Here is a 144,179-nt window from a genome sequence, read left to right as displayed (position 1 = left end):
GCACTGGGACTCTAGTATATATATTATTCCTATATGTAGATATATTCCTTCTTCCTTCTTTATTTTGTAAATATAGACCTTTTGGCTACTCCCAGTTCCCTTGTCTTATGTAGATGTAACTGTTGCCTCTCCCTCATATTGTATAGATATAACCACCCTGGTTTCCTTGTGTTATGGAAATGTGCCTTCTCCCAGTCGGTAGCCCAGTGTTTTTTCATGGGTCCCAATTCTAAAAATTCCCTAAGCCTGCCTATATTTCCCTAAAATTCCTGTTTCATATAGACATAGACAGCATTGTGGTGATAGCCAGCGGGAAAGGGTGGGTGGAGGTAGATGGAAATGGGCAAAGTGGGATAAATGGGGATGGGGAGAGACTTTGCTTAGGGAGATGGGCTCATGATGCTGTGTGCAGATGATGTTTTGTTCAGTTGTACACTTGGAACCCTGTATAGTTCTGTGAACCAATGGCACCCCAATAAATTCAATTTTTAAAAAGACCTATCCGTCTAGAAATTGCTTGGCCATTCAACTATTTGTCTCAGTTTCCTATTCTATAATACATGCCAAGGGATTTTCCTGGCTTCTTACTATCCTGCCTCACTATTATTGCCCCTCACTTAATAAGTGAGAAGACTAAGACTTGGGTCGAAAAACCTGACAAAGGTAATACAGTGAGGAGAAACAAAGCTGGGATGCAAACCCAGAATTCTTAGGCCCAGTGTCTCTGCTTTTTATCACTATAAACTATTCTGTCTGTAAAACATCAATGGGATACTGCAAACCAGCCCAGGGTACAGTATTGGGCATAGCACTTGGTTATAGAAATGAGGTTGAGAAAATAAAACCAGGGTGTTTTTATTTTAAATTATTACAAAGGCAGTAATTTCAGGGTAATTGAGGTTTACAGAGAAAATAATTGTAGTTCCGGGGTTGGCTTTCTGAGCCATTTTAAAATCAGGCATCTGGGATGCAAATCAGCAAAGGCTTGCCCTTTCCTCCATCCTCCTCCCTGCCCCAACCCCCACACTCTGGGGAGACCACAAGCAATGACCAGTTTTAGGAAACCACATAATTAAATTATGAAACACTTAACTCAGGACTTTAGAGAAGAAAAAAAATAAATCTTGGAGATATCAGAAGGCAGAAAGTAATATGATTTACAAACAAACAAATTAGAAACAGCACATAATTTAAATGAACAAATACATTCAAATGGGACTTCTTTAGTAAGAAAACTTCCCACCAAAATAGATTAATCCTGAAATTTCCATCAAGCAAAACTCAAAAGAAGAAAAATAATAAGAAAAACCATGGACTAGATTACATGAGACTATTAAAAACAACTTAATATGTTTTCATGTAGACAAATGTAATTTCAAAAAGTTGACAACAGAAGAGATGCAACACTGGAATAGGAATGTATTTCCCTGGCCTGGGTCCCATTAAATCCTCCCATGAACATTCAAGAATGCTCCTCACATCTCTGCAGCCTGAACTCCTACCCCTTGCTTCCTTCTTTCTTTCATCCACCCTGCTTTTCCTGTCCGGATTCCCCTGACACTGCCCTTCCTGTCCCCACTCCTGTCTATCTGCCCCTCCCTAGCCATCTTGTGCCTGGTGGAATTCAGGCTTAGTTCTGAACAAACTTCCCTCCAAGTTAAAGTACTTTTAATTAGCGATTTACTTATTAAATTTTTGTGTTAATCATGAACATAAACAGACCAAAGTCCTTGTTCTCTGATAACTTATATTTTTAGTGGTGGAAGGCTGATTAGTGTTACACCTCCACAGGCGATGAAGGGAATGAAGAAACATAAAATAGGCACTGAGACGCCTGGGTGGTGAATGTCTGGTTGCCTGAATTTCCCTCAACAACTGGTAGATGGATTTTTTTTTTCCTGCCTCCTTCTGTCACCAGATTCTCTTAAAAGTATCTGACATACCACATAGCTTGGTCTGATTACATAGAATAAAAATAGTCAACATACTGGCATAGTAGTGCTTTTAATCCACATTACAAGTTGACCAGGTAAATATTGTCATCATCACATTTCTTACAGATGCAGAAACTGAGATATAGAGGGAATAAGGAACTTTCTTGTCTCACAGCTAAGTGGATGAATTGGTATTTGAACCAGAGTGCCTGTCCCAAGAGTCCATGCACTTTAACCCAACAAGTATGTCTATAATTCTGACCAAAGGCATCTTACATGAACTCTTTTCACTGTCCTCCGCCCCACTTCAAAATTTCTATGTACTTATCAGTCCTCTTTTCCAAGCTTTACCCCTGAACCTGCCCCTTTCCCTCCAATTATACACTCTTCTTGTTCCTTTTTTTTTTTTTTAAAGGAACAGTGTACTAGTGTGAAATTAACATGCTTTCCTTTTCTCCTGCTCAGTACACAGACCTTTGCCCTAGTTGTTTGGAGGTGTCTGTAAACTTGAAAGGAGATTAGGTTTCTTATCACAAGAATGTTAGCAATTCTTAAAAGAGAAGCATAATCATATTTTGACCTGCAATAGGATTATGCCGTAAGAAGGTAGCCTTTACATGTCCCCACCTCTAGCAATACATTTAACCAACTAGCTTCTAGGGATCAGTTCTCTGTTTTAAAATAAATATTTTTCATTGATTTCAGGGAGGAAGAGAGATAGAAACATCAATGATGAGAGAGAATCATTTATCAGTGACCTCTTGCACATCCCCAACTAGGATGGAGCCCGAAACCGTGGGCCTGTGTTCTGACTGGGAATCAACCATGACCCCCTGGTTCATAGATCCAAGCTCAACCACTGATCCACACCAGCCGGGTGGGATCAGCTCTTAAAGTTCTCTTATTGGGTATGGAAACCCTAGTCCACAGAAGTCTACAAGGAAGCAGAGTTAGAGAAGAGGACTGTTAAGAAGAAGGAAGGTTAGAAGAAATAGAGCCAAGCACACCTGTGTCCTAATTGCTCTCTTCCTAGCGTTCCAGCCTGGAGAAGGCAATCATGCTAGAGCCATGGTCGGCAAACTGCGGCTCGCGAGCCACATGCGGCTCTTTGGCCCCTTGAGTGTGGCTCTTCCACAAAATACCACGGCCTGGGCACGTCTATTTTGAAGAAGTGGCATTAGAAGAAGTTTAAGTTTAAAAAATTTGGCTCTCAAAAGAAATTTCAATCATTGTACTGTTGATATTTGGTTCTGCTGACTAATGAGTTTGCTGTCCACTGAGCTAGAGGAATGGCTCCTTCCAGCTGCTCATCACGGATCTCAGCCACTTCAAGGAAGATTTGATTTCCATGACAAAACATCATCTTACACTCTTTAGTTCTCCTATGTTTCTTATTTCCTCTTCTATTTTTTCTACCTTTTCTTATACTTTTCCTAGTTTCACTTCTTTCATTCTTAAAATATGAGTGTTTTCCAAAGTTTTGTCCTCAACGCTTTTCTTTCCTTATCTCATTTTTTCCCCTTTATCATAGCAACTGTAACCTCTAGGAAGTTTTCCAAATTCACTTATCTGTTCATAACTTCTCTTTTTGAACTTCTATGTTGTATCTCCAAGCCCTTCTAGATATTTCCGCCATTCTTGGTGCCTGTAATTCCAACTCAAAACAATTAAAATCACATCTATTCCTTGCCATTTCCCAAACTGTATTTCTTACTTCCGTATAAATGTTAATGACATGACCATTCTTTGTGAATTTCCCTACTTTCCATTTTGAGCAAAAATCCTCCAAATGTCTCACACATGTTTATAATAAGTTAGTAAAGTACCTAGCACATTATAATTATATGCCGATGCTAAGGAATTTCCATATGTTAACTCATTTAATCCTCAGAACTCTATGAGATTGTTACTACTATTACTACCATTTTATTGTTATGAAAACCAGAAATACAGAGATTAAAGTCACACAGCTAGTAAATGGCAGATATTGGAAATTGAACCCAGGAAACCTGTTCTAGAGTCTGTATTCTTACCACTACACTATGCCACTTCTCACTAGACAGTGAATGAAAAACTGATACAAAACTGTATGCACAAAATAATCATTAACTATGTGAAATAACCAATCAATGAAACAACCTAAATAATTAGGTATAGAAAAAATCAAAAGAAAATATAATAGTGATTATCCTCGGTATAGGAAAGACAGAAAACAAGTTTATTTTCTGTCCTCTACTCTTTATTTTCCAAATTTTCTATTATAAGTATAATATTTATAATGAAAAACATAATATACAACATGGAATTAATATATAATACATTTTATATTTAAATTTTAAATACATTGAAAATGGAAAGTACAATGACAACATACTTTCTTCTTCTCAACAACAACAAAATAACTTAATTATCTCTTTTACATCTAAATCTACCATTCCATTTCACACCTGTTTCTGGCTATTATTATTTCCCCTGACATTGACTCATATGATTCCTACATGCCAGATTAATCTTTTTAAGACAACATTTTTCCTATACCACTTCCCTACTCAATTAAAACTGTTTAGTCTGGCATTAGATTTGTCATAACCTTCGTTGCAGCCTTTTCTCTCATCCCCTCTCCCCCCATATGTTTCCTGTGACCCAATCTGCCTCATTTCATTCCTTTGCCTTACTCTTTCCCAGCTCCATGCAGCTCCCAGGTTCCAAGAGAACCCTGAGAGAAGTGCATTAGTCTTGGCCAGCTTGTGAAGTGGTATGGGATTGGCTCCTGCTTTCCAGTGTCCAATGTGTGCTGGTCCGGGCAGACCAGGCTCCTGAGCACTTCCCCGCCTGAGACCCTTCAGTGTTAGGGGCCACGGAGTCTGCAGTGATTTAGCTTTGCCAACTCTCCCTCTAGATCAGCTTTTAGCTGAGCATGTGGGCTTGTCCTGCTCTATATTTCTTTCTGTTCCACGTGTTTCCCTGAGAGAAACGATGACCTGGTGTTCTGCATAACTCTGGCCATATTTAAGTTGGATCCTGCCCAGCCCTCCTGACTTCTGCGAAACTAACAGCTAGACTTTCCAGCACAACACTCTGCTCATTGAATTAGACCTTCTTGAATCCCTGGCCCTGCATACGGAGAGAGTATGACTTAACTGTTCACACTGACCCCCATCGTTACTGCCTTCCACCTGCTCATCCAGACCTGCTCCACAGTTACTGCCAGTGCTGCCAAAATGTCACATAAGGGATCTGGGAGTCTCTCTGAGATTGTACAGTTTCTGCCAAAAAATATCCTCCTCAATCTTTTCTGCCCTGTGAGTCTTTGATTACAGTGTTTCTTTAGCTCAGAAACCCTCATGAATGCTTGTAAAATTTCTACCCATATTTTGTGTGTGTATGATAAAATATATATAACATAAAATTTACCATTTTAAGTGTACAATTCAGTGGCATTAGGTACATTATTGGACAACTATAACTAACCCCATTCTCAGAATTTTTCATCATTCCAAACAGAAATGCTATACCCATTAAATAACTCTCCATTCTTTCCTCCCAGCCTATAGTGACCATCCTTCTACTTTATGTCTCTATGAATCTGCCTAGTCTAGATATCACATATAGTGGAATCATACTTGGCTTGATGCATTGAATATATTGAAGTGAATACAATATCCATTTCAAATGCCATATCCACTACATGTAAGCTTCAGAGAAGGACCATCTTCCTATCCCCATGATGCTAAGCACAGTGCCTTTCCCATACTAGGTATACAGCAAATGTTTAATGTATGAATGCAAGAATGAGAATTTAATGAGTGAATATAATAATAAACAAATATAAGAATCCTTCACTTCTACCTTTTTATTGAAAGTAACTAGATTTCCTTAATAACTTCTACAATTTTATTATTTAAGGAAGCATATGTTTGCTCTCTGTTTATCAGTTTGCCAGAATAATTATCCATTGTAATAATTTGATTATTTAAATATTATGTAACTAGAGGCCTGGTGCATGAAATTCGTGCACAAGGTGTGTGTGTGGGGGCGGGGGGTGGGAGTGTCCAGCCTGCACCTTCTCCAATCTGGGATTCCTCGAGAGATGTTAAACTGTCCAGTTTCACCCCGTATGTGCCTGGATCTCCCAGAGTATCACCAAGAACTGGAGTTCAGAGCAAGTAGGTGCTTGTATCTCCCTCCTGGTTTAAAGAGGAGCAAATCCAGGTGCAGCACTTTCTGAGCTTCCATGCCTCTTACCAATCTCCATGAGCTTTCTTCACCTTTCTAGTTGTGGAACTTCCATTCAGCCAGCTTTCCTGCAGTTCTGGGTTGTAGTTGTTCTGCTGTTTAGTTGTGGTTCTGATGTGGTTGTGAGAGGCAGCAAGTACAGGTGATTATCTATGTACCATCTTGGTTTCTCCTAAGCAAGTAGTACTTTTTGCTGGGAGTAAAAACTGACCCACAGAAGTGGTTATTTCAAAGTTTTTACTCAAATATGAAATCAGACATCTGATCATTGACTCTCATTAATCCTTCAGAGAAGCCACACTCTCAGCAAAGTTACTTAATTATGGGAAACTAATTATAAAATATTGTTGCAGAGCTAAATACAATGATTTTTCAGCAATAAAATATTATGGGAAATTAAGAAGCCATATGTTTGCTGCATGGAATTCAAAATCTTGCCTAATATGAATGTTACCCAACAAAACTTCAGATTTAGCAAAACAAATTCTTCCTCAGTTACACTCAATATACAAGTTAATTTTTTATAGAGCTAATGGTATAGAAGAGGAGAAGAGCAATGCATATTTATTACTAACTAGAAAAGTACATTATTCCAGATATGTTTGAATTCTATGACTCAAATTATGTGAACAGTCTTCTGAGCTGAAAAAGTAAATGTGAAAAGCAAGCCAAAAAGCAGTTCAAAAGCTTTGTACATTGTTAGTGAGAACGTAAATTGGTTCAACCACAAGAGAAAACAATTTGGAGGGGCCTCAAAAAATTAAAACTAAAATTACCATGTGATCCCACAATTCCACTTCTATCTCCTAAAAATAAATAAATAAATAAATAAATCAACCAAAGGATTTGTATGCATGCATATAAGCATAACCAATGGACACAAGTCACTGGGGGAGGTGGGGTGAGGGTATGTGCCGGGGCAGGGGGTTAGGGGAGACCAGGGGAAGATCAATGGGGGGAAAAGGAGACATATGTACTACTATTTGTAATACTTTAAACAATAAAAGAAAGAAAGAAAGAAAGAAAGAAAGAAAGAAAGAAAGAAAGAAAGAAAGGAAGAAGAAAGAAAGAAATAGAGAAAGAAAACAGCATTTCACAGAGTTACCTGCTCTCTCATGTTCATTGTAGCATTACTCACAATAGCCAAAATATGAAACAATCTAAGTGCCCATAAATGGATGAATAGATAAAGAATATATGATATGCATATATATCATACACACACACATACACAAACACACACACACACACACACACACACACACACACACACACACACAGATATAATGAAACATCATTTAGCCATGGGAAAGGGAGCCATTCTGCCATTTTTGACAACCTGATTGGACTTAAGTGAGAGAAGTCAAACAAAGGAAGACAAGTGCTATATAAAATCACATGTCAAATCTAATAAACAAACAAAGGAACTAAAAAACAGAGAGTAAAATGGTGGTTATCACAGGACAGAGATGGGGAAACAGGTCAGATGTTGTTTAAAGGCACAAACTTACAATGAGTAGTAAATTCCCCAGAGATCAAATGCACACTATAGTGAATAAAGACAACACTGGATAATGATCATCAAACTTACTGAGAGACTAGAATTTAATTATTCCAACTACTAAAAAGAAAGAATAATTATGTAACATAATAAGCTTGCTAATTATTGCTACCATGGCAATCATATTATAATACATAAATGTATCTAATTAACATGTACAACCCTGGCCAAGTTTGTTGGAATATAGTCCCATACACCATAAGGTTATGGATTTGATTCCTGGTCAGAGCCCGTGCAGGAGCCAACAGATCTCTCTTTCCCTCCCCCCCACCCCCCTCTCTCTTTCTCTCAAAACTCAATAAACATATCCCTGGGTGAGGATTAAAAATATTTGTATTAACATGTACACCTTAAATTTATACAATGCTATATATTAACTTTATTTCAATAAACGTAAGATTTAAAAAAAAAGAGATCTTAAGCAAGTGAAGACAGAGATTGATAGTGCAATATCTACCTCTGCCTTAACTATAATGTCATTACCACACTCCTGGAATTGTTTCATAAACTCCTGCAAAGAGCAAACTTTTCAAGCTGGTATCTTTAACTCCTCTTCTCTGGATCTAGTGGCTGAAACATATCGCACAGAGTATTAGGCTGCCATCTGCTGGGAAAGAAACGGTGAAATCCATTGAGCTCTCCCCTACACCCTTCTCTTTTTTTAATAGCTCCCAGATGAGACCATAGTAAACTTAAAGAAGGAAGTGTGGGGCCTTTTATCTTGGTACCTGGCAATATAATTTAGCCTCTGAATTCCAGAAATATTTTTAATACATTTTTATTGGTTTCAGAGGGGAAGGGAGAGGGAGAGAGAGATAGAAACATCTATAATGAGAGAATCATTGATCAGCTGCACCCCCAACACTGGGGATCAAGCCCACGACCCAAGCATGAGGCCTGATAGGGAATCAAACCATGACCTCCTGGTTCATAGGTCAGTGTTCAACCACTGAATCATGCTGGCCAGGCTCAGAAAAATTCTTGAGTAAACTAACAATACATTCTAATACTATTGAGTGGTAACAAAATTCTCCAAGATCAAGAGATTTCAGAAAACAAACAAACTGGGTCTAGTTTCACAGCACTGACATGAAAGTTTCCAGGGAGGGGGGTGTGGGGCTTGGGAAAGATGAGTCAAACCAAAGAAAATTCTTTCACTCTTACTTATATTCAACAGTGTTTTGTCTGCTGCTTTTCTGTAACACAGATTTGTGGCAGGGTATAAAGAAATTTTCCAGCTGGAATCTGGAATTTGTCACTGTCAAAAAGGAGTTTTGTGCAGTGAGGGGTCATTGTATGGGATTCGCAGACAGAAGTCAGACCTGCACTGCACAATGCAGTGGCCACTAATCACAGGTGGCTAGTACACATTTGAAATGTAGCCAATATGAATTGAGCTTGGCTGTAATTAGAGAATACTCACTGGATTTCAAAAACTGAAAAATGGAATGTAAAATATCTTGCAAATTATCTATATTGATTATATATTAAAATATTTTCATATATTGAATTAAATAAAATGTTAAAGTTGATCTTATATGTTTAATTTTTTAAAGTAATTACTAGAAAATGTTCAAATTACATGTGTGGTCCACATTATTTTGCTTCTCCACAGAGTTCGACAATTGTGGCTAATGGTTATTGAGCACTAAGGGTTACCTGATAGGTATTCTGTGATAAGGGTTTTCTGCACACTGGTTTTTCACTTAATCCTTATAATAGCACATTAAAATTATATGTTATTATTCTTCCAATTTTACAGGCCACAAAGCTGAGATTCTGACTGACTGAGGAACAAGCCTTTTTAGTTGGTAAGTGGCTGTGTCTGGACTTGAACCCAGATACTTAAAAATTCAAATCCAGGATGATCTCATCCACAATGCACACTCAACTTCCCATCTATTGAGGTGCATTCCTTGTTCCCATTCCCCAACCAGTTCTGTGGCTTTGCCTTCAGCCTTTTCCCCTCTGAAAGAACACCGTGCTATAAATGCTATCATCAGGTAAAACGGGGTTTCTCCCTCACGTATTTTCCATTACAGATTAAAAAACAAATGTGAAAAAAAAATGTGGAGGTGAATGGTATATGGAGGTAGAATTTTTTCTAACTACTCCTAATTTTTGTGCATCTTGGCTTTTGATGTCTTAAGGAATAAAATTTCTCAAACATCATAAATCCTTGAGAAATTACTCTAAAGATATCTTAGACAAAAACAGATTTTCTAGATTTGCCTGCAGTTTTTTCCTCCACCTTTTTTTTCAAAAAGGGAAAATTCTGTTTACACAAAGAGCCCTAGGCAGAATTTATATAAGCCTCTATTTGTATACAGGGAGGACACACACACACACACACACACACACACACACACACACACACGTGCGTGTGTGCGCGCATTTGTAATCTTTCTTATAAGGAAATTAGGCTTTTGATCTTTTTTACTTTTTATGCAGCAAATCTTAAATTTCTAAAATGAGTAAGAACTGCTATTTCTGGGATAATTTTTCAGGAGTGAATAAATGTAACCTCTCCTCCACGTCCAATCACTGCCTGTTTGGTGTCTAATTCTTTTTGCTTCTCTCCAATTGTTCAGTGCCAGGAAATTGCAGTGTAGAGCAGAGCAAAACCAAAACAAATCCTACATATAACACGGTTTTCTAGTGAAAGCAGAGAAAACGAAGATAGATTTTGGGAGATTTGGCCATCCATCCACCTGTGCACCCACCGATCCATGCCAGACACAGGGACTAGAGATTTAGTGAAAAACAAAGCAGAACTCAACCCTGACTTCTCAAAGTTTATATTCTTTGAGAAAGGCAGGCAATAAACAAGCAAAGAACCAACTACAAATTGATTTAGTCCTATGAAGAGATAGAGGGCAACCTACTTTAAAATAAGTGTCCAGGACAGGCTCTAGTTCTCTGAGGCTAGTGAAGGGAATGGAGCAGCAGTCCTGGCAGGAGAACCTCAAGAGCTCTTAAGAGCATGCACTCTTGCCCTGACTGGGTTGCTCAGTTGGTTGGAGCATCATCCCATACACCAAAAGGTTGTTGGTTGGATCTCTGATCAGAGCATGTATGGTAGGCAACCAATTAATATTTCTCTCCCCTCCCTTCCCCTCCCCTCCCCTCCCCTTCTCTCTCTGTCTCTCTGTCTCTCTCTCTCTCTCTCTCTCTCTCTCTCTCTCTCTCTCTCTCTCTCTCTCTCTCCCCTCCCTCCCTCCTTCCCTCCCTCCCTCCTCTTTTTCTCTCTACACAATCAAAAACTTTTTTTCAGGTGTTGGTTTAAAAAAATAAAAGACCATGGAATTTAGAAAGGGATGGTCAATGTTGGTGGAATACCGTGAGCAAAGATGAGTGTGTAGGAGGTACATAATGAGAAGCAAGTATGGGAGAGATCCTGCGGGAACTTCAGTTTGAGTTTATTCAAAACTCCAGGGAAAGCTTCTGAAAGGTTCAAATCAGTTGGGTAACACATTCGGATTTATGTTTTCTAAATGCTACTCTGGTTGCTGGGTGGGAAGCTTATAGAAGAGGCAGGATGTAAAGTTAGAAGTGTTTCCTGACATTGAATAGTATTCACTTCTTGACATTACTGTTCTCCAGGTTTGCGCTGCTAACAATTGTGTATTCTGCCTAAATTCTCAAATTGCTCCATTCTTCTTCTTTAAATTGATTTCAGAAAGATTTGTTGTTCCACTTATGTATGCATTCATTGGTTATTGTTTAATTCTAGTATGTGCTCTGACCCAGGATCAAATCTGCAACCTCGGCATATGGGACAATGCTCTAGCCAACTGAGCTTCCTGGCCAGAGGCTTTGCTTCATTCTTTTTCCAAGTTAAAACCTTTTCATTTTCTATCCTGCTTTTTTTTAATTTAATTTAGATGCAATTGGCATGTTACATTATATTCTTTTCAGGTGTACAACATAATGTTTAAGTATTTTATATATATTGCAAAATGATCACCACAATAAGTGTACTTAACATTGGTTACCATACACATTTTTTTGCCTTGTGATGAAAAATTTTAAGAACAACATTATTCAAGAGTAATAACAATAGATAACATTTTTTGAGTAGGTACCATGTAGTAGATGCCAGTCTAAGCACTTTCCATAAAACAACTATTTAATCTTCATAGCACTCATAAGAGATAGGGACTATCTTCATTTTGTAGGTGAGAAAATCTAGACACAGCAAAGTTACATAACTTACCCAGGGTTAGAGAGATAATAAGTGGCAAAAATATGATAATTCCTTCCCTCTGTACTATCTACAACTTTGTGCTCACTCCTTCCTCTTTTTTAAATTAAGATATACTAGTAATTGACAAAGAACATTATATTAGTTTTAGGTGTACCACATAATGATATATATATACCAAAGTGATCACTACAATAAGTCTAGTTAACATCCATTGCCACACATAGTTACAATTTATTTTTCTTGTGATGAGAACTTTTTTAAATTGGTTTTAGAATGAAAGAGAGAGGAAGAGAAATAGAGAGAAACATTGATTTTTGTTGTTCCACTTATTTATGCATTCATTGGTTAATTCTTGTATGTGCTCTGACTGGGGATTGAACCACAACCTTGGTATATCTGAACAATGCTCTAATCTAACCAACTGAGTTTCCTAGCCAGGGCCATTGTGATGAGAATTATTTATTTATTTATTTTATCCTTGGAGTGATGAGAACTTTTAAGATCTTTCTTGGTAACTGTCAAATATACAATACAGTATTACCTAGAGTCATCAGGCCATACATTACATTCCCAGGACTCATTTTGTAGCTGGAAGTTTGTACCTTTTGACCCATTTTGCCCATCCTCTACCCCCACCTCTGGCAACCATCAATTTGTTCTTAATATTTATAAGTTACACATTTTTTATTGTTTTTTTTTTTAGATTCCATAGTTAAATGAAATCATATAATATTTGTCTTTCTCTGACTTATTTCATTTAACATAATGCCCTCAAGTTCCATCCATGTTGTTGCAAATGGAAAGATTTTATTTTTTTTAGTGGCTGGATAATATTTCATTATATATATATTTTCTTCATTCATCCATGATGGATACTTGGGTTGTTTCCATGTCTTGGCTATTGTAAATAATGCTGCAATGAACATGGGAGTGCATATATCTTTTTGAGTTAATGTTTTTATTTCTTTTGGAAAAAATACTCAGAAGTGGAATTGCTGGATCATATGGTAGCTCTATTTTTAATTTTTGAGGAATTTCCATTCCATTTTCCATAGTAACTGCACCATACTCCTTTCTTTTCTTAATTTCACAAATGGACTCTAACAAATGGGAATATGATTTTTCCAAGATTTGAGGATAGGTTTAATGGTTTTAAATTTCTGAAATCTTTCTCCCTCCTAAAAAAAAATTACTGTATTAAAAGGCCAATAAATTATTTTAGTGACCTGGGGTATTATTTATCAAGGACTGGTCATTTGAACTTCCATTTGTTTCTGTTTTTTTAACAATGCTTATTGTTTTATTTTATTTATTAGAGGCCTGGTGCATGAAATTTATGCACAGGGTATATATATATATATATATATATATGTGTGTGTGTGTGTGTGTGTGTGTGTGTGTGTGTGTGTGTGTGTGTTCCTCAGCCCAGCCTGCACTCTCTCCATTCTGGGATCCCTCTCACAATCCAGGACTGCTGTCTCCCAATCGCTCTCCTGCCTGCCTGATTGACCCTAAATGCTTCTGCCTGCCAGCCTGATCACCCTCTAACCACTCCCCTGCCAGCCTGATCGATGCCTAACTGCTCCCCTGCCATCCTGATTGCCCCCACTGCCCTCCTCTGCAGGCCTGGTCACTGGTCACCCCCAACTGCCCTCCCCTGCAGGCCTGATCAGACCCAAATGCCCTCCCTTACAGGCCTGATTCTCCCAACTACCCTCCCCTGAAGGTCTGGTTGCCACCAACTGCCCACCCTGTTGGCCTGATTGCCTACAACTGCCCTCCCCTGTTGGCCACCTGTGGTGGCCATCTTGTGTCCACATGGGGCAGCCATCTTGTGTGTTGGAGTGATGGTCAATTTGCATATTACCTCTTTATTATATAGGACTTATTTTTACTTTTAAAATCTTCACTTGAGGATATGTTTAGAGAGAGGAAGGGAGAGAGAGAGAAGAACCAATCAGTTGCCTCTAAACATTCCCTGAACATGCCCTGTCCAGACCAGGTTACAATCAACTGAGCCACACTGGCCAGGGCTCATTTGAACTTGCTTAAAGTGTGGCTTTCTAACTTCTATCTTCATCTGCCAGGGCTTCCATTTTTATTAGTGAATTTACCTGCATTCTTCAGGGGAAAGGCCTGAGACAAAATACATCTGATATGTTTCATTCATAGTTTCCTTATTTAACTATATTTATATTTCAGTGTGAGCACGCCACTTCATATGTCATATTATTAGCATATCATATTGCTAAAAGTATACACTGACTGGCTTAAGACATAGCTTAACAAATGTAATATGATCATTGGGATGATGACAATAATGATGATGAATTAGTGAGAAATATTAAATTGCATTAGTTCAGCTTGCCAAGTTTCTTTTCTCTAGCACTCCATCCTCTTGTTTCCTATGATATTTCTAACAATAGAAATTTTCAAAATATAACTTTTTGTCCTGTGAATTAGTGCCATTCTTTGAATTGCATGGATTATAATTTGTGCAATATATGTTGTAGCCTTAATTAAAATAAACTAACATTCACATATATTATCAACATTTTCTTATACATATTCTATTCTATACATTGAAAATAATTAATGTAGACCATGTTTACTAAACCTACTCCCAAAGAGAAAAGTAGTATCTCTCTGTTGATTTAATCAAATAGAGCATAAAAAGCATACTGAATTTCTCAGACCTGAAAATTCGAGTATAACAGATTATAGAGAAAAATGATGCATTAAATATACATTGACTTTCTAGTTCATTCTGTCTTTGTGTGCTGGCTTCTTGACTTATTCTGGGTCAGAGACCCTATGGCAGAAAATGCCCACTCTCAGCTCTTGAGTTTCTATGGTACAGATATAAGTCACACAAATAGTCTAAACCAATCTCTATTCTCCTTCCTTTTAGCCTCTTCGTGTTTCTCTCCTCTCTCTCTCTCTCTCTCTCTCTCTCTCTCTCTCTCTCTCTCTCTCTCTCTCTCTCTCTCTCTCCTCTCTCCTCTCTCCTCTCTCCTCTCTCCTCTCTCTTCTCTCTCTCTCTCTTCCCTTCTCTCCATCTCTACCTATCTCTATATCTTTTTTTTTATTTATATCTCTGTCTCATCCTCCCAATTCAAATTGTCAATAGGAGAAACTCTGGCAGGTCCCATTAGATCCAGGTGCCCACTGCATCTAATAATCCATCATGATGCCAGAAGCTCTCCTTGTGAATTGTGAGGGAGTAGGCAAGTGGGGGGTATTTAATTTGGGGATGGAGCAGACATTCCAGAAATTGTCTGCTATGAGAGCAACGTGACCTAACTAAATTGGATCAAGAAGAGAGCTTTCAAGAGTTTAATAATTCTTGCAATGGTCTAATTTCAGGGTCAACGTCTTTTTTGGACAGTTATGTAAAAGGAATACCAAATAATCAACATTTAGTGCAGTTTTACTTATGTCATCATTTTGCCACTCATCACACAAGTTGAAACTAAATACTAATACAACAATGAGTTAAAGTCCATGTGTTTCCTTAAAAAATACTCTGAACAAAAGTAAGTTTCTTAGTTCTTAGAAAAAAACAATAGCTTCAGAGTTTGTTAGGAAACTTGTAAGATTCTTGGCATTCACATTGCTTTTGCAAAGCAATACTGGGATGAATCAAGTATAATTGAATGAGGAACATATGGATTAAATTTTCTTAAGTACACATGGGTATAAAAATGAAGGAGAAGAGAACTTGCCAATGTGTTACCAAAACAAAACACTTTCAAAATCAGTTGAGAAAGTCTACAGACCCCAAACACAGCTGTGTTCTTTTAGGTCTAAAAATGCCTTTTTCCTCCAAAGTCTTGATATGTTAATTTACGGCCTGTTGAGTGCCACAGCGTATTAGCCACCTCAGAGAGCTCACCACGTCTGATGTAAAGGCTTTCTATTTGGAAACATGGACTCTTATTGAAATGATTAGCATAATTCTCGCCGGGTTTTCCACATTTATTTGAATAACTTTTTTTTTTTTTAATCTGTGTAGCAATGGGCATCATTGTCAGTACTGTTTCTACAATAGATTTTTACAGCCATACCCAATTATTAGGAGTAAACTTCTTGGAGAGAGCAACCTAGAGAAGCGGTGGATGGCAAGAGAGGCTTGCCATGTTAAGAGACAGGTCTCCGGGGAAGAGGATGAGTCAACATCCATTCTTATGGATCCCAAATTTGCTGTGATATTTGTTGCTGTGCTATGGTGATTAGAGCTTAGTTTTTTAGTGTTGCTCTTTACTTTTTGTAATACTAGAGTTTTCTCAGTCCATGTGATTTTGTGAGGGTTAGAATTTCCCCACCATTTCCACATGTCCTTTAACAAAATTAATTACAATTTGGGTCATATCACACGTGAGAACTATCTAGCTCCTCTGTGCCCTACACTGCCGTGATGTGGTCTACCAAGCAGAGATGTGCCTGATCCAAGCAGCCTTCTGGAAAAGGAGTTTTGTTCACTTGATTTTACTCACTGTGGTCGCCATATTTCTAACCTAAGCCAGTGGATAGGACGTCAAGGTCAGGTGGGTTTCAATAGTATCTCAGATGTTCATTAATTCTAGACTTTATAAAGGCAACATAAGATAGGTGGCCATAACTGATTCTTACATTAAATTATTTAACAATTGATGTGATTTTTACTATACAAGAAACAAATTATATCTAGTAGGCAGTGGGACGATGACACACATTTCCAGCTCCCCCTCCTAGGGACCACCAGAAACCCTTAGTATGGCTAAGAGAATAGTTTTTCCTCCAGACAAAAATCCTTTGCCTGCTTTTTCCAATTCCTGCTGAGGTTTGTGTGCCTATGCCTTGGTGAATCTATGTGGGGTGTTATTTCTCGGTATCAGAGTCCTTACTAACTGGCCAGGCAGAGACCCACGACAGAGACAGGAATGTTCATGTAGTCACCATGCATCAGGTCCCACGTACAGCCTTCCAGATCCAGCAACTCTATTCTGAGAGTGAAGTCAAACTCAAAACTTGCATAAACCAGAAAGAGAATTCATTTTAGACAGTAGGAGCAAGAGAGGGAAGTAACCAATTCCTTTCTAGAGATAGGAATTCCAGCATTATCTGACTCTTTTTGGATAACTATTATAAATTATCTATAATAATAAAAGCAAAATCTGCAAATCGACTGAACAACCGAACAGCAGGATGACTGTCTGGATGACCATGCTATGAAACGCTGATGACAAATCAGCCAAGGTGAGTGCAATGTAATTGGTTGCGGGGCCCTGCCATCGCCAAATGATCACCCCAAAGAGGGAGGCCCAGGCCACCTCTGCACGGCCATCAGTCATGGAGCCCCAGCTGGGTGGGCATGGTCTCTCTCTGTGGAGTGATGGATCATGGAGCCCTGCAATCAATCGCCCTCCAGAGGGAGGTCCAGGCCACTGGCCAGCAACGCTGAGGTGGGTGTGCAGGGCCGCCCAGGGATCACCCTGCAGAGAGGCCAAGGTCAGCCAAGCGATTACATCCCATGCCTGTTACCTGTAGAGGGAGGTGAGTGGTGGTGGGGGCGTGAGGGGGAAGCACTGCACAGATGGCAGTTGCAGTAGGGCCAGCTGCCTGCAGCCAGGGGAAGGAAGGCTCCAATAGGCCCTGATCATCAGCCAGGCCTTGGACCCTACCAGAAGGGTCCCTGATCTTGAGAGGGTGCAGGCTAGACTGAGGGACACACCCCTCATGCACGAATTTCATGCACCAGGCCTCTAGTTTATTATAAAGTTGATTAGAGCAATAGGAGTAGATTTTCTTGTGGGATATTTTATCCAGGACAAGGTGAAGTTAAAGATCTATCCTCATGATGGGTAGCACTTCTAGGCCTGAGCCTTGAACCTCCCACTCCCACAGTGGCTCTTTTTCCTTGTCATCCTGACAGGATGCAGTAATCCCGAGGTGGAACTGTGGTAGGCAGACATGAGCAGAGCAAGAGGATGGGACAGGTACAGAAGGTCACCAGGTAGAAAGTCCTGGGTGCCTAACAAAGGACAGTTATGGGGGGGGGTCTTGTCCCCAGGGTAACCTTTCCTCCCCTCACATATTGCTGGTCATGTTGTTTGGACCCCCTGACCTTTCCTCCCAAAGATAACATCTAGGCCTCAGTTATATTTCAGCTCCAGCCCAGAAAAGTAGCAAAATCAAACAAGCAAACAGGCTGACCTCAAGACAAGCTGCATTGAATAATGATCCCCTACCCTGGCGCCAATCAGTTAATCAGTGGAGACCTAGGACCTGAAAGGACAAACCAGAAAAGCTGCACAGGGAGCCCTCAGAGCCATGCTCTCTGCCCTTCCTAAGGGGCAGCCACCCAGCAAACAGAACAAGCCTTCCCGTCAGGCTTCTGAGCCTTTCTCAAGCACCTCTTCATTGAGGATGCTCCACATTCTTTCTCTCCCTGGTCCCCGGCCCCCATTCTTTACTGCCCCCGCTTCTCCGGAGCAGGTGGAAGGCTTCGCACTCACCGCCTAGACATGCTCTGCCATAGGGCAGGGCACCTCGGGTTTGCTTTTGGGTCAAGGCAGGAACAGAAGTCACTGCCTTTGAAGCGTGAAGGCTACCTGAGCGAGGCCAGTTAGCACTAAATCATGTCAGTCTGATACCCTGCAGTGCCGCACCCCTCCACTGAGGTGGGACCACCCCTCAACCCCTGCCTCAGGGTATACATGTACGGTCTACTCCTTAAATTTATAATATAACCTAAGTTCATAAATTTATTACAAACCTGAGAAAATTTTAGATTTCAAAAACTAACCGGTAAAACATATATAAAAAAGGTCAAGATGGTTTTCCTCCACCCTCCACACCTTATCTCCAATCACAGTAATTCAAATTAATCCAATTAAAATGTACATGGCTTCTTTTATCATTTTTATAATTAGGGAGTTCAACTGGAATTTTGGCTTTCAAAACAAAAACAAGTAAGAAAAAGCTCACAGGGTCAAAGAAAATAGTTCTAACCATTCATGTTCTTCTTCTGAACAGCCAGCAGAGGGCGAACATGAGAGCAAATAAAATAAGTGGAGCATACAAGGCTGATAAGAGGTGCTGTCCCTACCCTAGTCCAAGTTCACACAGAACCTTAGAAAAAATTATTCCTAGCTCAAGAACTTAGAAAGGATTAAACATGGTCTTGAAAACTCATTTATTTATTCTTGACATTTCCAAGTTATTTCTATAAAATGATAGTTTGTGATAATAATTAATTTTTTGCAACCAGGAACCACTCATATCACAACCTCCTAAAGGCCAGTTTTAGAAACTGAACTCATAAAATGTACTGAGGATGGTAGAGAATGCTAACATAGTTCTTATTCTAATAATAGGACTTCATGTGCTAACTAGAACATAACTTCCCCTGAACATTTTATCTATCTATCTATCTATCTATCTACTATCATTTATCTATTTACATTTTATGGTTTTTATAAAGGATTTAAATTTAATTACATATTTTAAAAAAATGAATAAATCCTCTTTTAATTTATTTTTTAAATCTAAATTCTTTATTGTTATAGTATTTACTTTTTAATCCTCACCCGACATGCTTAGAGAGAAAAGGGGAGGTAGGAGAGAGAAAAACATTGATCAATTGGTTGCCTTTTATACATAACCCAACTAGGGATTGAACCCTCTGGCTCTGTTGAACACTAATTTAAATGAAAGAAAACCAGGAGAAGAAATAATTTTTTCTCATATACACAAGTTCAAAATGAAGGCACATGGAAGCATTTTGATAAAAAAGATAAGAATTTCATAAATCTTGATGTTAGATAAAGATATGTTTTGAAATTTAAAAATATATAATGCACTAGAGGCCTAGCACATGAAATTTGTGTACTTGGTGGGGGTAGGGGGTGGTGGAGGGCTCAGCCAGGCCTGTGCCCTCTCACAGTCCTGGAGCCCTTGGGGAATGTCCAACTGAGCACTGTCATGGAGGCAGGAGAGTCTCCCACCACTGCTGCTGCTCTCGCCAGCTGTGAATCCAGCTTCTAGCTGACTGGTGCTCCCCCTATGGAAGTGCACTGACCACCAGGGGGGCAGCTCCTTCATTGAGTGTCTGCCTCTGGTGGTCAGTGTGCATCATAGCGACAGGTGTTTTCCCTGTTGGGTTGATTTTCATATTAGTCTTTTATTATGTAGGATGGCCTCTGCCCAGTTTGCTTGCCTTGTGAGTCTTGTAAGCTGAAATCTTCTGTCCATGCACAACTTGTCTGCAGTGGCTTCAGAAATTCATGGCAGGTCGAGGGGATGACAGTCTGCCTGCAGCCTGGGGTCCCATACCTGGTGGTCAGGGCTGGGGTCCAGGATGTGGAGCTCTGAGCTATAAGCTACAAAGCCTGTCTGTCTCCAGGACAAAGTTCAGATCACTTATGAATTCACAGAAGAGCTTTTAAATTCTCCTTTTCTTAATCTGATATTCCTTCCTTTTGCTGGCTGTCCTATGTAGATTCAGAAACTATTGCAGCTGAAACTGGTTTGGCTCAGTGGATAGAGCGTCGGCTTGTGGACTGAAAGGTCCCAAATTCGATTCTGGTCAAGGGCATGTACATTGGTTGTGGGCATATCCCCAGAAGGAGGCAGCTGGTTGATGTTTCTCTCTCATCAATGTTTCTAGCTCTCTATTCCTCTCCCTTCCTCTCTGTAAAAAAAAAAAAATAAAAAAAAAAATCAATAAAATATATATATATTTTTTAAAAGAAACTATTGCATTTTTTTCAAATGCAGTCTCATCTTGGCCCACTACTTCTAAATCAACGACTTCTGAGAAGTTCACCTCATCTCTGCACACCAGTTTTCTCAAGTCCTGGAGTGACCTACTCTAAATCCATCCTAGGATTTGTCATCAGCCTAAAGAGCAGATGTGTACTTTGACCTAGGTCAGATATGTAATCTGTGATTCCATTTTCTGTAAAATGAGTCAACTTATAGTATCTATAGCATAACAACATGTAAGGCCCTTAGAACAGAGCCTGGTGCATAGAAAGCAGTCAATAATATTTATAATATTACAGTCAATAAATATTACAGTTGTCCCTCAGTATTCAAGGAGGATTGGTTCCAGGACCCACCTCAGATACCAAAATCCGTGGATGCTCTAGTACCTTATATAGAATGGCATAGTAATTTGCGTTTGATGTACATATATCCTCCCATATACTTTAAATCATCTCTAGATTACTTATAATGTCTAATACACTGTAAGTAATTGTTATACTGTATTGTATAGGGAATTATGACAGGGAAAAAGTCTATAGATGTTGGGAGCTAGCAGAGTTGAGGCAAGCAACTCAGTCTTAAGGAAATGGAATTAAGTTCCTTCTAGCAGAGGTTGTGTGGTGCCCTGAGGGCTTGGCCAGAAGATAAGATTAACCTGGGGTTTAGCATCTCCTGTCTTCCTGCCTCTTCCCCTTCCTGATCCTCCCCCCCTAGATAGCCCAGCCTTTGAATATTGCACCTTGGAATGTCACACCGCCTCTGGCAATTAGTCAATCCTGTGTTGCCATACCAAAGACCCCCCTGCATGGGCGGCCCTGCCCCCCTTTGTCTCTGCTGTATAAATACAGCCATTTCAGAGAATAAAACTGAGGCTTGATCAGAACCTTGTCTTGCCTCCATTCTTTCGCGTTCCTTGTTTGATTCATTCTCTTAGGTGGTTCCTGCGTGCCCCCCGTTGTTGTCCCGCGGGTCGGGACATATAGATGTTTAGTACAGACATAATCATCCTAGGCCTGTCTACATAATAGACATCAGCAAAAATGTAACTTTTTTGCTGCATATTTGCAATCTGTGATTGGCCAAATCTGCTGATGTGGAACTCGAAGATATGGAAGGCAGACTGGATTATTATTCTTATTACTAATACTAATACTATTATCATGAACTCCTCCATGCAGCCGGATCAGTGAGGCTTGGGCCATACCTCAAACATGCAAAAAATGTAACTTCATTTTTTTCATAAATTTACTTAGTTTCTATTCTGTGGGCCCATTCCACTGGATTGGAAAAACTTCATTCCAGTTATTTCAGGGTAACACCACTCCATTCAGCGTCTCCTTCTCCCCAGGGTTGAGTCTAACTCCTGGGCCTTTGCGGGTGCTAATGATCAGAACGGGCCTCTGTCCCCTGTGTGGTTAAAGTCACCCTAGATGGCCCTCGCCCAGCAGCCCCGCCAGTTCCCTGCAGTGGGACTGACTCCCCAGAGAACCCTGTTTAGGTCCAGTTCGTATGCCCTGGGGAGTGTGGTAGCAGAGAAGACTTCTAATAAGAAGTCAGCTTTCTTTGTAGGGTGGGGGGGGATTACAAGAGGGAGGGGGGATGCGGTAAGGTAAGTGTTTAGAACCCTATACAATGTGTCTTTCATTACTGGTCATTTACTTTTACCCTATGGCCCTTTCCCAAAGTAGACTGTGAGGCCTCCACTGTACATTCAGGGAAAAAATATTACATCCAAGAAGCAGAGAAAATGCTTTTAGGAGGTTCAAACATCTGGACTTTTCAGTATCAAAACCCAGCCTTGAAAGAGGGCATGCATTAATTTTAAGCCAAAGCTACTAGATTGGAAAGAATACGATGTGATGATGAAAATCAGGTTTGCCACGCTGATATGAGATGCAGATTCTCTAGGCTGGAGGGGAGGAGAGATGGAAAGAGAGGAGGTATCTTGGATTCTGTGTGGGAGGAAGACCTATAGTTTAATGTGCTGGACGCTGCTGAGAGTGAAAGGGCGTTCTACCGCTAACTATGCTGGAAACACAGGCCACACCAGCACTGTCCCAGGCGAACTGGGGTTGTATGTTCCCCCTACATGTGGGTCTCACCCCCCACTTGCCACCCTCGGCCAGGAACAGGGGAGGATGAGGGTTTAGAACCCACAGAAATGCCTGGGAAGAGAGAGGAGAGCTCTGCTCTCCTTGCTCAAGAGGAAGCTCCCAGGGCGCCCAGGAGGGGTGAGAGCGGCCACAAAGAAGGCTGTGCAGAGCGGTGGGCAGGCGGATGCAGATGCCCACACCCCAGCTGGCAGGAGTGCGGCCACTGTGGCTCTGCCCCCGAGAGGTCAGCCAGAGCTGGGAAACAGCCAGGCCTGGCAAGGCCTTGGGGCAGAGATGGGCACAGCTCCACAGGGGCCAGATGAGAGGGCGGGCACCCCTGCTGGGGCCCAAGGGAGTCAAGAATAGCACGGGAGACCCCGCCTCTGCCTGCCCACTCCCACAGCGCCCCTCTGCATCCCCCACAACCAGCAGCCCGCCCTGGGGGAAGGGGACCCCGAACTAAGCAAGCAACACAGGGACTAGATGGAGAGCCCTCATCTGACTGACCGCGTTTCAGGTGCTGGCAGATGGGATTGATACAGAAATGAAACGGTTATGAGTCTGATGACATGTTTACACATCTGCGTTGGTGGCCTGATAACACAATGAAACAGAGCGCCCCAAGTTAGAGATTCAATTTCCAGAGAGAATATTTCTAGGAACTTTTAAACAGTAGTTCCCTCTTTTTAAAAAATATTGCCTTAGTGTCTAGTCTTCCAGGGCATCCCATCACATATACCTGTGAGTCTACACGCAAAAGGTCTGGACTCTGGGGGAGGAACTTTGAGAGCACCTGCTAAAATGAAAAACAAAAATGCACTTAACCCTCAGCCCGCGTCTTCTCTCTGAGCCTCTGACTTCGAGGAGTGATTGCCCGTAGCCCCCAGTGGGTAAAGACTCCCTTTTCCACTGGAGTGGTTCTAACCTTTGCAAATGTTTCACAAGATTCGGCCAATTCCCATCACTGTTAGGATGGTGCCCGGAAACAATCCCTGAGATGGTAGAAGTCTGCACCTTGCACATGCGCTCTGGGTATCTCCTGCCGCAGGGACTCGGGGCGCAGGCGCAGTGACGTCGGCCCGGGGCGCGCACGCGCAGTGGTGTGCAGAGGGCTCTGCTGGTTACAATCATTGCAGCTGAGATTTCAAACCGCGGCGCCTCCGCCGCTGCTGCGCCCTGAGGCCGCGCACGTCTCCGCTGGGCTCCGAGGCGGCGCGGCGAGCTGAGGGGAAGGTGAGGCTCCTCCGGAGCCACCAGGCGCTCTGCCATGAAGAAGATTTTTGGCTTTGGGAGCAGGAAGGGCGTGTCGCCCTTGGCCGCGGCCTCCAGTCCCGGGAGGAGCCGGGGAGAGAGGCTGACGGGCGGGGGCAGAGGCTCCTCGCAGCCCGGGTACCACGTCCGGGACCGGGACCTGGGCAAGATCCACAGAGCGGCCAGCGCGGGCAGCGTAGCCAAAGTGAAGCAGATTCTGCTGCTCCGGATAAATGGCTTGAATGATAGAGACAAGATGAACAGGTAATAGGGCCACCGGGAGGAGGCGGGCGGACCTGGGCTCAGCAGGGGGGCACAGCCGGCTGTCACCCCTCGCTGGGCTGTCTCCCTCCCGCGCCCTGGCAGGTTGGTGGTGGACACCTTACCTGGGGTCCAGCGCCCAGGCCGACTTTTCTGAGCAGCAAAAACAAAAACTCAAGGACCCACTCCTCATTCCTCTTACAGAGCACTTACTGACATTTTTAAGTGATTTAGATAGCAATAGTAGAAACGAAATTAAGTATATTTAGCATTATATATTTGATAGCACATTTTTATGTCATAATGCTGTATATCATAGCCGAGTGCATAATGAGAGAAGTAATTCCCATAATAGATCAACTTTTGGCCTAAAAACTCCTCAGATATAATCCAGTAACAAATACAAATCAGTGTAAACCTATGTTCTTTATTGAGGGACCTCCAAAGGGAACTTTGAAGTGAAAAAGATAGTTGTGGTCTTGAATAGGAAGATTCATTTTTTCAAAATGTGTGCTCTTTCTATATTAATTTTACATAAACAATAAAATATGGTTTTAAAATTTTGAGTTGCACATGCTGTCTTTATTGTTGTGATGAAATTAAGAAAGTTATTGTGTACTTGTAAAGTTTTTCCCTTCTATTGTAGATATCTACATGTGCTATAAATTTCCACAAGTTGTCTATCATTAGTTGAAAAGACAGCCGAAACCGATTTGGCTCAGTGGATAGAGCATCGGCCTGCGGACTGAAAGGTCCCAGGTTTGATTCTGGTTAAGGGCAAGTACATTGGTTGCATGCACATCCCCAGTAGGGGGTGTGCAAGAGGCAGCTGGTCCCAGTAGGGGGTGTGCAAGAGGCAGCTGGTTGATGTTTCTCTCTCATCGATGTTTCTAGCTCTCTATCTCTCTCCCTTCCTCTCTGTAAAAAATCAATAAAATATATTTTAAAAAATAGTTGAAAAGACAGAAATTATTAGAACAGATTAGAAATGTCTAAACACCAAATTTATGTAATACTTTAGAACTTCATACTGGTGACATTTCATGTTTGTAGGAAAAGATGAATTACTCATAAATGGTTGAGACATAATTGTTTCATTTTTGGAGAAAACTAGCTAGATTTTATTTCAGAAAAATACAAAATATGAAAATTATCAGAAGAAAACAAATGTCTATATATATATTTTAAGTTGACAGAGACTTTAAAAGCAAGAAAAGTAGGATGTTGAGCAATGTAAAAAATTAAAACCCTCTATCAGAAAGTAATATTAAGAAAATGTACTTGCAAAATATTTACTATGTATGCATATTGGAGAAAAAGTCTATATTTTACAGAGGAGACTTTGAAATCAACAAGAAAAACTCTAAATTGAAATCGGACAAAGCATTCTTAGCATATGTACAAGGGAATGATGGACGTTGGACAAAATATTTATTGTCACTGGTAAAAAAAGGAGTGAAATACCATTTTTCATCCACAAAGTTTGTGAAGATGACCAGCAATGGTGCTTATACTGCTGCTTAAAGCTTAACTTGCTTTTGACTTTTCAAATGTACAACTTGTTTATTAGTACCACATTAAAATTTTATATATTACTTTTGCCCATTAATTATATTTATACTAAAATATCTTTATCAAATAACTAGAGGCCCAATGCATGAAATTCGTGCAAGAGTAGGCCTTTGCAGCCACAGGTGGCTGCCTGGATCCCTCCCTCACAGCCATGGGGGCTGCAGCCCCAGCTTAGTCAGGAAAGACATCTACTCTAATTAGTGTATTATGTTTTTATTATTATAGATTAGCTAAATTACATAAAATTTGTTTTTCTCAGCTCTGCTCATAATAGCAGAGTATTAAGAACTCATATAAATGGATTTTATTTAAAAATTACAGTATATCCGTAGGATGACATAATATATGACCATAGAAGGTGGTATAGATAAGAGGTATATATTGTCATGCAAAGATGTACTTTGGTAGATCAGAAAGGGAGACAAAAAACAGTTGGATTAGCCATACACACAGACTATGATCTTATATTAGCCAAAAAAGTTTGCAAAATGTGATAAAATTTATTCCTGAACATCTTTATATAATAAAAGGCTAATATGCAAATTGTCTCCTCTACTGGAATTTGACCAGGAGTTCAACTGGGAGTTAGACCAGGGGCGGGGCCTTTGGCCAACTGCCCACAGCCCTTCCACCTGGCTGGCCCCCCCTCCTTCTGATGGGGGGACTGGCCAGCCAGTCAACTGCCTGAGGCCCCTCCCTGGTTGGCCTGGCCCGATTGCCCCCAATCGGGGTGGGCCGGCTGGACAAGTTCATGCATCGGGCCTCTAGTTTGTATTATAACTGAACATTTCCAGTTTTAAAAATCTGATTTTTACAATGAACAAGTATAGAAATTATAGTAAAAGTATATTATGATTGAAATAATCCTGGGGAAGAGCAGGGATATGAATCTTACTCAGATAAAAAATCATTCCTCACTTTTTAAAAAAATTGTTTTTGAGGATTGGCACCTTCTGACAACTTTTTAAAAAATATATATATTTTATTGATTTTTTTACAGAGAGGAAGGGAGAGAGATAGAGAGCTAGAAACGTCGATGAGAGAGAGAAACATCGACCAGCTGCCTCTTGCACACCCCCTACCGGGGATGTGCCCACAACCAACGTACATGCCCCTGACCAGAATCGAACCTGGGACCTTTCAGTCCGCAGACCAATGCTCTACCACTGAGCCAAACTGGTTTCGGCACCTTCTGACAACTTTTAACCTCTTCAGAAGTAAAAGGAATCTTTTTATCTGTGTTTGTAGAGTATCCTATATAATAAAAGCCTAACATGCTAAGTGTCTGGTCATCTAGTTGGCCATTCAACCAATCAAAGTGTAATATGCTAATGATATGATAAGGCCTCTCAACTGCTCGCTAAGACATGCACTGATCACCAGGAGGCAGACAGTCAACTGGTTGACCAGTTGCTATAGCATGCACTGACCACCAGGGGGCAGATGCTCCAAGCAGTAGGTGGTTGAACGGCTTAGCAGACCATTAGCATATTTTGCTTTGATTGGTTGAATGGACGACTGAACACGTAGCATATTAGGCTTTTTTTATATAGGATAGCTTTATTACATGCTATATAATAAAAGGGTAATATGCAAATATACTGAATGGCAGAACAACTGAACAACCAATCAAAACGTAATATGCTAATGATATGCTAAGGCTGCTCAGCAGCTTGCTATGATATGCACTGACCACCAGGGCCAGTTATTCCTATCGGTAGGTTAACTTGCTGCTAGGATCCGGCCAATTGGGACTGAGTGAGATGGGCCAGACATGCCCTGGAGCCCTCCTGTGGTCCCTCCCTGGCCTGATCATGCACCAGTGGGGTCCCTCAGCATGGCCTGTGCCCTCTCGCAATCTGGGACCCCTTGGAGAACGTTAGAGAGCCGGTTTCAACCTGATCCTCCAGGCCACTCACTTGGGAGGGCGTCAGGCACAGGGCTTATGGCTGGTGAGCACTGCTGTGGCAGTGAGAGTCTTTCCTGTTTAGGACTGATTGGGCACAAGCCTGTGGCAGGCACAGTGGGGCCGGGATGAGTGGGAGTGACAGGTAGGAGCTGCAGGCAGTGTTGAACTGTGGGTTTCAGCCAGATCCCTGCAAGCCATCCAGAGGGACCTCACCTGTGCATGAATTTGTGCACCGGGCCTCTAGTATAATATATAAGTGATTATCCTATATAATAAAAGCCTAATATGTAAATTGAATGGCAGATGACCAACAGAATGACTGGTTGCTATGATGATCACTGATCACCAGGGGCAGATTCTCAATGCTGGAGTTGCCCACAAGCCCCAGGCCAGTCAAGGGGGGGTGCCAGTAGAGGCCCCCAGATTGTCCTGCTGGTCACCCCATGGAGGGAGGTGGCCCACAGTGGGGGAAGGGGCGCAGTAAGCAGGTGGCGCCAGGTCAGCCAAGGCAGGTGTCAGCAGGGGCCCCCAGATCGCCCTCCAGTTTGCCCCACAGATGGAGGTGGTGGGGCCAGGGGGCAGGAGTGACAAGTGGATGGTGCCAGGCTGGCCAAGGTGGGTACCAGTGCGGGACCTCTGATCACCCCATCAGTCACCCCACAGATCAGCCCTGATTGCTGGCCAAGCCTAGGAACCCTACCTGTGCACGATTTTGTGCACCAGGCCTCTAGTAAATTAATTTAGTTATATTCTTATTACAACAAAAAACAAAACAGCAAATACGTTACTACTAGAAGCTAGAAGCCCAGTGCATGACATTTGTTCATGGGGCAGGGGTGGGGTGTCCCTCAGCCTGGCCTGCACCCTCTCCAATCTGAGACCCCTTGGGGGATGTCCAACTGCCAGTTTACATCCTTCTCACAATCTGGGACCACTGGCTCCTAACTGTTCACCTGCCTGCCTGCCTGATCGCCCTCTAACCGCTTCCCTGCCAGCCTGTCTAACTGCTCCCCTGTTGGCCCTCCCCTGCCAGCCCAATTGCCCACAACTGCCCTCCCTTGCTGTGACCTGCCTCTTCTATGCAAGGTGGCAGAGACAAGGGGACCAGCCTCCTCAATGCTGCGTGGAGCCACGGGACACCTAGGCCTCACCCCTCGGATCAGCTGCCAGCTCCACCTCCGCTGTGCACATGGCCATCTTGTGGTGGCCATCTTGTGATAACATCACATGCACGGCCCACCTAGGCTTTTATTAGTATAAATTACTATTGCAAAAGTATTGCTTTAGCCGAAACCAGTTTGGCTCAGTGGATAGAGTGTCGGCCTGCGGACTAGGAAGTCCCGGGTTTGATACCTTGGTTGCGGGCACATCCACAGTAGGAGGTGTGCAGGATGCAGCTGATCAGTGTTTCTCTCTCATTGATGTTTCTAGCTCTCTATCTCTCTCCCTTGCTCTCTGTAAAAAATCAATAAAATATATTTTTTAAAAAGTATTGCTTTACTTTTAAAAGTGTTCTTTAAAAATATTGAACTCTCCAACTAACTTTATTCATTCTTTCAATTTATTTATTGATGAAATATAACCTGAATAGCTGTGTAGCAGATATATTCTACTTAGGACTTTTGCAATCTGTTTCACATGAGTCTTAAAAACTGCATGTTGTCCAGTATGATAAAAATGAGAAATTTAAAATGGAAATATTAGGACCTAATCTTAATTGAAGCTTTTTCTTCATCCTTTCAAACCAAAGTGTTTCTGAAGGTAGGAAATTGTAAAATATAACCTTTACCTGCTCTTTTTAAAATGTATCATAGTATTAAATACTAATGTTGACCATTGGAAATATCTGATTTTTATAAATCTATAAATCTAAATATTGATTAAAATGAACCATTCCTGTTCATTTGAATCCTGAGTTTCCTTTGGCTATAAGTTTCTTGAAGACCAAAGCAAAAGTTACTTTTAAAAAATTATTTTCTTGTTTTGATATTTTAGTCCTCTTTTTCTATAATGCTGTTAAGAACTAAAAATGGTTTAAATCCCAACCATTTGTCTAGAACTGCAAAAGGTCTGTTGTATTTACCATATTTCACTTAATATAAGACACAATGGATGATACGATGCCCAATATACCAATAAAAATTAAAAAAAAAAAAGTTGCTGCCAATTATAGTTGTAAGACATTCTGAATTATAAATTGCATCCCAAAGTCAGAGATGTTAAAATGTGAAAAAGTAAGCATATTAGAATCATTGAAATACAGTGTACTTTTAATTCTTAAAACATCTGTAAAGTAGATATGAATTTACTTAATTGATATGTCTTTGTAAAGTTGTAGCAATAGTAGTAATTATAATAATATGATTAACAATTATTGAGATTTCTTTTTCTAGGAACTATAGTAAACATTACTTAGCTTTTTATTTAAGCAAACAATGGTGATCTGTGAGATCACTACTATTTTTTAAAAATTGTTCTTATTTCTTTCAGAGATGAAGGAAGAGAGAAAGACAGAGAGAGAGAGAGAGAGTGAAAGAGAATTATCAATGATGAGAGAGAATCATTGATTGGCTGACTCCTACATGCCCCACACTGGGGATCAAACCCACAACCAGGGCATATGCCCTGACTGGGAATCAAACCATGACCTCCTGATTCATAGATCAATGCTCAACTAGTGAACCATGCCGGCCGGGTGGATCACTACTGTTTTTATTTCCATGTTGATGAGGAAATTGAGGTTCAGAAAGGCCAAGGGATAGATAGCTAATACATGACAGTTAAAATAGGATCAGACACAAATTGAGCTGAATTCCCAGGTCATCCGCTCCTTCATTAATAAGAACTAATAAATATTGTACTGTCTCCAGAAGAAAATTAAATATTTTAAAAGTATAGAGATAACATGTAATGTCTTCAATTGCGTGAATAATTATATGTTTTGAGATAGTGCACTCTAAGTTCCTAAGGAGTCCTTTCACTTTCCTAGGACTGCTCTACATTTGGCCTGTGCCAATGGTCATCCAGGAGTGGTGGCTCTCCTAGCAGACAGAAAATGCCTGTTGAACCTCTGTGATAATGAAAACAGGACAGCTCTGATTAAGGTATGTAGTAGCCAACTATGTCAACATGAGGTGGATTTGATTCAGTTACTTAGGATAAAAATGAATTTATCTCATTTGATTATGTTATTGGTGAAACTTGTGAAATGTTTACTTTAAATTACTATTGTAGAATTTATAATCTACTTTTTGGTATAATACTGACAGGCCGTACAATGCCAGGAAGAGGAATGTGCAACTATTCTACTAGACCATGGTGCTGATCCAAACATAATGGACATCCTCGGCAATACTGCTCTCCACTATGCTGTCCTGGGTCAAAATATAGCTATAGTAGAAAAGCTACTTTCATTCAAGGCAAATATTGAAGCGAGAAACAAGGTAACTTTATTTTTAAAATATTTGAAATACATCTTTTTACTTTAGCCAAAAGCATTTTCTTTCTCATATAACATACACTCTCAGACTAACTACTCCAGAGCCCAGTCCAGGAAGGTTGGAGAAATGTAGTGTCCACGGAAGGAGCAAAGCTCTTTCTCCCTTCCACTCCAGAAGAACTTACTGTAGTTCTTGGAGGTGGATGATAGGCTCAGACCCACAAAGGATTGAAGGCCTAGGGGAATGAAGTGGTGCTGGGGGCTGGCTCTTATGCAGTCAGGTGTTCTTGGAGATAGGTGGGAGGAGGAGACCTAGTACTCAGAAGGGAGAGCTGGAGGAGTGCAAGTGGGAAGAGGAAGCAGCAGTCCACAGGCCCTGACCTCTCCAGGATCTCAAGGTCCTAAAGATTGAAGAAAGAGGGTCAGGTCATGTCTTAACATCTAGCAAGGACACCCACTTATGCTTATAGCCACTCTACCAGCCACATACCACCTTGGGATTTTCCACGTAAACCTCATGTAGCTCCTCAGCAGGGTTGTAGTTGTACATAGAGAGCAGGTGATGGCAAAGCTGTTCACCTGCTTTTTCTTCTGGACATACATTATACACTGAGTGGCCAGATTACTATGATCTCTGAACGCATAATAATCTGGCCACTCAGTGTATAGCCTATATAATAACAGGCTAATGTGCAAAATGTCCCCTCTACCAGGAGTCTGACCAGCCGGCAGGCCAGCCAACCGCCCATGTACCTTACCTCTTGCCAGGCTGGCCGGACCCCACCCATGCGTGAATTCATGCACCGGGCCTCTAATATATATATATATATATATATATATATATATATATATATATATATATGAACAGTGAATTTATACATTATACTTATCCATTCAGTAATTCTTAATTCACTGTTCTCACATTCAGTAGTTATATATATATATTAGAGATCATAATAATCTGGCCACTCAGTGTATATCACCACTGGAACCCTGACAGTATGGTCTTGGCTGACACAGATAGGGTCAATTTTATATATTTGGAAGCTCAAGCATTCCCTGCATTGAAATGTTTTGAAATAACTTAATTGTCCAGGATTTCACTTTACATAATGACATTTCTGAAGAAGCAGTAGATATGACAGTTCTCTTTTATGCCCTTATAACAAATTTTAGTGAAAACACAATTTGTCAGAGGCAAAACTCTTTTTAAAAATACTTTTTTTTTCACCTGAGTTTTTCCTAATTAATATAAAACAACACAGGATAGCAAAATTTGCCACAGAAATAGGCTTTATCTTAAGTCTCAAACATAGCAAAGCATTTAAACTGTATTAGAAATTATGCTGCTGAGATGAGACGAAAGTGATGGTACACTGCACTAGTTCTCAGCTAGAATTGTGCTGGTGAATCACAACCACCTGAGGAACTTAAGTTTACAAGCCTCCGCTCTTCCCTGAAGATTTAGATTGAGTAAATCTAATGTATATGTAGAAATATGCATCTAAATGTATATGTAGAAATATTTCCTTAAGTTTCTGATACAATTCTTGATTAAGAACTACTGAATGGATAAGTATAATGTATAAATTCACTGTTCTCACAAACTTAAGAAATCTCTAGAAGAGTTAGAATTTGATAGGTGATACTTCCTTCAACTTTTTCCTTTCCAGGAATATTGGTCTGACTTTCAACTGGTTCTACCTCTTCTCTTGAAAAGTTATAGGGAACATTATTGGTGATATCTAATGACTTAACACCTTTTTTCTTTCAGCCATCTATCATTTATTGGCATACTGAGAGTATTTAGAAATTTGCTTATTAGGAGTCTGTTAATAAGTAGAATCTGACCCTTTAAGAATTTTTTATCCTTTCTCATTCAGTCCTTAGATCACCAAATGTTTACTACAAGCAGGATTTCCCCGCAATTTTCTAAGTCTTGTGCCTTCTTTTTAGTTGAAACTGTGTGATAGATTCTCAGTATGTCTGTTAATTTCACAGAATCCTGGCATAATCAGGATGGCGGTTTTAAACATCAAAACATCAAAAAATGCCCTAGCTGGTGTGGCTTAGTTGGTTGTGCATTGTCCCATTCACCAAGAGGTTTCTAGGCTGATGCCCCTATTGGTTGATGCCCCTAGGTTGCCTACTTGATCCTTGTAGGGGGTGTGTTGGAGGCAACTGACGAATGTTGTAGTCTCACTTTGATATTTCTCTCCTTTTCTCTTTCTCTAAAAATCAATAAATTATTAAGAAGATATACATCAAAAACCATGAAATTAGTAACAATAAAAATGAGAATTGCTTTAATAATTTAGTTCCAGCAATTCTATGAGCTAATTATTTATTTGTCCCACATCAACAATCTTGCAGAAATAAATATATGTAAATCTATTGTAGTTTAATATGTATTAGCAAGATTTTTTAATAATGGTTATTATCAGTCTAAATAATGATTTTTATTACATGTTGGGGTTAAAAATATTGATAAAACATGATACATATGAAAGGAAAGGTTTTACATACAAATATTTGCTTCATGCATGACCATTTAAAAACAAAGCAAATATAAAAACACAAGTGGGCTCCTTACTAAATATGGGCCCTGGATATGCTTACTTTGCCTTCATAAGTTGACTCAACATTAGAATTTCAAGATATTCAAGATCATCTACATTAATTTATAATACATGTTTTATATTAATCTCCAAGAAGGAAATTTTTCAAGTTAGAATTTATAGGTTATTATTTTTAAAAACTCTTTTCCTTTATATGTCCTGTAAATAATCATATTCTCATTGGAATTCTATAAGTCTCATGAGGTTAATTATGGTTAGAGTTGCATAGGGGATACATATTCTAGACAATAGTATATCTTTCTCCTCAGCATTGTTCCTCAGAAATGCAAGTGATTTAGTAGTTTTCATTGTGCTAAAAATAATTTATATAGATCAGTGTTCAACTTTTTATTGATAAGCCATTATATTTTTGCTTCTGATTTATATTTTGCCTTAAATATAAAATACTTTTAAGTACAATTAAAATGAAATCAGAATAAAAACAATTTTTAAAAAAAGTATATATTCTACTCTGGCAGGTATGGCTCAGTTGATTCGTCATCCTTCCATACACTGAGGGGTTGCCAGTTTGATTCTCAGTCAGGGCTCATGCCTGGGTTGTGACTTGACCCCTTGTAGGGGCATGCAGGAAGCAGCAGATATGAAAACGAGTTGTTCTGCTCTCACATAGATGTTTCTCTGTCTCCCTCTCCCTTCCTCTCTCTGAAATCAATAAAAACATGGGGGGGGGGGGTGGAAGCAAAGCATTCGATTAAGGGGCTTTAGTAGTGAACTACTGAGCATAGAAAACAGAGCCCCTTCCTTTAAAAAAATATATTTTATTGATTTTTTCACAGAGAGGAAGGGAGAGGGATAGAGAGCTAGAAACATCGATGAGAGAATCGTCGACCAGCTGCCTCCTACACACCCCCTACCGGGGATGTGCCCACAACCAAGGTACATGCCCTTGACCCTTCAGTCCGCAGACCGATGATGCTCTATCCACTTTCGGCGCCCCCTCCTTCTTACCCCTGTGCTGTCACTGGCTGCTCCTTCCCTTTAAAATGCTCTTCACTCCCTTCTTCAAAAGATTCACTGCAACACCCAAGACTATCAACATAGTTGGGAATTTCGTTTCGTATTGAGCTTTCTAACAGTTAAAATAAAAAGCTATCATGTCATAAAAGAAGAAACCATGGACTACTTAGTAATAAGCAATCAGAGTTCATTTGAAGCCTGTTAATTTAGTCCATTTTTTTAGGGATCCTTTTGGAGCAGGAGTGACTGATGTTGACATCTGGGTTATTGATAGCATTGGTGGAAGCTATCAACTGTGTGTAACCTGGAGAAAACCTTCACCTTTGTTGAAAAGTTCTCACAACTGGATACCTGAAACCCTATAATTTTTCAAATGTTAATGTTTGCGACAGAAAACTATTGTCAAATCAGGATTAAGCGAAGTTAAACATTTTTAGTAGTAGGCATACAGTGTATAGTTTTATAATATTTCTTAAACACAGATGATCTTTCTGGATCCTTTTTCTATTGGGATAAAGTACTGAACTTCTGGTAAACTATATATTCTTTGGAACTTAATTTAAGAAACACTACTGTAGAGCTAATCATTTAGGTTATTTATTCAGTAAAAATGCTTAAAGCATTTACTACTATATTTTATAGTTTGGAGACAAAGATAAAAAAATAGGCCCAACAAGCTCTTGGTTTAGATGGGGAGCAAGAAAATAACGACACTGTAGCACAATAGATACTGTGATAGGAACCAAGATTCTTGGAACCAGTACTGTAAATGTTTGAGGTGAGTTTTAGAGAATGGTGTTGGAGCTAATCTTTTGAAGGAGGGAGTGGAGGGCATTTTAAAGGGAAGGAGCAGCCAGTGACAGCACAGGGGTGAGAAGGAAGGGGCTACTTTTTATTTACTTTCTATATTACACTAGAGGCCTGGTGCACGAAATTCATGCACAGGTGTGGTCCCTAGGCTTGGCTGGTGATCAAAGCATGGGTGTCTGGTGTAGAAGGGCAGGTCCCAGCTGACCTCTGAGCCCTGGACAGCACCTGGGACCCCGGGTTCCCACGTGCTTCCTGAGTCACAGTGCCTGAGGCCCCATGCAGAGTGCGGTGAGTGTGGCTGGATGCCATGGGCCAGGGTGTAGCCTAGGCCTGTGGGCTGCCCAGCAGTGCCATTTGGAAGCCATGTAGGCAGCGCACATTCTGCTGGCCATCCTCGCAGACTGGCTCCTGTGTGAACCCACAGGGAATCCGACTGGCTCCTGTGTCCCAGCAGCTGCAGTCTAGCTCACCCAGAAGAGGCCACAAGAGTGTGGGGTGGGCTCCCCGCAGGTGCCCAACACCTGAGCATAGGATCTTCTACCAGCACGTGAGCCCTGGCATCCTGGGAGAGGGTAGTGGGGGAGTGAGAGAGAACACCCCGCATTCTTACCACACCTCCATCCCCATCACCCCAACTCCCAGGTAGATGGCAAAAGGTTGTAGCACACTGCTGACGCCCACCATGTTCTGCATCACCCTCTGGTGGTTAGCGCATGTCATAGTGAGTGGTTGAACTGGTCGAATGACTGCCCAAGAGAACAATTTGCATATTAGGCTTTTATTATATAGGATTATATAGGATGTTTAAGTCCAGAGGATCCTTTATAAGTTTTAAAATTCAGTTTGGATATATGTAATTTCATAAATTATAAATTGTTTTTGCTGTTTTACAGGATGACCTCACACCACTTTCTCTTGCTCAAAGTGAAAATAAAGAGCATATGGTGGAATTTTTAGTAAATAGAGGTGCAAGAATACACACAATTGATCAGATGGAAAGGTACAGTTCATTTTTTATAAACCTTAATACTGTTCTAGAGCGGTTACAATCACTCAAGTCAAAAATTAAGTTAATAAGAAATTAACATATCTTTTTATAGTGAGAAATACAACACATCAGTTAGGTAGAAAAGCAATTATTCTGACTACTGGGCAACTGGAAAAACAATATTCTGCAGGATTCATATTCATTTATAATATTGACTGATGTCATTTGTAATTTTTTTTTGTAATGTATATTTTTTTGTAATGTATATTCTTACATTAAACAGAGGAGTTTCTTATTAATTTTATTATAGGCCCAATGCACAAAATTCATGCAAGAGTAGGCCTTCTTTCCCCTAGCTGCTAGCACTGGCTTCCCTCTGGCTGCCGGTAGGCACCCAGGACCCAGGCTTCCCTTGCAGCCCTGTCTTCATCCTGAAGGATGTCTGGTTTAATTAGCATATTATGCTTTTATTATTATAGGTATTACATGGACTCTGTTAGTTTATTTCATGATAGAACTAGAGGCCCAGTGCATGAAATTTGTACACAGGTAGGATACCTAAGTGGCTACCAGCTTGGGGCTTCCTTCCCTGGCTGCCAGCTGCTGGCCAGAGCCTTCCTTGGTTCCATGCCACCTCCTGTGGTCAGCACATGTCATATTGAGTGATCGAACTTCCAGTGGGTCGAACTCCCGAGGGAACACTGCATATTAGGCTTATATATATAGATAGATAGATAGATAGATAGATAGATAGATAGATAGAGGACTTAGTCTCTCTTGTAGTTTTTTTATTTTTATTTTCACTTTTACTTTGTATATAATTTTCCTTAAAAAATGTGTATTAAGCAAAATAGGAGTTAATTTTGTCTTTTGGAAGACTCTGTTTTAGATTTCTTTCTTTGATGAATACTGATCTTATTAGGTTATCCCTAATGACTATGAATCACTGCTACCAGACACTGTGGGTTCATCAGTTTTTATCCTTTTTCATTTCTAGTATATTTTGATTTTTTTAAATTGGTATTTAATTACTTATTATCAAATATGTTCCCTCATATAAAATGGAGAACAGTACTATATCCTTCTAGGGTGATCATGTATAAGGTTATCTAGCATTTAATTTAGTGGCTGGTAGCTGCTTATCAGTGTCATTAACTCTAAGTATGGCTATGATTTTTATAATTATTAACACTAGAGGCCTGATGCACAAAGATTGGTGCAAGAATGGACCTTCCTTCCCCTGGCTGCTGGCACCACCTTTGCTCTGAGCTGGAGCTGCCTTTCCACCTTTCCACACTTCCCAGAGGCCTGGAGCAGATGGGGTGGTGTGGAACACCCACCCCTGATCGCTCAGAGCACCTGCGTATGCAAATTAACCCATCAGCTTTGTTGGGTTAATTTGCATACTCACTCCTAATTGGCTGGTAGGCATCATGAAGGTACAGTCAATTAGCATGTCTCTCTTTTATTAGTGTAGATTATTATTTTAAGCCTGCCAAATTACTTTACTATTCTGACTTCTAGCTCACTTTGAAATATAATATCAGACTAAGAATGAAGCAGGAAGTTCTACATTTAAATCTTCACCTACTTCAGATTCGTGATCTCAGCATAGTTCCTTATGCGTTTGAGGATTTTAAATTAGCCACTTCTACTATGCAATACCCAAGTAAGACAGGAGGCTTCCTTTTCCTTTATTTTAGCCTTGGAGGTAATTTACAAAGGTGAACACTTCAGCACACAAATGGTCAATTCTAGATAGACAACAGGGTATTGACTTGGTAAATATATCAAATTAGCTGTTTAAATAACATAATTGAAGTTCTTGAGGGTAAAGTGATCTCTGTGTTATATATACAAAACTTATGCTTACTGTAAATGATGAATCTGGAAATATAGTCAGGCTTCTTTTTCAGCAAGGTACTGATGTCTTTTCTCAAGATAACTGCGGGTGGACTTAAGAAGAATATGCTTTTGTTGTAGTTTTAATTTGTCAGTGTTTACATTAAAATGCTAGAATTCACTCAACTGAGGTTTAAAATAACTTCACTTTTACTTTTTCCATAACAGGTGAGATTTCATAGTTTGGTTCAGGCATTTTGGGAATGGCAGTGAGTTAGTTTATGTCATCAGCCAGAAACCTAGTAAAAGGCTTGACTAGTTAGAAATAGCAATGGGCCAGATACTTTATCTCAGAACTTTTAAGACCTTTATTATTAGGCATCCTAACATTATTTATTTCGTTCCATGTAGAACTCTTATGCTTGAAGTACAAATAACTGATTTTTCTAACTAGTTATTTGATGTTTTAAAGTGTTCACTTTAGCAGAAAAAAAAACCTGTATTTTCTGGGGGCTATCTCCTATATTCTCCCCCTTGAATTTTTCAAGAACCTAAAGAATTACCTAAGTCAAGGAAGACAACCTTCTTTCACAAGTCAGATGGAGAGGTAAAAAGGAGAGTCTAATCTTTCTGTTGTTCCCATTGATTCTGTAGCTACAGAGTTGCTATTGAAACTGTTTCTGTAGTCATGATTGACCTTTGCTCCCAGGTTGCCATTGCTGATCCAGATTCCTGAGCTTTCATGTTGATTCACACTAGCACTTGAAAATTATAGCTTTTATTTATCTGCAGATGCTTGTATGCTCAGTCACTATTCCAATCACCAGCACCGTGTTCTGGAAGCTGGGCCTCCTAGCTTTAGCCACCCACAGCCTTCCCCCTCCACAAGCCTATGTGGAACTCAATTCTTAGCCCAGACCTTTGTGGACGAGTCACCCTTTGAATTCCTGTTTGTGTTTTTTTAGGAGCTATTCTAAGCTGTCAGAGAGGTTCAAATAATACTGCAGGAAAAGAGCAGACTTTCCTTTCTCCTTTGTTACCAGACCTGTACCCCAAGATACTTTATATCCTATAGCATCTTTGTTTAGATAGTGGAAGATCCCATAATGCCTTCCCAGAGTAGTAGGCACCAACTTGCCTGAGATTCCATAATTGAGGTTGGCCCCTCAAGTGATCGCTTTGCCATAAGAATGAAACTTTCCCAAGTGATTTGAATTTACCTCAGGTTTGAAAATACTTGACATTATGCCTCACATGGAAGCCAGTCAACAGAAAGATCTGAATCAAAAGTTATTGATCCTTAGAATTGCTAAGGTCCCATCCATGACTCATCAGTATCTGTGTGTAGGATTATATCATCCAAGCCAATTGGGGGTGGACAGGGAGGTTAAGCATCATTCTCATAAGGATCTGCAGGTTCACAGTTGGAGTACGTAGAGAAGGAATAGTAGTAGTCCAGGCCAAGTCCTGACTTCTATTGGTTTTCTGCATTTGTTACAAAGACAGGATGACCTTTTGTTTTCGGACTTCAGGAGGTAATCTATATAAAATCCTAAACAACCATCGCAACCAAATGGACGACCAAACAGGCTGCAGGGGACGACCAGGTCGGCAGGGGGGTTAGTGAGGGGCAACCAAACAACCAAGAAGTAGGCTGTGTGGGGCGACCAGGCAGGGGGGCAGTTGGGAGCAACCAGGCCGGTGGGGGTGCAGTTGGGGGAGATCAGGCAGCAGGTAGAGGCAGTTAAGGGTGATCAGGCTGGCAAGGGGGCAGTGAGGGTGACCAGGTCTGCAGGGGGGCCAGTGAGGGGCTATCAAGCAGGCAGGCAGGTGAGCAGCTAGGAGCCAGTGGTCCAAGATTGTGAGAGCGATGTCTGACTGCCAGGATTGGGCCTAAACTAGCAATCAGACATCCCCCAAGGGGTCCTGGATTAGAGAGGATACAGGCTGGGCTGAGGGGACCCTCCCTCCCCCACGTGCATGAATTTTGTGCACCGGGCCTCTAGTATATTTATAAATAAATCTAGTTGCAAGTTATAGAATAGCTGAGATACCCTGAATTATAAACCACAAAGAAAAAATAGCTAGTAACTAAAATTAATAATCTCTGAAAATTATAACATTTGAATGTTACAAACTATGAAAAACCAATATTGGGATTTATTTGGGTAGTTTCAACAAATAAAGTTCATGAAAAGATTTTTCCTTTGTCTTATTGTTTCTCTGAGCATCACTTTTTGCTATGTTGTCTCATTTAATCATCCTAACAACCTTGTAAAGTAAGATTTTTATTTTGTTGAGGACTTTGAGCCAAAGAAAAGTTACTTGTTTGAGAATAAGTAGCTATTCATTGTAGAGCTAGGATGTCTAAGTTCAAGACACTTGCCATTATGTCAAGCTAACATTAATTGAACTATATATACTACCCTAAAATCATGACTGTTTCACGTTACTTTTTAAAAATTACATGCTTAATAAAAAGTTTATAGAATTTAACAAGTTTGAAGTGTATGGTATAATTAAAGTTTTAATATTAACATTGATATTACTTGAAATATCCTAAGAATATAATATATTTGGAAAATATTTTTATTTAAGTATTAAGATAGTAATATTATTTATCACCTTTTTTTTATACACAGCAATCAACAAGTAATGTCTGAATATAAAGAAGAAAGGAGAGCTAAAAAGTCTTCTGAAAGTAGCAAAAGTTTTGGTAAGACTTCTAATAGTGGATTATTCTTGGTGGACCCACCATAGATAAAATAAGAATAAGGAAATTTTGATAATGGAAGAGCACTGAAAAAAAAATCTGTAAATTGCAGGTATTATTTTTTTTTCTTAATTTCTTTAAAATAGTTCAATATTCAGAATTATTTAAAAAGTAATTTTAGGTAATTTTAAAAATATGGGGCAATATTGTCTGAAAAGAAATTCATTTATATAGTCATTACAGCAGCAGTTCTCAACCTGTGGTCATGACCACAAGTTGAGAACTGCTAGCAAGGTCATCTAAGACCATCGAAAAATACAGATATTTACGTTATGATTCAAACAGTAGCAAAATTACAGTTAAAAAGTAGCAACGAAAATAATTTTGTGGTTGGGGGTCACCACAACATGAGGAACTGTATTAAAGGGTCACAGCATTAGGAAGGTAGAGAACCACTGATCTAAGAGGTTGTTATCATTGCAATTTTTATTATTTGCTATACTTTATTCAGTGCTTACTAGGTGCCAGCACCCAGTAGGAGCTCATAATTATTATTATTGCATAATATGTGCCAGACACTTGAAGTATATAATGAGAAGTTAAGTTTTTTAAAAGTGGGTAGAATTTTCCTTGGACTAGCAACAGTCCATTATGAAGTTGAAATTAAAAAATCAGGAAGCTCAATTTATTTAATTTAAAATGTGGTCTTTTTCTAGTCCTATATGTTATTTATTTGTTTTGCTTTAAAAAATCTTATTTATTTAAGAAATAGCAACAATAATTGGTAGTGTTTTGTCCCCCTCCCCCGACCCCACCCGCCTCCTCATCTGTTAAGAGCCCATGTTTGACTAGGTCAAAGGAATGGTAAAATAAAGCAGAGACAGAAAATAGGTACAGTTAATATTATTTAGTAATGATTGAATGTAAAAAGTTAATGGGAAAGAGAAATTGATATGATTCATAGGTTTCCAGGTTGTGCATGACATTTAAATTGGACATGAAGAACAGTATCGATACTTTGTCACATGAACAGGGAAGAGCAACAGGTCAACAGGAAAGATCAGCTTTTTTCCCATACATGTTTAATTTGATGAAATATCCATGGATAACTCATCATATATTTTGGATACAATTTCTTTGACTTATCAACTTGTCCATTATCAATAACTGCCTTTAATAGGTGAGCTATGTTTTTAGTTTAACAAGAAAATAAGAAAAATTTAGGAACAAATAAAAGACTAATTAATACTATACAATTATACTATATATAATAATTATTGTTTTTCTGCGGTTATCCCAGATATTTGATTGATTCACAACTATTATAAAAAGAAATTAAACCCTACTTAGTTGGAAAAAATTGGCAGTGTGATGTTTTTATTTTCTTCATAGAAAGTTTCATACCATAGAGTATGTTGTCAACCATTAGAATTCTTTATTCTGATTAAAATAAGATTATTGCTTGTTTCACATTATTTTCTGCCATCATTGTTTCATTTATCCCTTTAATGCCTTTATTCAAATGGATATAGATCTACAAGAATCTCTAAAACAAGTACCAAGAAAAACTAATTTAAGGACAGGTATTTGTGAAATAACTTTCTGACTGTCATCATGTATCACACATCAGCCTAAATAGTTACTCATCATTATCACCCAAAGTCCATAGTTTACATTTAGGTTCACTCTTGGTGGTGTACATTGTATGGGTTTTGACAAATGTGTGATGACACATATCCCCCATTACAGGGTCATCTCACTGCTCTAAAAATCCTCTGCGCTGTGCTTATTCATCCTTCCCTTCTCCTTAAACCATGGAAACCACTGATCTTTTTACCATTCTCTTAATTTTGCATTTTTCCTGAATGTTATATAGTTGGAATCATAGAGAGTATATCTTTTTGAATGTTTAAAAATTTTAAATTTCAAGTTAATTGAACATAGTTATCCAAGATGTTCTTTGATCTTTGGGGTTTGTTGTTATTGTTCATCAGCGTAGGATCTGATGACATATGCCATATAAACTCAAAAAGCATGATTTCTACAGGCATTTGCCACATAATGGGGAGGGTTGAGAAAAATGGCCTCACACACTCCTGCAGAGCACTCACTGTTTGGACCACCCTGCTCTGTGAGGAGGGTCTGGGTCGACTCTAGCAATGGAAGGAGATGCTCTCAGGGGGTTATACTTCATACAACTGGAATCAATGTCTTTCATTCGTATCTTGCAATTAGAAATAGGCCCATAAAGAGTCTGTTTTCTATGTTTTGCTGTGCTGTAAATATAGTGCCTGGCAACCAAGCTTTTTTGTGATAGTGTTTCATCCTGAACCGGCTAGTCTTCACCGAAGAGCTGGAAAAGTTGTATAGTACTACAGCAAAATAAGTACATTCTCTTCTAATTGCTCTTAATGGAAGGTGTTGAGAAAAACCATGCTATTTAAGTTTGACAATGTTAGTTTATGATACTGATTCTGCTAATTATACCATTTTCTGTCAATCTGATGGGGTTTGGTTAGGATTATGATCATTGTAAATAGCAGTTTAGTTGTAGGTATCAAATTATGATGGATCCCATTCTTTTTTCTTTTGTCTTACATTTGATATACAAAGGAAAGGAAGTAATATATTAATGGCCTACCAATAGTATTATTAATATTCACTCTAGTATAGTCTTAAGGTGTGATTCTAACAAGGTCTCACAGAGAATCAGTCTGGTACTTTCAAAGTCCTGTGTTTTTCTGTTGTTGTTTTTTAAATGTATTTTATTTTTTTCTTTAATAGCGGATGAGAGCTCTGAAGAAGACTCTTTAAGGAGGTAGGATTTTTTAAAATTATATATTAACTAAGGGAATACAGTGAAAAGCAACTAGCATTTTTTGAGTTTTGTACCCTGGGCTAGACACTATATTATATAATTAACATGTGTTATATAGTCATCACAATAGCTTTGCAAAGTAGCTGTGCTATTATAGCCTATTTTTTATTAATGAGGCAACTGTGCTTCAGAGAGGTTGATTAATTTCATAGTTAGCAAATGACTGACCCATGATTTGAATACCAACCTGCTTGGCTCCCAAATTATTCTATTGTCCCTCATCAAACACTAATAAGTTCCTCTGTAGCACTGGCATCAAGATACAGATGCTAATCAGATAACTCAGAAAGTAAAATCTAATTGTGTGTTAACTCTGATCTAGAGTTTTCCAAGAAGCCCAATTAGTCCAAGCATTTGGCTTACTATACTTGACAACTGCAGTGTTAAATAGTACCTCGTTTTACCCTTCAAAGATTTTATGGCATATCTAAGTTAGCTAAATGGCCAGAACCAAAGGTTTTACCTACAGAAGCCCTAATCAGGCAAGTGTTTTTAAGTATAATGGTATCTGTTCTTCTTGAAATGAATTATTTTTCTCTAAGTGAATAATGTCTATGTATGGACCATGTTATGTCGATTGTATTTAGCATTAAGAGGATATTTCTAATTTATTTCTCTACTCATTGACTTCCTAGACTGGTTTTCCCTTCAGGCAACTAACTTTGCCTAGTTGTATGAAGTTTTTTCCTAGAGTCCTTTTTTTTTTTTTTTTTTTTTTTTTTTTTTTTTTTTTTTTTTAAACCCCCCATGACTTTCATGACTTTTAAAATTTTCTTCTCTGCTGTTCTTGGTATTTTTCTCGACTTCTGTCAGCTATATGTTTTTCATTTTTCTATAGGCAGAATCAAAAGCATATAGAATTTCAAGAGTTTAAGGAATCTTAGCGATTAATTAATCAAAACACCCTTTAGTATTTTAATCTGTTTTTAACATCCTGGCCACCTGGTTGCTTGCATGGAAAATTTGAAACTCAAAGAGATTATAATGACTTATTTGGGCATAGTAAGTAGTGGACATGAGATGTAAATTCAGGTTTCTAAGTTTAGTACTCTTTTTTATCATCCAGTAGGTAAGTGTTTTAATATTAGAAAAGTAGGACATGGGATTAGTGATTGCAGTGGAGGAAGATAAGAATGAAATTAACAGGTAAATCCAAGTTTCAAGAGGAACAGCAAGTTTCTGGATTTTAGAAAAGAGATGAGAGATCAGATAGGGGAAAAGAGATCAGAATATTGGGGTTTATGACAATTTAAAGATAGGTTACAGCAAGGAAGACCACAGGATGTTAGGAGTTATCTAGGAAGGGAAATTAAAATAAAGGATTCAAAGAACTTACATACTTACACTAGTATACCTAGCCCATGGACATGGGCAATATAATAGTGAAAACCTGGCGGCAGGGAAGGGTTTGGGTAGAGGTTGGGAGGAGAAGGATAAAAAGAGGAAAAGGGAGATATCTATAATAATACTAACAATTAAAGTATATTTACAAATAAAATAAAGGGTTCCAGGGAGTCCTGAAGAAGTTGCTGGTCTTTTATTTCTTTAATTGGAGGAATTAGCAAAAGTCAAGGTTTCTGTAGAAAGATATTAAAATCATTTGAGCCAACTGGAAAGATTCTTTTTATTGTAAATAGGACTGGTATCATCTACCTGAATTCTGACTTACAGAGTGGGACTTAGGTCCCCTTGAGTCCTAGGGAACTAGAGAGGCTGAACTGCACAGATCTGTGTTCCAAGGCAGGTGTCTTCTGACCTCTGCTTCTTTTCCCATGTGCATGGAGGGTTGGGCAGGAGGACTGGCTATCAAATCAGTAATGGAGTTGGGTAGTTGGTGACACACCTATGTTATGAGTGGATCATTGCAACTTCATTTAGTTTGTTTTCCAGGAGCAGGGGAATAGAGAGCTCCTATTCTTGGTCATTTGAGCCCATCCTTGTTTCAGCAGTCTGTGCCTTCGGGGCCGAAGATTTAAAGGTTGGAGGCTGCCATGGAGCCAGTGGACGATTAAAAGAGTGATCTGAGAGTGGGAAGGCTAACAAAGAAGTTTTTTCTTCAGCATTTGGACATTTAACTTAAATATTTCAAGGAACTTCCTGTACTGTTTTAGGGTAAAAGGAAGAAATTGAGTTCCCTTATTAGGTGGTTTTCATCCTAAATAACCAAGACTGCCATTTTTGACTGATATAGATTAATCTTTGAACCAAGCACAGGCACTGGAGATGAAACAGTGTATTTTCTACATTGATTTATTAGGTCATCAGATTTTTTTAACTTATGTCAGCTATTATTGGATTTTTAATTCAGACTTCAGGAGAAAACAAGTTAACTTCAGGCTTTGCCATTATATTGTTGTCACCCTTTTTTATGGGAATTTAGAGAGTGTGCCTTTATTAAGTAGTTCATAGGCTGGAGGAGTGGTGGAGATAGAAATAGCTAACCAAAAACTTTTTAAAAAACAGACCAAAATTTAATTATATTGAGAAACTTCATCTAATACACAGATAGCTGACCTTTCACTCAATTTTTTTGGTTGATCTTTTAAAAAAATGAACTCACTTATTTTTGTTGGTTATTTCCAGCAAACATGGCATTGATGATTCATGGCCTACATCAGAGGATGAAGACTTCGATGTTGATACCAAGGTGAAGTGCTCTATCATAAAATTAATTTTCCGCTGCTCTGAATTTAGTTTTGTGTAGTACTTATTCTTAAAACTTAATAGTGGTCTACCTATCATTATTTTATGATTATAATGGAAAATTGGTCAGAGAAAACCATATTTATAGAAATATGATGCACTGCATTTTTTATTTACTTTAGTAAGTATGGAAGGTAGGGGCTGGAAAATAATATAGTGATAGAAAATTGATAAAAAATTATATTTGGGGAAAAGTTTCCCACAATAGAGGAGATACGAAATTTGGTCAAGGATAAGAATTTTTAATGTGACTTTTAAGTCATATCAACATGACTTTTATAATATGCTTAAATGAATTCTTAAATGGATCTAATTACTTATTGTAATAATCATGAAATCTTTCTGGTGCTTCTCAATTCCAAACTGTATCATATAATATCTATTTTTTTTTCTTAGACTATATTTATGTTGGTATTATATAATTCTTTAGAGAGTTATTTTTTTTTCTAACCTGGGTTCCACATTTGATCTGAAATAATATTATAAAATATGTAAACTTACATATTTAAATTCTTTCTTAAAAACTGCATTACAAATGGATTCTACTGTGTTTTAAATCATTCCATTAAGAATCTATTTAACACTATTTATTTAATTGAAAAATACATGTTTTGCCTAAAATAATAACCAGTTCTAGAAGCAGAAGTTCTTTTTAACCATACTAGAGGCCTGATGCATGAACTCATGCACAGGTGGGGGCCTGCCAGCCAGCCCCATCCCCAATCTGGGGTGGAATCAGCCAGAGGGCGGGGCCATGGGCGGTGGGCGGGCTGGCCTCACCCCCAGTCCAAATCCTGGTTGAATTCTCTGACAAACTCTCTGTCAAGGGGACAATTTGCATATTAGCCTTTGTTATATAGGACTAGAGGCCCAATGCATGAAAATTCACACAAATGTAGACCTTCCTTCCCCCAACTGCTGGCACCAGCTTCGCCCTGGCACCTGGGACCCAGGCTGGCTTCCCTCTGGCCCTGGCTTCATCAGGAAAGACATCCGGAATGGTGTCTGGAAGATGTCCGGTCTAATTAGCATATTTACCCTTTTATTATTATAGATGGTAAAATTTCAGATTTCAGTACATGTGTTATTGGTGTTGATTTTTACAGTTTTTTATTTCATTTACAATCAACATTCAATATTATATTAGTTTCAGGTATATAGCATGGTGGTTAGATATTCATAGAAATTATGAAGTAATCTCCCGGATAAGGATAGCATCCCTCTGATACCATACAAAGTTATTAAAATATTATTGACTGTATTCACTATGCTGTATTTTACATTTCCATGACTATTTTGTAACTACTAATTTGTGTTTCTTAATCCCTTCACCATTTTACCCAACCTCTGCTTCCATCTGGCTACCATTTGTTCTCTGTGTCTATTATTTTGTTTCTTTTTTGCTTGTCCCTTTACTTTGTTCTGTATATTTCACATATAAGTAAAATCATATGGCATTTGTCTTCCTCTTTTTGACATGTCACTTAGCACAATGCTCTCTAGGTCCATCCATGTCATCGCAAATGGTAAAATACCATTCTTTTTTTGGCTAAGTAACATTCCATTGTAGGTATGTTTCACATCTTATTTATCTAATCATCTATCAGTGGACACTATGGTTGCTTACGTATCTTGGCTATTTTAAGTGATTCTGCAATGAACATAGGGATGTATATGTCTTTTCGAGTTAGTGTTTTGGCTTTCTTAGCATAAATACCTAGAAGTTGGGGTTGCTGGATCATATGATAGTTCTATTTTTAATTTTTTTGAGGACCTTATTGTTTTCCATAGTGACTGTAGCAATTTGCAAACCCACCAACGGTATATGAGGATTCCCATTCCTCCACATCCTCACCAGCACTTGTTTGTTGATTTATTGATGATATACATTCTGGCAGGAATGAGGTAATATCTCAAATTGATTTTAATTTTTTATCACTCTGATGATTAGTGGCATTGAGCATCTATATGCCCTCTTTGGAGAAATGCTTATTCAGGTCTTCTGCCCATATTTTAATTGGATTGTTTGTCTTTTTGGTGCTATGTTTTATGAGTTCCTTATATATTTTGGATATTAACCCCTATTGGGTGTGTCATTGGCAAAAATCTTCTCCCATTTATTAATTACCTTTTTCTTTCCTTCCTTCCTTCTTTCTTTCTATTTTCCTCCCTCCCTCCCTTCCTCCCTGCCTCCTTCCTTCCTTTTTCCTTCCTTCCTTCCTTCCTTCCTTCCTTCCTTCCTTCCTTCCTTCCTTCCTTCCTTCCTTCCTTCCTGTTGATGGTTTTTTGTTTTTTATGCCAAAACTTTTTAGTTTGATATCATATGAATGGAGCTTGTTTTCTGATTTATTCAGCAATCCTCTCTTCTTTGATTGGAGTATTCATTTACATTTAAAATAATTATTGATAGGTATGTAGTTATTATTTTTTCATTATTCTTTCTTTTTTAAGAAGTCCCTGTAATATTTATAGTAATACTGGTTTGGTGATGATGAACTCTTCATTTTTTTTTGTGTGTGTCTTTATCTCTTCTTTGATTCTAAATGATATCCTTGATGAGGATAGTAATCTTGGTTATAGGTCCTTGCTTTTCATTACTTTGAATGTATAGTATCAGTCCCTCTGGCTTGCAAAGTTTCTGTTGAGAGATCACTGACAGTCTTTCATGGAAGCTCCCTTATATACAACTAACTGATTTTTTTTATGCTGCTTTTAAGATGTGGGTCTTTTTGGGTTCATCTTTTTTTGGGCTCTCCACGCTTCTTAGACTTGTGTTCTTCTTTTCTTTGCCAGGAAAGAGAGGTTTTAGTTATTATTTCTTCAAATAGGTTTTCAATTCTTTGCTCTCTCATCCTTCTTATACCCATATGATGCTATTGTTCTTATGCTTGATGTCATCCAAGAGGTCCCTTATACTAGCGTCGCCATCCAGTGGTCCGCAGACCACTTGTAGTCCATGAGGTCTGAAAGGTGGCGACCGCTGGTTTAAGGAAACCTTTGGAGTAGCGATTGCCAAATGATGGTTTGCGAGGTCTGAAAGGTTGGTGACCGCTGCCTTAAACTATCCTCATTTTTATTGGATGTTCTTTTTTTTCTGTTTTGCCTGGGTATTTTCAGCTACCTTTTCTTTCAAAAAACTGAATTGATCCTCTGCATCATTTAATCAGCTGTTGATTTTATATAATGTATTCTTTATTGCAATTATTGTATTCTTCAGTTTTATCTATTTTTTTTAAGGTTTCTATGTCTTTTTGTGTGTGTTTACTATCTTTTTTGAAGTTCTCACTAGGTTTATCTGTTCTTCTTTTAAATCAATTGAGCATCTTTATAACCAGTGTTTTAAGCTCTCTATTTAGTAAATTGTTTGCTTCCATTTTGTTTATTTCTTTTTCTGAAATGTTTCTCCTGTTCTTTCATTTGAGGTGTTTCTTTGTCACCTTATTTTGACTGCCTGTCTGTTGTTGTTTTTTTTCCTATGTATTAGGTAGAGTTTCTAAGTCTCCCAGCCTTGACAGGGTAACCTTATGTAGTTGGTGTTCTGTGGGGCCCAGTGGCATAGCATAGTCTCCCTGATCTCCTTTAGGGATGCTTTAGAGGTGTTCCTTATGTGGGTTGTATGTGCCTTAATGTTGCACTTGAGCCTTGGTTGCTATTGCCACATCAGTGGGTGAAACTGGACCTCAGGTTGACCTTCTGTGATAACAGGTCCTGACTTATAGTTGATGAGCTGTTGTGTTGGAGGATCTACCTCATGAAGTAAAATTTTCTGCTGTGGGCTCTGGTGCCTGCTGAGTCTATACTTTGGGTTTGTGGAGCTAATTGGGTGGTGCTCTAGTGTGGTCTGAAGCTTGTCACTGGATGTATCAGTTCTGGGGCCTCTTGGAAGAGTTCCAGTGCAGTACCTTGTCAGCTCCTGCTTATCGCTTGCTTGGGGACCCCTGGTAGGAGCTTCAAAGTGATCTGTGGTTGGAGGCTCTTGGGAGAAGCTATATTGTGATCAAAATCTGGCTGCCACTGTTGGGACTAAGGGCTGGTTTGCAAGAGTTACAGGGCATGCCATGGTCTGGACCTTTGTGAGAGTTTAGGGAAATCCACAGCATGGGCTGAGGCCAGAAGCTTGTGAATAAGAGCCACAGAGAGAAATTCTGGTTTGTGCATGAATTGGCTGTGGTGGGTTCTTGGGAAATCACCAGGGTGTGGGGAATTTGATGGAGACTCCAGATTGGGAGTTCACCTACACCTGCCAGTTTTTTTTGTGGGGAGGTGTAAATAAAAGAACAAAATGGTAGAGAGAGCTTGTCCTCCACTCCTGCCCTGAAATCAGACCATTCAGTTCCTACTCCTATGTCCCTGATGCATTTCAAGCTGCTGTCCAGCTCTGGAGCTCGAAGTGAGTGTGTCAGTGAGTGAGTAAGTGAGTTTGTATGTGGACCCTAAGAGAAACGCTAGCCCCTCCTCCCAGTCCTCAGTCTCACAGGATGGAATTCTCATTGATATTCAAAGTCAGATGCTGTGGGGACTCCTCTTCGCAACACTGCTGCTCTGGGCTCAATCATTGAGAGACCAATGAAGCTGAGCTCTCTCCCCCAATTCTTAACTGGCAAACATGGGTGTAGGACCAGTCCATTTTACATCTTGCCCCTCCTACCAGTCTTAACTTGGATTCTTCTTGATATTCTTAGTTATAAGAATTCTGCTCAGCTTGTCTTCAGGTGGATCTCAAGGGTGGTGGTTTTACAATTTAATTGTTATTTTGATGAGGTTGTGGAGCAGTTGAGCACAGCATTATCTACTCTACCATCTTGACCAGGAGACAAGAATATAAAATTGTGTATTATATTAAAAAAAAAATAGTTACCCAAAGTCTTATATCACCTTTTAAAAGTTCAAGTTTCAGATTTTTATTATTATAGTTATTTAAATATTCATTTTAAATTCCCTGCATCTCTATAAGGTACTAAGAAATATAATTGTGCATCTTCTGGAGCACCTATAAGATCTTTATTTAAGAAGCATTTTTTAAATATTTTTAAATGTATATAAATGAATAGACAAATGGAGATCTGTGTAATGAAATGTTGCAAGTAATATATTAGACATCAAAAATCTTAATTAAATTAATTGAATTTCTAGAAATATGGCTTAACCATAATAGCCCTTTTTAATGTTTAGGATGTATAAGTTCTATTTGAGTTATCCTGAAGAAATATGTTATAAATAAGGACATGAGAACTTTGTGATATGTAAATACTGGGTTACAGTATTTTTTTGTATCCTTCAATTTATGATTTTAGACTAAAATGTTTTAACCTTTTTTTTAGCCCCATCTCATCTTCCATTAAATATGTCTTTTTAAGCCATACATTTCTCCTTTAAACCAGTTTATTAGGGTTATACTCTGAACAAAAACCTCTATTTTATATATTTTTTATATTTATACATTTTATATGTATTATGTAATATATTTATTTTATAAAATTTATATACTTTATGTAATATTTTTATATATAATATATTTATATAGTTTTATAAAATTTTGTGTACTTTAATGAAATATAAAAAAGGCTTTTGTTCATAGTATGTTCCTAATAACACTAATTAATGTATTACTGAGAGATTATAAAGATATTCATATGTACTGAAATTCTATGTATTTTTCTCTGCATATTGTATTTATGCTTTTTTTTTTCTTGTCTTAAGCTTCTACAACTTGATTAACTGATTATATATAACTTTTTTCCTTTCTCTTCTCCCCCCTTTTTATTTTTTTTCTTCTCATTTACCACCAGCTACAAGAAAAAAATTGTAGAAAACATTTCTTCAGAGTCTGTGTTTTCAGTCCATCTCTGTCTCCATTGTCAACATATTTGGACATGGCTTTCTATTTACTATTCTTAGTCATGAGTCACTGTTCCACCGATTTAATCTTTTCTATTCTCTTTCTTGGAGGGAGTTGAAATTAAACAATCATTTCTTCTTAGCTTTTTGATAAACAGAATAGAAGAAACTGCTTTATACTGTTTGCAGTTCCAACCAATTTAAACATGATACTACTAAAAACTAAACTCTCATATTTTCCCCACAAGAGATAATTCATATCAATATAAATCATGCAAATACAATACATTACAAAATACAACAAATAATTTACATTTCTTAATACTAGTTTTTTGCAACAGTCCTATAAACTACCTAGGGGTAAATTTTATAATCTAATTGATATCAAAGTATTTGGATAATTTTTATTTACAGGTAAAAATGGTAACATTTTGGGGCTTGGTATGTCATCTCATAATCCTAACCCCATGAGAAGATGTATCGATAGGTTAGTAAATGGCAGAACTGGAATACAATTCTATATTTGAATGATTCCATATTTGTGTGAGATCATTATTGTTATCAAATTTTAATATTGTGAATATTAACATTATTTTTATCAAACTTGATACTAAAAGATATGATTTTCCCCCCTAGAATGTCATGAAGCCAAGCTTAGCAAAGCTAAAGACTGCTATTCAACAATCCCAGAAAAACAGTAAGCTATTTGAAGACTGACTATTCTTGTGTTATTCACTGATTTGAAGATACAGATTTTTTTATGTATTCTTTACTTTGTTTTATTATAGTAGAAGCAAAATATGCCACTGTGAGATCAGAAAATAGGACCTCCTATGAGGACAATAATTTTCATAGTGAAAATGAAGGTGTGGTTGAAACTTTTCCCAAAACATCAGAAAAAATCCAGGGCTTTTCTCAACCTGCCTTTTCATCACTTGAACCTCTTCTAAAAGCTCCTCCTATGTCTTCAGCAGTCATTGGTTTTACAAAGGTAAGTTGTTTTATTTGTTTTTTAAAGTTTTTTTCTTTATTTATAATTTTAACATTACAGTTGGCAATTTGTGTTATTTAATATTTATTTCAAATGTACAGCATATCCCTGTCCAGTGTGACTAAGTGGTGAGAGTATTGGCCCTTGGACCCAAGTGTTGCAGGTTGGCTTCCCAGACAAGGGCAGGTACTGGGTTGTGGGTTTGCTCCCTGACCCCAGTTGGGGCACATGTGGGAGGCAACCAGTTGACGTGTTTCTTTCACATCAGTGTTTCTCTCTCTGCCTCTCTCTCTCCCTACCTTCCACTCTCTTTGAAAAACAATGGAAAAAATCTTCTGAGGTGAGGATTAACAACAACAGCAAAATGGATAACATACTGGTTTGGCAGTTATATAATTTATAAAGTTATCCCCCTTGTAATACTAGTGCCTATGCTGTACTTTACATCCCCTTAACTATGTTTTGTAAATTTCTGTTCCCTTTACTTCTTTCACTTATCCCCTCCACTCCATTCCCATTTGGCAACCCTTTAGTGTTTGTTCACTATATATAAGTCTGTTTCTGATTTTTTTGTTTATTTTATTTTTAAAATTCCACATATTAATGAAGTCGTATAGTATTTATCTTTGACTAATTTCATTTAGCATAACTCCCTATAGGTTTATCCATTTCACAAATGGTAATATTTTATTCTTTTTTTATGGCAGAGTAATATTCCACTGTAAATATTTACTAAATCTTTTTAATCCAGTAGTCTGTTGATGGGTACTTGAATTGCTTTCATATCTTGGCTGTTGTAAAAAACATTGCACTGAACAGAGGGGTGCAATGCATATATCTTTTCAAATTAGTGTTTTGGATTTCTCAAATATATTCGTAGGAATGGAATTGATAGGCCATATAGTAGTTCTATTTTTAATTTTTTTGAGAAAACTCCATACTGCTTTCCATGTGGGCTGTACCAATCTGCAATCTCTACAACAGGGTGATGAGGGTCTCTTTCTTCACATCCTCACCAACAGTTGTTGTTTGTTGATTAATTAATAATGGCCATTCTGAAAGGTATGAGGTGATTTCTCACTGTGGTCTTAATTTGCATTTCTCTGATGATTAGTGACATTGAGCATTTTCTTATATGTCTGTTTGCCATTTGTATTTACTCTTTGGAGAAAGTCTCTTCAAGTTTTCTGCCTATTTTTAATTAGATTATTTGTGGTGGTGTTGAGTTATATAAATAATTTATAGATTTTGGATATTAACACCAGAGTGACTGCTCTAAAATATATTTGTGATGATGTAGCTTCTTACTTAGTGTCTCTCCATTACTTGAGGGTAAAATTCATATGCAAGCATGACACTTCCCTTTTTTGATTAGGCTCTGATTCTCCAGTTTTCTCTCATCATTCCATTTCACCATTCCAGTTTTATCACATTACTTTGGTACCCTCACTTACTGAGTTGTCTCAGACCTTACACTTTTACTCATGCTGCTCTTTCTAGAATGTCCTTCATGCCTTCCTACCGCACTTAGTATATCTTTCAAGATGGATTTCTATAATTTCCTGAGCTTCCCAGGTGCAACCCACTGTTATCTCCTCTGTGCCCTTACTGTAGTTTATTCACTTCAGCTGTAGAACTAGCAAATGATACTTTTCTCTTTATTGTTTCCATGTAACTCTACCCTTATTAGCATATAGGACAAAATCTTTTATATTTATTGCTTCTGGGTTAGTGCCTATGATTGATAGATACAGTAAATGTTTGTTGTCTTACCAAGTGACTGAGCAAGTGAATGAATATGACACTTTTTAAAGTTGGGTTTTTGTTCATTTTTATAGGAAGACACAACAAAGCTGGCAATTAAAAAAAAAGAAAATGGTATTGATACTATTGAATGTGCTCCAAAGAGCCAAACAAATAATGACAATTTGACCTATGTTTATGGAGAACACAAAAATAGTAGTAGTGGTAAGTTAGTGACTATGAATTATTTCCTATTCTTAAATATTGATATAAACAAATCTAATTTGAATAGATCCAAGTGTTATTCATTTTTAAAAGAATTTTTTTGCTATCTTTATTCAAAAATATCCCAACTGCTATCATATTTTTCTTCCTAAAAATGCTTCGTTCCTCTGAAAGTCTTTTCTGTTATTTTTTAAATTTTATTGAAATATTCATAAATGGAGATAGACATATATATGTATATATATATATTTAAAATTCATAGCAAAAATGTTAACATTAATGTATCTGTGACTATGTTTTATAGATAAAATGTCAGCATTAGGATTAGAAGAAGACGAAGATATAGAATCACCTTGGGATTCTGAGGTACTACCATTATTATTATCAGTGCATGAATTTTGTGCACCAGGCCTCTGGTGTAGTAATATAGATATAAAAACATGATAAGCTGATCTATCATTTTAAATATCAGCATTGATGCTATTAAAACATAAAAGGGATGCTTTAACTTTATTTCTTACCTCTACATTTGCTCATAAAAATTATTTTCTTATGTTTTCTAACTATCTATATATATATAAAAGCCTAAGTAACTGAATGAACAGTCGACCAGTCAAGTAGATCTGCAAGGAACATTTCCAGAGAAAGAAAAGCATAGTGAAAAGTAATACATGTAGGATTATAATAACAATTTGGTTTAATGGTGTTTTGGTAACAGTTGTTTTGCATGGTTAAGACAGCATGCACTGAGTGCCTTTATAACAGCTATACATCCTCTATAATAAACCCTAATGTGCTAAGTGTTCAGTCATCCAGTTGTCACTCAACCAATCAAAGCATAATATGCTAATGATATGCTAAGACCACTCAACTGCCCCCTATGATATGCACTGACCACCAGGGGGCAGACACTCAATGCAGGTGCTGCCCCCTGGTGGTCAGTGCACTCCCACAGCGGGGAGAGCTGCTCAGCCAGAATCTGGACTCACAGCTGGCAAGCACAGCTGCAATGGTGGGAGTTTCTCCCACCTCTGTGGCAACACTAAGAATGTCCAATTGCCAGCTTACAGGGAACTGACCTAAGCTATAAACTAGACATCCCCTGAGGTCTCCCAGACTGCGAGAGGGTGCAGGCCGGGCTGAGGAGCCCCCATCCCCGGAGTGCATGAATTTTGTGCACCAGGCCTCTGGTGTAGTAATATAGATATAAAAACATGATAAGCTGATCTAAGGTGACAGCTGTGATCTCTTGGATATATGCATCTGTTGCCTAATAGTACAAACACTAAGGCCATGGAACAGTCTTTGACTAGCTATGGGATCTTGGAAAACCTGTTGGAATGTTGGTGATGTCATTCATAATAATGGTACTACAGTCAAACCTCATTTCTTGAATTTCTCCCATCTGGAACAATTTGGTTCTTGACCAGTCTCAGAGAAAATGTTTCCATTGTCAACCAAAACTTCATTTTTTGACCTGACAACCCTTTCCTGCTGATACCTCAGCATGACAAAAAGCACCTCTCACACAACAAACAAAGAATGCTTTTGTTGCTGGCAAAATCAAGGATTAGCACAGTTTAAAAACAGAGAGAGGCCACCAAGAGTGCCAGTGTTTCCAGCAGTGTGAAAGTACTCACAAAATAGTAATTACAGGCAACTGAATTGTTAGAAAAACTGTTGTTGATTGGATAAATGAAAAAGCAGTTAACCAGTGATAGCATTTCAGAGCCAGTGATGTATGAAAAATTTCTTTAAGGCTAGGAGGAGGTGGTTTGATGAATTTAAGAAAATAAGTGTTTATTTATGGATTAAATAGTACATTAGACATGTACTGTATATAAGAAAAATTAAAGCAGGGAAAGATTTGGAATGGATTAGTTCAATTCACATGATTTCTAATGGGAAAAAATGAGTCGGTTTTTTAACAAATCACTTCTCGAACAATCTTCTGGAACAAATTAGGTTCGAGAACTGAGATACCACTGTGGTATCTACCTTTTGTGTATGTGTGATGAACAAATGTGGTAACAATATGAAAACATTTTGTAAACTGTAAAGGGTGTTATGGAAATGTAAGATCACAGTGGTATACAGTGACTTACTAAATACTAAGGGCACTTTTTATAAGCCTGAAGGGCAATAAAATGAGTAGTAGTATCAAGAAAAAAATGGGAAAGTTTGGAGACTATTAATGGTGCTATCCTCCATTATAGTATAGGTGTGTACTGCTTTGGTACTTGAGGCCTTCTTAATGAGATCTTACATGTTTTGACCTTAAGTAAATTTCTGTTATTGAATAACAGCTATGTGCTGGGCAGTTAGACACTGAATATATTGGTTGAGAGATTAGGCTATCGTGACTGGGAAGAGTAGAAAAATAAGTAAGCAAAAGTTCATTATAAGTCACTATAAGTACTTCATATAAAGAAAATGGAGAATGTTAGGTTGTAGGGGTGTCGAACTCAATCAGAGAAGGGGCCAAAATCTAAATTCCAGCCTAAATCGCGGGCCGAATGGTTTACTGAACAGTCATAAACTGTCATTGTGATGGAAACGCAGCGGAGTGCAGTGATGACAGCACGGTGCAGGCCACATTGCAAGGCCTGGTGGGACGGATTTGGCCCGCGGGCCTTGTGTTTGACACATGTGGGTTAGAGAATATGGGGGGAGTTTATAATTAGAATGGGAGTGGGAATGGAATTTAGGTGGTAAGAAAAGATCTTCCTAAGAGTGACTAAGTTTGCCAAGTAAATGAGCCAGTCATGTAAAGATCTAGGGAAGGACATACTGGACAGAGAGAACAATAGATCACATCTGATTATCATTTTACTCTAACATCTTGGAATGAACAGGAATCAGGAAGCAGGTTAACCATCGTCATGCCATTTTTATTATCATTGTGCGTAGAAAAGAAACAAAATGTGCATAATAAGTGTCTAGTACACTTTAGGTGGTTAATGAATAAATGTTCTTATTCTTCTGTTATAAAGTTTACTATAATTTTTTGAAGAGTTGCATAATAGTAAATACAGTTTTTTGCAATTATTTAAACATAATTAAAAAAAGTTTTTCTTACTACTTTGACATTTTATTCAACCATTTTTCCTATAAAAAAACTTATCAAATAATAACTTTATTCTAAACCTTAGTGTACCTAAATGAAACAAGTTCTACAGTCTTCTGTTTATATTCAATATAACATACTCCAATGTTTCCTATCGTGAAGTATCTTTTTTTCTTTTTCTTTTTTTTTATTTTAGAGAAGATGGGAGAGAGAGAGAGAGAGAGAGAGAGAGAGAGAGAGAGAGAGAGAGAGAGAGAGGAGGGAGGGAGAGAGGCAGGGAGAGAGAGAGGGGGGAGGGAGGGAGGGAGGGAGGGAGGCAAGGAGAGAGGGGGGGGAAGCAGGGAGGGAGGGAGGGAGAGAGAGGGGGGGGAGGCAGGGAGGGAGGGAGGGAGGGAGGGAGGCAGGGGGAGAGAGAGAGAGAGAGAGAGAGAGAGAGAGAGAGAGAGAGAGAGAGAGAGAAACATCAGTGGTGAGAGAGAATCATTGATTGGTTGTCTCTCACATGCCCCCTACAGGGGATCTAGCCTGAAACATGGGCATGTACCCTGATCAGGAATCAAACCATGACTTCCTGGTTCATAGGTCAATGCTCAACCACTGAACCACACTGACCAGGCTCAAGAATCTTTTGTTAACACTCAAAAAAATTTTGTCATTAATATGTCATTTTAAATTTATAGCAAGTGTACTTATTAAATCATTTGTTTAAAAGGACATTTTTTCAAAATGTCCTCCTATTTTGATGGGGAATGCAATATAGAATTATGTGTTATGAAGTTAGCTCTGTTGAAATGTGGATAGATATCAGATTTTGTCTGTTGAAGCATTTTCTCTAGCTTTCCATGCTCAATATACAGTCAATAGCCAAATGAAGATAAATGAAAACTTGATACAGAGAACATATATGAGGTTTTCTATTTAAATGTTTTGGTCAACACATGCTTATCTTATTTTGAAGTCTATTTGCTTTTAAAGTAAGAAATTTAGATATTTTTTTTAGAAAGGGCTTCAGAAATCATTATGTAACTCATTATTGATATAAATTTTTACAGAGTCTTTCTACAAGTCTTCCACAGAAGTATGTGGATCACTTATCTGAAGCTACAGATCAAAGAGGAAAATATATACTAAATGAACAAGTAGAAGGTAAGAATGTATTTTATAAAAAGGTCTTTTGACAGAATGTTGATTTATAACATGAATATTTATATATTCTAATAGCCAAAGAAAATCATCTGTTAGATGCATAGTAAGTGAGAAGTGAAAAGGCGAAAAGTTGAATATCTTATTACCGTATTTTTCGGACCATAAGACGCTCTGGACCATAAGACGCACCAGTTTTTAGAGAAGGGAAATGAAGAAAAAAAGATTCTGAAACAAATAGTGTCCTAAAATATTTTATGTGCATTAAAATCCAACATCACAGTCATAAACACATGTAATCAACCCTGTAAAGTAAACAGCAGCATTTAGAACCATTTTAGAGCCGGGCAAGCACACAGAGACCACACAGAGCCAGGCAAGTAAAAAAACTTAAAAAAAAAAGTGTATGTGTAAGCTATATTTGGACCATAAGACGCAGGGACTTTCCCCCCCCACTTCTGGGGGGAAAAAAGTGCGTCTTATGGTCCAAAAAATACGGTAGATTGAGAGTTTCACTGTAGGAGCTAACTTATTTGTTCCATTTCAAGATACTCTAAGACCTGAGGAAAGTCAGGAAATAAGGAAGAGGAGAAGAATCAAATAGGGAGTGAAGAATAAGAAAGGCAGAAATGACAAGGAGTAAATGAAGGGAAAAGGAGCAGGTATATTTAGTGGGAGGTAAGTTACCTGATCATATAGAGCTGTATTTTATCTACATGGATGAGCATAAGCATCTATTGTCAGCTATAAATGCCTTGCTTTTGAAGTCATAAAATTTTGCTACCTCATAGCAAAATTTTATGACTTCAAAAGCATAGGCATTTATAGCTGACAATAGATGCTTATGCTCATCCATGAGCATAAGGTTAGTGTTATGTAGTACAAAATAAGAGCATTGGAAAGAAGGAGAGAGCAGGGTCAGTTATGGGGAGATCAAGGAAGCTATAGCCTGATAAAAAGTCCAGTAGAAAGTTTATGACTTTGAAGAAATGATGGCAGCAGGCTTGCTATTTTGCATTTCTCAAAGATCTCAGGTGATGCCAACATGGCTGGTCCTCAGACCATGTGTGTCCCAGTTGAAGGCATGAGACTTCTCTTCAGAGAAATTTGGAAGAGTCTTTGGATAGGTAGTTTAAGACATGAAAGGATTCATGAAAAGCATTATTTTGTGTTCATTTCTGAGCATGTCTACAGCCAAAGGGAAGCAAAGAGATGAAGAAGTAGAAATTATAGATGTAAGATACTACTGCTAAGTAGGAAAGAAGAAGTGGGAATAATTCACAAAAGAATGGAAATAGGATAAGAATTACTTTTGAAGAGGAAAGGGGGATAGTGAAGAGAAGGGGGAGGAAAGAAAGGCATTAGCTAAGGTAATTTTAGAGTTGAGGAAAATTAAGAGACCTTACTTTAGATGGCTTTAGGATATTGGCAGTGAAGCAGAAGATTAGATAATTGCTGTTCCAGAAAATACTGGAAGCAGCAGGGAGTGCTGGAATTGGGGTAAACTATAGCTCCTCATTTATCTTCCTCATGAGTATCAGGCATCAAAGGTATATGTTACATCAGTATTTGTTATTCCAGTGAGAGTGATTTGAATATAGAAGCACTGGCTGTTTTTTTATGGTAACTCAGGTTTTTAAAGGATAGCTGTTTTATAAAACTCATTTAAAGACTAGCATAATATACCAAACTGATTTTGGAAAAAAAATAAAGTAGAGTATATTCCCTAAGTGCTGCAATTGTTATTTTCAATATATATTACACAGATTTAGAAATAAAAATTTTAACATCTAATATTTCTGTGGCAATTAAATTCTTTTAATTTTTATTAACCATATTTCAAAATTGAAAGCTTATTTTACATTATTTCTTAGATGTGCTTTATATACCTTCTTGTATGAGTGGATCAAGAAGCTTTAAGATGGCTAAAGTAGAGGATACAAGAAATATAGGCATACCAGTAGCCTGCATTGGTATGAAAAATATGAATATTTTTATTAACTAATTCTATTAATGTATATCCAAGCTGATCAACTCATAACACTTTCTCATGCATGCAACTGCACTGTCATCACAGTTGTGTACTTCCTAAATTACAGGACAGATTGAAGAACATGATAAATACCTGTAGCATAATGGTATAAGTGATTCTGATATATTACAATAAAGATACGCTGTTGCATTCTGTTTCACATTTATCCTGTCAAGGTCATGATTTGTTCCTCTGATTAAAGATCACTTTTCTCTCATCAAGCATTATGTTCACATTGGCATACCTACACTTCTACTTTAGTTATAGTCTTTTGAAACATAATCTTACTTTTGAAATCTCAACCGCATGTTTTGCTAAACCTATATTTCTGTTTTTTTTCTGCAGTATTTATGGTAGATTCATATTTCTGCATAGTTGTTGTCTTAATCTGCCTGCCCACTGGGGGAAAAAAAGACAACACACAAAAAAGTCCCACTAACACCCAATGTAATCATGTCCAAAGTTAAGCATGGGATTCAACTCCATACTAACTCCGCATGAATGTATAATTGGCTTCCATATTTTCATGTAATTGAGTATATGTCTCTTGCTCTTAGATTCTCCTGGAAAATATTCCCACTTGAAGGTAGTAACTTTTATATTTTTACATTTAAGTATTAACTACAGATCGTATGAAAAGTACATTATTTAGTAATCATCTTATTTCAAACCCATTCAGCCTACCCTTGTAGTGACAGATCCTATTCCCAACAAAGCAGAAGGAATGAAGGATGTACAAGCATTCAAATCAGGTGAATTTTGTCATATTTAACTCCAGAAAGGAATCAGGAAAATACTTGACATGCTCATAGTCTTTTTATTCCTAATCCCTTTTTAAAAAAATGTATGTTTTTTATTGATTTCAGAGAGGAAGGGAAAGGGAGAAAGAGATAGAAACATCAATGATGAGAGAGAATCATTGATCAACTGCCTCCTGCACATCTCCCACGGGGATTGAGCCCTTGAGCCCGAAATCTGGGCATGTGCCCTGAACTGGAACCGAATCATGACCTCCTGGTTCATAGGTCGACTCTCATCCACTGAGCCACATTGGCTGGGCCCTAATTCTTTTTTTTTGCTTTGCAAGTTTAATTGTAGGTTTTGACATAAGTAATGTAGATGTCATTGTTGGTATCTATGTTTGAAAAAGAGAAATTTAAAAGAAAATTTTGTTTTTTAATGTAAGCTTTAAGGAAGATGTTTTTATGTTTGTTTTGGTAACCTAAATTTCTAAGTTTAGAATCCCTACACTTATTAGGGATTTCCAGAAGTTAATTTTTGACTGTAAGATTTTTGCATTGTTATAAGGTACTTATTTGAATTCTGACCTTTATCTAGAGTAAAGCTTCATTTACTAACATGTTAATTGTGTTGTTGTTTTTTTAAAACATATTTTATTGTTTTTTTACAGAGAGGAAGAGAGAGGGAGAGAGAGTTAGAGACATTGATGAGAGAGAACCATCGATCAGCTGCCTCTTGCACACATCTTATTGGGGATGTGCCCGCAACCAAGGTACATACCCTTGACTGGAATCGAACCTGGGACCTTTCAGTCCGCAGGCCAACGCTCTATCCACTGAGCCAAACCGGTTTTGGCTCAATAGTATTTTAGCTTTATTTTATCTCAGAGTTGTACTCAGGATCTTTAACCAACCAGATGTTCTGATTAGCAGATTCAGTGTGTACGGGTGTGTGTGTGTGTGTGTGTGTGTGTGTGTGTGTGTTGGTATCTTTGAGTATTAAAAATGGGGGAAGTAGTTAATCATAGTGAATATTTGGTAGACACAATCTTTTTAAACAGTAATTCTGGAACTTTGTGTCCATGGGATTCTTTTATACTATTAAAAATTATTGAGAATTCCAAAGAATTTTTTTTAAGTAGGAAGTACCTATTGAACTGAAAACTTTAAAGTACAATTATAAATTCTATTAATCATTAGAGCTATGACCCATTAACCATTAGAGCTATGATGTTGTCACATATCATGTCTGTGGAAAGCTCTACTGTATATTTACAAGAGAATGAAAATGGAAATGGCAGATGTTTAGTGTTTCTGTGGAAATAGCCCTGATCCCTTGGGGCCCCTGAGCCAGGGTGCTTAAGGACTCTGAGAATTTAACGTTTTAAATTATATACGAGGTTCATGGATGTCAAATGATAAAGGGACCCTTGTGATGAAACAATTTTAAAGCTTTATTTATACATTTGTTGCCTTTTGCTTTTACTTGTTTTTAAAAGTTTAAATCTGACATAAAAGGAAAATATTTTTGTTATATTCATTTCCTGTGTCAATGTACTGTTTACTCATTGGATGTAGCATGGACCTAGACTGATTGTATTTTTGCATGAAAACAGTGAGGTTACTTAAGGATCTCATTTCTCATTTGAATTTATCTAGGGCTTAAGAATGAATTCTGAAGATACTCATGCACATAGAAAAGACCATTGTGTTGTAATTATGTAATTTCTTTCTTTTGTTTGTTTTTATTTTTTAATATTCACATGAGGATATTTTTCCATTGATTTTTAGAGAGAGTAGACGAGAGAGGGGAAAACATAGAGAAACATGGATGTAAAAGAAACACCTCAATTGGTTGCCTCCTTTAAGAGCCCTGACCAGGACCCAGGCCAGGGAAGAGTCTGCAACCAAGATATGTGCCCTTGACCAGAATAGAATCCAGGACCTTCAGTTTGCAGCTGAAGTTCTATCAGTGAGCCAAACTGGCTTAGGGCTGTAATTTATTTTTTGAAGTAGTACCATTCATTAAAAGGTTTTTTAAACTCATGTTTTGTCATGCATAAGTTGTTAGACATAAAATTTTATAATAACAAAAATTGTATGCCCTAAAGAATCTTAACTATTGACAAAAAATAAATAGCTTTTATGGAAAACAGAATATACTATAGAAGTTGCTGAGTGAATAAAAATAAGTAATATTTTTAAAAAAACCACAATTGATAAAATGTATTTTTCATTTTAAAATAATGATTATAGCTTTTATTTAACTGGTTTAAGAAGTTCATTTTAACTAATTTATAGATTTGTTAGCAGAGCTAGACTTAGAGATGACATCACAGGAAGAACAAGAAAGGCTTAATGGAAGTGAAAATAACCACCCACAGGTATGTAAAAATTTAAACTTCTAGTATAATATTGTTTTCTATGTTTTAAAAATGTAATGTAGTCCAGCTGAAATTACCTTTCAAGCTAGGCTTTTAGAGTCAATAGACCAAAGTTGAATATTCAGTTTTTAAAAGTTTTGAACTAGTTATGAGACTTAAATAGTGTTAGAATCTATAGTAACTGCTAAACTTTATTTTCGTAGTTGAGACCAAACAATTCTAAATAAAAATATTACTTCCCTACATGATAAAGAAGGTAACATCAACTATTGAAACATATGATTAAATACTGATTGAAATTATGAACAATATAACTGATAGCCACTGAGTTGGATTCATGTGAAAAGAATAATCATGGTCATTGATTCAGAATTTGCAGTGTCATATTGCTAATCACTAATGCCAAGGTTAAAGCTATATTCTGCTTTGAGATCTCTCGGTAATTGACTTCAGGGACTACATTCAGGTGGAGAATGGGGTCATAAAATAAACTCATCTGCCTATTAGTGGAATCACACCTTTCTGGATCAAACCTTTTGCTGTTAGGGAACAAACAATAACTTTTAAATTTATTTCATTTCAGTGTAGAAAATCAGTAAAATATTATTAAATTTTTTATGCATTCTCACTAGTGAATATTAGAACATACCAGAGTTGGATGCACCAAATATCTATATCAATGCATATATTATCATAGTATATCATTTGAATTAATATTTAGGAATTTGCTTGATTGATTTTAATGATTTTGGCTCCTAATTTAAAGTTTGCCTCTTCTCCAATTATTTTTCTTTATTTTAATTTTTTTATTCTTTTTTCTATTTTATGCTTCAATTATAGTTTAATTCATTATTATTTTGTATTATTGTAGTTTCAAGTATGCAACATAGTGGTTAGATAATCATAAAAATACTCATAGACACATAACATAAAAAAATGAAAAAAATTGTATCATCTCTTTTGGTACCATAAAATGTTTGGTAAGTAATCTTTAGGAACTTTGGGCAGATTATTTAACCTTTCTTTGTTTTGTTCACATTATCAGCAAATATTGCTAAAGTAGATAATTACTTATATACCCATGCCCTCTAGCTATAACATTTTATGATTATTCAATGTGAAATTTGGGGAGCATTACTCATTTTCCAGGGTTCTATATTTAACAATTCATCACATTTGCTCTGTTCCTGTGATGTGGTAAACTTTGGTTCATATATTTTATGAATACCATCATGTTTTGATAACCCCAGGATCTAAAAACAAAAAGAATTGTAAAAGGCAATGAGGAAAAGATTAGCTTCATGCAAAAAGACAAAAGTTTCCTGTTTGTTACTGAAGCACAATGTCACATCTTCTAAATCTGGCTGTGTAATGCAAAACCCAGGTGGGAAAGACAGAAGAGGACAAATTTTGTGTCTTTGTCTTTTTATTTCTCTGTCTCTCCTAGACAAATGCAAGGAGAATAGGGGGGCTATTAGTTAGTAAAAAGTATATGTGAGTAAGAGCACAAAGTTAAGAAAGCCCTTTTGAAATCTTGGAAATTTTGCTTCTTTACTGAAACAGAAATAAAGCAGAATTTATAAAAATTTCAAAGACCTATAATGATAAAATTAAAATAAGCAAAAAAATGTGTTTATTAATAAGTTATGGCAGTTAAACTAAGACAAATAATAAATTAATGAAAACACAAATTTTTAAAGGAATAAAGTGATAACAATTGTCCTTAATATCCAACTTTCATTAAAGATTGAAAAAGAACAAAAGATGCACAGAAGTTGTGTAATGGACGTTACAGAAAACTTACATAGTGCTGATGCTGATGACAATGATGGATTGATTCAACAAAGAAAGAGTGGAAAAACTGATAACCAGCAATTTCCTACTATGGAGAATGAAGATACTGATTGGTAAGACTATAGCAATATTTAAAAGTAGGTAATTATTTCCCTATAAAACAAATCCTAATTTGAGCTAATATTCATGATCAATAAATTATGTATTTCTACTAGGGATATTCAGCCTTGCCTGGTAATCAGAAAAATTCAAATTAACAATGAAGTACCATTTTTCAAAGTCATAATAATATATATATAAACAACCATGTTTGGCAAATGAAAGAAAAAAGGCATTCTCACACACTGTTGGTAGATGAAATTGGTACATATTTCATGAAGGGAAATTTAGCAGCGTGTTTCAAAATTTCAAATGTGTCATCCCTTTATCCCAACAGCTTCACTTCTAGAACTAGATTCTACAGGAAAACATGTCTTATATAAACATACACACACATTCTAAGGACATTTTTTATATATTAGAGGCCCCATGCATGAAATTCATGCATGGGAGGGTGTCCCTCAACCCATGCTGCACCCTCTCCAATATGTGACCCCTCGGGGGCAGTCCCTCTCACAATCCAGGACTGCTGGCTCCGAACCGCTCACCTGCCTGCCTTCATGATTGCCCCTAACCACTTCTGCCTGCCAGCCTGGTCACCCCCTAACCACTCCCCTGCCAGTCTGATTGATGCCTAACTGCACCCCTGCCAGCCTGTTTGCCCTAACTGCCCTCCCCTGCAGGCCTGCTCACCCCTAACTGCCCTTGCCTAAGGCCTCGTGTCTCCCCCCCCCCCCCCCCAAACTGCTCTCCCCTGCAAGCCTGGGTCCCTCCCAACTGCCCTTCCCTGCAGGCCTGGTTACCCCCAACTTCCCTTCTCTGCCGGCTTGGTCACCCCTAACTGCCCTCCCCTGCAGGCTTCATCACCCCCAACTTCCCTCCTTTGCAGTCCTGGTCCCTCCCAACTGCCCTCCTCTACTGGCCATCTTGTGGTTGCCTTATTGTGTCCACATGGGGGCAGGATCTTTGACAATATGGGTGCAGCCATCTTGCGTGTTGGAGTGATGGTCAATCTGCACATTACTCTTTTATTAGATAGGATAGAGGCCTGATGCATGGGTGGGGGCTGACTGGTTTGCCCTGAAGGGTGTCCCGGGTCAGGGTGATGGTTCCCTTGGGACGTGGGGTGGCCTGGGTGAGGGGCCTATGGTGATTTGCATGCTGGCCACGCCCCCTAGCCACCCAAGTGGAGACCCTGGTATCTGGAGTTTATTTATTCTACAATTGGAACTTTGTAGCCTGTAGTAGAGCCAAGCCTTCTGCTTGCTCCGTGGTGGCAGCCATTTCTGTTGGGATTTATTTATCTTCTATAATTAAAACTTTGTAGCTTTGAGTGGAGGCCTAGAGAGAATAGAAGAGAGAGGGAAAGACAGAGAAACATCAATATGAGAGAAACACATTGATTGGTTGCCTCCTGCACAAAGCTGACGAGGGCCGAGGTCAGGGAAGAGCCTGCAACCAAGGTTTGTGCCCTTGATAGGAATTGAACCCAGGACCCTTCAGTCCATAGACCAGTGCTCTATCCACTGAGCTAAACTGGCTAGGTAAAAAAATTGCTTTTTATATAAGACTAGAGGCCCAGTGCATAAAATTTGAGCATGGGTAGGAGGGTCCCCTCAGCTCATCTAGGACCCCTCTGGGGATGTCCCAAGCATCAGGCCTAAATTGGCAGTTGGACATCCCTTTCACAATCCTGGATTGCTGGCTCCTAATCTCTCACCTGGCTGCCTGCCTGGTTGCCTCCAACTGCCCCCCGCCCCCCACCACCAGCCTGATCGTCCCTTACTGCCTCTATGTGCCTATCTGTTCATCCCTAACTGCCTTCTGCTACCAGCCAAATAGCCCCCAATTGCCCCCTCCCTGCTGGCCTGGTCATTCCTAAAGGCCCCTCTAACACCAGCCTGGTCACCCCTATTCCTCTCTCTTCCTCTCTCTCTCAAAATCAATTTTTAAAAAAATCTTTAATTTATTGAAAAGCTATTTTCAATATGGCTCAAATATAAATTCCTTTTTATTTAAAAATATGTATAATATTTAGAAATTATTTATAATTGTAGCTATTAATTGAATAATAATTATAATTTTAGCTAGTATTAATTGAATAATAATATAAACTCATTTGCCATCATAGTACCTTATTTTTCCTTATATAAAGTGATATATTTTCCTAAAATTGTTACACTGAAAATTGAGGGGCATCTTATACACAGAAGTCAGGCAAGGAGAGCGCCATCCGGTGCGTAGCTGCCCATACCTTGTCAAATAGGCTTCCTCCTGTTCGCAATCACAAGCCTTATCATTACTGACATTAGCTGATGCCCTAATTGAGGTAGAGGTGGAGAGGGTGCAGATGCAATAGGGATCAGAGGGTTTTGGGCCCATAAAGATGTAAAAAAAATATATAAAAAAAAAAATACGGGTAAGCGATTGTTTTACTCTGCAAAATTCAAGCAGAATGTAATCAGCTATGCAAGAGAGTATGGAAATAGAACTTCAGAAATACAATTTGGACCTCTTTCCACTGTGTGTATGATCAGACATTGGAAAAAACAGGAAGAACAACTCCTTAAGATGCCAAAAAAAAAAAAAAATGGGACCGTCCACTCCCTAAACAAAGACGCTCCAAGGGACAGAGAGTGACCTTAGAGTGCAGATCTGGTAACAAAGGAACAAGGACAATCTGGTCTTCTCCTGCGGCATTATTTGAATCTCTGGAAGCTTAGGATGATTCCAACTAACACCCACTTCTTCTATACGAAGCTCTTTCTGTTGCACTGTCCCCAGATTTAATAAATGTGCTCTCCAAATAAAATTTTAAAAAGAACAAACAAACAAACAAACAAACAAAAAAAGATGCCAAAAAAAGAAGGCATTAAGAGGAAAATCAGAAAAATGTTTAAAATACTGATTTTTTAATTTTGGATTAGAAAAGTGGGGTGCATCTTATATAAGGGTACATCTTATATATGGAAAAATATAGTACTTAAGCACACTTAAAAATAAGTATCACTTTCAAAGCATATTGTGAAGCACATGTTTTTAACCCAGATTTTCTGGGTTTGAATTCTGGTTCTATTATTGACTAGATTTGTAGACTCTGGCAAGTTACTTAGCCTTTCTGTGCCTCAATTTCTTCCTCTGTAAAATATCTAACATATTGCTTACCTCCCATAGTTTTTTTGAGGATTGAAATGTTCATAAGACATGTAAAATGCTCATAGTAATGCATAAGTCCTCAAGAAGCTAATATCATGACTACTATAAAAGGGTTTCCTTCACATAAGAACTTAAGTTACACTTTCCAAATAGGTCTCAGGACCAGTAAAAACTTGTTCTTATTGAACATGACAATAAACACCATGGTATATTATTAATAAACATTATGTTTTTACTTTTGCTCTGATTTTCATCTTGATCTAATTTTAATACATTGTGTTAATATTATTAATATATCTACTTTGTCCCTTAATGTTATTCTTTTTATTTATTGTTTAATCCCCCTTATAGAAATTAATTACAAATTCAAAGATTTTATATATAAGAAATAATAGGTTAGCTATTCCTTGTATTTTAAGTATTTAATATTTGTCTGAAAAGAAATGTTTATTTTTTTTAGGTCAGCAAAGCAAACATCTAGTGAAGAGGAAATATATAGTGAAAAGAACAAGGTATTTTAAAAATGAAATTATCAAAAATATTATCTGTAGTAAAAATGCATTATAAAAATATAGTGAAAAATAGAAAATCTTCTTTTGTTGTAGAGATATTTATTTTAAAAGTAATTTAAAAATACTAGTTATTGATAAAGGTACGTATTTGATAACAATCAGTTCTTTTAAGAATACCTATGTATTGGCTTTTATAAAGAGGTGGATATTTATCCATACAGTATGCACTTAGTATATTTTATCAACATTTTGAAAAGAGTTTTATTTATTTGTAGATTAAAGAGAAAATTGATTCCGTGGATGACCACAATGACTTATCTCAGTCATCTGAAACAATTTCAGAACATTGCGAGTTGCCTTACTCCAATTATAAGAATTCCATGTTGCTAATTGAACAACTTAGCATGGATTGTAAAGGTAACATCATTGTATAAATGTAACACCTTTTTCTGTATAATGTAGAAATATATGCACAACTTGTCTAGTTCTGCACCACAGAGGATATATTGTTGAGGTATTCATCTGGGAAATATGTCATTTATATGTGGAATCTAATGAACAAAATAAACTAATGAACAAAATAGAACCAGAAGTATGGACACATCAAACAGATTGACATCAGTTAGGGTAGGTCGGGTGGGGGAGATTGGATGAAAGAAGTTAAAGAAATTAGCCAAAGAACATATATGCATAGCCCATGCACACAAACAGTGGTCACAGGGAGGGGGTATGGAGGCTAGGTGGAGGGCAGTACCATGGTGGATCAAATTGGGATCATCTGTAATAGTGTTAACAATAAATAATTTTTTTTAGAATCTCAGAATATAATTGTGAATTTTTCTATTTTTCTTTGAGTTGTATCCATTTGTACTTCATTTATTTTGAAACTGTTATTAAGTGCATGATCATTTAGGATTGTTATGCTGCTTATTAATATATCATTATGCAGTGACCTTGCTAATTTCTGATATTATTTTGTGCTCTGAAATCTACTTTAATGTTAAGATAGTCACTTACCTCATCCTTCTTTTATCAGGTGTTAGTGTTATGTTATTTCTATGCTTTTAAAAAAATTGTGTCTTTATGTTTAAATTTAAAGTGCATTTCTGACAGGTATCATGTAGTTGGGTCTTATTTTTTTATACAGTTGGTCAATCTGTCTGTTAATGGAGGTTTTTACACAGTTTTCATTTAATGTGGTTGTTAATATATAGGTTTTAATCTGTCATTCATGTCTTTGATTTTTTGGGTTATATCTTTTTCTTGTTTTTATATTTTTCTGTCTTTTATAGTCATCAAGTAATTTTTATTATTTAATAATATTTCTTTTGGCTTATTAGCTATAACTGTTGCTATTTTAATGGTAGGTGTAGGACTGGTTTATGGTAAATGATTATAAGTTATCACATTCTACAATTAATATTATAGCACATCATCCTCTCTAATAAAAAGGGAATATGCTAATTGACCCTCATGCCATCACAAAGATGGTGGCATCCACAGCCAATAAGGAGGGAATATGCTAATAGACTGCCACGCCCTCAAATATGGCAGCGCTCACAGCCACAAGATAGCAGTACCTAGTCCTTCAGCCCCCCAGCCATCCAGGCCAGCCCAAGGTACAGGCAAGCCTCAGATGGTGGTTACCCAGCTGCCCAGGGCTGCCCGAGGCTCAGGTAACCAGGGCGGGCCTAGGAGCAGCAGAGATGTAATGGGGGCATTGTCTTTTCCTGATTGCCAGTCCCCTTCTGCCCCTGAGGGCTCCCAGACTGTGAGAGGGGGCAGGCCAGGCTGAGGGATCTTCCTCTAGTACATGAATTTTCATACACCAAGCCTCTAATAAGTAATATTACAATAAAATTACAGTAATTTATTTTTATTTTTTCTCTGCTACTCAGACTTGTCCTGGATCTGTGAGATTATATTTTTCATTAAGTTTAGAAAGCTTTTGATCATTGTTTCTTTAGATATTTTCTGTCCCTTCCTCCTGCTTCTTTATGCTACACTAGCTATTTATGGTTTCTCACAATTCACTCATGTGAAAATTACTATTCTTTTATTTCATGATTTCTAAAATGCATTTATTCCTACCCAGCTTATTTTTCATATCAGACATTATTATTTGCATCTCTATAAGTGCTCTATGAGTTTTAGAATATAGGTTTCATGCCTCTACCTATATATATTATTTTTAGCTTGTTTTGGTATATAGTTGAGTTACTTAAAAAGTTTGATCCTTTTTGGTCTTGCTCTTATGATTTGTTAGGTGAAATCAGAGCAATGCTTGGCTAAGGACTAATTATTCCCCACTACTAAGGAGAGACCTTCCTGCCTACTCTATGCTTGTCCTGTGAGTTGTGAGTTTTTCAGCCTGGCTAATGGGAATAGACACTATTCCTCGTGCTGAGTGAGCACTAGGCACTGTTTCCTCTACTTTTTTCACATGTTTGTTTTCCCCAGTCTCAAGTGATTTCCTCACAAGTCTGCGCTATGCATTATGCAACTGAGTTCCCTCTGCAGATGTCAAGGGTTTTTCTGTTCTATTCACTCCTCCCCAGGGTCTAGACCTGTCATCTTTGTTTTACCACATCCTCAGCTTCGTCATCTAAGTCAAGGAGTCTGGTGGACTCTACCTCAGTTCCTTCTCCCTGCGTTGTGGCCTGGAAATTCTCTCAAGCTGGGACATTCATTAGGCTCACTTCATTTGTTTCTGGAATCATTGCCTTCATTACTTGAAGTCCATTGTCTTGAAAATAAGTTTTTGATGTGTTTTATTTGTTTTGTTTTGGCTTGTTTCAGGTAGGAAGGTAAATCACTACCTGTTGCTCCATCTTGCTAGAAGCAGATTGCATAGAGCTTTTGCAGGTGCTGTAGAGTGCCTAGATTGCTCTCCTTCCTCCTTTGTCTGATTGCTTCCTGCTCATCCTGCCTTTGTCAGTGTAGCCACCCCCTCGTGGGGAAATCTTCCCTGGGCCCAGTCTAGATCAAGTTCTGTTATGTGACCATAGAACTCTGTTTTCTATGTATATATCTGATTTATGATAATCATTTTATTTGTCTTTCTCCACTGCTAGACTTTAAACTAAATAAGAGTCAGGGATTTTGTCTGTTTTATCTGCAGAGCTTGTCTTCCACATGATAGGTACCCTTCAATGTATGAATGAATGTGAATATGCACAGTTCTTTATATACAAAACTAATTCACATATTTTCTATATTTTTGTTTTCTTATGCAGATTCTATTAGCTTATTGAAAATCCAGGATGCAATTCTTTCATATGAAAGATTAATAGAACTTAGAAAAAATCACTGTGAACTGCTTACTGGGAAAATTAAAAAAATGGAAAAGAGGATTAGTGGACTACAGAAGGAGCTATCAGAAACAAAAGAAATGAAATCACAATTAGAGCATCAAAAAGTGGAATGGGAACAAGAACTCTGCAATTTGAGGTATTGAATAATTTGGTTTTAAAGAAATATTTGAATATTTACTTTTATTCTACATATATGTAGGAAAAGTTTTGTAACTGCCTTCTTAACTTCTAAGATTTTATAGGCAAGAATAGTTCTTTAGTAGTATGGAGTATGACATATTTGGAAATAATATAGCAATATTTAATAGTGCATACTTCTAGTAATAAGTTCATGTATATTTTTATATATCATTTGAATGACCATATAGAAGTTCACCAAATGGAAATTTCATTATTTATTTAATAAATTAAACATTGGTTGTTTTTCATTATTGTGTATTATAATTAATGCTTCCAGGAATGTCTCATATATGTTTATTTCTACATTTTTTATTATATACTCTGAATAAATTACTTAATAGAGTATTATTATTTGGTTACATATAAGAACTTTTAAAAAGGATTTTTATTCATATTTATAAATTGTTATCAAGGTAGTTCATACCAACAGAGTTATTAAATGACCATTTTTATCAAGACAAAATTAAAAAAAAAAACTAATGCAGTTTTAGTTTTAATATATGCATGAAATGAAAAGTAAAATAGAAGATGATGACTGATTAGTTTATTCAGCATCTTATACATAAAGTTAATTAAAAGGTCCATACTGAAAGGTCCATACTCTTTATTGTTGACTTAATATGAATTCTATTTTGTCCTAATAAGGATTTTAAAATGAACTATAAAGTAAACAATGACTGACAAGAGAAGGTGTGGCTCAGTTAATTGGAGCATTGTCCCATACACCTAAAGGTTGTGGGTTCAATTCCTGGTCAAGGCACATACCTAGGTTGTGGGTTTGATCCCCGGTCAGGGCAACCAATCAATGTTCTTTTTCACAATGATGTTTCTCTCTCTCTCTCTCCCTCCATCCCTCCCTCCCTTTCTCCCTCCTCTTTTTCAAATCAGTAAGTATATCCTTGATGAAGAAGAAAGTCTTCCAAAAAAAAAAAAAAGAAAGAAACAAAAAGTATAGAGTAACAGATAAAGACTCCCTAGACTAGTCTTAGAGGACAGTAGTCAGTGGATATGTCTTCTGTAAAAGACATTTGCAGATGCTAACTTTCACTGTAAATCATTTTAGGGGTACCTATATATTTTGTCAAGCTGAAATTTTATTTTTAGTGAATTTATAAACTTGTTTGTAAACAACTGCTCTTTCTAGTTAGTAACTAAGTTATTTTTCCTAATAGAAGAGTAATTATGAATGTGGAAATAGGATAATTTCAACTTTACCTTCACTGAATAATTTCAAATTTTCTTTCCTATATTATTTACCAGAGTTACTATTGACTGAAGCTTACTAAGTAGAAGAATGTTTTCTCATAGCTGCCTTTCAGGCATATATAACTTTTGGAAGAGATTTAAGTGAGAAATAAAATTATGAGACCTGGGCAAGGAAAAAAATGCAAGAACATAGGAATTTAATTAGGATAATAAATCAACATATATACAACCATATTATAAAATGAACATTTTATTTTCTAATAAAATTAATTTTAAGATAAGTGTATTTAACTGCAGATTTACCTTAAAAGAAGAAAAAGAGAAGAGAAGAAATTCTGATTTGTTGTATGACAAAATTAGGGAGCAGTTAAGAAATAAAGAAGAGCAATATATTAAAGAAGTTGAAGTGAACCAACAACTTGAAACAACTCTTAGAACACTTGAGATGGAATTGAAAATTGTAAGAAAGAATTTAAATCAGGTGAATTTATCTTTAGTAAAATTTCTTATTGCTTATAGTATTTCATCAATATTTATAATATCCCTTTGGTTTCATTTATATTATTTAAGTTTAAAACAATTCAAAAATGTTTTCTCACTCAAAATATGAACTATAACACATAATTAAAACTATCAATTTATTGCCACTCTTGACATCTAACAAATGCTGTGTTTATCCTTTCTATAATAAATGAAGAAATGGAAGGTAGATTGAGTTTAACCATTAACATAAATATTAATTTTGGCTTTTTAAATGTTTAACATGCAGATTAAGATGCCTTGAGACTGTGATAAAAGTCAAATGTTTCATAAAGACATTTCATAATACTGGTGGGGTTGTTTGTGTGTGTGTGTGTGTGTGTGTGTGTTGTTGTATTTTTGTTTTTTCTCTTTAACAACTTAGCTGTGATTTAAGTGAAGATTTGAGATTTTTTTCATAGAAGTTAAGATCCTTGTGTTTAAAAAGGTTATCTTCTTTTAAGTTTTTTAAAGGTTCTGCTCTTCAGCTTATAACTTCTTAATGGTAGTTAAGTGCAAAAAACTAATCAAATGTGTCCTCTAGGTTGTAGAAGAGCGAAATGACATTCAGAGGCAACTATCTCGAGAACAAAATGCCAGAATATTACAAGATGGAATTCTGACCAATCACCTATGCAAAGAAAAGGAGATAGAAATGGCTCATAAGAAAATGAATTCTGAGGTATTTTGTTCAATAATTTTCAAATGCTCTTATGCATGAGTTTGTGTGCAAATATTTAAAAAACCAATACTGTATCTAATGGAAAGTATAGAGGGTTTTTAAAGCATATCTCTGTGTTTGTGCACAATACACAAAATCCTAAATTTGCTTGTTTTTTTAACTTCTCCATTCAAGATTGTCTATAAATGAATGAGTTCAGTGATAGATGTACAAGTGCTTAGGACAATGCCTAGATGATCAGTTATTAGTAGATGTAATTCTTATAACTGACTATGAAAATATTAGAAAAGTAATATATCTATGGGATATTCTCAGGAAAAAAAGAATTATAGAAAATTTAATTTGTCCTAATAAATGCAGGGTTAATATTCTTACTGTGGGATAGCTGTATATTCAGAGTGTATAGTCAATATTCATTTTTATTTTATTTTAAAGATTTCCACCTGCTAATATAAATCCTATGAATCTTTTCTTTCTGTTTCTTGTTTGTTTAAGTTTTTAAAATAGGTTTTAGAGAGAGAATAAGGAAGAAAGAGAGAGAGAAACATAAATGTGAAGAGAAACATCGATTGGTTGTTTCCTGCACAAGGCATGACTGGGGATCAAACCTGAGATCCTTTGGTCCATGGTATGATGCTCCAACCACCTGAGCCACACTGCCAGGGCTGAGACCGTACACTCAATTTTTAAATGTGATCAGATTTACTAATCTTTTATTTTATGCCTTCTGCATTTGTGATAATTCAGAGAAGGGCCTTTCTAATTTTGAGACTCTTAAAAATTCTCTTATGATTCCTTTTTCACTTTCATGGATTCATCATTTTATATTAAGTTTTAATATAAGGACTTTAGAGAATTGTATAAATTTGAAGGTTTGGATCCAACTCCATTTTTTTCTAGTGGGATATCTTTTATTGCCACCTTTTTTATTATATAAACATATAGATTATCCTTTAATTTCAGAAGATATCATGATATGTCATTTCAATGAGTGTTAGTTAAAGTCTTCTTTGTTTTACTTAGGTTTCCAATAGTTATGAAAAAGAAAAAACTTTGTTGCATGAAAATCACATGTTTCAGGATGAAATTACCAAGCTAAGACTGGAAATAGACACGGTAAAAAATCAAAACCAGGAAATGGAAAAGAAATATTTTGAGGACATTGCAATTGTCAATGAAAAGAATGACTATCTTCAAAAGACAATAAAACTGAATGAGGAAACATTAACAAAAACAATATTTCAACACAATGAACAGCTTGAAGTTCTGAGAGCTGAGAATATAATGCTAAACTCTAAACTGGAGAATGAAAAACAAAACAGAGGAAGACTGGAAGCAGAAATTGAATCATACCGGTCTAGACTGGCTACCGCTGTACAGGATTATGAGCATTGTCAGAAATCAAAAAGAGACCTACAACTTGCTTTCCAGAGAGAAAGAGATGAATGGTTTTGTTCACAGGACAAAATGAATTTTGATATGTCTAACCTAAAACATAACAATGAAGTTCTTTCTCAACAACTTTCTAAAATGGAAAGTAAAATCAATAGCTTAGAAATAGAGCATCACACAAGAGATGCTCTCAGAGAAAGAACATTGGTTTTAGAAGGTGTACAAAGAGACCTAAGCCAAACACAGAGTCAAAAGAAGGAAATTGAACACATGTATCAAAAGGAACAAGGTAAAGTGAATAAATATGTTGGAAAGCAGGGATCCTTAGAGGAGAGGTTATCTCACCTACAGAGTGAAAATATGTTGCTTCGACAGCAACTGGATGATGCTCACAACAAAGCTGACAGTAAAGAAAAGACAGTCATTAATATCCAAGATCAATTTCAGGATATCATAAAAATATTTCAAGCTGAAAGTGAAAAGCAAAGTCTTCTGCTGAATGAAAGAAATAAGGAATTAATCAATGAGTGTAACCATTTAAAAGAAAGAATGTGTCAGTATGAAAATGATAAAGTGGAAAGAGAAGTAAGTATCCTGAAAGATAAATATTTTTCAAATTTCCTAAAAAAAAAAAAATTCAAAGTAATATTTGATGATGGCTAATTGTTGAATCTAGCTGAATATTAAAAATGTTATAAATATTAAAAATTTCCCAGATGAACTGAAGTGTAGATGTTGTATCTCATAGTATCTTTCTTTCAGTGGCTTCTTATACATTTTAGTAGTTATAATGGTATTTATATTCATGTCAATTTGAATGAAATTTGGTAGTGTTTTAGTCTCAAGTAATATATTGTTATGACCTCTCAATTCTTTAGAAGCATCTACTTAATTAAATCATATTTTGGGTCAAGTATGATGAGTTTTAGCAAAACTATACTTGAATCAACCTTTCTACTACTATTTGCAATTTTCTTTGAATATTTTTACAAGTAATTTACTCATATTTCTCATTTCAAGGCCAAATTACTATTGTTTGGAGATAAGTTTCTCCAAAGAGAAAGTTGTAGCTTTCTGTGATTTATTGATTTGTAATTGCTTCTCTATTCAGACTAGTGAGGGGTGGCAGGACTTATGTGTAGCAGGGGGGGAGGCCAAGGCCATTGGAATGCTTCACTTTTCTTCTAAGATAGGAAACGATGAGAAGAATTTGAGCAGGAGATTGAACATGCAAAGAACTCTAAAGTTACTTGAATACTCGAAGCCTCTGATAAAAGAAAAAAGAGAATGTTCTGCAATATTGAATTTCCTACCACTCAATTCACCTATGTACCCATTTTTCTTTCAGACATCAGTAGATTGTAAGGCTTTGAGATTCATGATGGGGGAATTAAGAGGGGAGTTGAATCAATTGTCTAAATAACCTAATATTGATTAGGCAAGAGAATTACATTTTCTTTGTCTTTAATCTGATTGAGCAAATAGGAATGTGTCCATATGAGAAAAAGAAGGCAAATGGATGTAGGTGGTGATATTTTTTCAGTTATACATTATACTAATAATATATGATTCTAACAAAGTACAAACAGAATCGGGCAAAGGTAGGTTTATAGTTATTCAGACAGAGAATAAAACAATAATTAATAAAATAACAACAAGAATAGCCAAGACCAGTTTGGCTCAATGGATGGAGCGTCAGCTTGGGGACTGAAGGGACCCGGGTTCGATTCCGGTCAAGGGCATGTACCTTGGTTGTGGGCATGTCCCCAGTGGGGGGTGTGCAAGAGGCAGCTGATCGATGACTCTCTCTCATCGATGTTTCTAGCTTTCTATCTCTCTCCCTTCCTCTCTGTACAAAATCAATAAAATATATTAAAAAAATAAATAAATAACAACAGGAATAAACTCTGTGTTTCAGGTATTCACAACTAAATCTTCTTTTGCTTCATCCTATATGTGAAGTTATTATTAACATAATTTAATAATAACGTAATTTATAAAATCAGACATATCTTACCTAGGCAGTTGTGAGACAACTTCAACAAGAACTGGCTGATACACTGAAAAAACAGTCTATGTCAGAGGCTTCACTGGAGGTCACATCACGTTATCGTGTGAATTTAGAAGAAGAGAAACAAGAGTTAAAGAAGGAACTAGATCAAAGCAGAAGTCAGGTATGTATGAAATTTAGCCTGTCTATAGCTGGTCAAATAATAAAGTGTTTTAGGCTGCTACTTTTTATATGCAGCTTTCTTTTGTATTTTTATTGTAATTAATTATAATTTTACTGTCTTTATAATATGTTTATTTCTGAGACCCTGGCTTTAATTCTGCCACTTATATTTTAAATTCTTAATATTTACCCTTAGAAAAGTTGAGAAAAAATGCATCATTCTCCATGGAAGTCAAGAGAGTTTTTTCTACTAAAAAATAACTTTAGTGATATCTCCATTATCATGATGAGACAGCCAGGTGAAATCAGAGGATAATATTTAATGGGATATTGCAGAAAATTGTTTTATTTCTTATCTTCACTTTGGTGAATGGATATAGAATCTATATCACAGATTTCAGAATAACTTGTATAGGAAGTTCATTATACAAAACAGTTGAAGTAGGCATAGCCTTCATTTCTCTCCCTTAGAAATATTATAAAAACATGGAGATATTCAGATCATTATAGTGTATACATCCACAACAGACAATTAAGGAAATGAAAATTAGATCCACCATTGGATTAAAAACCACACTTGTATTTATATAATTCATATATCATATAATTTGCTCATTTAAGTTGTACATTTCAACATTTTTGACATATTTAGAGAGTCGTCTCCCTATCACCTCAGTCAATTATAGAATATTTGTATTATTCCAAAATAACAAACTCCAAACAGTTTAGCTGTCACTACCAGCTTCTCATCTCGCCCTGCGCCAGGCAACCACCAGTCTACTTTCTGTCTCTCTAGATTTGCCTATTCTGTGTATCTCATATATGTGCAATCTCACAAATTGCAGCCCTTTGTGGCTGGCTTCTTTTATTTACTGTCACATTTTAAAGGCTCATCCATGTTATGTCACATCACTATTTTATGTATTTCTTTTTTTCTCAGAATGATACCTCATTGTGTAGCTCAACCACTTATCCATTCATCAGTTGATGGAACTTTGTATTATTCTCACTTTTTGGCTGTTAATAATTCTACTGTGTACAATAGGGTACAAGTTATTATGTGAGCATGTTTTTCTTTCCTGACATTGGATTTTCTCCTCTGAGAGAACTGGGCTGATCTCAGCATTTCTTGGCCTTTACTCAAGTTATCTACTCTGTCTTTTCAGTTTCTATTCTTCTTGCTTAATCCTGCATGTATTCATACCTGGCTCCAATCTCTCCTTCTCCATGAAGCCTGCTCTGACTGTTCAAACACTCACTGACCTCATTCTTTTCAACACTTGTCATCTTGTCTGTCCAGAACAATTTGGCCCTCAGTTTTACATTTTTTAAAATTATTTTCATGAAAGATAATCTTGTCTTTCTAAGTATAAGTTTGTCTTTGGGGCATATTATTAGATACGATGATTCCTATCCTTGTGTAACTTAAAAATATTTTAGCTTAACTATTGTTAGGATAAAATTAAATACTTTTTTAAAAATATATTTTATTGACTTTTTAAAGAGAGGAAGAGAGAGGGATAGAGAGTTAGAAACATTGATGAGAGAGAATTACCCATCAGCCACCTCCTGCACACCCCCACTGGGGATGTGCCTGCAACCGAGGTACATGCCCTTGACCAGAATTGAACCCGGGACCTTCCAGTCTGCAGACCGATGCTCTATCCACTGAGCCAAACCGGTTTCGGCTAAAATTAAATACTTTATACTACACCAAACTTTCTTCTTGTAGATGTTGACATAATTAATCATTTATTTTTAATGTATTTTAAGCAATTAAATATAAGTATAATAGAAAATTATTTAATCAGAAGCTCATCTTTTTTACCCTCACTGTAAGAAAGAAAAAAAAAAAAAAATATATATATATATATAAACCAGCCTTCCTTGACTATGCAGCCAGATTTACAGATTTATGGCACTTTGCAAACTCTGGAATGGCTTTTCTGGTATGCTATACCATATTATCTTAATGTACTCATCAGAGTACTTACTAAAGCAGCCCAACATAAACAGTTCCTGGAAATGAATGGATTTGAGAACTTGGATTTAAAAATAAAAAACACACCTTATTTATATAATTATCTCCATGTTAGCGGTTTCTCCTGTAAGTCATGTACTCAGTCCAGGAGGTACTGTGTGCATTGTAGCTTGAGATGATTGCCCACTGATAAGTGCAGAGAGGAAATATGTTATAAATCACTATAAGCAGAAAAGTACTGTTGGCTAGTAGAATTGGTGAAAACTCTTTGAAGTACTGGGCCTCCTGCTCCCCATTGGCTGCCACAATCAAAGCTATGAAGAATGATTTCAGAGTAACTTTTACAAGAGATCATTTCCATTGGCATACTACTTGCTTAATTATAAAATTTTATTAGAACATAAAATATAGCAACAATAATAATAATGCTAACTACAGGTCCACATTATCCACAAAACACAACTAGAAAAATGGCCTAATTGCCAAATCATCTACTTAGCATATGCCATAGGCCACATATTCTTCTAAATATTTTATGTATGTTCTAAGTTTAATCTTTCCAATATCCTAGTAAGGTAAATGCCATTATTATCTTTATTTTACAGATGAAGAAACTGACATAGGAAACTTAAGTAATTTGCTCAAGTTCACATAGCTAATAACTGGGGGACTTGGGATGCAAACACAGGCATTTTGGCTCCTGTTTAGAGTCTGCATCTCAAGCTATTTCTTGAAGCTTCTAGGTAACAATGAAAGCAGCATGTTAAGTCTCATAAGCACTGGAATAGCCATGGCCGTTCACATTTGTGAATATTTAAAATTATAGTTGATGTGGTACTTGGAATACAAAATATAAATGTTTATCATAGGGTAATTTTCTATTTTAACCCATTTGACCAATTTATAAATTTGTATATGTATTTGATACATATAATTTTAAAACCTGACTGTTTTTGTTTTAGTACTTGAGGAGAGGTTGTGAACTTTTCTGGAAAGGGCAAGGTAGTAAATATTTTAGTCTTTGTGGGTCATGAGGTCTCTATTGTCACAACTTAGCATTGCTGTTTGGCACAAAGTAGCCATAAAAAAATGCACATGAAAGAGTGTGGCTGTGTTGCAATAAAATTTTAATTACAAAAACTGGTAGATTTGTACTACACTATCAGTAGTTAAAAGTTGTTTGTTTTGTTTTTTATTTTAGTTGCAAGAAGCACAAGATCGATGTACTGCGGCCGTAAGATGTGCTGAGGAGACGCAAGATCACATGCAAAAGTATAATTTAAAACAGCACAGAAAATATTTATAAAGCAGATGAGCAGTATCATATGAGAATTAGATCAATTATTGTAGGAAAAACATCTGTGTTAAGCTGGATAAATATTTCAGCTTTGAGCTATTTTGAAATGCATAGTTTGTGTACATTACCTCTAAATTTTGCACATTATCCACAAAACACAACTAGAAAAATGGCCTAATTGCCAAATCATCTACTTTTCAAATTTTAACATTTTATGTAATTGCACCTTCAGAAGTCTTTTTCAGAAGTTATTTGGTATTTTTTTATAACTATGTGTGAGAATAACTATTGTAAAATATACATTTTAGGCTTGAAATTGAAAATGCCAAGTTAAAAGTTATAATAAAAAAGCAAGAACACAAAATTGAACAGCTTCAGACAAACCTGTCAGGAAACAATTCGGTAAGTCAATCTCTTAATTTCCACATACTAAAAATGAATTTTTATTTCTCTAGTAGTAGTATATAAGATATTTTGGACATCATGGAAGTCTCACTGATTAAAGTATTTATTGTATTCATATGGTAATACTTGATTCTAGTAATGTAATTCCTCTTTATAGAGGAAATTTACTGAGTTCATAAAATTAATGGTTTTTATAGTAAGATTTTAATAAAATGATTGTGATAGTCTAGAAGCAATATTTGATATATATCACATTTTCTTTATTCATTTGTCCAACATGGGTTTTTCCAGTTTCTGGCTATTGTTAATAATGCTGATATAGACATTACAAATATTTATTTGAGTCCAGAAATTTGAGTAATGATTTAACCTACAATTCTGAATTTCTCTTGTAATATAAGCCCTTTGGTGAGGTTTTGTAAATGAATTACTTTTAATGTTGTAATTTGTTCTCTTCATCAAGAATGAATACTAGGTCATTATGCAAGTGCTTTTTGAAAGGAGTATATTTTTTCCCTTTGCTGGATTTTTCCAGTTTTTAAAAAAATATATATTTTTATTGATTTCAGAGAGGAAGGGAGAGGGAGAGAGCAATAGAGACATCAATAATGAGAGAGAATCACTGATTGGCTGTTTCACGCATGCCCCACACTGGGGATCAAGCTTGCAACCCGGGCATGTGCGATCTCATGGTTCACAGGTAGACACTTAACCACTGAGCCACACTAGCTGGGCCCTTTGCTGGATTTTAAAAAAGAAAAGAGATGCCAATGAAAAGTAGGAAAGGCTGCTCAATCAGGGCCATACATAGCAACATATTACTTCTAGCACTGCAAATTTGCAGATTATTTTCTATTCACTTGTGCTAATCAGCCTTTCAAAGATTTAACAATCCAATCTCAGAAAAGATGGGTGTATAATCCAGTACTTTATTTTTTTAATGAATGGTGAAAACTACATAACTCACTACCCAACACAACAGGTTTCTCCTGCCATTCATACTTTCATCTTAAATTATAGGAGAGCCTACCTATAATTTAAGATCAGAAGATTGTACTGTGAACCCGAAGTCGGAGCAGCCAAGTAGATGCACCTACCAGCTAGTTTCTTTCAGTCTCAATAGCTAGGTTCATGCAGTTTCATTATACAAGATATACCTATCAGGGGAACTAGAACATTGTGTTTACTGGTCCTTCTAATGGCTGAAGAAACATTTAAAATTATTTTTTCTAGACTTTATGTAAATAAGTCATATTGAATTAGCATGCTTTTCATATAAGTGAAATGATATATTAATAAGGAGTTTTCTGTGAATTAGAGTGCCAGGAGTTATTACTTTAAAATTTCATACAAAAATCTCTTAAGGTATCAAAAATTGAAAAATTTGTAAGAATACTCAAAATTGATTAAACTTATACAAAAATAATGAGAGATTTTTTTTTGTAGATTCCAGTTAGGTTTATGACATGGAATTATTAGCCACCTTAAAGCCTACCCTGTGAATAAAAATTTTAAAAAAATGTTTTTTAAATATATTTTATTGATTTTTTGCAGAGGAAGAGAGAGGGATAGAGAGTTAGAAACATCAATGAGAGAAAATCATCATCCATCAGCTGCCTCTTGCACACCCCATACTGGGGATGTGCCAGCAACCAAGGTACATACCTTTGACCGAAATCGAACCTGGGATCTTTCAGTCCGCAGGCTGACGCTCTATCCACTGAACCAAACTGGTTTTGGCAGTGAATAAAAAATTTATAGAGTAAACATTTCAACCAATTTAATCAATAGACCTAACTTTTTTTTTAAAGGTTCTCACCTCATCTCATGAATTCCCATGCCAGAGACTACCTGGGTTAGAATATTTGACCAATACCATATTGAGGTGAAAAGTCTGAATTGGCAAGAAGATAGCTCTAGTTTTCTCAAACCTTCAAACCATATAGTTGATTTTGCATGTGAAAAGAACTTCAGAAGACTTCCATGGATCAGATCTCTATAGAATAGGAAATTATCCTATTCTAGAGGTCCAGTGCACGAATGTGTGCACCAGTGGGGTCCCTCGGCCTAGCCTGTGGGATCAGGCCGAAACCGGCTCTTCAACATCCCTCAACGAGTATTGGATTGAGAGAGGGTACAGGCCAGGCAAGGTACCCCACCAGTGAATGGTCAGGCCAGGGAGGAATGTGGGAGGTTGGACAGCTGGGAAGGGACAGTGGGAGGGCTCCAGGGCATGGCTGGCCCATCTTGCTGTCCTGATTGGCTGGACCCCAACAGCAAGCTAACCTTCTGGTTGGAGCGTCTGCCTCCTTGTGGTCAGTACACATCATAGCTAGTGGTTGAGTGGCCTTAGGATATCATTAGCATTTTGATTGGTTGAACAGATGACCGAACGATCAGACAGTTAGTTAGCATATTAGGCTTTTATTATATACTAGATTTGTGCACCAGTGGGGTCCCTCAGCCTAGCCTGCACCCTCTCGCAACCCAGAACCCTTCAAGAGATGTCGGGAGATCAAGCTGAAACCAGCAGTCCTACATCCCCCAAGGGATGTAGTAATGTGCCAAGTAGCAGGCGCTGGGGGGCAGCTCAAGCTGGCCTGGGCACCATGCCTCTCCTACTCATCCAGTACCTGTTGCGCCTGCTGCTGCCACCATTTGGTAAGCTTGCTGAGTGGCACTTCCACTGTGGGAGTACACTGACCACCAGGGGGTAGCTCCTGCATTGAGTGTCTGCACCCTAGTGGTCAGTATGCATCATAGCAACCAGTCAAATGGTCAACCAGTCGAACGGTTGACCAGTCACTTAGGCTTTTATATATAGAGATCCTATATAATAAAGAGCTAATATGCAAATGATCGTCACGCTATCACACCATAATGGCTCAGATACTCGACATTGGGGAGGGAGAAATGGGGACCAGCCAGGCACAAATGAGCTTGTGAGAGAGTAATGGGGACCAGCCAGGCTGCAGCCTGGGAGAATTCCTGTGGTCCTGGGCACCAGTGGCTGCACCTGTGCCTGCAGCCCAGGGGAGGGACAAGCTGCCACCCCATGATCCTGAGCACCTGCAGCTGCAACCCGAGTGAAACCACCTTCCCACAGTCCCCTGCAGCTGTGGCTGGCCCAGGTGAAACCAGCGCATGTCCTGGGTGCCTGCGGCTGGCCAGAGGGAGGGAGGCCCAGGTCCTAGGTGCCTGCAACAGGCTGGAGGAGGGAATCCTGGGTCCCAGGTGCAGGGCAAGGCAGAGGCAGTTAAGGGCAATCAGACTAGCAGGGGAGCAGTTAGGGGTGATCAGGCAGGCAGGCAGAGATAGTTAGGGGCAATCGGGCAGGCAGGCAGGTGAGCAATTAGGAGCCAGCAGTCCCTGATTGTGAGAGGAAGTCAGACATCCGTCGATGGATCCTGGGTTGGAGAGGGTGCAGGCCGGGCTGAGGGCTTCCCCTTCACCCCCATGCACAAATTTCATGTGCTGGGCCTCTAGAGCACATGTGTCAAACACAAGGCCCGCGGGCCAAATCCGTCCCGCCAGGCCTTGCAATGTGGCCCGCACCGCGCTGTCATCACTGCACTCCACTGCGTTTCCATCACAGTGACAGTTTATGACTGTTCAGTAAACCATTCGGCCCGCGATTTAGGCTGGATTTTAGATTTTGGCCCCTTCTCTGATTGAGTTCGACACCCCTACTCTAGAGGGATAATAAAAGGCTAATATGCAAATTGTCCCCACGACCAGGAGTGCAACTGGGAATTCAATCAGGTGGTGGGACTTCCCTGCCAACTGCCTATGGCCCCTTCCCAAGCTGGCCCTGTCCCTTATCACCCCCCTTCTCCCCCACCCCTCACCCCTGACCATGATTGGGGGCAGGGTCAGCTGGTACCTTCAGTGCCTACTACCCTTTTCTGGCCCTGCCCCTGATCTGCCCCTCCACCCCTATTAGGGAATATGGTTTGAAGTGTTGTGGTTTAAGAACTCAGAGAGAACTTTTTAAAAAGTAATAAAGTCAAGACCTATATATATCAGGGTTACAGTTGAGAAACAAATTGGGGTTAGAGAAGTAGAGAGAGGGTGTGTGTGTGTAATCATTGTTATCAATTACTCCTGAGAAGTAAGGCAGGATACAGGATTAAAGAAAAAGATGACCCTTAAATTTTTTAATGCAATTATGGGATTGAAAATCATATTCTTATGTAAAAGAAGAGAATAAGTATTAAAAATATGAATATGCAGCCGAAACTGGTTTGGCTCAGCGGATAGAGCGTCAGCCTGTGGACTGAAAGGTCCCAGGTTCGATTCCAGTCAAGGGCATGTACCTTGGTTGTGGGCACATCCCCAGTAGAGGGTGTGTAAGAGGCATCTGATCGATGACTCTCTCTCATCGATGTTTCTAACTCTCTATCCCTCTCTCTTCCTCTCTGTAAAAAAATCAATAAAAAAAAAATATATGAAGCTTGCATTATATATTTTAACATTCTATAATGCAAGATGGAGCTTGCATTATAGAATGTTAGAGTTTAAGGAAAAGGGAGAACAGGATGGTAGAAAAAGCTACAAGAATCAAGTAAAAGTTATGTTTTTGTAAAATATAGACAAGACAAACTTTATTTAAAGAGAAATGTGTTTAATAGAAAAGGAGAAATTGAAATCTCTGTAAGAAAGTTTACAGAAAATGAGAGTCTTTAGCTCATCCTAAAGTCAGATAGTCATTATAAAGAAATGGAAACTGCATGGGAATTTTTCAAAGATTGTCTTAGTAAATGGGACTTAATAGAACCTAGAATATCTGAACTATTGATGTAAATGTTTCTAAGCATCTTTAGAAACTAAAAGGTCAAATATTTTTTAAGACTTAGTATTTAATATATAAAAACATCTGTTTTAACAAATACTGGCAATTTAAATTACAGAAAAAAAGTGATGAAAATATGAAGTCAAATATATATATATATATATATATATATATACATATATATATATATATATATATAAAGTCAATTTAAGTTGCTGTAAGAAGTCTTTTTTAAGTCTATCTTATTGGCATCAAGTTTATAAACCTGTTTACACATATTATACATGAACTCATGAGAAATCGTATTTTTAAGAAAGAAGAGTGAGTATCTAGATTTAAAAAAGTTAATTTTCTTCAAAAATGTTTTTCCAAGTCTCAGGATGAAAAGGAACAGTTAAAGAAACATATTGAGTTAAAACAGTCTTTGGAATATAGCTTGGATCAAGAAATGAAGAAAAATGATCAATTAGAAAAAGAGATTACCAGGTAAGATTTTAATATTTCAGAACATTCCTACCATTCATTAATATTCAGCTGTCATTTTACTATTAAATACAAAATACAAATTTATATTCTCTCTGTAATTTTTATAATTAAACAAATTACCCTATTTAAAAATTTACTTAAGAAACTCAGAGCACACTCAGAGCACAATCTGAAATTTTTTTGAGTGCCAAAATATTGTATTTAGTCTTTACTGATTCCTAAAGGTAATGAGGATACCTTTTGCATATCCTGTCAATCGCACTTTTCAAGTCTACCTTGAATTTTTATTTCTGTAAGATATCTTTGCTCTCTGTGGTAATCTTTCCTTTGTTTAGGAGTGTGCTTTCCTTCAGCATTCACATAGTTTAATATCTAAAAAACTATCTCTGTCATTGCTTAACAACATCAAACATCTTGATTTGGCTTACGTTTCTCCATTTTTAGTGGTAAAATATATCACATATACAAAAATGTATATATGACTTTTAAAAGTTGCGTAATCATGTTTTTATCACTCATAAAAAAAGAAAAATAGGCCCTGGCCAGGTGCTCAGTTAGTAGGAGCTTTGTCCCATGCACCAAACGGTTACAGGTTAGATTGTGGGTCAGGACACATGCCTAGATTGCGGGTTTAATTCCCAGTCAGGATATACATAGGAGGCAATTAATGGATGTTTCTCTTGCTTATTTTTCCTCTTTCTCTGTAAAAATCAATAAAAACATCCTTGAGTGAAGATTAAATTAATAATAATAGCAATAATAATAATAATGTTTTTTCCCAGTGTCTGGGAAGTCCCCACATGGCTTCCTTCCTATTTATTTGCTGAGCAATTTACTCATTCTCATCAGTGTTTTTCCTCATTTAACTGTCTTTCTGTACAGTTGTTTTGTATATCTTTTATTTTGTTAAGATTTTGCTAGCAAGTATCTCTTCCTAAAACAGTCTTGAGCCTGGCCGGTATTGCTCAGTGATTGAGCCTCGACCTTTGAACCAGGAGGTCATGGTTTGATTGCATGTTCAATCCCCAGTGTGGGGTGTGCAGAAGCAGCCAATCAATGATTCTTTCTCATCATTGATGTTTCTATCTCTCTCTCCCTTTCCCTCCCTTTTTGAAATCAATAACATATATATATATATATATATATATATATATATATATATGAAAAAGTTGATGGCTTTTAAAATCTTTATTTAAAAAAAGTCTGCTGAAGAGACTATTACATATTATCTCTGATTTCCTTTCTTCTAAAGCTCTGCCTCTTTCCAAATATCCCTTCAACTCAGACTTCAAATATTTTTCTTTACTGCTTCTTTTTTTTATTTTGAATGACCTTGATGGGTTTTTTTTTTTTAATATATTTTATTGATTCTGTACAGAGAGGAAGGGAGAGAGATAGAGAGTTAGAAACATCGATGAGAGAGAGTCATCGATCAGCTGCCTCTTGCACACCCCCCACTGGGGATATGCCCGCAACCAAGGTACATGCCCTTGACCGGAATCGAACCCGGGACCCTTAAGTCCCCAAGCCGACGCTCTATCCATTGAGCCAAACCGGTCTCGGTGACCTTGATGTTTTTTGTTGGTACTTTTCTTCGTTTCTTCTTGTCAGTAGATATCAAAAGGTATTTTCATGTTTTTTCAAACATTCATATGTAATTATGCTTTTCTATTTCACCTTGGATAGTGATTTCTGGTTTCTAGTTGATTTTTAATAATAGGTTAATGTTTTATTTAATATACTAAAATTAATATTAATAACTTATTTTTAAGAATGCTATGTAATTACAGTATTAACTCTATATCATATGTCATGATTTTTTTTCATGTTATTTATGTAATGTTATAATGTAGTATAGTTTCAAACAATATTAGATTGGAACAAATGAAAGAACATAATTTATAGATTTATATGACAGAACATAATATCTGTTTAAATACAATAATTATTAAATATGTATCCTTAAAGAATTTGACTTACTCATTTTGTACATTTCTGCAGATTTAAGAAACTCTTAAAAATTACAAAAAGGAAGTTAAATGAATATGAAAATGAAGAGCTTAGTTTCCCTGGAGATTTAAAACCAAATCAAATTGAAATGGATATTCAAATTAATATATTAAAACATAAGGTAATATTTAATCAGTTTGGGGGCCACAAATCAACTAAGTTGGGGAAATATTTATCACTTGTTTCTTTGAGCAGTGAAATATAGATTTTCCTATTAATTTTATAGACTTGATATCAGTGAAAAAGCAGGTTTTTTTCCTGATCACTTTACTATAAAAAGGACATACTGTTAATTATTTTATCTTGAACCCTGATAAGAAGCATACCATTTCATTACAGGTCCCCAGGCACCAACACCAAATAAAAAAAAAAATTTTTTTTTGGGGGGGTAACAGCTTTATTGAGCTATAATGCACATACCATGCAGTTCACTCATTTAAAATGAACAATGTAGTGGCTTTTTCTATATTCAAAGAGTTATACAATGATCATCACAAATCAATATTAGAACATTTTCATCACCCTAAAAAGTAACGCTTTGCCCTTTAGTAACCACCCTGTGCAGGGTGTCTGTCCACTTTCTCCTCTTCCGAGCTCTAAGGAATCACTACTGTACTCTTAGTCTCTATAGATTTGTCTATTCTGCACATTTCCTGTCAATGGGATCACACAATATGTGATCCTTCCTGACTGCCTCTTTTATTTAGCATAATGTTTTTAAGATACATCTATTTTATAACATGTATTATCAGTACTTTATTTCTGTTTATTGCTGAAGTGACCACATTTTTCTGTGTATTCATCATTTGATGGATCTTTCTGTTACCACTTTTTGGCATTGTTAATAATGCTGCTATAAACATCCATGCCCAAGATTTTATGTGAACATATATTTTCATTCTCTTAGGAATATACTTATAAATGGAATTGCTGGATCATATCTTTAACCTTTTGAGGCACAGCCACTTTGTTTTCCAAAGTGGCTGACCATTTTTCATTTTCATTTGCAGTGTATGAGAGTTTCAATTCCTCCACATTCTTGCCAACACTGTCATTGCCTGTCTTGATTGTAGCCATCCTGGTGGGTGTGAAGTGGCATCTTCTTATGGTTTTGATTTGTAATTTTCTAGTGGTTAATAATAATGCTGACCATTTTTTCTTGTCCATATTATCATATATCTTCTTTGAAGAACTGTCTATTCAATTCCTTTGCCTGATTTTAATTGGATTTTTTATTATTAAATTGTAAGAGTTCTTCATATATCCTAGATACAAATTCCTTATTAGATAAAGGATTTTCAAATATTCCTTCCATCCAGTAGCTCACCTTTTCACTTTCTTGATGGAATTTATTAAAGCACAGAAGTTTTTGATTTTGAAGTCCAGTTAATCTATTTTTGTCTTTTGGTTTCACAACTAAGAAAGACATCCAAATCCAGTTATGAAGATATACACCTATGTTTCCTTCGGAGAGTTTTGTAGTTTTAGCATTTACATTTTGAGTTCATTTTTATGTATAATGGTATGAGTTAGATGTCTAATTTTATTATTTAGCTTGTGAATATCCAGTTGTCCCAGTAAAATTTGTTAAAAAGACTATTCATGTCTTATTTACTTGTTTGGCACCCTTGTTGAAAAGCATTAGGTGATAATGTGAGGGTTAATTTTTGAATTCTTCCTTCTAATTCATTGATGTATAAGTCTGTCCTTATGCCAGTACAGAATCAAATTTTATGAGAACTTCTTCCCAGTCATTTTGCACATTACCAGTTGTTTTATCTATAATAATAAAAGCATGATATGCTAGTTACACTAGATCTCCTGGGGTGATGGTGGGGGCCACGGCAGCCTCCATGGCAGCAGGGGCTGAGCCCCTTGCATGAATTTCGTGCATCAGGCTTCTAGTATAACAATAAAAAGTCAGTGTAGTGGAATGTTTTTAACTCTACTTTTGTGAAGACTTTTTCTTCTTGAAAAAGCCTGTGGCCAACTTATGTTTTGCTGACTCTGTGATGTGATGAAAAAGTAGGCTTACAAAGATAATATCCATTTCTTTTTTCTCCATGCAAAAGTTTAATCTCTAACCCAGTGCCTCCCACTTCACCCCCATTTCCATTAAAATCCTGGTAACAGGATTGGATGGAAAAGGGCCATATGCTAACCTGACTAGCTCAGGAAAGGCCTGCATGGTGCCTTGTAAACTCAGAAACCTAAAGTAACTACAAACAATAGTCTGAAATTAAAACCTTTTAATTAAAAGTCTATGCTGGGTAGTCATATTTTAGGCTGGTATCTTTCCTGACAAGGATCAATTTTGATCTTAACTGAGACTAATTTCTCTTTGCAACTAAATAACATATCTTTGGTTATCTTGTAACTTCCCTTTTTTCAGACCCCTCAGGGTGGAGACCACAAATTATCTCATTATTATTGTTATTGTGTTAATTGTTGTCTTTTAACTATCCTGTATGCACCTATGTAAAAGAAGCTTGTGTCTATTATTTTACTTTTTACCCAATCCCAGAGGTCCTCCCTTCTCTTTGATTTCTTCTGCCACCCTATTCTATCTTCAATGGATTACATGTAATCCAGCTATGTCTCCAGCTTTTATGGTAATTTATAAAAATAGGTGAAAACTCACCATTCTCAGGAGCATTGTCTCAGTGGGTTGAGATACTGCTTCCTGGCAGTTGTCAACAGTTTGGCTCAAACAAATTCACAAAAAATATTTACAGGTTTGAATGTTTCTTATGTTAATATGACTTAGTCATTTATTTCACTACTAGGGCTCCAGGGCACAAACTCCTGCACCTTGAAAGAAACTGTGGGCTTCGAAACTGCGGTGGGCACAGGGGCAGGTTTCGGCCCATCTTCTGTGCTTCTGCCTGACCCCTCCTGCCACAGCCCCTGGTCTCCTATCTGCCCGCAGCCCTGCTCTCACTGCCGCTTCTCCCATGCACTGACGGCACCAGCCATGCTCACACCCACTGATGGCATGGAGAGATTGGGGCTGGTGCCAGCAGTGGGTGCAAGTAGTGGCTGCTGCCCCGATCGCCCCTCAGGAGCAGGGAAAGGTGAAGAAGCCCTCAGGGGCAATGGGGGCCAGTAGCCACCACTCATATCTACTTACAGCACCAAGAGATCGGGACTGGCGCCAGGCATTGGCAGTGGGTGCAAGCAGTGGCTCCAGTGCCAGCTGCAGATACCAGCAGGGCCGGCGCTGGCAGCAGGTGCAAGCAGCAGCTGCTGGTCCTGATTGTCCCTCAGGAGCAGGGGGAGGTGGAGAAGTCCTAAAGGGCAATGGGGGGCGGCAGCCACTGCTCACACCCACTGATGGCACCAATCCATTGGGGCTGGTGCCAGGTGCCGGCTGCAGGTGTGAGCGGGGCCAGCACTGGCAGCAGTTGTGAACACTGAGTACGACCATGGTGCACAAGAGCGAAGAATTTTCAGTAACCATCAGAGGCTCACCCCAGTGATAGCAGCCAGCACCCCACCTTGGTCTGCCTGCTGCTAATACCTGTCATGTTTCATGTGCACCCCCTGGTGGTCACTGCATGTCATAGCGACAGGTTCAGTTCTGCCATTTGTTCTATTTGCATATTAACTTTTTATTATATAGGATGTTTAATTTTTTATCAGTAGACTCATTGATAGATTTTACCACCTAGGGAGGAGAAGAATAAAATCTGGACTGTCACCTTTCCTCTTTGGAAATCTCTCAATTTGAAATGTCAAAATTTTAAAGCAAATTTGTGTCCCGTAACATAAAGATGAGGTATTCTTACCCTCCAATACAGATAAGCTTAAGTACGGTAGAGGAGAAATTGTATTCAAATGGTGCCAAAAACCACTGCATTTGTTTTACTACTGAGATTTAAAGTGATTTCATAATGTTGTCTGTTTCCTCACTGAGGAGAGGAAAACTTAGCCCTGAACACAGAGTGATTCTCCGTGGGCCGTGGCTGTTCTCTCTGAGCTCTTTGTTCTGTCCTTTTCATAAGAAGTGACTGTGCTTGCAGCTCTTTTCTAAGCCTGCTTCCTCCCTGTAGAACATCTAACTTGCACAGATCTCTCTTTATGGTCTTGGTCTCCGTTAGTCCAAGCTAGCAAGCAGGGTTTTGCTACTACAGTTCTCTTAGAAGCTTTGAGTTTCCTGTGAATTTTATTGGGGTTCATGCCATTAGAAAGGCCACTCTCACAAATGGTTTTTAGATGTGTTGAGCTTCCTGGAGGACAGTGGCTTTAAAATTCTTACATTCTGAAAATCCTTAGAGGAATTTGAGGCACCATGTAAATCTCTCTGAGATCTTAGGGTTTTATAGTCTTGCTTAGTTATCCTTAGACTATTTTCCAGGAAGTACTCTGAATTTGATGTTAACCCAGAAGCCATTTGTTTATTTTAAAATTATTTGACAATTGGACATGTGGAAGAACCTATAAATGGGAAGTGGATATTTGAAACCGTAAGTCCTGGTTCTTTTATATTTAACTACGGTAGTAGCCCTGCGCACGAATCCGTGAGTCAGTAGCTCTCAGCTGCCCTCCTGTAACTCTCCCCATCCCTTTGTTCTCCCCACCCCAACCTCATAGTTTGCTGCCTTCACCCTCCTGTAGCTTTTCCTTCCCACTTGTAGTTTGCTACCCCACCCTCCTGCAGATCCATGATCTGGTCATTACTAGTTGGTTGTTACGCCTCAAGGCATAATGGATAATTAGCATATTTCTCTGGTATTATATAGGATAGTCTTTCTTTAGCTTATTTTTCTCATTGATTTCTCTGTCAGCTGCTTCATGGTGAGAATCCTTGTCAGCCTTGTTTCAATGTCATTTTGTTCACTTGCCTAGAAGCCCCTGCTGTCAGCCTCTTCAGGGGCCATCAGGCCTCCACTCGCCGTTTCTTGGAGGCCCTTTGGTTTTCTTTCTCATGCTTCTCTCCATCATCTCAGGTTCCACCCACTTGCTGTTCAAAGGGGCCCCCACATGTGTGTGTTTTTTTTCTCTTTTAGTGTTAACACTCTATTTTTAATGTCAGTATCTGTGCCAGTTATTGATTGCTGCTAAATAAAACACCTCCAAAACTAGTAGCTCAAAACAGCATTAATTTTGTTCACAAATCTGCAGTGAGGCCAGGTTCAGTAAGACCAGTTCATTTCCTTTCCACTTGCCGTCAGCTGGGATGACTTGAAGCTGGGAACTGGAATCATTAAGGCTTGTTCATTCACCAGTCTGTCAGGGGCAGTGGGCTTCTTGCTCAGACGTTTGCTGGGGCAGGCTCAGCTGGACACCTATACGAGGACTGGTTATGTGCCCTGGGCTGCTTCATGCTTCACAGCACGAAGGGTGAGCTTCCCTAAAAAGAGAGTCAGTCGGAAGCTGTATCACCAGACATAGCAGTCAAACCACAGTGCCACCCTATTCTGTTCACTAGAAACTGTTAGTACAAAAGCCAGCACCTATTTCATGGATTAGTGCCAAAGAATTTGTAGATGTGTTTTAGAAACTCTGCAACATTCACCTTGTCTGACTAAATAATCACCATAGCTAAAGGAACTAGTTTTCCTTTAATTTCCAGCAAGTTTTTGTTGTTGTTTAGTGTGTTCTCTTATTTTGTAGAAAATAACAATTTCAAGATAGCACTACTAAACTAAGCCTTTTTGTTGTTATTTTTCTTAAAAATGTATGTTCATCTCACTAAACTTTTATAGTGGAAGATGTGATTTCTATTTAAACCTGGTAATCATTTCTTCTTGGAATGCAATTTAAATTAGCATCAAACATATATAATAACTTAATTAGTAAAGAAATTAAAAGAAATTAATTAACATCAAACATTGGTAATTCAGTCTATGATATTAGAATCTATATTTATGAGATTCATTAATTATAGTCTTATTTTGAAAGTCTTATTTGGGGAGGCATTTATTTATTCAGATCTAAATATGTCAATATGATGTCCCTAAAACTTCTTTAAAAACTATGGATAATTAATATTGGGGAAGAGATAAAATACTTTTTACTAAGAGGTGACTTATAGTCATTATGGGGAGGAAAGACATGAAACAGTCATAGAAAAAAGACTATAAAATCAAGTGTACACATTGTGTGGCAAAGATGACAGTAATTATATTTTTTGTGACTCCTGATGGTTTTAACTTTGGTCTTGATCCTGAATAATTCAGAATTCCACATTTTAAGACTCTATTACAGTACAGATAACATTTGATTGCAACTGAATTTATTTCAAAATTTGATACTGGTGTTGAGTTAGACTATTCTTAGTCTACACCTTCATAACCAAACTATATTATTTTATTCATGCAGAATGATGATCTTACAGCAAAACTGGAAAGTGCATCTTCAAAGTGTATACATCTGGATGAAAAAAATAAATTTCTTCAACAGGAGTTATTATCTATGAAAGCAATACAAAAAAAATGTGAAAAGCTAGAGAATGAAAAAAAGAAGTGGAAACAAGAAGTGCTAAACCTCAATAGACTTATGGAAATGAATGTGGTAGAATTTGGTGAAGTAGAACAGTATAAACGGAAGATTGAAGAAAGAGCAAGACAGGATGTAGTAGAAAAATTAAAAGAAGTCAATCTATTTTTACAGGTTAATTTATTGATCTTAATATGCTTTAATTCATTTCACTGTAAATTACATTGTATGTATTTTCCTACTTCCCTTAATAGCAGTTTGTTTTGTAGATTTCTGGAAGGAAGGTGGCTTTTGTTTCTCCTTCCAGTATTTCCATTTTTATCATTGTCACCAAGTCAGTCTTTCAGAATGATTTTTATTAAAGGATCATTTTATTTTTAAGACCAATGAATGTAAAATAAGACTATTAGGAAGAAAATTTTTAAAAAGTAATTTAAAAATTATACCATTATCTATATCATAAAAGCCTAAGTGACCGTTATGGCAGAACAACCAGAATGAACAGTCACTATGATGTGAACTGATCACCAGGGGGCAGATGCTCAACACAGGAGCTGCCGCCTGGTGGTCAGTGCGCTCCCACAGGGGGAGTGCCATTCAGCCAGAAGCCAGGCTCATGGCTGGTGAGCACAGCAGTGCTGGCAGGAGCCTCTCCCACCTCTGCCGCTGAGCTAAAGAGCAGCGAGAAGGCAGGTGGTAAGGAGCAAGGGGGTCCCAGACTGCAGGAGGGATGTCTGCCAATGGGGTGCTGGACTGAGAGAGGGCATAGGCCAGGCTGAGGGGACTCCCCCCTCCAGTGCATGAATTTCATGCACTAGGCCTCTAGTTATATTGTTCAATTTTTAAAATTTTAAATTGATTATATTAGTCTTGAATTATTTAAATGTATGGGTATAATTTAAAGAGAGACAAGACTTTATTTTTATAATGTAGATTTAGCTTTGTTAACATTGATAATAAATTTTTTAAACTTCAGCTTTTTTTCATGTTTAAAGATGCTCCCTTAATCATTGACTCAAAATTAAAGGAAACAAATATAACTCTTCAGATTATACTTATTTTATAAATATATATTCATCTTATTGCTCTAGACACAAGCAGCTTCTCAAGAAAATCTAGAGCAGTTAAGAGAGAATCATAATACTTCAATAAGAAGTCAGTTGGAACTCAGAATTAAAGATCTGGAATATGAACTCTTCAAAATGAAAACGTCTCAAGATTCTAAAGAAATAGATTTGGGAAAATATAAGCAACTGTACCTAGAAGAATTAGAAGGTAGAAAATCATTGGCAAATCAACTAAACAAGTAAGTCAAAACACAGGTGTGAAAGACAAAGGGCAGATCAGAGAATATAAATTTACCTCAGTTAGTTTCTAAAGCATAATTTTTATTGAACCAGGTTCAGGAGATTAGTAGAATGTGGAAACTAATTAAGTAATATAATTTTGGAAAATGTTACTGAATGAACTTATCCTTCAAATCTTTGTTCAGAACAGTTTGCATCTCTCCATTTTTTATATGTTTTTTTCCCCCTGATCTACTAGTCTTTAAGCTAAGTGCTTTGAAGGTTTTATAATTTAGACAGCAATATTATTATAAAATTGTCAGAATTCCCCTAAATAGAAATAATAACGAGTTTAACTATTTTTTTTTTAAGTTAATAACTTAAACCCAAACGGTTAAATACCAGAACATTCTGGCACTTGGTAAATTTACTTTCTTGATTGTGTTCTTTGTTATTATCACTGAAGGGCACCTTGAGAAAACTATCCTTACATAGAGATATATGTGGTAAAAGGGAAAGATTAGCATAGGGGTGAAGGGCAGTATAATTGACAAAGGCTAAAAGTAATAAGGTGGTCTGTCTGAGGGGGATGTGGAAGACAAAGGACAGATCCCACTTCTAATGCCTTGATAACGGTGTTATAAGCTGCTTGCCCCCAAAGCTGTTTTCATTCATTCTGATCACCAGCTAGGCCAGTGGTTCCCAACTTTCTTTTGGCCATGCCCCACCTAAGCATCTCTAAAATCCCCCCTCCCGCCATGACATATAATATAATCTTATTCAAAACTTTAACTCACATTCACGTGGAGGAAGCCTAAAAGGCCATTAATTTGGTCTAAACAAGCTTCCAAAGAACATGGCATCCATGAAAGAAAAATAAGAAAAATAAAAGAATGAAAAGACAGTTTAAGTATTGAAGAAATCACACTAAGAAATTGTTAAAAATAATAATATGAAGTGATATGAAAAAATAGCAAATAAAGTTTCAAAATATACAAGTAGAGAACTGAAATGCATACATATGTCAATGTATAATTATTTACTATATATGAGGCCCCTGGAACCCTAAGAAATGCAAAAAATTCACTGTTAATAATTCATTCTCGAATTGCCCCCCTGGGGGCATGTGCCCCAGATTGGGAACCACTGAGCTTGGCTATCTTGTTCTGCCTTAGAGGTTGTTGCTCTATCAGGCGTCTTCAAACTACGGCCCGCGGGCCACATGCGGCCCGCAGAGGAGTCTGATCCGGCCCGCCAGGTTTTTTGGGCAGTGAGCGCAGCCGAGGTGTTACAGTAGGAATTAGTAGTTCATATAGTCCGGCCCTCCAGCTCTCTGAGGGACCGTGATCTGGCCCCCACTTTAAAAAGTTTGAGGACCCCTGCTGCCTTGGCAAAATGGTTAAAATCCCCAAGATAATGAGTGTATTGTACAAGGGTGATGAAAGCAAATGCTTGACAGTGTTTTAGAGAGGTGTGTTTTTTTAATATCTAAATTGGTTCACTAAATATGTCCAAGGACATCTTTGAGAATCTTCTGAGTATAACCCTTCCAAAAGGCAGCATGTATTATTTGATAAGCCATTTACATCACTAACAGTAATTTCTCTCTCCTCTGTACTTTAGATTACTTGTTAGTTAGAAACCCCCATTCCATACAGGTAATTCTTTAGAACAATTTAGAACCTTTACTTACTTATCGTAGGTCTGCTCTGACACATTTTCAGTGTTAAAATCTCGTTTAATGGGAAATTCCATTTACTGTTGTGGCAACTTAAAAAAATGTAAGTCACTTGGGGGAAAGGTGAGTACTAAGCATTTGTTTTCAATGTTCACAGGACTAACGAGAGGCTAGCAGAGATCAGCACCGAACTTCTCCTGCAGAAACAGCAGAACAGGTTTTTAGTCAGTGTTCCTAATACAAGGCCAGTCCTGGAGACACCTGGTGTTGGAAACTTTAATAATAGTTTTGTACTCTATGGACATTCTACTCCTAGAGAAAGCGTGGTGATTCCTACCTCAAGTCCACGGATTTCAAACAACAGCATAGAGGCTTACTTGATCAAGGTTTGTTATTTATCTTTTTTCCTTTGGGTTTCAGATTTTTGAGACAATTCTTGCATTTAATTTGGTGAAATTCTGAGTTGTTTAATTGACTAATGCATACTAAGTCAAAGTCTTCATTATTTTGCTTACGTAGAAAGGAGACAAAAATTTTACAATTTTTTTTAAGTCCCTAGGGCTCTCATTTTCAAGAAACACCTATAGTTAACTGTATTGAATAAATGTGACTAAAGTGATACATTTTAAATTTCTTGAAAAGCTGCATTAAAGTTTTATTTTAGAAATTAAATAGTATTGCCTAATGATGCTTTAACTTACTTTCTAATGGGTTTTATTTTGGTGATGGTTCGTAACAATTATTAAAGTTTTGCTGCACCCTGGTTTTTTCACCCCTAAGTGTAAGTGAATGATTGACATCCAAGCACTTATCCATATATGGATGTAGTTATTTAAGAAACTGAGATAAATCCTTTTATGAATTAAATAAACTTATAACTCTGAAAGGATTAATTTCTATTATTAATTGAAACATTTTGTCATCTAAGGGAGAAAACATTTTTAATTGCTATTTTACTTATGGCATTTTTATTTCAATTTTTATCGAATGTGTTGCTGAGCAGTTGTACGTTTTCTATATAGTTAAATTAAGAAAATATTTGAATGTTAAATTTTTTAAATTTATTTTTTATCTGTGAATTTTTAAAATGAAGTTCACTTATGTCTGAATACCTTGCTAACCCTTGAATGATTGATGACTAAGATGGCAGTGATAGGGAGTCTTGAAATAGCAACTAGTTTTCATTGTGTGTCGTAGTTATTAATATATCCAGTCTTCATCTCATTTGTTGATTTCTTTAGCTCCAGAATTTGTGTTGTTAGAGGCACCTCTCACAGACACCAGAGAGGTGTTACTGGACAGCCCCAAGCCAGTGGGAGAGGGCTGTCCGCAGCCTCAATCCCTGTCTTCTCATATAAGTGAATTAATACGAGAGACCTTGATTGCATTGTGTAAAGCCAATTTATTAAAGTAACTAAAACATGCAAAGCAAATTAAAGAAGCAAAGCAAACAAGCCTATACATGTGGCTTATGAAATGCAGATGGGTTCTCCGCTAATCAGAAGAGTGAGTTGGGTGGGGGTCTGAGGTGTTACATACCCTCCTGTCTATAGGTTTCAAAATTCCTTTGCTGAGTATTTTGCAACAGGTTCATTCTCAATGTCCCTTTTTACTTTGTTGTGGCCTTCCCGGAACCCATGAGAAGAACTTTATCTTGCCAAGCCTTGAGACTGCTGGCTTTTCTGCTTAGGGAATAGAACTGCCCTCTTTTCCTTCCTCCTTCCTCCCTCCACACCTTTTCTGCATTCTCTCCTTAGGGAGGTTTTAAAAAATTTGCTCTCAAGTGTCCTTGGCTGGGGAAGATAATGGCTAGTTATTTACAAGCTGGCTGCACATCGCCCTCAATGTTTGGCCTTGTTTTAACTTTCCTTTCTAAGTTTCCATATTCCTCCTGCATTGGAATGCTATAACAGTTTGATTCTTTTTGTAGTTTTCATCTCTTTGGTAAAGTACTTGTGTTCATTAATTTTATTTCTGAGCTCATTGAACTACCTTTTGAATTTGTTTGTATCTCGTTGAGCTTCTTCATGACTGCTATTTTGCCTTCTTGTTCATTTGTATCACAAACATCCATCATTTTGAGTTTCCTTCTGGAGAGTTGTCATTTTCTTTCTTTGTTAGTGTTACCTTGTTGGTGAGTTGAGGTGTAAGAGGCTTAGCCTTGGTTGTGGGACTGTCGGCCTGGGTGATCAGGGTGGTGATACTGGTGCTGGGTCCAGATTTCCTGGGTCTCAGGCCACCACCACCATGGGAGAGAGATGTGGCCAGTTGAAGCTAGCCAGTTTGTGAATCCACTGAGCTGCTGCCTCATTCCCTATGGCCACTGTTCTGTGGCCAGGAGGCTGGAGACTTCTCTCCGCTGCTGCTACTAGTCTGGTGGTGTGAGCACCACTGAAGCTGAGGAGGGATCTGGATTTTGGAGGGGAGGATGGATGGAATGCTGCTGGACTGTTACCCCTGCTGGGCTCTCGTGTGTGAGCTGCACCCCCCACTCCTCCACTGCTACTGTGTTTGCTGGGGCTGTAGGTTTAGCCTTGTCCTTGGACAACTGCAGCCAAAGGCCTGTCTCAGCAGAATGTTAAGTTACAGTTCTTCTCAACTAAAAATAGGCAGTGCTTCTCTACTCTAAATTTTAACTCTAAGCAAACTATCGCAGTGGTTATGCTAGTTTCTCACAAGACAGAGACAAGTTTAATAAACTTGTTTATTGTATCAGTTATATGCTCTGTATAATTGTTCATGTCCCCACGTCATTTTGCCCAAATAGACAATTGTCTCATAGTCATTTTATCTTTTGAATTGTTCAACTTCTTACTATTCTTTTTCATTCATTTTCTCTGTACTTAACTTTTAAGCCCCTTGATCAACAAATTTTTCCTCAGTTTTTTATTCTGCAGCAAAGTATGTTTATAATATTCACAGACTAACAAGTATATTTCTTTTGCACATTAACCTTTTTACAGTTGTATAAATTCAATGTTTCAAATGGGTAAACTTCCTTGATTTTATTACAGTTTATATTACACTAGAGGCCCGGTGCACAAATTCACATTCCAGTGGGGTCCCTCGGCCTGGCCTGCAGGATCGGGCTAAAACAGCTGGCTCTCTGACATCCTCCCAGGAGTCCTGGATTGCAAGACAGTGCTGCAGGCCAGTCCAAGGGACTCCATCGATGCACGATCAAGGGGAGGGACATGGGAGTTTGGCCACCCAGAGAAGGACCGTGGGAGGGCTACAAGGTATGTGCAGCCCATCTCCCTCAGTCCTGATCATCTGGACCCCAATAGCAAGCTCACCTACCAGTCAGAGTGTCTGCCCCCTTCTGGTCAGTGCACATCATCGCAAATGTTGAGTGGCCTTAGCATATCATTGGCATTGATTGGTTGAACGGACAACTGGGCACTTAGCATATTAGGCTTTTTATGATATAGAATTTATTTTTTTTAATTTAAAATCATTCATAAAATAAGAATGATAACAAATTTCAACTTAAAAGTATCAGTGGTTACTGAAAATATGTTAACTTTGGAAATGTGTGTGTGTGATGTTTGTCACATTGGTCTCAAAAAGAGAATGCAGCACTATTTTTTCAACCTGTAACCTATACTGTGTATATAAAAGCCTAAGTGACCAAAAGACTGTTGACCAGTTGCTATGACACACACTGACCATCAGGGGCCAGATGCTCAATGCAGGATCTTGCCCCTGGTGGTCAGTGCACTCCCACAGCCAACCTCCTGTGGTTCTTTCTTCCCCTGTAGGCCAGCCTGATAGGCCTTGATTGGAATTGGGTGAGACAAGCCCAAGGGGCCCTGATTTCCAGCCATGCCAAGGGACCCCTCCCATGCACTAATTCATGCACCAGGCCTCTAGTCAAATATAATTTGATGGTAGCCTTTCAATGAATTAGGCTATTCATTGTAGTTGCAAATGAACATCTACATTTATTTGTTATGCCTGTTGTTGGTATTAGCTTCACTATATTTTTCTTCATGAAATCTAACTTTTCCCCTCTTTAAAGTAGGGGTTGTTTTAAGCAATGTACATTAAGTATAAAGTCAAGGAAGAAGAAAACCTAGGTGTTGTGTGGTCATCATTTTCTCTTTTTGCTACTCTGATTGTATTTTTTCTACTTTCTCTTCCAAACTGCTGATTCGGTCCTCTGCTTCAGCCAAGCTACCATTTATTTATTACAGTGTATTCATCATTTCATATAATGTATTTTTCATTTCTGACTGGTTTTTTTTTTATGATATCTCTGTCCTTTTTCATGCTGTTAAATATCTTTATAACCATTATTTTGAACTCTATATCCTATAAATTGCTTACTTCCATTTCATTTAGCTTTCTTTCTATCATTTGGATCATATTTCTTTGTCTCCCCATTTTGGCTGCCTCTTTGTTTCTTTCTGTGTGTTAGATCTTCTTTGATTCCCAGTCTTATGTAGTAGGTGTCCTGTGGGTTCCCGAGGTGCAGTCTCCTTGATCACCTGAACTTGTTGTTACAGGAATGTTCCTTGTGTAGGCTATGTGGGCCCTGCTATTATACTTGAGTCTCGGTTGCTATTGGCCTGTTTGTGCATGGAATAAATTCAGGCTAGCTAACTGTGAGGCTCAACCTCAACCAAGGTTTGTGAGCTGCTGTGCAGGTGCTGACTGTAAGAAGCAGAATTTGCCTCCGCAGGGTTTAGTGCCTTCCAAGATCTCCCTTTGAATATGCTGCTTGTAAAACTTATTGGATCCTTCTCTGATTTTGTCTGAAGCTAGCCACTGGGTGTGTTAGTTCAGGGCCTCTTCGGAGGGAGTTTGGCACATGCTAATGTAAGAAGCTGCCTGTGACTGTCCTTCAACAACCTGTTTGCAACTATAAGTGATGCATAGTTTCTGGCTGCCTCCGCTGGGCCTGTGTGTATGTGGGAATGACAAAGCTACTCATCATGTTCAGCTTTTATCAGCATCTGTCTGACGTGCATGTCAGAAAAAATCCCAAAGCATCAGATCCTCCTTGGCCTGCCTCAGTCTGCAGGCCGCCTGTTATGCTCACTCACTGAAAGAGCCTCTGGGTATAAGCTCCAGGCTAGGACTAGAGGGAGTCCAGAAGATGGGGTCATTGCTTTCCTCCAGGCTGATGCCACATGAAAGGTGACATCCTTGGTATGGGAAAATGACTCAGCACTGGTAGCCTAGTGGCTGTCCCTTCAGCTCCTCCACAGAACAATTCCCAGGCTTCATCACATGACTGCAGTCTGTTATACCCTCCCTCTGCAAAAGGCCAGGGTGAGTGGAAGTCTCAGTATGGCTTCTTTTGTAAGTACTTGGTTATAAAACTTCTCTTCAGCTTCTTTTCAGTTGGTTATTCAAGATGATTGTTCTATAATTTAGCAGTAATTCCAGTTTTGTCCGGAGAGGATCTTGTGTTGGTTTCTTTGTTCCTAAAATTAAAGATTTTCTGAAATATTTTGTGCCCATATGAATAAAACAATGTTTCAGTCATAATATAGACAGCAAAATAGTTTTATGTGTGGGTTGTGGGTGTTTTTTTTTTTTGCCACTAGAATTTTCACATGACCTTGACAGTGCCATTTTCATCATTTTAGATTGAAAAATCAGTAGCATAGAATATACCTTAAAATTTTAATTTTTAAAAGTATAAGAATAGAAAGCTCATTTTAAGGTAAAAGCCATTAAAGTATTAAAAAACTGATTAAACTTAAAATTTTATATTTTTATTTTTACTTTTTAAAAATTTAAATAATTTTTTTATTTTTTAATTACAGTCAACATACAATATTATATTAGTTTCAGGTGTACACCCCAGTGCTTAGACATTATATAACTTAGATCATCTTGATAAATATACACATCTGACACCAGACATAGTTATTAGAATATTATAATATTTACTATATTCCCTATGCTGTACTATATATCCCCGTTACTCTTCTGTAATAACCAATATATATTGTACTTCTTAATCCTTTTTCCTATTTTATCAATCCCCCAACCCCTCCCATCTGGCAACCATCAAAATGTTCTCTATATCTGTGAATGTGATTCTGTTCTGCTTGTTCACTTACTTTGTTTTCTAGATTCAATTGTTGATATGTATTTATTGCCATTTATATGTTCATATTTTTTTCTTCTCTTAAAAGACACCCTTTAACATTTCATGGGTCTTTGCTTTTTATCACTTTGAATATTTTCGTGTCAATCCTTTCTGACCTTCAAAGTTTCTGTTGAGAAATTAACTGTAGTATTGTGGGAGCTCTCCCTTGTAGGTACTACTGCTTTTTTTCTCATGCTGCTGTTAAGATTCTGTATTTGATGTTAAACATTTGCATTTTAATTATGATGTACCTTGCTCTGGGCCTCTTTGGGTTCATCTGTTTTAGGCGTCTCTGCTCTTCCTGGATTTGTATGTTTATTTCCTTCTCCAGGTTAGAGTTTTGTTTGTTTTTTTAATCATTACTTTTTCAAATAGGTTTCAATTTCTTGTTCTGTCTCTTCTCTTTCCAGCACTCCTTGTTGTGAATGTTGGTAGGCTTGAAGTTGTCCCAGAGGCTCCTTACACTATCTTCATTTTTTTAAATTTCTTTTCTGTTCTGACTGGATTTTTTTTTTTGCTTCCTTGTATATCAACTTTCTGCTTTATTCTTGGCTTCATCTACTCTACTGTTCATTTCCTTTAAATTAGTCTTCATTTCAGTTAGCATATTCTTTGTGGTTTTTGTTGTTGTTGTTGTTGTTTTTTATGGTTTCTATGTATTATGTTGTTGATCTTCTTCCTAAGGTCATTGAACAACCTGTAACCTGTGTTTTTAACTCTGCATCTAGTAGATAGCTCATCTTCATTTTGTTTAGTTCTTTTTCTGGAGTTTTATTCTATTCTTCATTTGTGATTTTTTTCTCCTCACTTTGGTAGCCTCCTTTTTTGTGTGTCTATGTACTAGATAGAGGTGCTATCAATACATCGCCCAAGCTTGGTGGAGTGGCCTAATGTAGTGGGCGATCTGTAGGGCCCAACTGCAGAGCCTCCTCAATCCCACACGCTGGGCCCTCCTGGTGCATCCCCCTTCCTTTTGCGGGCTATGTATACCCTCCTGTTATAGTCGGCTTTTGATTGCTGTAAGTGGGAGCGATTTACCCTCTGGCCTATCAGCTGCAAGGAATGGCTGTGACCACCAACCACCACGAAGGATTAGCTGTATAGGCCCCCTCCCCCCTACTGTGCAGATCTAACTTCCTCGGGGCTCTGGTGCCAGCTGAGTCCACCTCCTTAGTGTTTCAGTTGTGGAGGTGGTTGGGTGGTACTTCGATATGCTTTGAAGCTGTTCACTGGTTTTGCTGGTTCTGGGACCTTCTGGGAGGTGCTGGCTAAGGTTAGCTGCCACCCATGTCCTACCTGAGACAACACAGCATGAGTTACAAAGCAGTCTGCAGATGGCTGGGTTTGGAGGTGCCCAGGCTGTGAACTAATACTGATTGCTGCTAGTACTGTGTCTGGGGGTCACTTAACAAAGAGATACATGGCACACTGAGGCTAGATGCTGCTTGTTTGAAAGATTTTAGGAAAAATTTGTAGTATAAACCAAGACACAGTATTCATATGGAAAAGCCACTGGGAACAGCTTGGGTGGCGCCACATGTTGGTTTTGGGGGAGTTTCAGTGGATCACCAGGGCACACAAATAGTGCAAGCCTGGTTGATGGAGCCTCAGATATAACGCCTGCCTGCCCTCTCTGTGCCAGTGGGGGTGGGGTGGGTCTTAGAATAGGAACAATGGCCTCTGCCAGCAGTTTTGTCTGGCAGAAAGCTGTGCTCTTGCCCTGATGCCAGAAAATTCAGTTCCTCCTCGTATGGAGCTGCTGCCACAGCATTAGAGCTCAGAGGCTGTGAGTCCACAGTAAGTCTGTGCATGATCCCTTTAAGAGGAATTGCCTGGGACTTCCAGCAGCCCTCAGTCTCCCTCAGCCACAATCCCTGCTGGTTGTTATAGCCAGACGTTATGGGGACTTCTCTTCCTGGCACTTGAACCCTGGGCTGGGGTACCTGGTGTAGGGCTGGGATACCTCACTCCTCAGGGGACCTTGGCAGCCAAGATATCTCTGCTGATTTTTATCCTCATATGTGGGTGTGGGACTAACTTCTTTCCACTGTCTTCCCCTCCTACCAGTCTCAGTGTGCCTTATTTAAATCCTAGTTGGAGAAACTTTCATTCAGATAGATTTCAGGCAGTTCTGAATAATGGTTGTTCTGTAATTTTGTTGTAGTTTTGATGTGTTGTGAGAGGGTTCGAGTACCACATTTACCTATACTGCCATCTTGCCAGGAATTCTCTGATTAAATTTTTATAAAGGGAAGTTTTTCTAAGAATTTCAAAGTTATGCATTATGTGTAAAATATGGCTTGACAAGTTTAAGCTTCTCTGTACTAGTGAGATCATGTTTATTCAATAGATAATTATTAATTATACTTTTTATCAGATTAATATAAATAGCATTACTAGTACACATTCCTGTTTTCCATTATCTAAAATTATAATAAGAATTTATTTTATTTTAGTTATGTGATTATTTTTCTATTTATGTAATCCCCAAGTTAGGTCTGGTCTCTAAAGGATACTTTTCATAAGCTGTTTATCATTCCTATAATAATGTCTCATGTTTTACTTAAATACAACAAATATTTGAATTATTTCAGATGCATCAGGACTTTGAAAAAACTCTAACTAAAGAACTAAAAGAAGGTATGTTGCCAAAATTTATTAATTAAATTTAGATAGCATTGATTTCTGAAATAAACTGTGAATAGTAAGTGGCATTTGTTTTCATGTTTGGGTAACATATACTACATTAAATGTTTTCTTATACATAATGAAAATGTGAAAGCATAAATATTCATAAGGAAGAATACACTTATTCTGCATTTATTCATCACTTTCCATAGATTTTTTAAAATCTCAAAAGTCCATGTATCTCTTTTCATTTCTGGCTGTTCCCTTCCTTTCCTCTGCCATCCCTATGGAACTGTCAACCTACACACTGAAACTGTCAGATAACTGGGCTTCATCCACTTCTCATGTTTTCTCTAGTGATGTGATACTTAGTTAAGCAGTTACAGTTCATATAGCTATAACCGAGGGGCGACATTTAGATCTCCAGTCATTGACTTTGTCATTGGTTTACCTTTTACCCTCAGGAAAATCCCCAGATTCCTTTGCATGGAGTAAAAATACCACCATCCATTTAGTTCTTGCCACATAATTCAGTCTTATTTCTAGATGCTGTTTACCCTATTTTGCCCTTTGCTCTAGCATCTAGGCAATCTGGACTACTTATAATTCTACAGTGATCTTCCTCACCTCTAATCTTGGCATCTGCATTTCTCTTTCTGGCAGTTTTTCCTTGTCCTTCAGGTATGAACTTACAAATCCCTCTACCAAAAAGCCTACAAGAAGGACACAAACCTGGGATGTCCCTTCTGTGTGCTCCAATGGTGCCCTGTTTGTATTTTTTCTTCAGTACACATGACTCTGAATGGAAACTGCCTACTTATCTGTCTTTTCAGTTCGATTCTGTCATCTTTGTCTTGTAACTTCAGTGCTTGCCATATTACCTCAGTGCATAGTGTTGAATAAGTGAATGAAAGACAAGATAACTAGAAACTTTCATAGCCACAATATCAACCAATTCAGTGTGCAACCATGGGAAAATTATATTTCATAGTAATCTTGTGTTATGTACTGTAATCATATAGATGTTTTTATTCTTCTTAACACTTTTATTTAGTTATAGTTTAGGTAAAGAATATAATTCTTTCTTTTTTTCCAGATGCTGCTGAATTTGAATCTGAATCCTATAGAGCTTATCCTATAGGATCAGTTGATCAGTCAAATTCATATCAAGACTTACTTTTGAAAACGTCACGAGAATATGTACAGATTTTGAAGAAAAATTATATGATCTGAAACATAAATAGTAAAAATGTATTTACTGGACTATTTACAAAACATTTTTATTATTTTCCATTAAACACATATGAAATCTTTATTAAAGAAAAATATTTTTGGATCACATTTGTGTGATGAAAATTTATATAGTATTTTAAACTCTATTTCTTGGCATCTAATTAACTTTTAAGCAGACTTTGTAGGTTAAAGCCAGCACTATTGAGTTTTACATACTCAGACTATCAGAATGCCAGCTCTTTGAACAACACTCAAACAACCAAGTTGTCATTCATACTGTAGCTATAGAATTGACTGTTTTTGTGAATTTTTCAACTTTATATTTGGTCCTAAAGATTTAGACAGACATCATTTTTATATGTGCTTCTATGGCTACCATCAAAGTTTGGATATATTACCATTATTATAGACTTATCAAATATCCTACCTAATAAAAGAGTAATATGCAAATTAACCATCACTCTGCTCCAGCCATGCCCACCTATCACACCCACCAGTCAATCAGAGTGAGTATGCAAATAAACCCAATCAAAATGCCTACAGCCACAGAGAGCAGGAGGGAGGTGTTCCCCAGCAATAAAGGAAGCCAAGGTTTCTGCCTGCCCTTGCTGGCCTAAGCCTCCACTCAAGGCTACAAAGTTTCAGTTATAGAAGGTAAACAAATCCAAACAGAAACAGCTGCCACCATGGAGCAAGCAGGAGGCGTGGCTCTGCTCCAGGCTACAAAGTTTCAATTGTAGAAAGTAAATATATCCCAGATACCAGGGTCTCCGCTTAGGTCACTGGGGGGGGATGACTAGCCTGCAAACCACCACAGGCCCCTCGCTCAGACCGCCCCACACCGCAAGGGAACCCTCTCCCTGATCCAGAACATCCTTCAGAGCAAACCAGCTGGCCCCCACCCGTGCACCAGGCCTCTATCCTATCTAATAAAAGAGTAATATGCAGATTGACCATCACTCCAACACACAAGCTGGCTGCCCCCATGTGGTCAAAGATCCTGCCCTATGTGCACACAAGATGGCCATCAGGGCACGGTATTTGGGAAGGACCAGACCTGCATGGGAGGGCAGTTGAGAGGTACCAGGCCTGCAGGGGAGGGCCGTTAGGGGTGACCAGGCCAGCAGAGGAGAGAAGTTGGGGACAAATGGGCTGGTAGGGGAGCAATTAGACATCAATCAGACTGGCATGGGAGTGGTTAGGGGGTAATCAGGCTGGCAGACAGAAGCAGTTAGGAGCAATCAGGAAGGCAGGAAGGCGAGCAATTGGGAGCCAGCAGTCCTGGATTGTGAGAAGGATGTCCGACTGCCCGTTAGGCCTAAATGGGCAGTTGGACATTCCTCGAGGGATCCCAGATTAGAAAGTGTGCAGGCTGAGCTGAGGGACAACCCCCCCCACTCCTGCCCCTATGCACAAATTTCGTGCACTGGGCCTTTAGTGCAATAATATTATCATTTATGTGAATCAACTTTTTGGTCTTGATAAAAATCACTTAATTATTTGACAGTCATCATTTCCTAATACTAATATTAGGAAAAATTTCAAAATAAGTAGTAATGTCTTTTGAGTGAATTAATGAATTTTTAAAGTCATCATATAAAAAAAAACTATATAAAAGCCTAAGTGACAGAACAACAGAACAACTGGTTGCTATGACACACACTGACCACCAGGGGACAGAGGCTCAACACAGGAGCTGCCCCCTGTTGGTCAGTGCGTTCCCACAGCCAACCTCCCATGGTTGGCCGACCTCCTACAGTCCCTCCCCTCAGCCAGCCAGCCCTCCAATGAGCCTTGTTCAGGGCGAGGGTTGGCTGGTCAGCCTCCCCCAGTCCTTCCTTCTCTCAGCTGGCCAACCTCCTGCAGACCCTGCCCCTGGCCAGCCAACCTCCTTCAGTCCCACCTCTCAGCTGGCTGGCCTTCTCATTGGCTTCAATGGTGGGGGGGGGAGGGGGTGCTGGTCAACCTCACACAGTCACTTCCCATGGCCAGACGCCCTCCCCCCACCAACTGGTCCTGATCACCATGCACAAATTTCTGCACCAGGCCTCTAGTTATTATTCTCCAATTATATGATGCTTAATTCATGTAATATTTGACACAATTGAATGAGAATATGCTGCTTATATATCTCACACTTGATTAGGGCATTGTGACAGGGTTTTGGGAATGGCTGCCTTTGTTTATGTATTAAAGAATTCATTAGAAAAGCGTTTTTAAAAATGATCTTCACCTGTAAAGTGATTGACATTGAGTATAGATAATGCCCTTTTGTTCTTATGTAAAAAAGTCATTTTGTTTAAGTATCAATATTCTTACTTTCTGTGAAAAGTAACCATTTAATTCATTTAGTGTAAATGAGCTAAATATGTTGATTATAGTGCTATAATAATTATCAGAACAATGCACTTATTACCTATTTTATTAATAACTAAACATATATTCCCAGCTTATCCAAAACATGACATAGAAGCATAATATTAAGCAATTCACAAATATGTTTGAAATGTGACTATCTGAGGAATCATATCTAGAAGACTCAATGGACATTTGTACAAAAATTAAAATTATTGTGTGTTTTTTTTTCTAATGTTTATTCAATTCAGAAAGAATTGACAAATTTCTGACTGCGTAAAAAATCTGAAAAAAGTGTAAAGGAATCTGTGTGTTTTTTTCCACATCATGTAATTACATAATCTGCTCTAGTGAGGAATTATGCAACTGAGAAACCAAGCACTTCTGTCAAAACCAGAAAATTAAAATGATATTCATGTTTCAGAACTTTCCTACCCAAATGCATTTAGTGTAGTAAGAGAAAGGTGGCTTATGAATATGCATTTTTATATAATTCTTTTTTCTAACATTGCTAAATTTACCATTATTTGAAGCATTTCAGTGGTTTAAAGTACTTAAAAATTTGTGACATTGAAATATAAAAGTATTTTTAATGTTAAAAATTCATATAAAACAATAATGAATATTTGAGTTCTATAAGGTATTTAATTTTACTTATTTTAACCTCAAGAATATTTTGTAAAAGAAAAAAAGGATATTACTCAGAGTAATACCACTGTTTCAATTTTCCACATCACCTTCCAGACTTCTACTTATAAATTTTTTTGTATTTATAAATCTTCCTTTACATATTTATAAATCTTCCTTTACATGTTCTTATAACTGACTTCTGGATTCTTTTCCATGATGTTGATATAGCAGAGTTCTCTATTGTTATTTCCATTAGTTGTACAACAAACTTTTTACAGAAGATTTTGCATTTTAATTTTCTACAAACTGATTTATATAGTTCCTACAGAAGTTAAAATTCTGTAACTTAAAAATTATGTAATTTGGTATATTTAGATTTCTTTTTCACCTCTTTCATGTTTTACTTACATTAGCTATACCACTTATTTCATGGTTTGTGATTACTATCAGTTACTAAGTATTCTTTGTAGACTATATTGAGCCAAAGGCTACAAGGAGTTTTACTTATTCTTACTATACCTGAGACTATAAGTAGAAGCTTAGTAAATATTTGATATAGTTTGAAAGCTTATATTAAGTAAAAGCTTAGTAAATATTTGATGTAGTCCACTTATGGTATCAGAATGTAAATCTGATCATCAGATTTAAATCTAAAATACTGAACATCAGAATATAAATCTGAAATACAGTGTGTAGCCCCAGCCAGTTTAGCACAGTGGATAGAGCATTGGCCCACAAACCGAAGGGCCCCACGTTTGATCCCGGTCAAAGGCACAAACCTCAGTTGCAGGCTCTTTCCCTGGCTCTGGTCAGGGAGTGTGTGGGAGGCAACTTATCCATATGTCTCTCCCTCTCCCTTCCATTCTTCCTAAAAATCAATGGACACATACTCTCAGATGAAAATTAACCAAAAATAAAATATATTGTGTAATTTAATTTAGTTTTTGGGATTATTGGCATACCACTTGTAGTTTGCATATACTGTGGTGAAAAGTCATGTCTCTTCTTGTCCACTCTCTTGTCTCTCTCACTTCAGATCTTTCTGGGTACTAAGTGTTCTCTCAGGAAGCCACTGTGCCCACAGGGAGCAGTTAATCCCACCAATGTAACATCTGTACGTGTTTATTGGGGGAAATGAACTAGTTAACTCTTTCAATAACAAAATTTAACTGATATTAGCACTTACTAAGTATATTTATATTTTTATCTCCACAACTCAACATTTCCCCAAATTTAAACTTTTACCTCCCATAGAATGTATTAAAAAACAAACAAAAAAAACTGCCTTTAAGAGTACAGCTGTTAATCTGCTTTTTGTCTAAAGCAAACTGGACCCTTAGATGAACCCCCATTTCTCTGTTTAAAAAAACTTTTTTTATTGATTTCAGAGAGGAAGGGAGAAAGAGAGAGAGAGAGAGAGAGAGAGAGAGAGAGAGAGAGAGAGAGAGAGAGAGAGAAAGAGAGAGAGAGGGGGGGGGATCAATGATGAGAGAGAATCATTGATTGGCTGCCTCCTGCACACCCCCTACTCAGTATTGAGCCCACAATCCAGCCATGTGCCCTTGACCAGAATCAAACCTGGGACTTTTCAGTCTGCAGGCCAATGCTCTATCCATTGAGCAAAACTGGCTTAGGTGATATTAAAATTATTTTAAAATTATCTATAAAGTTTGGGAAGATTAGTGGTATTTATCTTTAATTTCGTTAATGGTTAATAATTACTTTGAACATCAATGGTCTAAAATGCACCAACTAGAAGACAAATTGTCAGATTAGGTCAAAAGAAACTCAACTATATGTTGTTTATAAGAAATTCCATCTAGTATAGATTAAGGGAAAGAGATAAAAATTATACCAGGCTAACAATCGAAAGAAAGCAGAAGTAGTGTTTCTTTTTTTTTATATATTAACAGTTCTCTAATATGGAAGATGAAGATACCTTTCTCCCAATATATATACTTTCTCTTCCCAACCTCCTAAAGTTTAACCCATTTTGGTTAAATTTAGGTAAATATTAAACACAGTTGTGGCTGACACTGTTTTCCAACGTACTAGCCATTCCTTCTTCCTCTGTGCTCTCCCCGATTTCCTCATTTTGTTAAGTGGCAGTGAGCAGGCCCCAGGATAGACACCATGACTACTCTATGGCTTCCCCAGTGTCCATTCTGGTGGGCATCGGACCCAGTTCTGGCCAAATGAGATGTAGAGAGAAGTTGGCTGGGTTTTGAGATGGATTTTCAACCTCAATGGAGACAGTCTGCTGCAGGAGGCCCTGTTTGACTCCACACCCTCCCTTCCTGCTTGGGGCATGGCTTTGTGAGGGTGTAGGTCCATCTCGGCCTTCTTCCAGGGTTTTGTCACCATCTCATTTAAGCTGTGCAGTTTGGGCAAGTTATGTTTCTGTTCTGTCTGTTTGCATGAATGCATGCTCCATTCCGATTCTGGAAGCAGCCTTAGTTAAACAGAATTTATGATGGGGACATTATGAAAGTAGAGTTAACTACTAACTTGTATGTTATCCATGTTACAATGGACATTCTCTAGGTCCGTGGTTGGCAAACTGTGGCTTGAGAATCACATGCAGCTCTTTGGCACCTTGAGTGTGGCTCTTCCACAAAATATCAGGGCCTGGGAGAGTCTATTTTAAAGAAGTGGCGTTAGAAGTTTAAGTTTTTAAAATTTGGCTCTCAAAAGAAATTTCAATCCTTGTATTGTTGATATTTGGCTCTGTTGACTAATGAATCTGCAACCACTGCTAGGTTTGTTTTATTTTAAGTTATACAGTTTTTTTTAAGTGTACATAGCTTAATTCATGAATTAATTGTCATTTAAACTAAGCTACTTAGCTTTGGAAGAGGCTCTTAGACAGGAATGGCCTTGTTTCTGTACTAACCATCTTGACAAGCATAATTCTGGGCCTCATGCATTGGTCTTCTTGTTCTCTGCCATTTGAAGAATCACTAGTTTTTTAAATCAACAGGTAGAAACTTTTTTTCCTCTTCTACATCAAAGGGATTTGCTTTTACTCTCATGTTTTCTAGTAATGTCAGCATCAAAAACATGCTAGCTCAAGGTATTAGATTTATCTTAATGTCTGGTTATCAAGAGATAAAGAAAATTTATAAATATCTAATGCTAACCATGGATCTAAAAGTTTATATTTGTTCTGAAATTCAAATATGAAGACTAAAGTAATACACGCACATTTAAAAAACAAAATAGAAAAAGAAAAATCTAACAGAAGTGCATAAAATGCAAAGTGAAATGTCAGTAAACAACTGTTTTTAATAGTTGCTGATTATAGTGCTTTTATTGATTACTGCTGTTGCTGTAAGTAATATACATATACCACAATTCTTAACATTAGATAATACCACCGATTCCCTGTTATGAAAAATGAGTAATCCAGGAACTTTTACCACTTTCTACTTCATTTCCCCTACCTTCTGTTTATCACTTTTGTAAAATTGTGTTATCATTTTGGTTCTTCTGGGTAGTTACCTTTAAAACTCTAAATAATGTAGTTAAACCTCTGTGTCTCAATCTGTCAACTGCAGCTCCCTTCGACATAAGATTATACTATCCACCTGTCCTACCTGCCTTTGTTGGTAGGGTCAACTTTCCATTATGTTGAGGTCTATAACATTTACATAGATTTACTATAATCACTTTGATTATTATTTAACTAGTGGCCCAGTGCATGAATTCATGCACATTGAAAGGAAATTAATTAGAAGAAATATTTTAATATTGCTATTCACCCTTTCTCTGTAATAAAAGTGTCAACCAAATTCACAATGGACAATGACAGATTGAAACACATGTGCAATTGGCACCAGCAAGAGCTTTATATCTATTGTGCATATGCAAACAACTTAGCATTTTACAGAATAAACTTGTTTAATTATAATAGATCTGCTTTTTGACTTAGCTAAACTTTTTCCAAACCCAGTGAAGTACCCCAACTTCTCTTTCAGTTCTCAGCAACAGAGCAGTAAATATCAACACAAAGCAGATTATTTTGTAGATCATGCAGGGAGAACAAAGGTTAAAATATTTAACTGCAACAGTGTTTGACTATATTCTGCTCAGTGAGAAAACCTGAAGTCATTTTCAAGGTCCACCATTTCTTACTTTTTTTCAGGGTCAAGTTTCTAAGCTTTCTAAATCTCCGTTTTCCGGCTAATGAGAAGAAAAAAGGATTCCATTGAGTCTCCTACCTACCTTCTCCAGGACTTCTGTGAACATCAAATGAGATGAGGCATGGGAAAATGCTTCACAGACACTTGGCTAAAGTGTAAAATGTTTCCACCTGGCTATGAAGCAAGTCATGTCCCTGGGCTGAAGAAACTCCAAGGAGGCTAGTCACTAGGGAGAGGAAGCCAGGTGTTGCTATGTGATGTCATTACTTGGAGGGACACCTAGCATATTAGCTTGTTGCTCCTTACTGCTCATCTCACTACTCTTTAAAGATGCCACAGAGGTGGGAGAGGCTCCTGCCACTGCTGCTGCACTTGCCAGCTGTGAGCCTGGCTTCTGGATGAGCAGAGCTCCCCCTGTGGGGGCACACTGACCACCAGGGAGCAGCTCTTGCATTGAGCATCATAGCGACCTGGACCCCATGTGGGGGCAGGGCCAGCGGCCCACTGCCCCTCCCCATGGCTGGCCCCACCTCTGATCAGCCCCCACCACCCCAATCGGTGAACATTCCCTCCCCCCAGTCAGCTCTGCCCCCTATTACCCCCCACACACACACCAATAGAGAGCGGGCTGCTGCCAATCACCCACAGACCCTGCCACTAGCCAGCCCGGCCCTGCTTGGCCCTGATCAGGGGTGGGCCAGCTGGCTAACCTCCCACCATCTCCTCCTCCCAACAGGCCTCGCCCCAATCCACCCTGATTGGAACCAGGCCAGCCAGTCCCCACCCGTGCACAAATTCGTGCACTTGGCCTCTAGTAGTTTTACAATGTTACAAATAAAAGGAAGCTGGTAGAGATCAGGCAAAGCAAAGTCATGACCAGATGTTCTTCCTTTAAACTTTTTTTTATTTCCTTCTTTTTTCCCTTCCATTCTTCCTTACTTTCCTTCCTTCTTTTCTTCATTCCCTTCCTTCTTCCCTTTGTTTTTCTCCGGCACTATTATTCTTTCTGGCTGGCAACACAGCAGAAAATTATATTGATATAGTATAGCCATTATCTTACACACAACTTTTTCAAGTTTCAGTAGCAATACATTATTTTAAGTATAGTTAGAACTACAGCATATTGCAGCTTGTCCACAGAACCACTTGGTAAGATTACTTTTGTTTGCTTTTTACATATATGTCTATTTTTCACCTTGAACTATATTAGGCAGATGCCTAGAACTGTGCCCGATACAAAGCAATTAGAGCAAGTATAAGCAAAGTTTTATAAAAGAACTTTAATGTAAACACATAGAAAAGTACTTTCTATAGAACCACATCAACTTTCAATGTAGTTACATGCACACAGTGTTCCATCTGTCCTCTATAATCAGATGTATTTTTCTCATCTCTTCTCGTTTGAAGCCATTTTCTTGCTTTCTTTGTAAATGATAAGCCATTTTTTTCTCTAAAAAGTGTTGTTTCTAAGACATTAAGTAAAACATATTGGTTAGCATTAACTTGTTATTTAGAAATGCAAAACAAATATTTGTAATATGACAATATATTGGAAATGAATAGTCATTCCTATCTTGTGACTTATAAGGTTCTCTGAGTATAAATTTGGGAGGGTAGTAGGGAAGGGATAAATTTCCATTTGTCATCAAGTAGGATGAATATACATATTTAACACATAGATGCAATTTACCTCACTGCACATATTTAGGGAACTAGTACAGTTTCAGATCATAAAGGGTCTCTTCCTAGCTGTCCTAGGAAACTGGGAATTTCTAAATCTTTTTCAATTGGAGGATGTCTGAGTGACTTAATCACAGACACGCAGGCCCATCATAGGTAAACATGATATAATACATGAAATGTGACTTTCCTTTGTGAATCTCAGTACTAATATTGATCCTGGATGTACCAAAAAGGATATCATTGCACAGAGTAAGAACCCCAGATCTCCTCAGAGGGTTCCCCAACATATTCAGCAAGAGAATGGATCAGTACATGCATGTGAAAAACTACCCAAGGCTGCAGAAAGGATTAGAGAGAACAGAACCCCTCACCCACCTATCATGTCTATTCTCAACTATTCTAGAAAATTTTTAGTCACTGTGCATTGGGTAGAGTATTAAAATGGGAATAACTTGTCCCAGATTAAACATGGTTCTGGCTCCACCTAACAAATGTTAAAAAGCAAGACCTATAATAAACTGCTTCTAATAAATTACCCATATATAAGGAAATAGCTAAAACATTTAAAAGCACATAAAAATACTCAGCACATGCTGAAACCAGTTTGGCTCAGTGGATAAAGCGTTGGTCTGCGGACTGAAAGGTCCCAGGTTCGATTCTGGTCAAGGGCATGTACATTGGTTGCGGGCATATCCCCAGTAGGGGGTGTGCATGAGGCAGCTGGTCGATGTTTCTCATTGATGTTTCTAGCTCTCTATCTCCCTTCTTCTCTGTAAAAAATCAATAAAATATATTAGAAAAAAAAATACTCATGCATGGTATCTGGCATACAATCAAATACTACTAAGCATATAAAGAAGCAGGTAAATATGGCCCATTAAATGACTAAATCAAATATAGTACATGGACCAAAATCCAAATAGTCAATGTATGGAAAATGGAAAATGTTCAAAGGGATATCCAAATTTAATGCTGGGCTCAACCATTAAAGATGAATCATAAAAAGCATGTGCTAAAAGATTCCTGTCCTCCATTTCCAATTACAGGAAGGATTTTAGATCTGATTTTGATCTGATTCTTTCTTTAGTTATCAGTTTGTATTACCTCTTAAACTCCTAGAAAGCCTGTCATTTCTGGTGGAAATTGCTCTTCCTTTCCTTGCTACCCAAGTTCCCAATTTCTGTACCTCTTGGTCTATCCCTTCCTCTTCATACTGAGGGCAGTAGTAGAGTTAGTGTCTAGTTTAGGGGTGTCGAACTCAATCAGAGAAGGGGCCAAAATCTAAAATCCAGCCTAAATCACGGGCCGAATGGTTTACTGAACAGTCATAAACTGTCATTGTGATGGAAACGCAGCGGAGTGCAGTGATGACAGCGCGGTGCGGGCCACATTGCAAGGCCTGGCGGGATGGATTTGGCCCGTGGGCCTTGTGTTTGACACATGTGGTCTAGTTCATTAAAAAAATTGCTAGAACCCGGAAGATGGCGTCATAGGTAAACACTCCTAAACGGCTGCTGGGCATAACAAGTTAAAAAAAAAAAACTAAAACAAATGTCTGTCTCCCAAAAACCAAACAAAAGCTGGCTGAGAGGAAACCCTACAACTAGACTGAAACAAAAGAGGAGAACCCAGGGCACAAGCGCTGAAAAACTGAGGTGGAGGGGTGAGGACATGATAAGGGCTGGCGGTGGATCCTGGCGGGCGGAGGGCGGTGCTTTCTTCAACCCGAAGAGAGACAAGCTCCTGATCTCTCTGAAATCCAGTTTCTGGGGTGAGGCTAGTCTGTCTGCCATCAGGTCAGAAAGTGAGGCTGGCTTGCTTGCAGAGCTGAGATTGTTTACTGTGCTGTAGTGTGAGATGCGGGGAGACATGGACACCATTGGAGAGGCAGCAGATGGCAGCCATCGCTGTTGGCCACTCCCCAGCCTAGTGATGCCCTGAGTCTCTGCCCTAAGACTCCGCCCCTCACAACACATCTAAGCTCCAAGCATCGGCTTTTGCATATGAATGGCCCTCTCTGTTGCAATTTAGCAAAACTGCAACCTGGGGCAAACAGATCCAAGGAGGACAGGACTGTGGTTCACACTGTAGCTTCTGTGACAATACTGATCTCAGACAGTAGCTGAACTGCACCTCATTGAGACCCAGAAACCAGAGTTCTAGTCCTCAGTTTCAATCTCTCACACCCATAGGTAACACATTTGGTAGATGGTCTCAGTAAGCACCAAAGCCCCACTGAAACAAGGTGTGTCGCCAGCACAGCAGTTCTTCCTTTATAGACACAATAGGTCCTCACAGACAATTGGCCTGCAGGTCAATTCCTCCCAGTGTACCAACAGCAATCAAGGCTTAATTACACCAAGACTTTGCACTAAGCCCACAAAGGGATATAGCAAAAGCAAGCACCTCAGGTGATTGGGGAAACTGAGCTACTGACCCCTATAGGTCACCGACCACACAAAGCCACTCCATCAACACAGGAAGGCAGCCAAAATGAGGACACACAAAAGCATGACACTAATGGGAGAGATGGAGGAGAGTAAACTACTGGCTGACACAGAGTTCAGAATCACATTTATAAGATTACTCAAGAATCTTCTAAAAATCTTTGAGAAACTTGATGAGACCTCCAATAACCTTGGTGAGACCTTCAAGGACCTTAATGAGAATACAAAAAAAAAAGGAAAAGGACCAGTCAGAAAATAAGCATATACAGTCTGAAATAAAGAATATACAGAAACTCAACTATAGACCAATGTGCCCCAAAAGTCAAAACAAAGATCTGGAATATAAGGAAGCAAAAATCACCCAACCAGAGAAGCAAAAAGAAAGAAGAATCCAAAAGTGTGAGGATAGTGTAAGGAGCCTTCAGGATGGCTTAAAGCGTACCAACATCCGGATTTTTGGGGTGCCAGAAGAAGAGAGCGAGAATATTGAAGGCTTAATGGAAGAAATAATGACAGAAAACTTTCCCTACCTGGTAAAAGAAATAGACCTACAAGTTCAGGAAGTGCACAGGACCTCAAACAAGAGGAATCCAAAGAGGAACACACCAAGACACATCATAATTAAAATGCCAAGGGCAAAAGACAAAGAGAAAACCTTACAAGCAGCAAGAGAAAAACAACTAGTTACCTACAAGGGAGTACCCATACGACTGTTAGCTGATTTCTCAACAGAAACTATGCAGGCCAGAAAAGAGTGTCAAGAAATATTCAAAATGATGAACAACAAGAACCTACAACCAAGATTACTCTACCCAGCAAAGCTATCATTCAGAATTGAAGGTCAGATAAAGAGCTTCACAGACAAGAAAAAGTTAAAGGAGTTCATCACCACCAAACCAGGATTACATGAAATGCTGAGGGATATTCTTTAAGAAGAGGAAGAAGAAGAAAAGGGTAAAGGTAAAAAATTATGAACAACAAAAAGGCATCAAATACATACCTACCAACAAGCAAATCTAAAAATCAAGAGAATAAAAAAAAATCTGAAGAACAAAATAGACTGGTGAATATAATAGAAATGGACATAGAAAGAGATTGGTCTAACAACTCACAGAGGAAAAGGGGTCTGAGGGGTGCGGGAAGAGAGTAGAAAAAAATCTTACACCTATGGATGAAGACAGTGGCAGGGGTAAGGGCGTGGGATGGAGTTAGGAATCAGGTGGAGGGGAGCTAAAGGAGGGGGGTGGGCGGAGAGAGGAACACCTGTAATAATCTGAACAATAAAGATTTATTTAAAAAATAAAAAATAAAATAAAATAAATTGCTAACTTCAATACTTTCTTGAACTTTTCCAATGTATTTGAGTTCAAAATCTATACATAAAATATGCACTAACTTCTATTTTACCTGGGCCTTATTAATTGCTCCTGGTCCTTAGAAGATTGGGTGTCTTCCCATAATAACCAATTTTGGAACTGCACAGCATCAGAAAATCCAAGTAGTTGATTGTTTTGCAAGCATTTTCTATTTTTAAAAAATGTGTATATCATATATATGCATATATCTGTATATGTGTATATATAAATATGAAGTGTTTTTAAAATTTACAGAAATAAACTATTCTTTAATATGCCTTTTTATATTTAGTGTTTAATAAAATTCCTGTACTTTCTAAATAATTCTGTTTAATTGCATTTAAATTTTTTTTAATCCATTACAGACATGGGTAACTGAACAAAAGTAAAAATTTCTCTCTGAAAATGAAAGATAAATATCTCACCATACATTTCCATCCATTCTAAAAATTTTTAATGAAAATATGGAAGAAGGACAGAAACTCTATATATGGAGGGGAAAATGGGGGATTATATAGAACACTTAAAGGTATAGGAAAGTTATTCTCATTTCTATACTACTCTCTTACTTTAGACATACATTTGTAAAAGTACACATGTGCATACTTTTCTAATTTTTATTTAACCCTCAGATCCTAAGATTCACTAACTTTGAGTCAAAAGTTGAAAGGAACCTGGCCAATGTGAGTCAGTTGGTTGTGTGTTGTCCCATGCACTGAGAGGTTGGTAGTTTAATTCTCTGTCAGGGCACCTGCCCGGCTGTGGGTTTTAACTCCATTAGGGGGCATGCAGGAGGCAGCTGATCCATGTGATGCTGAGCCCTCCCATCAATCTTTCTCTCTTCTCCCTCACTCTCTAAAAAAATCAATAAAACTATTAAAATAATCATAAAAAATAAAATGATGTCACTATTTATACCTGCTCATTCTATATCTAATCATTCCACTTTACCTTTATCATATAATTTTTTAGTGGCTGAAGATAATTGCATGTGTGTGGGTGCACACACGCAGTGTGCATGTTCTTGAGTCACCCGTAGGACATTATAACTGTGCTCACTGTTCCTCCCTGCTACTCAGGCTGGTTTTGGTTTCAGCTTAAGAATTGTGCTATCACAATAGACTCTTCCTATTGGCTCCAACTCAGATAGAAGGAACACATTGGGTAGCAATTGAATTATTAAATTATGCCCTCTACCACTAACATATTAATATATGACCTGATCCCCTTCTCTTTCTTGGCCCAATAAAGCAACCTAAAATTATTTTTTATTCCTGTTCTAAATTTTTATTTGGAAAATATATTTAATTAGTCTGTCAAAATTAAAGGTAAAAGTATTTTTTAAGAAAGTACTTTTCATACAAGTAAACCTTTCTTCCAAACCCTATGTAAAACAAATTAAATATTTAACTTATGTGTTCTTTTATGTAGTTTTTTTTGAAGTTTTACTTTAGACTTAAGATATTGCCTATACCTATTAAATGCTCTCAAGTTACATACAACCTAAAAAATAAAACAATAACAAAAAATATAAATACAAACATTTAAAAATCATAGCAAACACTTTTAGGAGGAAAAATAGTAATAATGTAAAATTTGATAACATTTTGGTTATCAAATTACTAATAATTTTGTAAGTGGTATCTCTCTACAATTGTTGAACAACAGGAAATTTCTATCCAAATTCATTACTTTTAAAAAATATAGCTTATAAAATTAGCACACACAATTGAAGTTATTAGAATAAAATACCAATGTAATAATAATATCTATTGTAATACAAATTAGGATATAAACTATTCTTATGTTCTATTAAGATTCTAGCACCTGACTGGTGTTGTTCAATAGTGAATGTCAATCCATGAACCAGGAGGTCATGGTTTGGCTCCTGGTCAGGGCACATGCCTGAGTTGTAGGCTTGATCCCCAGTGGGGGGCATGTGGGAGGTAGCTGATTGATTATTCTCTCTCATCATTAATGTTTCTATTTCTCTCCCTTTCCCTTTCTTCCTGAAATCAATAATAAAAACAACAACAACAACAACAAAAATCCACCTAGATTATATATTTAAAAAGCTTCTATCAGGCTAATCTTTCCTCAAATTAAAAAAAAAAAATTCATAGGATATAATCCTTGACAAGCATACAGAACCATTGGAAACACAGAAAGAGAACTATGATACAGTTGGGAAATTATCTTTATATTTTCAAATTATTTTATAATCTTTTGATATTACAAATAAAAAAAGATGGAAGAAGTAGCATCATTTAAAAACAACTGTCTTCTGATTTCCCTTGACCCAAAATACTAAGTAATTTATAGTATTTCCCATTAAGTATCTCTCATGACCAAGTTAAAGGTGAAACCCATCCCTATTCCAGTGAGGTATAGGAGCAAGCTTATTATCAAGTCTTCAATGATTAAAATGAAGTAATCTTCAACCCACTTCAACCCACTGGTGGAGTAGCCTCCTTCCTTTAATCTCTCTGGATATCTTTGTGTGAATGGTATGCTCTTAAATGTGGATCATGGAGGCTATTATATTGGTTTTCCAAAAGTTGACAATAGGATCAGATTGAAACCATTAGGTTGAAAAGGCTGAAAATACAGATTTTAAAATATGAAAAATGTGAAATTAATTTTATTTTAAAATATCAAACTATTAAAATGACTAGAATGTTCACTGAAAATAAAGCATGCAAGAAGAACTTGAAGTAGGAAAGACTGTCAACAGAAAGATTTGGATTTAGTAATGTTAACTGCTTATGCCTACTTTCCCCCCACTGACCTGAACACCCACCCTCACTCAATTCCTCCACTGGCCTCCATCAGTCCCTGGCCCTGAGCTGAGAAGAAAGGAAGAGAGGAAAGGAAAGTGAAGAGGATAAAATTTGTTTTAATGTGTAAAGTTAATGCCACGTTTCTTCATTTCCCTCCTCCCTCTTTCAGGTCAAGGCACTGTATTCAAAGTATAAAGAGATAATATCTACACTAATAAAAGAGAAACATGCAAATTTACCATCACTCTGCTAAACACACACTGGCCAATCAAGAATGAGTATGCAAATTAACCCAACAAAGATGGAGACGGCCACAGAGCTGGAGTGAGCAAGGGGGCTTGGTTTGACCCTGATGACAGAGAAAGCCAAGCTTCCTGCCCGCCCTGCCCACGGCTGAAGGAGAGGCTGGGAGCAAAGACTGCAGGGGAGCGAAGACTGCAGGCTCCAGCAGGGAGCAAAGGCCTAGGTCTCAGACGTCAAAGGAAAACCAGTGCTGGCAGCCAGGGAAAGGAAGGCCTATTTCATGAATGTTCATGCAATAGGCCTCTAGTTAACAATTATGACTATTATGTCTCAACTAGAGGCCTGGTGCACAAAATTTGTGCATGGGGTGTGTGTCCCTCAGCCCAGCCTGCACCCTCTCCAATCTGGTTCCCCTCAAGGGATGTCCAACTGCCTGTTTAGGCCCAATCCCATTCCTCTCACAATCCAGGACTGCTGTTTCCCAACCACTCGCTGACTTACCTGCCTGATTGCCCCTAATTGCTTCTGCCTGCCAGCCTGATCACCCCCTAACCACTCCCCTGCTAGCCTGATCAACACCTAACTGCTCCCCTGCCAGCCTGATTGCCCCTAACTGTCCTTCCCTGCTGGCCTAGTCACCCCTAATTGCCCTCCCCTGCTAGCAGTGTTTATTCAGGTCCTTAGCCCATTTTTTTTTTTTCCAACATGAAACAACCAATTTATTCAAATAAAACAAGGACCTATTCAAATCAATTCCTGCCCCCAGGAGTTTCAACTGTACATGAATGTCATGTCAGCAGGTGAATTTTTTAGTTGCTGTTTTTACTAAATTGCAAAGATATAGGCTGACAGTTAGAATATATTTCTTCAATTGTTTCCACTGAGCTCTGATAATGAGGTGGGCAGCTCTTAGTTCCCCAGTCCTTTTATATTTATCTCTGCATATCTATGCTGCTTCATCTCTCTTGTATATTTGCCCCTGTGCTCTAAGAGGACAAACAATCCATCTTTCTCTAAAATGTATCCTATGAGCTTTGTGTTACTTCGTCCCTGTATATATGAGGGAGGAAAAGAGAATCAATAAATTTATGGATTAATTGACCTTGATTCCAGACTACACTTCTTTCTTTACCATCTTCAATAACTACATTGATCTTTATTTGATACCTTCTTAGCCCATTTTTTAATTGGATGGTTTGTCTTCCTGGTATATGAGTACTTTATATATTTTGGAATGCATCCTCGGTGAATATGTTCTCCTATTCAGTGGGTTCTCTCTTCATTCTCCAGCAGGATAGCTGATATTTCTCATGTAACTGTATATGAGCAGCTCATAATGCTACAACCCCTCTTCTCTCCCTTATGAGCAAAAATAATAACTGCTAGCTTTTGAGCAAAAGAGGTGATATTTCTCCAGTTTTTGTGTTTGTAGATAAAAAGCTCCTAATGATACAACCCTAATTTTTCTTTCAAGACAGGAAAACTTACCTTCTGGGTTTTGAGTAGAAATGATATTTATACAGTCCTTGTACTTGCAGATGAGGGCCTCATGATAATACAGCCCCTCATTTTATCACTGAGTGCAAATAAGCCCTGGCTGGTGTGGGTAAGGTGGTTTTTGAATAGGATCAGTTAGGTGTCATCCTGTTCAGTGAAGGGTTGCAGATTTGATTCCCAGTTGGGGCACCTGCCCAGGCTGTGTGCTGGATCCCTGGTAGGGGGTGTGCAGGAGACAGCTGATTGATGTTTCACTCTCACATCGATGTTTCTCTTTCTCTCCCTTCCTTCCTCTCTAAAAATCACTTTAAATAATAGATTTGTTGGTTTTTGAGCAATAAGTTGATATTTTTTCAGTTCTTTTTGTAGATGAGGGGCTCTGATATTACAATACCTCATTTCTTTCTTAAGAGAGAAAATGTTTGCTGGGTTTTGAGCAGGAGCAGTGACATTTCTTTAGTCCATGCCCTTGCAAATGAGGGTTCATGAAGTTATAACCCTCTTATAAGAGAAGAATACCCACTCTGCTTGTTTTTGAGCAGAAAAGGTGATATATCTCCAGGTCTTATTTTTGTAGATGCGAAGTTCATGATGTTACAACCTCTCATTTCTTCCTTAAGAGAGGAAATACTAACTTGTTTTTTTGTTTTGTTTTGTTTTTTATTCTTTTTCTTGGATGGTTTTTGAGCAGGATGGTGATTTTTTTTAAAGTTCTTTACCTTGTAGACAAAAGGCTTATAATATTACAACCCCTCACTTCTCCCTTGTGAGAAATACTAGCTTTGTTGGTTTTTGAGCAGGAGCGGTAACATTTCTCCATTATTGTAGATGAGGGGTTCATCATATCAAAACCCCTCATTTTTAGTTTAAGATAAAATGGCATTGGCATGCTGCATATTAGTAAATTTATCACAGCTGTTAGATTCTTTTATAGCTACTCTGCACAGGTCTTTGTTTTCACAATATCTGGAAATGGCCTAGGAGAAGAAATGAGATAAAACTTAGGTATGTTAAAAATAAGAGAGTTCCAGCCTTCGCACACAAAAAAGCATAACTGATAAGCCACAGCTCCATTTTTTTTTACATGAATTATAGTTACTGTCTCTTTGGATAGCTGTGGTCTAAACTACTAGGTCCTTGGGATCTGCTTTATGGTAATTTACCAAGGTAAGTCATGTAGGGACTATGATTAGATTTCAGTGCAAAGGGGAACTTAGAGTTTTTTAAAGTTCCGGTTTTCTCAATGATGGCACCATAGGTTCCTAACAACAATATCTGCTGCCTACACACTTGGTTCCTTGAATATAATAAACATACACTTGGGCAAATCAGTGTTTACTCAGTTATTTAAATTCTACCCACTCTTTATTAGTGAGTGTATACTTTAAGCAGATTTTAATGAAATAGGCATGTGCTGTATTTTATTGAAAGGTCTAATGATTGAAGCACCGTAAGGTACTATTTCACTTGCACATGAAGTAAGGTGGTAACACATCTTATTCTAAAGTACTACCAAAGTAACACAGAAAATGTCCATTTTAAAAGTGTCCATTTTAGTTGTGAATAATTTTGTTACATATGAACCAAAGTCTCAAGTCATAAATATACTTTGTGCCATGTATTTTACAATTTTCATTAAAAACCCATGTACTTTCTATACCAAGTGTTTGAAACACATATTCTACAACCTAAATACAGTTCTCTCAGGTTAGCTTTGTCTAACAAACTCATGGGACTGAACTGTGAAATATACAGAAAAGACATGGATTTACAAACTGAGTTAAGAGTGGTAAGTAGATTATATTTGCAGATATGATTAGTGATACAATTGTAAGACACTGTTTATGTATGGTTAGAAAAAAGAACAGTTTAAAAAAACCATCAAAGACTAAATTTGATTGAAATTATTTTGAATCATGGTCACAGAAGAGATACATTTTTTTTTTTTTTGTAATGTGGGATTCTCAAGTAAACCATAAAAGATACCAGCAATATGAAGTCAAAGAGTTTATAAATCTTCAACATGTTAGTTTAAAAAAAAACCTTTAATTTTCCCAGTCACTACATAATATGACTTATTCACAGGTGTTGGTTTGATGTCCCGCAGAAAACTGCCTTACCTCTAGGTTCAGTGCTCTTTCTTTTTAAAGAGGAGCAGGTACAATAGGCAGTCCATGGTTACTTGCTAAAGACCGAAGGTCAAAATAGTATTGGGCATAGACACTGGCAGAAACATAAAGACGAAACCGCAGTAGACCTAGGTATTGCCTTTCCAACTCATTTCTGGGGGGAAAGGAAAACACAAAAGCAACACGGGACAATTTTCGTCAACGAGGCGATCTTCAAAATTACCCTTCTAAGCTACCAGGATGGCTGTAAATTTTGTTTTAAAACAAAAAAAGCTTACCTGGCAGTACGAATACACCCTGTGGAGAATTCAGTTACCAGGGCTCAGGGTGTGGAGGTCTAGCGGATTCAGGGTATGTCAGAGACTGGGTTCTGTGGCTCTAAGGCAGGGGCCAATTTTCTCTTGCACACCCAGCTGGTGCAGAGACATCCCTTCACATGGCCAACTCTTGGTCTGTTTCAGCCTAAACTCTGCTGTTTGATCCCAAGATGACTCCCTGAGACCCCAGCACATCATAAAGGCCTGTGAGCACCCAGCATTTGGCAGCTGGCCTTGGTGCACCCTGAGAATTTTTTCTGAGTGGCCTGAGACTCAGCACTGGAACCAAATCTGAATATGTATCAGTCCAGTGAACACCACTCATCTATACCTGATGACTCACTTAGTACCTACCTAACCCAACTTGGTACCGCCAGAGGCTCTTTCAGTGACTGAGCTAACAGGCAGCCTACTGGTGGAAGCAGGAGAAAGCAGATCTCAAAGTGGCCTTCTCCTGCCTTTTGGGCCTTTGCTTACCTCCACCAAAACTCAGTGGAAGCTATTCTTGGTGTATTACTTACAATAACCAAGCTATGGAAGCAGCCCAAGTGCCAATCAATAAATGAAAGGATTAAAAGTGGTGGTATATTACTCAGCGACAAAAAATAAATCTTGCAATTTGTGACAACACAGATGGAGCTACAGGGTATTATGCTAAGTGAACTAAGTCAGAGAAGTACAAATACCATATCATTTCACTTATACATGGACTCTAAAGTACAGTATAAATGAACATACAAAACAGAAGCAAACTCATAGATACAGAGATCAGACTGATGGCTTCCAGAGGGGAAGAAGGTGAGGGACTGGGTGAAAAAGGTGAAAGTACTGAGAAGTACAGATTTGTTATAAAATAGTCATAGGGATGCAAATTGAACCATAGGAAATATAGTCAATAACACTGTAATAAACTACATATGGTGCCAAGTTGTACTGAAAATATTGTGGAAAACACTTTGTAAAATACACGGTTTTCTAACCACCATGCTATACACCTGAGACTAATACAAAATAATATTGAGTGAGAAGTCTTATTGAAACAAATAAGTAATAAAAAAAAGAGGGGGGGGGGAAGAAGTGGAACTGGTAGCCAGACTCCTTTAAGAAAGCCATGAATATATTTAAAGTACTACTGTTCTCAGAAATAAGTTTGTACAATGGTTACCAATAACCACCAGGGAAATACATTTCAAATTATCACAGATTATTATAACAATAATACACTAAGACCTAATAATTAATGAGGAAGAATATGAATTATTAAAGTAAATATAGATTAAAAATATATGTAATTTTATGCCTACTTCTGTTCTCTGTGTAATGTAACCTTTAAAAATATTTCTTAATATGTAAACTTTATTGGAGCAAGTAAGTTATTGGAAAATGGTAAGAAAGTTCACAAAAACCTTGCTAACTCACATGTCCTTCACTGTAATGCCCTCGAAGATTTGGCAGAAGTCTGCATTGCTTACAGCCTCGTCCTGCACATACTTGGAGGCAAGAAGAATGGCTCCCAAAATAATTCTTTTCCAGTTAGTGGGGCAAATGTCGATCTCAGCATAAATTAGAAGTCGTTCTATGTAAATCTGCAAAGTAGAACACTGGTCTTTGATTCTATTTCAGGGTGTAAGTGCTATAATAAGAACTTAAACTTTCATCAGTTTTTGACATGCCTTTTATTCTTAGGTTCTAGAGAGACTGCTTGGCCAGCCAAAGCCAGAGGCCAAGAAACAGTTGCAAATGAGATATTGCTGTTGCCTATTTTGCCATGTGAATTTCCAGGCCAATTTTTGGTCACAGGAATGAATGGATATCTTAGCAAAGGACTTCCTGAAGAAATGTTACTATCTTTCCACTTGCAAAGGGCCCAGTGTAGACACTCAGGTGCCTACCATGTGCACTGTTTCACACCTGGCTGGTAGTTTTAGGGTGATTTTACATGGTACTTGTATATGTAAACCCCTGGTAATACTGACAACATTTGTATCTTCTTTACATAGTAACTTAGGCCTTTTGTGGCACAAGCTGAAGATAAATCCTAGCCATCAAGACAGCCCCCCAGTGGCTGCTGTGTGCTGCAGCAGGACAGGCAGTGCAAACAGGTGTGCTTGAGGCAGGTCTTTACAATGGTCATGTATTCCTGGACTTAGTGCTTATGTAAGAAACACATGCACACAAAGCATAGACCTTTCATATCCCCTAATCTTTATATCTCCATCACCATTTTATGAACTCCACCTCTGTCTTACACAACCTGAAGCTTAGTCAGTTCTGTTGGTTTCGGGTGGTAGCAGAGCTACCAGTCTCTGTCTCCCTGGTTCTCTTCTAAACCTGCCAGGGAGCTGGTGAGGTCTCACGATTTCTTCACATGTATTACATGTCTATTCTACAAAGAACTGGTGCAGTTAACAGCCAAATACAGATTACAGAGGCAAGCTGGGATTTGTTGTTATTTCAAAGGGTGCTTTATAGAAGAGTATGCATGTCATTTTACAAAAAGAAAAAAAGGCCGGGACCGGTTTGGCTCAGTGGATAGAGCGTTGGCCTGCTGACTGAAAGGTCCCGGGTTCAATTCCGGGCAAGGGCATGTACCTTGGTTGTGGGCATATCCCCAGTAGGGGGTGTGCAAGAGGCAGCTGACTGATAATTCTCTCTCATCGATGTTTCTAACTCTCTATCTCTCTCTTCCTCTCTGTGAAAAATCAATAAAATATATATATTTTTAAAAAGTCCAATTTAAAGAGTATATTCACTGCCCAAGGTTATCAGATTGACAGCTCTGATTTACTTTGCTCATCAAAGTCAACCGTATTTTTTAAAAACAAATGGTTATTGAATATTATGCATTCTTAGTGAAAATTTCCACCGACCCTCACCCTCCAAAAAAACAAAACAAAAACAACAACAAAACACACACACACACACACACACACACACACACACAAAACAGTGCTCTCAGATATCCTAAGAATGAACCTCCTTACAGACTTCAACTGTGTGCTCTATGGGAATAATGAGAGTCTCTTATACAACACTGGCAATCTCTCAACTTCCCATCATCTTCCCTGCAGACTTGGCATGTGCCATTACTCATTCATCTATGCCACATCCCCCCCTTGTGTCAGTGGAACTGAGATTTCTCTTCTCACTGAAACTCTTTGGCAGTGAAGTCAATCCCATCCCACTTCTGAAGAACACCTCCCACAATTTCCTCTTTTGAAGGACCCCCCCCCCACCGTCTGCCAGAGATTCTCCCCGATATGTGTTTACATGCCCTCCCCCCACAACCCCCAGAAAGCTTCCTCTCCTTTTGCTCACAGCAAATATCCTGATGCTGCTTCTCATCTCCCACTCTCCCCTTCACCCACTGTAGTCTGCCCCTAACAGCACAATGCTAAGATCATGGGTGCCTTTGCACACACAAACCAGTCTCTTCACCCAGCTCCATCCCCCAAGTATTCCCTAATGTCATAAGGGCACGCCATTTGCCTAGGTGCCGGGCCAAAACCTCCAACTGAGTTCTCCTGCTCCAGTCTGTTAGCAATTCTTGCAATCAGATCACCTTCCATTTGTCACTTCTCAGCTGTGTCACTGGCTTCTCGGCCCCCACTTGGCCTCCCAGGTACTATCTATTCTCCCCAAAGCAGCCAGAAGAGCCTCTTTAATTAAGAGCATTTTACTCCCCTACTAACTGCCTGCCAAAGGTTTCCCATCAAACAACTAAAAATGTAACTTATTCCCATGGCTTGGAACCTACAAAGCCCTATAAGATAGGACATTGCCCTTCTCTGTGCTCATGTCCTACATTCTTTCCCTCATTCCACACTCTGACCACACTGGCCACACCTCACTGTTCCCATCTCCAAATACGGCGCTTGTCCCCTTTGTCTGTCACAGAGCTCATCTGCCTCGGTTCAGTCATGTCAGGGTTCAAATGTTATCTCTTGAAAGAGGCTCTTCCTCATCATTCTATCTAAAGTAGCAAGACCCTGTCATCATTTTATCACTTCACCCTGCTCTGCCTTCGTGTTATTTAGTACTATCTCCACATGTGTCAAACACAAGGCCCGCGGGCCAAATCCGTCCTGCCAGGCCTTGCAATGTGGCCCGCACCGCGCTGTCATCACTGCACTTCGCTGCGTTTCCATCACAATGACAGTTTATGACTGTTCAGTAAACCATTCGGCCCACGATTTAGGCTGGATTTTAGATTTTGGCCCCTTCTCTGATTGAGTTCGACACCCCTAGGACTCTAAACTATTTATCTTTTTAATAAAAGTCACTTAAGGAAATGTGTATGCCTTCCTCACTAGAATATAAGCTTCATAAAAGAAAAAAGAAAAAAAAAGAAAAAACAACAACAACAACATCATCTCCCCTCTATCCTCAGCACTTAGACCTGTAAGGACTATCAGCACTGAAGGGAGAAGTCCCCAGGAATGACTTAGAGTGGTGGCAAAACCAGGAGAAAATAATAAAAAAGCCAAGATAGGTGAGGTTCAAGGGAGTGTGGTCAAAATGCTGTCAAGAAGTTGCTCATTCCATAAATAGCCACTGGATATCTAACTCTGTCACTATTCTATCTTCTATATACTTTTTATTTATATTCTTTCTCTGCATTGGAACAGCTAATCTTAATTTCCTATGGTAGCTCAGATTCATGCTCTAATTCCTTATATTCAAATGATTACTAGAGATTGCCCCTCTGCTGTCTCGCAGATGCATCAAACTTTACTCACCTACAAAGCACTCACGCTCTTCCAACCCAGATGCCCTCCTTTCTGTAACCCCTAGCTCTCCGTGTGAGAGCACCACTCCTGCCTTCCCCCAGCATGCGCTCAGCACTCCAGAGGGCTGGCAGCTCCATGGAAAGGCCTGTCTGACCCAGTGCCCACTGAGGGGTCTCTATTCAGAAGCACAGGCCGCCTCTCCAAAATGTTAACCAAAGGAGGAGGCAGTGACCCAAGTGCTCTTCCCTCAGACAAAGCAGGAGACTTTCCCCTTTAGGATTGCCCGAGGCAGGAGTGATACAATCCCCATTCCTTCTCACTAGAATGGACCACTCATTCCAAATGATACATTCTCTCCAGAGGAATCCTGGATGAATGACACAAAGGTCCTTACACGGCTATAGCTGAGCAGGCAACTAGCAACGCCCTTTCAGGTCCTATGGCACTAGAATCCTGGCAATGTCACAGGCAGGAACAAGAGGACAGCAAGGTCAGAAGAACACCCATCATCCAAGGAACAGCGAATTCAGGGTTCTAGTTCTCAGTCAGGACACAGGTTACAACTGCTCGGGAAATGCAGCCTGGGACTCAGCTTAGACCTACACTGAACCTGTCACTGCCTGGGAGGTTCTGTTATTGCCCCATCCTGCCCCATCAGCACACCTTGTAAGTGTGCCTGTGTGCACTGCGTGTGCCTATGTCTCCTGAGGTCTGGAGGGAGAAACCGGGTATCTTGCCCTCCTGCTGCCTTTAATAGCAACCGTTTTGTGGTGAGAAAAGCAAAGACATTGTTAATCATATTGATTATTAAGCTCAAATGTGTGTATTATACTTCCTTTGATACGTTGCCCTTAATAAAGTTCCGATGATCATTTCAGGAACCTACTTTTATTCGAAAAACAAGACCATTCCCTGTGGACAAGATGGAAAAGATGTTTTCTGAAAGAACTATCTTACCAAAGCTATTATTGCCCATTCAGCTGCTAGCTTTGTGGCACTGAAAAAAGGGTGAATAAATCTGTAAATACTTTCGGAATCAGGATTATAATTAAAGTATTCCTCTGGAACTATTTCTTGCTGAAAGGAGAAAAAATGCAAAGTAAGTATCCACTGGAAAAAAACACTTAAGTGCTTTTATGATAGTTTGTGCCCACATGCCCCTAATATTGTAATCTTCTGTCTGTGCCCACATGCCTCTTAAGATAATTTTGATTGGGTGACATGTCTTTTAGTCTTTTACATATAAACAGTAGGGCCTTAAAAAAACAACAGTGAGCCTTACAAAAAACAGGTTTGGCTCATCAGATGAAGTGTCCGCCTGCAGACTGAAGGGTCCTCGGTTCTATTCTGGTCAAGGGCACATGCCTGGGCTGTGGGCTCGATCTCTGGTGGAGGGCATGCAGAAAGCAGCTGATCAATGATTCTCTCATCATTAATGTTTCTATCTTTGCCTCCCTCTCCCTGCCTCTCTCTCCCTTTCTCTCTGAAATCAATATCTATCTATCTACCCTGTTTCTCCGAAAATAAGATAGTGTCTTATATTAATTTTTTCTCCCAAAGTTGCGCTAGGTCTTATTTTCAGGGGAAGTCTTATCTTTCCATACGCTAGGTCTTATTTTCGGAGGATGTCTTATTTTGGGGGAAACACAATATCTATCTATCTATCTATCTATCTATCTATCTACATAGATGGCCCTCACTCTCTCAGTTTATCACAAGATGGCCACCCCCACATCATCACAAGATGGCCGGCAGGGGAGGGAAATTGGGGGCAACCAGGCCTGCAGGGGAGGGCAGTTGGGGGGCAGGCCTGCAGGGGAGGGCAATTGGGGGGACCAGGCCTGCAGGGGAGGACAGTTAGGGGCAATCAGGCCAGCAGGGCAGTTGGGGGCAATTGGGCTGGCAGGGGAGCAGTTAGGGGGAATCAGGCAGGCAGGCAGGCGAGTAGTTAGGAGATAGAAGTCCTGGATTGTGAGAGGGATATCTGGCTGCAGGATTGGGCCTAAACAAGCAGTTGGACATCCCCCAAGGAGACTCAGATTGGAGAGGGTACAGGCTGGGCTGAGGGACACCTCCCCCCAACAGGTGCCTCCTGCAAGCACCCAACTGGGGATCAAACCCTCCATTGCCCTGATGAATTTTATGCACTGGACCTCTAGTGTGTGTGTGTGTGTGTGCGTGTGTGTGACAGTGAATCAATACCAACATACATTAAAGATAAGTACAGGCACAGCCTCAGAAAATTTATATGTTCCTTGCTTCTACAGAATTCTATCTAAACATAAACCATCTTTAGGTTCAAAAGTCTTATTGATCACCATGTTACACTTTTGGAATCAGCTCTGAAAATGTATTTTCAGTTTCCTGTAACCATCAGGTTCTAAGGCTGTGCTGTGCTAAACAGTGGTCACCAGCCTTATATTGCTATAGAGCATCTCTTCAAATTCAGTGATTTTGAAGTTTTTTTGTCATTCTAATTAATCCAAAATTTAAATAGCTGTTTAATTTTCTTCATAGAGATCTTAAGATATCTGTTAGATTTATTTACAAATATATTGTTTGATGTTACCAAAAATTTTCTTTTAAAAATATACATTTTGGGGGGAGGCATGTTGACTTACTTTAGCTTACTAGTTATACAAAGCTACAACTCAGTTCTTACTGACATATTTCTTTAATATTTGTTTTGTAAAATCATTATATGCAACATGGGGTGGGGAAGAAAACTTAAAGGAAGGTAATGTTATCTTCTAGCTGGAGAGAGTAATTTTCTACTAGTGATTAATTTTAAAGATAATCAGCATAAAATAAACACAATTGTATGAGAGAGAAATATAACCTCAATACAACTGGCACTTACTGTGAATGGATGTAACCTTTCATCAAAAATGTCCTATTTGCATCTCTAAAAAATAAGAAAGTGATTTTAAGAAATGAATCCAGGAATTGTTCAATATCTTAGTAACACACCTCCTGGGAGTAAATGGGTGGAGGGAGAAGCTTAACCTTTAACAAAGCCCTTCTACAAATTTTTCTCTCAGGTTCTGTAAGAATTTCCTGACCTCTTGTTACTCAGCACATCCAGTTATATGAAGTCTTTTCTATAATGACCAGCCAGAGCTGCCTTTATGAGCATTGACCTTTTCTAACAGGCAATGCTAGAGAACCAAATCAGTTGCCACTCCGGTAAGCTCACATTGGAAGACACGAACTTTTTATAAAGCAGTAGGGGTGGGCAACCGTTCACGTGAATATGAGATTCATGTTTTTCTCTCTGTGTTTTTTTTTTTCTTCTCTTTTTAGTTTCCTATATTATTATGTATTTCTTCTTGCCACTTTTTAAAAATATATATTTTATTGATTTTTTTTTACAGAGGGGAAGAGAGAGGAATAGAGAGTTAGAAACATCCATGAGAGAGAATCATCGATCACCTGCCTCTTGTATAACCCCTACTGGGGATGTGCCCACAACCAAGGTATATGCCCTTGACCGGAATCGAACCGGAGACCTTTCAGTCCGCAGGCCGACACTATCCACTGAGCCAAACTGGTTTTGGCTTTTTGCCATTTTTAAATCGACTGAGTTAAAAATTTGCCTTTTTATTTTAAAAGTGATCAATTTATTGATTTTAGAGATGAAGGGAGAGAGGGAGACAGAGATGAAGAGAGGAAAATGAAGAAAGGGAGAAGGGGAGGAATAAAGGGAGAAGAAGAAAGGGAGAGGAGAGGGAAAGGGGATGGGGAGAGGGAGGGAGAGGAAGAGGGAGAGGGAGAAACATTGGTTGCCTACCTCCTGCAAGCACCCAACTGAGGATCAAACCCTCCATAGCCCTGACCAGTAAGCAAACATGCCCGCCACCTTTTGGTGCATGGAATGATGCTCCACCAACTGAGCCACACAGGCCAGGGCAGTGAGTCTTCTTTTAAGTTTAATTTTCCACACTAATATACTCTGCTCATTTAATCAGTGGTTCTCCAAGTGTGTTTTGCAGGCCTCCGGGGTTCTCCTGGACTATTTCAGAAGACCTATGAGGCCGAACTATTTTTATAGAAATATTAAAGCATTGCCTGCATTTGCACTGACATTTTCAACCATTGTATAAAAGCAAAAGTCATGGTTTGTGAGCATGAGTTAAGGCAGGGGTACCACACTGTACTAGTAGTCATTTTATTCTTCACTGCCTCTTGTTGAAAAACAAATTCTGCTTTACTTAAGAACATCTTTGATAAAGCAGTGACAATTAGTAATGTTATTAAGGCTGATTCTTCATTTTCTATTCTGAATAAGAGAGAAGTACACATTAAGCACTCCTACATACTGAAATGTGGTTGTGTTAAGGAAAAGCACTTGGAATTAGTTGTGAGCTGAATGAGCTACTGTTTTCATTGAATAACATCTTTATTTGATAGAATGTTCATTCTCTCAAAACTGAACAGTGAGCCTGTCACTTCAAGGAAAATGACTTGTATATTTTTTGCCAATGACACAATTCAAGCTATCAAGCTAAAAATCAAGATTGGGGGAAAATTGTACCTTTTTGTGTGAGCTTGACATCTTTCAATATTTAGGCTTTTCTGGTAAGACTGGTGTTGATATGGTGCTAACAAAAGTGAGCTTTAATACTGTATAAAGAAATGTGAGCCAATACTTTCCAAATGACCAATGCATCATTTTAAATAATATCCAAGTAAAAAGATTCATTCAGTGTATAAGATATATGATTGAGTATTAATTTAACAGAAACCTCCTGCAAGTGCATACATATGACTTAAAATCCCACTGTAATTAATTTAACAAACCAGCACTTCTGGACTTCTGGTACAGTATCAAAGAATATCTATAATTATCTGAAGACTTTAAAAAACATTCTTTTCTAGCTATAAAGTGACATGAGGCTGAGCCTTCACATTGTTACATTGTTTCTTCAAAACAAGTTATTGAGATGACTGAAGTAATCACAAAGGATTGAAGACAGGGTATACATGAGAATCAGCTGTCTTCTATTAAATCAGGCATAAAGAGATTATATATATGACAATTTCCACTCCACTTTTTGTTGTGGAAAATGATTATCTTTTGTAAAGAATTATGTTAATGCTATGGCTCCTGGGGAAACACATGGCCGTGACTGGAGACATGTTTTGTTGTCAGAATGTCGCTTGGGAGGAGTGATATTGGCGTCTAGTGAGGAGAGGCCAGGGAAGCTGCTACACATTCTGTACCACACAAGGCTGCCCCTACAACAAAGAACTACCTGCTCAAAATGCCAACGGTGTATAAAAAAAGACATGTTTCAACATACAAAGGACTTATTTTAGATTTCTAATACAATAAATATCAATATAGCTCACATAAACAAATATTCTTTGGATCCTCAATAATTAAGCATTAAGAGTCCTAAGACAAAAACAAATGATTCACTTCAATAAAGTAATAAAAGCACTATATAGCTTACTCCAATAATGTCTATATTTCTCACCTAACACTACACTTTATATCTTATATGTTTATTAACTAGAATAACAAGACAGGTTTAAAAACTCACCTGTTCTTTATGTGGTAATATATTGCTAATGTCAGGCTGAGGGGGAAAAATGTAATAGTTGATTTTATGTTAGGTCTGAAGACTTTTTGTTGTTAATCTTCACCCAAGGATATTTTTCCATTAACTTTTAGAGAGAGTGGAAGGGAGGGGGAGAGATACAGAGAGAAAAACATTGATGTGAGAGAGACACATCGATTGGTTGCCTCCCGCACATCCCCAACAAGAACAGGAGATGGAGCCTGCAACCCAGGTACATGCCCTTGATCGAAATTGAACCCAGGACCTTTCAGTTCACGGACAAATTCTCTATCCACTGAGCCAAACTGAATAGAGCTGAAGACATTTTTAAAATGTGGTAAGGGAAGACTTTCCCAGCTGCCCAGTGGCTATGAAATCCTCATTCAGAAGAGTATAGCATGGGCACTTTTCACCTTGTAATTCTTTGGCTTTAAGCAAAATTAAGAAAACAAAAATGCTAGAGAATATACTGTTAGAAGAGAATCATTGATCAGCTGCCTCCTGTACACCCCACACTGGGGATTGAGCCCTCAACCCAGACATGTGACCTGACAGAGACCTCACTGAGCCACGCCCAACTGATTTTAAAATCACAGAATTGAAGCATATAAATTGAAAAGAACCAATGAACTTTTGATGACATTTAATTCAAAACCCATTTTATGGAGAAGGTAGCCAAGGCTTAAAACTGACTTGCTCAAGGCCCCACCAAGCGTGAGAAGCTGTTCTCCTTCTCCTACACTCTACCAGGCAGTGTGGTTCCCAGGTGTGACTGTGCATTGCGATCATCAGAGGAGCTTTAAAAACTGCCTAATCCCACCTTGAGATAATCTGATTTCACCGGCATTGGGTAGGACTTGGGATTGTTTTGAAAGCTTCTCAGGTGATTGTAATGTGCAGCATAATTTGAGAACAGATGAATTAGCGTTAAAATCAGAATCACTGGGTATGCTTTGCTCCATATAATACACCTCCCATCCTTCCTCAGCTTATCAAAAGGCTTGCAAGAGTGTATGTTAGGGGAGAGGGAATGGAACACATCTGTTTGGAGACACGTATTTTGAAAAAAGTTGCTAAGTGATTCTAACAAGTCTCTCCCACCCCATTGAGAATGCACTACTACCCCATAACAAACATTTTTTCTAAACCATTCCTAAAAGCCAATTAGCTCTATTTTCTCAGTAAACGTGTATTTCATCAATAGTAAATGTACTGAATGATCCATTTTCAAATCTTGATGAGAGCAAATTAAAAGTTATTGTACTTCCAAAAATAAGACTAATTTGGAGAACAAAATAGCATAACACCTACTTGTCTGAGCAAAGTTAATCTTTGAAACTACCTTTGAATTATATACTGTAACACCAGAACTCTTTGAATTCAAAAGAAGCTATGGAATAGGGCAGAGTGAAGTGGGTTTTTTTTTTTTTAACTCATGGATTTAGTGTCCTGGATGAATAAAAAAGACTAAATGATTATGCGATAGCTGCCAAAGTTCAGGACTTTAGGTAGAGATCGGGCTCAATTTTTGCTGACACACAGTTTGATCTCAACAGTTGTTATAAGTGAGGGAAGAAACTTATATTATTATGATTGTGAACTTGCTATTTTTAAGTGAAGTAGAAGTTACTGATAATTTAATTAACAAAAAAGCTGGTACAATAGAAAAAAATTAAGTTTATAAATAAATTATGTTTTAGGACTGAAAAATAAAATTAGAAATGAGGATTTTAATATTTTCAGGTAGCATTTTCCAAACTATGTTCTGGAATATCAATACTCATATCCCAGGGAGACACTGAAAATATTCCTTGGACACCCCAATGGGATTCAGGAAGCCCTACATCCTAGTTTGGTTTAATTTGGCTTTTAAATAAGCTTAAAAGATTCATCTTAAGTGACCACCCCTGATGGTCAGTGCACATCATAGTGAATGGTTGAGCAGTGTTAGCCTATTATTAGCATATTATGCTTTGACTGGTTGAATGGATGACCAGACAACAAGCTTTTATTATATAGGATGGATATATATATATATATATATATATATATATATATATATATATTAGATCTATAAAATTAAAATCTCAGTTGGACAGATTTTATCCACAAAGAAATCAGCTTGAAAATTTTTCCTTAAGACTGGTTTGATGCCTTTTTCCTGGAAGGAGAAGTGAATTTTAACATAGAAATAGTGCAGGAAAAAAAGTATGCAGGGGGAAATCTTACAGGAAGCAATTGAATGTAAGTGCAGATGCACTCTGGTGCCAGTGGGGACAAACTGTTCTTCTTCCAAGAGTAGTTTCCAAGGTGGTACACATTGTTTCAGGCCTGGATCTCATAAATACTTAAAAAAAAAAAAAAACCCAATCTCTGAAAAGGACAATCAGATGAAATTACATATGGGTAGGATCCTTTTAGCATCAGGGTCTGTCACTGAGCCCTGGGCAACCTATTTGTACTCACCATTGCAGGGTGATGCTAACATTAGGCTGGAAAATTGTGCTGTCATCTAAAAATATTGTTGAGCATGAGCTGTACTTTTCCCTAAGGTGACCAGGAGACACCTGAAGAGTTAGGGGAATAGAAGGAAATATCACAGTAAGTTAAACCTATAAAAGTGTGTTTTATTCCTGGTTAAAATGTCTAATAATTAAGCATTACAACTGTCCTCATACTCTATGAATGCTTTATGAATGCGTTAGTACCGTATCATGTGCAGCTCTGTGGTGAACCCATTAGATGCTCTAACTTGCAACCATGAGATCTGAGGAAGGGGTCATATAATCCAAGTTGGCAAACACCAATGATAAATTCCCTTTATAATAATGTAAAATATTAAAAAATAAGACTTCAGTGCTTTTTGTTTTCTTAAGAAATGAAAAGCAGATGATATTTTTATTTCTATTCTTTATGTTCTACATTAAAACATAATTTTTAGGTAATATTGAAGGAAGAGCATTTTACTGAAGTAAATGAAAGCCAATAGTAACTATTAGTTCAGGAGACAGTGTGACAAACCACGTGTATGTGTGTCAGAAGTGTGTGTGCTGGGGCTGGCCTATGGCTAACAAGCTCGGGGTCAGAGTTCTCTCTGGGCCTCAGTTTCCTTATCTTAAGAGCATCGTTTTAAGATTCTCTCACATACAACACCCAGATAAAACAACTCTGAGAATTTCACTCTCACTTCATGTTTAATTAAGACTACCATTATATTACCCAAATGAGAACCTCAGAGAACACTTCACATTACGTCATTCTATTCTCTAAGTTGCTTGACATTCATCAAGACCCTGCATCATCATGCTGCTCTCTGACTACAAGGCCTTTTCTTCCTCCCTTTCCCAGCAAGTTCATGTCCCACTTCCCACCCACCTCCGAGACACCTCTGCCGGCAGCCACACTTCACAACTTCTCCCTGCCTCTGCATTCACACACCCGAGATCCTACGCATTACATGGTCTCAACTGCTTCCAGGGCAGCCCCCTCATAAAAAGTGAGCCTCTCTAGGGAAAGCAGGACTTGTACTCCCCTTCTACCTCCAACTGCTGAGCACAGAATCCAGGGCAAGTTAGGAGTCCAACAAGTGTTTAACTAAGTATTTAAAATCAATTACAATGGGAAGGTAATTGATACAAACTGAAACTTATCTACTGTGCTATCAGAGAGATGACAGGAAATTTTTGATAACCTCTAGAGAATAAATTAATTTTAGAAGTATTCATTTATTTTAAAAGTATTCATTTATTGATTTTCAAAGAACCCAACAATATAACAATAATAAAGTATGGAAACAGCCTAAGCCAATGGTTGGCAAACTCATTAGTCAATAGAGCCAAATATCAACAGTACAAGGATTGAAATTTCTTTTGAGAGACAAATTTTTTAAACTAAATCTTCTAATGCCCCTTCTTCAAAATAGACTTGCCCAGGCCATGGTATTTTGTGGAAGAGCCACACTCAAGGGGCCAAAGAACTGCATGTGGCTCAGGAGCCGCAGTTTGCCAACCATGGGCCTGAGCTATGTTAG

The 144,179-nt window shown here is 37.9% G+C and overlaps 2 protein-coding genes across 12 annotated transcripts in view; one reads left to right on the top strand and one right to left on the bottom strand.

Moving 5' to 3' along the window:
* Positions 1 to 23,901: 23,901 nt before the first annotated feature.
* ANKRD26 (ankyrin repeat domain containing 26) lies at positions 23,902 to 110,560 on the top strand. 11 transcript variants are annotated; one of them, XM_036453166.2, is made up of 33 exons: positions 23,904 to 24,297; positions 30,765 to 30,879; positions 31,045 to 31,218; positions 36,514 to 36,620; positions 41,093 to 41,166; positions 43,948 to 43,981; positions 46,625 to 46,688; positions 53,219 to 53,279; positions 53,371 to 53,573; positions 55,412 to 55,541; positions 55,846 to 55,907; positions 59,661 to 59,754; positions 61,626 to 61,724; positions 62,341 to 62,369; positions 62,463 to 62,535; positions 64,834 to 64,907; positions 66,654 to 66,814; positions 70,417 to 70,468; positions 70,744 to 70,885; positions 73,705 to 73,918; positions 75,466 to 75,649; positions 76,232 to 76,369; positions 77,393 to 78,346; positions 79,783 to 79,935; positions 83,117 to 83,187; positions 83,521 to 83,614; positions 88,783 to 88,895; positions 90,897 to 91,026; positions 97,230 to 97,520; positions 98,438 to 98,652; positions 100,468 to 100,696; positions 109,011 to 109,056; positions 110,141 to 110,560. In XM_036453166.2, exons 1-33 carry the CDS (start codon positions 24,050 to 24,052, stop codon positions 110,275 to 110,277), a joined length of 4,965 nt encoding a protein of 1,654 aa, XP_036309059.1. In that variant the 5' UTR covers positions 23,904 to 24,049; the 3' UTR covers positions 110,278 to 110,560. The 11 variants fall into 11 exon arrangements, with proteins under 11 accessions (XP_045441832.1, XP_045441824.1, XP_036309059.1 ...); XM_045585843.1 differs by having other exon boundaries at positions 64,825 to 64,907; XM_045585854.1 differs by having other exon boundaries at positions 64,837 to 64,907; positions 110,141 to 110,559.
* Positions 110,561 to 128,092: 17,532 nt separating this feature from the next.
* Positions 128,093 to 144,179, bottom strand: part of LOC118716016 (cyclin-Y-like protein 1) — a 24,709-nt gene continuing 8,622 nt past the window's right edge. Inside the window, 5 exon segments of the mRNA XM_045585949.1 lie at positions 128,093 to 128,386; positions 129,530 to 129,692; positions 131,275 to 131,441; positions 135,543 to 135,662; positions 140,132 to 140,167. Coding sequence (XP_045441905.1) covers positions 128,276 to 128,386; positions 129,530 to 129,692; positions 131,275 to 131,441; positions 135,543 to 135,662; positions 140,132 to 140,167 — 597 coding nt within the window. The 3' untranslated portion in view covers positions 128,093 to 128,275.

This window comes from Pipistrellus kuhlii, unplaced genomic scaffold, assembly GCF_014108245.1.
Source record: "Pipistrellus kuhlii isolate mPipKuh1 unplaced genomic scaffold, mPipKuh1.p scaffold_m20_p_1, whole genome shotgun sequence".
NCBI lineage: Eukaryota > Metazoa > Chordata > Mammalia > Chiroptera > Vespertilionidae > Pipistrellus > Pipistrellus kuhlii.
Note: the sequence above shows the minus strand (reverse complement) of the source record. Positions and strands in the feature narration are given on the sequence as shown.

Excerpts from the sequence above, each read along its gene's own strand:
- ANKRD26 (XM_045585843.1), top strand. The coding sequence starts at position 24,050 with ATGAAGAAGATTTTTGGCTTTGGGAGCAGGAAGGGCGTGTCGCCCTTG. Across the intron at positions 36,621-41,092 it reads ACAATTGATCAGATGGAAAG|CAATCAACAAGTAATGTCTG; the intron begins GTACAGTTCATT and ends TTTTATACACAG. Across the intron at positions 97,521-98,437 it reads AAGTCAATCTATTTTTACAG|ACACAAGCAGCTTCTCAAGA; the intron begins GTTAATTTATTG and ends TTATTGCTCTAG.